We start from the raw sequence: 144,179 nt of genomic DNA, 5'->3' as shown, positions 1-144,179 counted from the left end.
CACCTACTTTCTGGAGAAGAAAACAAAATAGGCCTGGTTCACAGAGATGGAGAAAGATCTTAAAGATGTGGGGACCACGCATGATGACATCTTGGAGCGTGTCCCACTCAAGGAGAAACTTACGGCGTGGCAGGGTTTCCAAGAAAAGCCAAAACTAAAAACAGGAAAGGCTTGCACCCGGGAGAGGAAGTAGCAACACCGAGAACGAATGCGGGAGCACCGGGCAAACATTTGAACACGTAAAGCAATACAGTTGAAATAAGGTGTCCTAAGATGGTCTATGCGAAATGAATGAATGATTGAACGAATGAATGAAAAATATAATTACTTGTCTGTATGTTACCATTATCAAAAACTGAAGAATCGGTGTCATTATTATTAGATGATTCAACCTCTCCAGTTGCTGCAGAATAAATTCTTCTTCTGAACCATCAGAATAAAGTTCACCACTATCCGAATCCTCCTGCAGAACTATTTTGTAACTCTGAAAATATCTCACGTAAATAACGTTTCCAATACGTTTCTACCTTCACCTCACTATAACTTTTGTAACACTGATTCTTGCAAGTGAATGTCAAACAAAAATAAGTCGTATATTTACCATTGTTAGTTTATATCACAGTAATATGAATAAAAATTAATTTCTTCATCTACATCTACATCTACATTTATACTCCGCAAGCCACCCAACGGTGTGTGGCGGAGGGCACTTTACGTGCCACTGTCATTATCTCCCTTTCCTGTTCCAGTCGCGTATGGTTCGCGGGAAGAACGACTGTCTGAAAGCCTCTGTGCGCGCTCTAATCTCTCTAATTTTACATTCGTGATCTCCTCGGGAGGTATAAGTAGGGGGAAGCAATATATTCGATACCTCATCCAGAAACGCACCCTCTCGAAACCTGGCGAGCAAGCTACACCGCGATGCACAGCGCCTCTCTTGCAGAGTCTGCCACTTGAGTTTGTTAAACATCTCCGTAACGCTATCACGGTTACCAAATAACCCTGTGACGAAACGCGCCGCTCTTCTTTGGATCTTCTCTATCTCCTCCGTCAACCCGATCTGGTACGGATCCCACACTGATGAGCAATACTCAAGTATAGGTCGAACGAGTGTTTTGTAAGCCACCTCCTTTGTTGATGGACTACATTTTCTAAGGACTCTCCCAATGAATCTCAACCTGGTACCCGCCTTACCAACAATTAATTTTATATGATCATTCCACTTCAAATCGTTCCGCACGCATACTCCCAGATATTTTACAGAAGTAACTGCTACCAGTGTTTGTTCCGCTATCATATAATCATACAATAAAGGATCCTTCTTTCTATGTATTCGCAATACATTACATTTGTCTATGTTAAGGGTCAGTTGCCACTCCCTGCACCAAGTGCCTATCCGCTGCAGATCTTCCTGCATTTCGCTACAATTTTCTAATGCTGCAACTTCTCTGTATACTTCAATAAGTCAGTGTATGAAATAAACGTAAGGCATACCAATAAACAAAATTATAGTATTATCTTAAAGAGGTCATACGACCCTTCTGGATGTTAAAGGTGAAACCTGTAAAAAATCGTAATCAGTAGTACAATATGCGGTGTTTTTCAATATAATTAAAGTACATTCCAAATGAACAAAGCTCGTAAAAGGAAATGTTGCTCCAGTTATTCTGTGGAAATAGCTATCGCTTAAAAGCAAAACAGAATCATTTTCACCCCTCTTGGCCTTCTGACATGATGCTGATCCAGCTAGGAATTTCAATGATAATTCGACGCGTTTTCACGCGGGTAAAACGAACCACATATCTTTTATTTTTCCTTACGATATAATGTAAAACTTTCAAGTTATTATAATAATTCCTAACAAATTCTTCAGGCACGTTTTTACTTGAGACACAGTACTCCGTATATACCCCCAGAAGTGACACACTACGCAGTAACTTTCCGCGGTACCAGTAGCTCGTGTGCATTGTTGAGGGTAGAAGGAAGACAGTAGCCTCGCCACAGAAGAAGTTATCACAGGCTCGTAACTTCAGTAGCCAGCTATGAGTAAGAAGTACGATATCGCTGGGTCATACCACTAAATATAGCAGTAATCGGTTCAACCTTTCTATATACGAATCTGTTACCTTCAGTACTAAAATATACGAAATCTTTCACTAACTGTAGTTTTGAAGTAAATACATTATTTGTAATAATAATTCAGAAGGAACTGTAAATCACCTGATGGCAGAAAGAACATAACACTTGATAGTCCAATTGCGATTCCAAACTACAACTCTGTCGCATAAAGATCAGATCAGGATTCGAAAGCAGTGGCAAGGGATCAAGAACAGCCTTCATAATTTTTAAGTAATAAATATATAGTTGCATTAAAAGGACGGTTAAGTCCACCATGACCCACGCAACATCCACGTGTAGAACACATTGAACTACGCATGCGAAATTATTAAAGAAACGGGAACTTAAACGCATCAGAAAATATAGTAGTAGAAGGAAGCTGACTCATTTGGAATGTGGTGAATGTGATGTGCCCTAGTATTGGGTTGGATTAATATAAACCTGATTCTTCACCGTAATTCGAAAGTTAACCATCTCATTAAACGTCTTACGAAACTACTCCAGATAGATATGAAAATGCTAAAGTGCTCAAATTATCGTAAGTTCCGAGTGCAGTTTTGATAACCTTTACAGTACACGTCAAGGAATAAGCTTGCATTTAAAGCACGAGATCTGCAAATGAAGAACAGATTGTGATTGCTGTTGTGCTCAAATTTTAGTTAACTATCAGCGTCTCTTTGCCATCCGCGTCCAAAACTTGACCGTTTGTGACTATTCAGACCGAACATTCCTCAAACAACAATACAGTCTATTGGTTTCTCATTGGTCCGTCTTAACGGGCACCTCAGAGCTTTCTACTAGCAATCTACTGACCGTGGTCAAAGACATTCTTTTAGCGATCGAATGCTCGATACTGTGCATATTCTTGCAGAATATGCGCGATTTCAAATAGGGGAAAGAGTCAGTACTGAAAATTGTCACTTTGACAAACCACTTCCATATTTTACAAATATATTACACCAATATCAATATAAGACTAATTTTTGTAATAATTCTGCCCTTCCTTTATTATTGTATCTATAATTATCGTTGTCTTCTGGTAGTAAACTGAGCAAAGAAACGTAAAAGCACCTAATTATATGAGAATCTGTGTGGGACTAGTCTGCATAGGAGCAGTGAACCAATGCAAAGGCGCATACATACATATCCAGTGATCTGCGATTCTGCTCTTTCAGCTGCCTTCAGGCCCCAAATCTGCCAGGTGATTATAGTGCTGTCTTGGTCTTCCTGATGTCTGGTTCCCTTCACATGCCTTATTCACCTGTCTTTCTTCTGGAGTACGGTCTACATGTCCTGCCCACCGGATTCTTATGCTCTTCGTCTTCTGTAGGACTGTTGGTTGTTGCACCAAGAGGGTGATTTCCTCGTTGTTGTTCCTCGTTTATTCTCCTTTCTCTAAGATCGATTCATATACTTCCCTCGTTACTCTTCTCTAAAATATTAGTTTTTCCTTTTCTCGTTTAGTCACGTTCTGGATTTCTAAACTGTGCACGACCGCTGGGTATATCTCTTTGTTACAGATTCTCTAAGATGAGAATCTGTAACAAAATAATATACGCTGACACTGACTTTGAGCTGGGCATCTCCCTGAGTGAATACAAGCATTTCCTTAACACTGTTGTTTTTTCCGTGATGTCCACTTCTGTGCAGGTTAAACAAAAAACGCACACATTGGACTATGGGTGGTAGCATTACATAAAATAACATAAACAAAGTATTTGACTTTAAGTTCTAATTTTACATGAAATTGTCGACTTCACAGGCCACAACCAGTCGAAGTATCGTGTTTACTTAAGCCTTCGGTATCGGCTGAAGAAGTGAACACGATCTCCAGTACAGTTGCGGTGTGTGAATCCGTACTCAAATGTGTAACTCGGAGTTAAGAAGACGACGCACCATGATGCAACCATCCGAATGGGTCCGAAACATGTATGTGATGTACATGTTGTGACGGTGCAAACCCCCCGTTACTAGATGAACAGGTGTAGTATGCAAGGACTGCTTTGTGGAGAGCGACCGCGCGACATGGTGGGCGATTCGTGGAAGCGCGAGGCGCGCCCGCGCGAGATTTGCAACGGTCGGTGAGATGTCTCCGCCCGGGGGCGGCCACGTGACCTGTAGCTTGGGGCATTGTTTGGTTTTTCGCGCATTACGCGAAAACTATGTAACTTACGGTGAAGAGAGATGCTGCAGTGGATTTTCGTCAGCAATATGCACCTTCTGAAAGATGGATCTTTATTTCAAGTCACGAGACGCAAAAGTTATAATAACCTCGAAATCAGATTAATAAATATAGTAAATAACAACTTACAGGGATGAGCGAGCACTCATTAAAAACGTCTCGTCATAGCGGATCGAGTGCCGTAGTCATATGTTAAGATTGATAAATAATTAAACCCGTAAAGAGCAATAAACAAAGTTTGATGGAAAATTGTTTATAAAATTCAATAGAAAATGCATGACGTAAAGAGCGGCACTATATAATATTTTGGGTGGCATCACACGTATTTTAAACTAGTTAAGTTATACTATACACTTAACTTGCAATAGTTTTCATTGTTTGCAAATTATTATTAACATTTACCGCTCATAATTAATTAATTAATTATTATAGATATGAAGATTTTGACCAGCATAATGTGTTGATCGCTATAGATTACGTGTAAAAACGAGGCTATATGCAGTACTATGTTGAAACTTTGCAGCACAGATGTCAACAAACAAATTTGCGGTAAGTGGCATAATTTTGCAAAAACTAAAAACTTGATTTATGAGCGATAGAATAATCCTAGAAATTAATGTAAAATAGTAAATAAGATGTGCTTTTTAGCGCGGTTCCGATGGTGTACTTATTTCTGTCGAGGGATGTATGTATCAAAATTTGTAACCTTAACTGGTGAGACTGGTACTTGCATAACAAAGGGGGCTAGACGTCCGAGCGTATATAAGCGAGCGGCCATCTTGGCTAGGAGTCAGTCGTTGGTCAGTCGTTTTGGAGAGTGGGTTTAGAGCAAGCCCCACTTGAGAGTGGCCCATGTGGTCGTTTGAGAACTACTTCTCGCGCCGATTTATTTCGACAAAGGGTATAGTTTAATAGTGCAAGTGTGCAAGCATATATTTGGTGAACTGGAGGTGCTTCGATTATTTGTGTGAGTGAGAATTACGTGGTATACATCGGCGTAAGTCATCATAAGGCGATCTGTGACTTCGCGCCAAATCTTCTAGGACAAAGAGGACAGCGGAACTTGTGGTTCTGTTCTAATTATTTGAATAATTTTCGTTTATAGCAGCCAATATTACTGCTATTGGGAGCTCGGTGTCATATTATTATAAAAGTAAAACTGTAAACCGTCTCACCAGTGCTAATTTCATTGTGTGAAATAAAAGGACAACGCGAATAACTAGTGATTGAAATGTGTCGTGAAAGACTGATTTTAGTATAATAATCGCCTAATAAGAGAACTACAAAAACAAGCAACCAAAGTAGGACTACAAGTATCCTATGAGAAAAACAAAGTTTATGACAAACATCTGTGATGCTCCTCAAAATATTGCAGTTGACAACAACACAATACACAAAACAGATTCCTTTAAATACTTAGGAGAGTGGATTACATACAATGCCAAAGAAAAGATAGCTATAGAAACTAGAGTGCACGAAATGGAAAGAGTGTTTCATATGACCAAAAACGTCTATAATAAAAAATCCTTGTCCTGGAACACGAAATTAAGACACTACCAAACAGTGGCCAGACCTGAAGCTCTCTATGCGGCAGAAACACTTAAACTAACAAGAAATGGAGATCTTGAGAAACTAGAGAAGGTCGAAAGAAGAATTTTAAGGAAAATACTGAGAGCTAAAAGAAACGATAATGCTGAATACAGGTTAAGACCAAACAGAGAGCTATATCTGAAAACGGAGAAACTAACTGATGTAATGAGGAAGAGGAGACTACAGTTTTTTGGACATATATTCAGAATGGATAACAACAGACTAACCAAGCGGATATTCACATTACTCAATAGCTACAAATCCAAGCCAGCATGGTTCATAGAGACTGAAAAGGTCATTGAAAATGCTGGAGTTACAATAGACACAATAGAAAACAGAACACATTTCTGAAAGGCAGTTCAAAAGGCAGAATTTCAGGAGAGAAAGAAAATAACTAGACGAAAGTGGACTCAAGAAGAAAGGGAACAACACTCTAAAAGGATGAAGGAAATTTGGAAACTGAAGAAATCTAATACAATGAAGAGTAGCCAAAGTTGATTCATCGTACCCTCCAAATGGGTTATTCGAAAGAAAAAAAAAATCGCCTAATTCTTGTTCCCTAGCAGAAACCAACTTATGTCTGAGTGAATAATTAATTCAAAAACTATAACAAATGCGCGGGTGTGGAAGTGTACTAATGCACCAAGTGTGTAAATCATCCCCTGAGACTTACGTGAGAGCCAAAATTTGCAATAACATTTTTGACCTACATTTGTGTATGCACATTCGTGTGAACTCTGCAACAGCATTTCTTCATTATTATACCGCCCCGTCGCAATGTACAGACAAACAAACGATAACAGTTTCAGAAAATTTTGGTGATTTGTTCAGCAGAAGGAGTTTCACAGATTAAGAAAGCCAATAACGCTTTGATCGAATTATGGCCCTTATACAACCAGTTGTCATACGCCAGTATGGGGATGACGAATACACGATTCCAATGTGCGTTCACCGCGATGTTGCCAACCACGGATGCGACCACCATGATGCTATAAATAGCACCTGAATTCATCCGAAAAAATTACATTTTGCCATTCGTGCACCGAGGTTCGTCGTTGAGTACACCATTGCAGACACTCATGTCTGTGATGCAGCGTCAAGGGTAACCACAGCCGTGGTCTCAGAGCTGATAGTCCATGCTGCAGTAAACGTCGTCGAAGTGTTCGTGCAGATGGTTGTTGTCTTGCATACGTCCCCATCTGTTGACTCAGGGATCGAGACGTGGCTGCACGATCCGTTACAGCCATGCGGATAAGATGCCTGTCATCTCGACTGCTAATGATACGAGGCCGTTGGGATCCAGCACGGTGTTCCGTATTACCCTCCTGAACCCACCGATTCGATATTCTGCTAACGGTCATTGGATCTCGACCAACGCGAGCAGCAATGTCGCGATACCATAAACCGCAATCGCGATAGGCTACAATCCGGCCTTTATCAAAGTCGGAAACTTGATGGTACGCTTTTCTCCTCCTTACTCGAGGCGTCACAACAACGTTTCACCAGGCAACGCCGGTCAACTGCTGTCTGTGTATGAGAAATCGGTGGGAAACTTTCCTCATGTCAGCGCGTTGTAGATGTCACCACGGACGCCAACCTTGTGTGAATGCTCTGAAAAGCTAGTCATTTACATATCACAGCATCTTCTTCCTTTCGGTTAAATTTCGCGTGCGTAGCACGTCATCTTCGTGGTGTAGCAATTTTAATGGCCAGTAGTATAATTACCGCCCGCACACAGCGAGAATTTCTATTGTTTGCCTTCGTGGATGACAAACCCGGCCTTTAGAACGTTATAAGTGGAACATGGTACTTAGGGAAAGGCAAATTTCGGTGTGGACGGGGCCTTACTCAGTTACCGTTGGTTGCTTAGTTTTATTTTAGCCAATTGCATATAAGGTCGACAATAAGGAAAAATTATCAAATTTGACTGTTGAGACAATATCTAATTAAAAATTCTTCAGACAAATTGTATTCATGGCTGAAGGCCTTATTGACAAGAAACTCAAATTATTAGTCGGCTGAAGTCCCCAAATGTAATAACTCGAAACAACTATTTGACGGCTGAAGTCCTAGATAGCAAATTCTTACTAAAATATTATATAAAGAAATGACAATCATATTAAGAGGCAATGTCTAATTAATAATTCTTAAGACAAATTGCATAACGACTGAAGGCCTTATTGACACGCAATTCAAATTATTTGTCGGCTGAAAGCCCCAATAGTAATTACTCAAAAACAATTTGACGGCTGAAGGCCTCGATAGCAAATTCTTAAAAAATGGTTCAAATGGCTCTGAGCACTATGCGACTTAACTTCGGAGGTCATCAGTCGCCTAGAACTTAGAACTAATTAAACCAAACTATCCTAAGGACATCACACACATCCATGCCCGAGGCAGGATTCGAACCTGCGACCGTAGCGGTCACGCGGTTCCAGACTGTAGCACCTTTAACCGCACGGCCACATCGGCCGGCAGCAAATTCTTACAAAAGTATTATAAAGAAAGGACAATCATATTAAAAGACAATATCTAATTAAAATTTCATAAGAGAAATTGCATTCACGGCCGAAGACCTTCTTGACAATCACCACAATCTCACCAAATGAAGAGAGAAGTGGGCGCCAGGCACTGCTCCGAGGATCGACCTGGGAAAGTCGCTCAGCTTCGTAAACGATGAGACAGGCAGCCAAGAGTTGTATTCACTTAACCGGATGGCAACTCAAACTAGTGACAGTTTAAACGCAGACCAACACTCTTGCAAACATCTACCTAACGTCTGATAACCAACTTAACGATGGAATAACCCAAGCAAGGTGGAACCAGAAGACAGTACTGCGTCTGCTGTATCCGGTTTTAGAACATCCAGAAGCAGAAGGATCCACTACGACCAAAGTAGTCCAAAAGAAACAAATATCCGAACCACAATCAAGGAGGCTGTGAAACTACACGCCTTACCGGACAGCAGTGGCAAGGAGAGGAAAGGTACACTGCGCAAAATACGCTATTCTCCAGGGCAGGTAACTGGGCATTATCGGCCACTAGGCAGGTTGAACTTCATCAATAAACGCAAGGAATTCAATGATTAATAATAAAAGGTGGAGGACGGCTAATTAATTTCGTCAACTCCAAACATTCCACTGGTTGTTCTTCGTCTCACCCTGGCGTGATTTCAAAATACTGGAGGTTTCACTACTGGGTTAATGTTCACTCTACTTAACGTCCTGGGTCAGGTGGAGAACGAGGTTATCGCCCTCGCAACTACAGCCCGTCGATCCGATAGAGACTGCGTGCCGCCCGCGGTCCCAGTATGTCCGCGCTTTGGACCTCACCGCTGCTCCGTCCCAACCGAACTGTCCGACACACTCCCTTCCTGGAAAACACTTGAAGTTTCTCCAACGATGGTACCACCGTACTAGATATCGATAACCGCTGCTGCTGCCACTCGCGGACAGACGACGCTAGCAAATGTAGTGGAGCCAGTAAACAGAAGAAGAAAACGGGACGCCACTATCCCTATTGCACGGCGCCAAGTTATCAACGGCACCAACGCGAGCCGCAACACGGCTCAATAGCGATATGCCCTGGGTCCTCCAATCAGCTTGGGATTTATTGATCGAATGCGCCAATTGGATAGAATTGCGTTATTAACTTCCTCAGTTTGATCTCTTGAATAAAGCATTCAATTCTTCTGAAACTGTATTCATTTGTTTGTTTGTACACGTAAATCACAGCTACCGATTTCCGCCCTATTTGGATAATTCCTTCGTGGTGTGTAATTTTTTTTCGTCTTGGAGCGTATTTTATCTTAATTTCTTTAACAAATGCAACAGTACAATCTGATTGTGAACATTTTGATAATGAGAGCAGTGTCTCTCGAAACACGTAGCTGAATGGATCAAGTAAACTTGTTAGGGAACTGGACAGCTTCCACATAACAAAGATCGGTTCCAAAGTGCGTTGATCACGTAAAGAACTCCAACACACTGAAAAGGAACGACAGCTCCTGTACTGAGGCGCTCATATAGAAACCAAGCTCATGAGGGTAGTGTGTGTGTTTCGAATGCAGGCTCATTCCCAACTCAATTTTACGTGAGGAGGCACTAAACAGGGACATAAACTTTACAGGTCAGCGATATCACAGTTACGCGCAGCTTGAGCCACGTAAAGCGGGACAATGTTTAATGTCTCTGCCACATAGCACAAGTGTGTGGGCTTTATTTTCACGAGCTTTAAGTTAAGCTGTGGAAAGCTTTGTTGGGAGTGGGTAAGTACTACCGCATTAGGACTAACGAGTGTGTGCTTTCATGCCACTCCAGTTAACGGTGAAAGCTAGTGTGTCGCATATAATGGGACTTGACAACAGTAGGTCGCGTGAGAAGCTCTGGCATTGGCAAAAGTAACGCCAGTATCGCCCGCCATCTGATCACCAAATCAGGTACTTCAGTAAAAATTTGTAGATCAGTAGTGATCATGAATTATGAAGACCTATAGGGAGATGTTGCCTTAGATCGCTGTGCTTGCAGCACATCTGAATTGCAGCTGACGTAAGCACGCACAAAACAACTAAATCGTTATTTGACGTTAACCAGAGACTTTCTCTAGCCCAGTTGCAGCACACCAGAGCGTAGTCAAGATGATATGCTACTCACATCAGGTTGAGGACACTTAGTAAAGGATTATTAACGGATTTACTCATCATGTGTGTGATGGCACAGGCTGATAACATGTTTCTCTTTCATAATTTCAAAGTACTACTGTTTGTAAAGTTTTGGTAGGCCACTAGTCGGAATACATTTTCCAAACGGCATCAAAGAATTCTAATATCATTACTCAAGAAGTCCCGTGGTCATTAAGGATCCATCTGGATGGAAGAATGGTGTTTATTGGTACTGTGGCAATGAAGAGGCATGAGGATTTAGCAGTGCCACTTTCAATAGGTGTATTGACGCATTTGCCCTCAGCGATTAGGAGACTCCACGGGGAACACACATATGAAAGGTTGCATGCGGACTTGAACCAACGTTCCCCCGAATACTAGACTTGGCGCACCAGCTGTGACGAGCAAACAGATGGTAGGTGTGGCGTCAGCCGGAATCCTTCCACCATCAGAGCACGGTTAATGCGTGCAAGAAAATTCCAGCAGTACGGGTAATCGATCCCGCGTCCTTAGCATAATAAGCAGGCACACTGAACATTCACCTACGGAGGTAGACTGTAACGCTTGCACATTTATGTTCTCTATGTGCAGTACGCATATTCTGGTCCATCATTTAGATCTCGCGGCAGTCAACACATGATCTCTGCATATAACTTCGTTTGTTTCGCAAAGAGGAGCGGAAAAGAGAAATTTTGCAAGAGTAAATACTGTACCGCAATGAAACTACAAGGGATCCAGCTAATAATACTGCACACACAAAGTGAACAACGAAAGCACATTGCCGGACTAGAGCAAACGCTGTCTGTAATTTGCTGCGTTTGGCCACATCCGCAAACGTACTACTAATATCTTACAGCAAACACTACAGTTTCCTCATTCCCTCAGTTTTCTCTTTTTACACTCTACTCATTGCACAAATGACTAGCTGAAGGTGCTTCGCACATATTTATACTGCCCACCTCACCAATGCGATCTAAGGATATTTAGTTTTGCAGCTGGTTTTCTCGCACTTCCTTGAATTATCCCACGAATTTTAGGAGGTTTCCCTTTCCCCTCATTTCGGTCGCTTTCAGCTTCTTCCTCACTGATAGTTGAATGCACTGCTATTCGAATTGGTATCGCATTCAGCTTGCAACGTCTCACTCTCCATAGTTCTTCTTTCTTTCTCTATTAACAAACTACAGACTGTAATGTGGAAAAAACTGTGGTAACTGCATGTGGTTTGTGATTCACTGTGAGGGCAAAAGATCATAAAATACAACTAGATTCCTAAGTGCAGCATTAGTGAACATATACATTTTCACAAGTGGTGATTCATTCAAAGTTTCGAGTTCGACATCTTCAGTCACATGGTTCTCTAATGCTAATAACATCATGGAGTTACTAAATCAGCAGTTCCCGAATCAAATATTTTATACGACCACGACTTCTCATGCAGGAGAGACAGATAAAAGGAAAATTTCGGTGTTTTTAGTCGCCTGATGTTTTAATCTGTTTGTAGGTTTACTATTAGTTCTTAATTAGTTAAATGTAATTGGCTGGTAGCGCGAAACAGTTCGTTAAAAATTTGAAAATATTAATTATCTCTGAAACTAATGTAAGTGCATAAAACTGATTACTTCATCTATTCAGAGGAAATTATGCTTTGATTCCCTTGAGAAAAGAACGCTGTAACATTTTCTGGAGCTTTCACGCCAGCTGATGGACAGTAAACAGAAAGGTTTTCTGTTACTTCTTTCCTCATAATCTTCGACCCAAAACTCATCATTGTCAATTCGTCTCCTGGCACAATCCTTTAATTAAAGTCTGTTCACATAATACCGATAATTTTCTTCATTTCTATCAGTGTTGCAGCTAATAATGAAAACCGGTACTCATGCGATGGCCTGTGTTACCAAAATGTCCCTAAAAGCTGCGCATAAATATACGAGGGCAGTTCAATAAGTAATGCAACACATTTTTTTTCTGAAACAGCGGTTGTTTTATTCAGCATTGAAATACACCAGGTTATTCCCCAATCTTTTAGCTACACAACACTATTTTTCAACGTAATCTCCATTCAATGCTACGACCTTACGCCACCTTGAAATGAGGGCCTGTATGCCTGCACGGTACCATTCCACTGGTCGATGTCGGAGCCAACTCCATTGACTGCCGTTTTGTTTCAGGTTCGAAGTGATGAACCCATGTTTCATCGCCTGTAACAATCTTTGACAAGAAAATGTCTCCCTCAGCCACATGACGAGCAAGCAATTCCGCACAGATGGTTCTCCTTTGCTCTTTATGGCTCTGAGCACTATGGGACTCAACATCTTAGGTCATAAGTCCCCTTGCTCTTTATGGTGTTCGGTTAGACAACGAGGGACCCAGTGGGAACAAACCTTTGAATATCCCAACTGGTGAACAATTGTGACAGCACTACCAACAGAGATGTCAAGTTGAGCACTGAGTTGTTTGATGGTGATCCGTCGATCATCTCGAACGAGTGTGTTCGCACGCTCCGCCATTGCAGGAGTCACAGCTGTGCATGGCCGGCCCGCACGCGGGAGATCAGACAGTCTTGCTTGACCTTGCGGCGATGATGACACACGCTTTGCCCAACGACTCACCGTGCTTTTGTCCACTGCCAGATCACCGTAGACATTCTGCAAGCGCCTATGAATATGTGAGACGCCCTGGTTTTCCGCCAAAAGAAACTCGATCACTGCCCGTTGTTTGCAACGCACATCCGTTATAGACGCCATTTTAACAGCTCCGTACAGCGCTGCCACCTGTCGGAAGTCAATGAAACTATACGAGACGAAGCGGGAATGTTTGAAATTATTCCACAAGAAATTTCCGGTTTTTTCAACCAAAATTGGCCGAGAAAAAAAAGTGTTGCATTACTTATTGAACTGCCCTCGTAGGATTTTTATGGTGGTCTATTGATGATAGAGTTTTGGATAGTCCCTGGGCTGGGCACCATTTGTACACCCAACTGAACTATCGTCTTACTGTAACTATACTACTGTAGAGGTTGAGTTTTTAAATATTACACACTCCCTCCAGCTTAGGATAATTCGGCAAATCTGTTGTTCATTCTGCGTTTGATGTGATCCACAGTATGCAAATGGTTCAAATGGCTTTGAGCACTATGGGACTTAACATCTATGGTCATCAGTCCCCTAGAACTTAGAACTACTTAAACCTAACTAACCTAAGGACATCACACAACACCCAGTCATTACGAGGCAGAGAAGATCCACGGTATTCCTTGAGGGGCTTATGTAGACACCATTTATTTCAAGGGTGGACCTGACGAATCCTGTAAAAAGAGTTTTTTACCATTTTAAGCTGTCGGCAGCGGATATCGAAACAACTAACCACAGGCAACTGATCAAATTTTAATGGTATATTCTCTAGGTATTTACCTAGAAGTGCCATCTTGCCGTTTTCTAAAAATGTTCCGTTATCGAGAAACACCTCACGTTTTTTGCGTATCAAACCCGAGCCGTGAATATAAATGTGACTACGCACAACAAATAGCTAAAAATTTTCACGAAGTGTTCCTAAGGTAGTGATCTCGAACAGTTTTGAAAACTCTTCTGATAACTTTACCCGTTTCCGTTCAAAGTAGGCCTACTTGTACAAGTAAAACACGCAAAAGGAGGCGGAAATGTAGTTTATGAAGTAATGTAGCACGGAGAAATATGATGTAAAGTTTTTCCGTTATCGTCTGAAGCGCTCTGGGAACCTCATGTTGTAACTGAAGCAAATTCAAAACTTTTCTGCCTGTAAGATGCGATCTCAGGTGTAAAATTAGTTTTGCGTTATTTCAATATCATATAAGTAAAGTATAAAAATTTTACTAATCCATAAATTTCTTTTCACATGACTGACATATTCTGCTGTAGCAGGAAAAAGAGATGAACGAGCGGAAAAATGCTTCTATTGGAGCACAGTAAAGGGGAATATGCTCCTGTTTAAAAGACTTTGACTGAAAAACGGGGGACGAGATGTTCATTCTAGAACCCCAGCTCCTTAAAAACTTCCCCCAAAAAATTTTGGCATGAGAACACATTCGCGCTGTTTTGTGCTGAGAGAGAAGCAGACTGTGGCAGTGAAAATGAGACGGAAAAATAATAAATACTGGAAGACAGTAGACTGTGGTTGTAGCATAGAAAGAGTGAAGGAGACAATGGCAATGTGAGAGGTAGAGTGTGGCACAGCGGCAGTGGAACTAGTTGACATTGACAGAGCAGTGATAGGAAGAGAATGAAGGAGACAGTGCCAGTGGGAGAAGAATAGAAAGATGCATAAAGTGGAAGTGGGTGAGAGTCAGTGGTAAGGAGAGCCAGAGTCCATGATAATGAGAGTGCGGAAGAGAAAGAGTGACGATGAGAAGAGGCAGCACCAGTGTGAAGGAATAATGAGACAGTAGCAGTAGGAGAGAGCAAGAGGGAGACCGTGACTGCCAGGGCAGTCAGAGGAGTGGGACAATCCAAGGAGAGGCACAAGGACATTATGGTAATTAGTTGAGTATTTTAAACATAACTGCGCAACAGCAACGGTTCCACGTAATAAGACTAAAAACAGCCGACCAGTTGCAATGGATAAAGAAATCTTTACCTAGGTTTCGGCAGATTTAAATCTGTCTTCTTCAGAAGTCGCTTGTGAGCTCTGCTACATCCATGTACTAATTTTTATTTACATGACAAACCCTATTTTCAGGGCTATATTTTAATTTGGACTAATGGATTTATGCAGTTATTTGTAAAAACGACGATGATACATCATTCCATATTTATGTAAAATTGCCGCCTTCTGAAGAAGACAGATTTAAATCAGCCGAAACCTAGGTAAAGATTTCTTTATCCATTGCAACTGATCGGCTGTTTTTAGTCTTATTAGTAATTAGTTGATCTGAATGAGTGAGTGAGAATGAGCAAGTGGGAGTGGATGGGTATGAGCGCCTTACGGAGATGGACAAGTGGATGTGAGTGACTTAAATGTAGGGTAACTTGTGGGAATGAGGGCTGAGCTGTGTGTTAAAAAAAGCGCTAACGTATTCACTAGCCAAAAGATTAGGAAAATTTTTTAAAGGTGCTGAGGAAGGTGGAATCAGGCAGCTGGTACCCAATACTTGATGAAGAGTCTTTTTAATGAGGAGCATATTCGTAATTTTTGTTCTCTGAGAAAACCATTTTTTCCATCTTGATCTATCATTGTTATCATTTCTAATAAAGAAATTTTGAGCAAAGAGAATTTACAGGTGAATGAGCAACATCTTCTGTGTCGCAAAAATTTGTTGGAGACAATGTCTTCTTGCTTTTACTAGCAGTACGCAGTACGTGGAAGACTGTTACTTCTTTGGAATGGATTTTCCTCCCCTGTTCCTAGTACCGTATAGTGTAAACAGACACGTCGTAACACACAATGTAGCTTCGCTGCCTATATTGTTCAAACGTTGCGGATAAACGGACAGAAATATACAGCTACTCCAGCAGAGCGTTGGCAAAAGAATTCCGGTCTGTGGCGCCGTAATTTGTCGTCGCCAGCAGCGCAGAGTGTCTGCGGGCTTATTCGGAGAGCACAGTTGTGTGTTCTGCTATTGCTGCTGCCACTGGCCAGACTGACTGGGGACCCCACCACGGCATCTCGCCTTTCGCCTGCGTCTGCTGCTCCCAAACCAGATTTGTAGGCGCACTGTCTCTTTCCGCAAAACTCACGTTGCGAATCGGTCAGCGTGGACATCACTACTTCACATGACACATGGAAACACATGACAAGACGATATCGCTTCTTCTTGTGCGTTGACCTCTTTTCTTTCCCTTCCTGTCATCAGTTTCTAACCTCTGCAAGTGATCGCTCTTTCACCGAGATTTGTGCAGCCACTGTCTTGGAAATCTGTGCCTGAATATATGTCTCAATGTTCGTTGAATGTTTTCAGAAGTGAGGGAAAGCGAAAGAAATGAAGTAATCTCATTAGTCTCGGAGGGATCTGATCATGACCCGGCCGGTGTGGCCGAGCGGTTCCAGGCGCTTCAGTCTGGAACCGCGCGACCGCTACGGTCGTAGGTTCGAGTCCTGCCTCGGGCATGGATGTGTGTGATGTCCTTAGATTAGTTAGGTTTAAGTAGTTCTACGTTCTATGGTACTGATGACCTCAGATGTTAAGTCCCATAGTGATCAAAGCCATTTGAACATTTGATCAGGTCATGACCCCTACAGGTGTTGTCGAGAAAATTTACTGTCGCTAAAACGCAGTAACTAAGTACAATACGGGTGAATCACGATTGTAATCAGACATTTCTTACAAATACCTAGGTATAACAATTTGCGTCAATGTAAAATGGAACGCTCACAACGGATTAGGTGTTGGTAAACGACAACGAGAAAAATAACTCAGTCCACTAAGGAAATGCCTCATGAAACAATCCTGTGACCTATCCTAGAACGTTAGTAGCGTTCGTGGCTGCCTTGATAAGTATGGCTAACAGGAGGTATTGAACGTGTACGAAGAGGGCAGCACTAATGGTCCTAGATTTGTTCGACTCGTGGAAAGGTGTCACGGAAGTGATAAACTAGTTGAAATATTTTCAAATGTCATACACTACCTGACAAAAAACATTGAAGCCCTCAAAAGACATGGTTGGGCGTCAAGATAACTTTATACCCGTACGCATCATCAGCAGCTGTGTAAATGATTAGAGCTGCAAGTCTCTGTAACAGGTTTTCATGTTTGCAGCTCTAATCATTTAAACAGCCGCTAATGGGATTAGGGTATTTGGTGTTTAGTCTTGTTACCAGATCTGATGGAGTATATAAGGGTCATGTACAGCGTCAAACGTGGCGTATTCACTGCGAATGGCCGGCTGGTGTGGCCGAGCGGTTCTAGGAGCTTCAGTCTGGAACCGCGCAACCGCTCCGGCCGCAGGTTCGAATCCTGCCTCTGGAATGGATGTGTGTGGTGTCCTGAGGATAGTTAAGTTTCAGTAGTTCTAAGTTCTAGGGGACTGATGGCCTCAGAAATTAAGTCCCATAGTACTCGGAGCCATTTGAACCATTTGAACCACTGTGAATGACACGGAGATTTCGTGTACGTGTGTGCGACAGAATTATTATGTACATTATGTGTCCCTTTGGAAGTCCTGAAAGCTGGAGAGATCCGGAGAGCCTGAATAAGAGTCTCTGATCTTTCTTTCCACCACCCTTTCGCCTTCTAAAGTTGTAACCCCAGCCCAGAACACAGATCGTCGGTCGTGGGATCTTCTTCGACGGAGACTCCTACGCTGTCAGTTCGAACCTGTGACTGCGCGTTTTGTGGGATACCACTTAACCAGATTAGATCTGTAGTACTGACAATGACGGTAGGCGATACTACTGTTTAATGGATCCTGTTTGGTTATAATTCAGTTATTCACACATTTGCACAGTCTTTTAAAATACCCGACATAGCTTTCATAATTTTATGGTAACTTTTCCGTCCAACTTCCGAAATTGATACACATGTCCGCCTCTCCGATACTCACTAGACGGAGAGAGTACTACATATTCACTACTAAGTAATGCACGAAACGACCCTCCAAAAACCCCGAAACAGTGACTAGCGTAGCCTAAATACTTCGTCTTCCAGGCGCGCCGAAGCGACACCAAGGTGTCCGAAGCGCTTCGGTTGCAATATCGTTAATCTTATGTTTCTCAAAAGTAGTGAAATTTAATAAATAAAAGCGACAGACTCGTAGCGTAACCATGAGAGATTTTCATATTAAAAACTGCTTTAAATACAATGAAAAATATATAAATAATTAATAACAGAAATTAGGAGTTCTAATGCCTAGCACACGAACGTGCCGACCAATTAGAAGGAAGTTCAGTGCAATTGGCGGGCTCTTCCACGCGATTGGTACAAACTGTACCATCTGTCGCTTGTACCTCACACCACTTTTGTACCATATGCTACATCACGTGTATCAATCTGTATCAAGGCGAGCTTTTAGAAATATAAAATACTGGCGTACACAGCCAGGAGTATCAAAATCAGCACCTGGCAGAGTTTAAAAACGCCCCGTAATATATCTCCCTTTGGCCGACTAGTCGAATCGTAGGGCATTCGATTGTGACAGCGGTGCGACACTGGACCGCTTTGATAGGCATACTTGTCGGGGAGGCTCAAGTCGACCACGTCTTACTACCACCAGAGAATGTCACCAAATTGTGCACCACGCGCACCGTAACCCCTTGACGCCTACCATCCCAGGATATTTAATAGACTCCTTGCTTCATCCTCCATTTTGCACCATTGGTTGGAGCCAACCACAGCCTGGCTAGGGAACTACCGTCCCACGCATACACTGCCATTACCACGTCACCACAAACAGCAGTCTTTGGACTGGTTTTGTGCCTCAGAAGGACGATCTGCTTATGAATGGCGATTAATTATACCCCGCAATAAATAGCAGTTCTTACCCTGCATGACCATCGGCCACTATGGCGGTAACCTGGGGAAGGCAGGCGGTGCTACTCCTGACGCCATGATACGAGGAGACAACTGTTATGACGTCAGGTCACGGCTGGTAGTAACTGAGCGAACTCTGGCGTCACAGCGGTCCAGCTTCATCACGTTTTCATTATCAGGCCACTGTTCCGTGGTCCCATTACTGAAAACAGAAGTCCTTTTTCATATTAACAGAATCTTCCGTCGGATATTGGTAGAACAACATTATAATAATAAATGAAAAGCACCAGTTTGCTTTTGTTCTACAATATTGTAGAACAAAAGCAAACTGGTGCTTTTCATTTATTATCAGTCCTTTTTCACTCATGGAATGTGTCGTTATGAACTGTCTGCACGGTATTTGAGTAGTTCCGTCGGCAGCAAGATCCCCAGATGTTCTTCGACAAAACATGCGTGAGACGAGTTAGGGCGTAAAGTCCTTGCCAGTGAAACAATGGAAGATATCAAGGATGACTTTTAACGGTTGTGGGCTAAGCAGCCCCAGAAGAAGAAAAAACGCCTTTGTAACACCCTTTCCAACGGAATCAGTCCAACTATCTAGGGCAGAGCCAGTGGACCATAATACTGATAAGTTTTTTGTAGATCTGACTCGATACTGCAATCAATGAACAATCAGATACCATCTGAAAACATGAAGTTTCATTTCGATTCGTCCTCCCCTTCGGCGTTTGACTTTTTTCGTCTGGGGGAGAACGTGAGTAAATGTCAAGTGTGCTGCAAAATATCTGTTTACGAAGATTCAGACACCAACATTAGGCAATACAGTGCTGCTCGCTACGAACAAAGTGCAATATTCAACATAAACTATAAAGTTATTCAGTAAAAATCTGAGTCAGTAAAAGGGCCTTTTATGAATGCCAGATAAATGAGTTACTGCCTTGAAAAGCAGTTCGAAACCCAGTTTTGAAAACTGAGATGCAATTCAAGGAATTCACTATCGATTATTGAAGCAAAGTCAATCGCAACAAATTGCAACACTCTCTTTGACAATAAACTAACTCAATGCACTTAAACTCTATTTTTATCATACACAAGACATGTTTCTAACATCAGCACAACATTGCTGACTGTTCGCCAATTCCGTGGATTCGAAACAATCCTTCTGACAACTTAACTTTATATCCCTGTAAGAAATCCGTATTGGAATGTTAAACCAGGTAAATCCATTATCCCCCTATTTTGCTACCATAAATTTAGGACCTATAAAAACTAAATATATTCATAGGGTAATATGTTTGTTGCAGGACTTACTCTTTCGGCTAAGTACAAAATTGTATCACATATGGGCAAAGAAATCCACCATGCCACCTCAAAATATAATTAAACGATGTTTTCAGATATACAGGACCTTCAGCTGAAGTTAGCACTCCATCTTCAGGCCACGAGTGGCCTACCGGGACCAACCGACCGCCTTTTCATCCTCCATGGAGGATTCGGATAGAGGGGCGTGGGTTCAGCACACCGCTCTCCCGGCCGTTATGATGGTATTCTTGACCGAAGCCGCTACTAGTCGGTAGAGTAGCTCCTCAATTGGCATCACGAGGCTGAGTGCACCCCGAAAAATGGCAACTGCGCATGGCGTCCTCGATGGTCACCCATACAAGTGCCGACCACGCCCGACAGCGCTTAACTTCGGTGATCTCACGGGAACCGGTGTAACCACTGCGGCAAGGCCGATGCCATTCAGCTGAAGTTAGATGACAAAATATAATCTTTTGCACATACACTTGCATCCCAAACACGCCAGGATAATTACTATTAACAAAATATAAAACACAAGTTAAAGTAACGCATAACTTAGGAAATCGCGATATCTAATACCAGTTTGCTTTAAGATGAGACACTTTACACATTATTTTACAGTCGTTTAAAATTTCGCAAAAAGTGCATTTCTTTTCTTTTGCCAAGATGGCAGAGCTAGTAATGAGAGGAACAACTAACTCAGCAACTTGTATCACATTTGCATACCTTTCGATTGATTTAAAACGCCTGTGACAATATATTTTGTCCAAAATGAGATTTTCACTCTGCAGCGGAGTGTGCGCTGATGTGAAACTTCCTGGCAGATTAAAACTGTATGCCCGAACGAGACTCGAACTCGGGACCTTTGCCTTTCGCGGGCAAGTGCTCTACCATTTGTGCTACCGAAGCACGACTCACGCCCGGTCTCACAGCTTTACTTCTGCCAGTATCTCGTCTCCTACCTTCCAAACTTTACAGAAGCCCTCCTGCGAACCTTGCAGAACTAGCACTCCTGAAAGAAAGGATATTGCGGAGACATGGCTTAGCCACAGCCTGGGGGATGTTTCCAGAATGAGATTTTCACATTTCACCTTGCACAACGGTCGGGCACACAGTTTTAATCTACCAGGAAGTTTCATATCTGCGCACACTCCGCTGCAGAGTGAAAATCTCATTTTGGAAACATCCCTCAGGCTGTGGCTAAGCCATGTCTCCGCAATATCCTTTCTTTCAGGAGTGCTAGTTCCGCAAGGTTCGCAGGAGGGCTTCTGTAAAGTTTGGAAGGTAGGAGACGAGATACTGGCAGAAGTAAAGCTGTGAGACCGGGCGTAAGTCGTGATTCGGTAGCTCAGATTGTAGAGTACTTGCCCGCGAAAGGCAAAGGTCCCGAGTTCGAGTCTCGGTCGGGCACACAGTTTTAATCTGTCAGGAAGTTTAATATACACTCCTGGAAATTGAAATAAGAACACCGTGAATTCATTGTCCCAGGAAGGGGAAACTTTATTGACACATTCCTGGGGTCAGATACATCACATGATCACACTGACAGAACCACAAGCACATAGACACAGGCAACAGAGCATGCACAATGTCGGCACTAGTACAGTGTATATCCACCTTTCGCAGCAATGCAGGCTGCTATTCTCCCATGGAGACGATCGTAGAGATGCTGGATGTAGTCCTGTGGAACGGCTTGCCATGCCATTTCCACCTGGCGCCTCAGTTGGACCAGCGTTCGTGCTGGACGTGCAGACCGCGTGAGACGACTCTTCATCCAGTCCCAAACATGCTCAATGGGGGACAGATCCGGAGATCGTGCTGGCCAGGGTAGTTGACTTACACCTTCTAGAGCACGTTGGGTGGCACGGGATACATGCGGACGTGCATTGTCCTGTTGGAACAGCAAGTTCCCTTGCCGGTCTAGGAATGGTAGAACGATGGGTTCGATGACGGTTTGGATGTACCGTGCACTATTCAGTGTCCCCTCGACGATCACCAGTGGTGTACGGCCAGTGTAGGAGATCGCTCCCCACACCATGATGCCGGGTGTTGGCCCTGTGTGCCTCGGTCGTATGCAGTCCTGATTGTGGCGCTCACCTGCTCGGCGCCAAACACGCATACGACCATCATTGGCACCAAGGCAGAAGCGACTCTCATCGCTGAAGACGACACGTCTCCATTCGTCCCTCCATTCACGCCTGTCGCGACACCACTGGAGGCGGGCTGCACGATGTTGGGGCGTGAGCGGAAGACGGCCTAACGGTGTGCGGGACCGTATCCCAGCTTCATGGAGACGGTTGCGAATGGTCCTCGCCGATACCCCAGGAGCAACAGTGTCCCTAATTTGCCGGGAAGTGGCGGTGGGGTCCCCTACGGCACTGCGTAGGATCCTACGGTCTTGGCGTGCATCCGTGCGTCGCTGCGGTCCGGTCACAGGTCGACGGGCACGTGCACCTTCCGCCGACCACTGGCGACAACATCGATGTACTGTGGAGACCTCACGCCCCACGTGTTTAGCAATTCGGCGGTACGTCCACCCGGCCTCCCACATGCCCACTATACGCCCTCGCTCAAAGTCCGTCAACTGCACATACTGTTCACGTCCACGCTGTCGCGGCATGCTACCAGTGTTAAAGACTGCGATGGAGCTCCGTATGCCACGGCAAACTGGCTGACACTGACGGCGGCGGTGCACAAATGCTGCGCAGCTAGCGCCATTCGACGGCCAACACCGCGGTTCCTGGTGAGTCCGCTGTGCCGTGCGTGTGATCATTGCTTGTACAGCCCTCTCGCAGTGTCCGGAGCAAGTATGGTGGGTCTGACACACCGGTGTCAATGTGTTCTTTTTTCCATTTCCAGGAGTGTATTTTGTGTTAAAAGCGGTAGAAACTGAAATAGGTTTACGCCGGGTACCTATACAACGAAATACAAATTTTTACATTGTTTTTGTGATCTCGTATCCCCTAAACTGAAATACGCATTTTTACTTTGCTTCTGTGATCTCGCATCCCCTAAACCTGATAGGGGCAGTCAAGTCTATAAGTAGTTCTTTGGGAGTTGCTAGTAGCAGTTTCGAGTAACATGGCAAGGGGGTAGGTTCTGTGACCTACAATGCTTGTATCTTTTCCGACAGTCTGCCAAAATCAGGTGGGCGCCAGCGAAACAACATTGCCGATGTTGGTTTAGGTGGATCTTATGAATTGATTCCTGTCAAGTGTATTTAGTAATAACACAAGTGCTCTGAATTAATGTTTCCAAGTATGTATTAAAATGTGGAACATAGCACCTTTGGCACAATTGAACCCACTCTCTTGGAATGGTATGTCGCCATTACAGGACGGTACAGCTAAGACAGGCCTCTCGCAAACATACCCAGAGTGAATAAATACATCGAGGTGTGGTTTCGCCAACTTACAGCGGACAGTATGGCGAATTCCCTGGCAGGTATACGTCAATCGAAAGAGGCGAATTTAATGACGAATGTCGATCAATTATCAGAGGAGCGTTGCGGTTGTATGCTGAGGAGTCTCCATACCGAGCCAAGCAATCACGATTTGCTTCTGCAAACATTACAAAAATAGTCTCAGAAACTGGAAGTATGGAGAATAGATCACGCCAAGAAAGAAAAGAGCAACAGATGAAAGAAATGAAACTAAGATATTAGCCAGCAGTAACAATGTAAATGTCAATAAAAGGCATATCATAAGTATGGGAGGGATCAACACGACGAGTCTTCTGCTAACACTACATTCCTTCACATTTCATCCCTTCCACATGTCGTTGCATCTACAGCTTAATGGCATTCATTTCCGAAATTGGGCACAGTTCTCTAAATGTTATCTACGAAAAGTGCAAAGTGATGACGCATTCTGAGTAAAATTTCGTTTTAAGGAAGAAGCATTGTTTACAACCATGGCAAGTTATCCGTCGGAATATATATTAATCATCAGTTGAAAACTCACAAATCTTCGCTGACTCAAAGAAGCGGATAAAAATTGTGGTGTCAGCGCCAGACACCACACTTCCTAGCACTCGCCCCAGTTGTACAGCCGACTTTGCTAGCGATGGTTCACTGACAAATTACGCTCTCATTTGCCGAGACGATAGTTAGCATAGCCTTCAGCTACGTCATTTGCTACGACCTAGCAAGGCGCCTTTATCATTTGCTATTTATCTTGTGATGCCTGTAGCGTCAGACCGATGTTCACCAATTATGGATTAAAGTTAAGTATTCCAACAGCTACGACCTTTTTTGCTAAAGTCTAACTTCCTTAAATGCTCCAGACCTCACGCCAGCCTGCGTGAGCTTAAACGCGTGCCTTTCGGCTTCCTCATAGTGGCTTGGCTGTCTTGCCAAGTCACAACAAAAATAACGCTCCTTTCAAGACCAGCATCACATGATCCTGTTTTATTGATGAGATTCTCAGTAAACTCAAATATCTTGAGTTCCTAAGATATGTCACTGCCGTAGTTGTAATATATCCTAGGATGTCCCACCCACGCAGGACTTCTAGAGACACACACTCTTAATATCTGGAAACCTTTGGAATTGTCATTCAGGAAACGCAAATGCCCTGCATACTCACCAGACTTTACGCATATATACTTTTATCTATGTAGAAACTAAAACAAAAGGTCTATTACGAAGGCATGAAATGCCTTATAACACGAGCCGTTAACTCCAGATGAAATTCAAAGTGCAATATTGTGCCGCGAGAATCACTTTATAGAGTATATAAATGCTCAAGGTTAAGATTTAGAGCAATGGGTAGGGGAGCCGTGATATTAAAAACACACGAACCGTGCTAGAGCTGCGCTCTTGCTTCAATTTGATATAATACGGGAGTTGTTCATGGAACCTCCTCTCCTGTTGGCGGTGAAGTGGTTTTTAGCGCTCTTGACTTCATACTATTTGATGAAATCCTATACATGATACGTCTAAGTTCCCTTAGAAGCTTCTTTCAAATGCCACAGAAAACACGTTTATAGTTCCATTTGAAAAAAAATGTTTCTATCGTAATTCGGTGTTTATAAATGATAAAAATTACTTGCGAAAGCCAAGAAATTCGCCCATTGTCCGTTATAGCTTGGCGAAAACAGATCTCGATGTGTTTATTTATTTTTGATACATTTAGGAGTCCCCTATCTTAGCTGCCTCACCCTGTATAATTCTTCATAGATGTCTGTGATATCTATTACACGGTTTTGTGGCACCGTTTCATTTATTAGGGCTCATACTATATTGGCATAATATACAATCACAGGACAAAATTCATGGGATATAGATACGCATATATAAGACGGCGGCCGTATCGCATACAGAAGGAATAAAAGGACAGTGAATTTCCGGAGCTGTCATTTGCACGCAGGTGACCCGTTTGAAAAGGTTTCCGACGTGATTGTGGCCGCACGGCGGGAATTGACAGATACTGTACGCGGATTGCTAGTTGGAGCTATACGCATGGAATATTCCATTTCGGTAATTGTTAGTGAATTCCGTATTAGGAGATCTACAGCGTCAAGAGTGTACTGAGAACCTCTCACCATGGACAACGGCGTTGCCCACAATCCGCGCGTTACAACGGAGAGCAGCCGCGTTTACAAGGAGCTGTCAGTTCTAACAGGCAAGCAACATTGTGAGAAATAATGTCAGAAACCAACGACGGATGTATTTACGACAGTTCGGTGAAGTTAGGCGTTAATGGGCAGCAGAAGACTGACGCGAGTGCAGGAAATAGCCAGCAGTGCCCCTCCTGGGCTCGTGAATATATCGGTCGGACTGTACGACTGGAAAGCCACCATGTAGTCAGACAGGAACTCGCGGTAGGGTTTGAGTTTGGCGAAGACCCGATGAAGCCATGTACCCAAACTGTCAACAAGGCACTGTGCAAACTCGTGGTTTCCCAATTATGGCATGGGACGTGTTAGCATGGAATGGACTGGGTCCTCTGGTCCAACTATCCGATCATTGATGGGAAATGGTTCCATTCGACCTCATGCAGACCATCTGCAGTTATTCATGGACATCATTTCCCCAAACAACGATGGTCTCTAGAAGGTCACTAGAAGAGCATAGCGTTCCAAAGGATTGGAAAAGGGCACAGGTCATCCCCGTTTTCAAGAAGGGACGTCGAACAGATGTGCAGAACTATAGACCTATATCTCTAACGTCGATCAGTTGTAAAGTTTTGGAGCACGTACTGTGTTCAAGTGTAATGACTTTTCTGGAGACTAGAAATCTACTCTGTAGGAATCAGCATGGGTTTCGAAAACGACGGTCATGTGAAACCCAGCTCGCGCTATTCGTCCACGAGACGCAGAGGGCCATGACACGGGTTCACAGGTAGATGCCGTGTTTCTTGACTTCCGCAAGGCGTTCGATACAGTTCCCCACAGTCGTTTAATGAACAAAGTAAGAGCATATGGACTATCAGACCAATTGTGTGATTGGATTGAGGAGTTCCTAGATAACAGGATGCAGCATGTCATTCTCAATGGAGAGAAGTCTTCTGAAGTAAGAGTAATTTCAGGTGTGCCGCAGGGGAGTGTCATAGGACCGTTGCTATTCACAATATACATAAATGACCTTGTAGATGACATCGGAAGTTCACTGAGGCTTTTTGCAGATGATGCTGTGGTGTGTCGAGAGGTTGTAACAATGAAAAATTGTACTGAAATGGAGGAGGATCTGCAGCGAATTGACGCATGGTGCAGGGAATGGCAATTGAATCTCAATGTAGACAAGTGTAATGTGCTGCGAATACACAGAAAGATAGATCCTTTATCATTTAGCTACGAAATAGCAGGTCAGCAACTGGAAGCAGTTAATACCATAAATTATCTGGGAGTACGCATTAGGAGTGATTTAAAATGGAATGATCATATAATGTTGATCGTCGGTAAAGCAGATGCCAGACTGAGATTCATTGGAAAAATCCTAAGGAAATGCAATCCGAAAACAAAGGAAGCAGGTTACAGTACGCTTGTTCACCCACTGCTTGAATACTGCTCAGCAGTGTGGGATCCGTACCAGATAGGGTTGATACAAGACATAGAGAAGATCCAACGGAGAGCAGCGCGCTTCGTTACAGGATCATTTAGTAATCGCGAAAGCGTTGCGGAGATGATAGATACACTCCAGTGGAAGACTCTGCAGGAGAGACGCTCAGTAGCTCGGTACGGGCTTTTGTCAAAATTTCGAGAACATACCTTCATCGAGGAGTCAAGCAGTATATTGCTCCCACCTACGTATATCTCGCGAAGAGACCATGAGGATAAAATCAGAGAGATTAGAGCCCACACAGAGGCATACCGACAATCCTTCTTTCCACGAACAATACGAGACTGGAATAGAAGGGAGAACCGATAGAGGTACTCAAGGTACCATCCGCCACACACCGTCAGGTGGCTTGCGGAGTATGGATGTAGATGTAGATGAAATTTTTATGCCTGACAGTGCACCTTGTCACCAGGCCACAATTGTTCGAGAGTAATTTGAAGAACATTATGGAGGATTTGAGCGAATGATTCGCCGACCCAGAGCGCCCGATATGAATCCCATTAAAGAATCATGGGACATAATCGATAAGTCACTTCGTACCAAAGTCCTGAAGTGGTAACACTTTGGCAGTTATGGATGGCTACTGAGGCAGAAGGGCTCAATTTTTCTGCAAGGGTTCCAAACGACTTGTTGAGCATGTGCCGTCGGCCGGTGTGACCGAGCGGTACTAGGCGCTTCAGTCTGGAACCGCACGACCGCTACGGTCGCAGGTTCGGATCCTGCGTCGGGCATGGATGTGTGTGCTGTCCTTAGGTTGGTTAGGCTTCAGTAGTTCTAAGTTCTAGGGGACTGATGACCTCAGATATAAAGTCCCACAGTGCTCAGAGCCATTTGAACCATTTGGAGCGTGTGCCACATGGCGTCGCTGCACTACGCTGATGAAAAAGGAAGTCCGCCACGATATTAGGAGGATCTCTTGGTTAAAAAAAAAAATGTCAGTGCTGTAATTTGTCGACAATAGGCAACAAAAATTACTCGCGAACATCGTGAAATTCGCCATGTTGTCCGTCATCGCTTGGTGAAAACAGAACCGCGATATGCTTATTTATTCTGTATGGCTGTATTTTGTGTGGCCTACTGTATACGCCTCACCACAAGTCATTGATGACATCCACCATACGGTTTTGTGGCGTCGTTTAATTTACGGAGACTCCTATCTTACTGCTGTTAGACATCAAGCGATAGCTGACGCCACAAAACGCACGGCACAATGCAATAACTTACGAGAGTTAGAGCTGGAGGAGACTGATAGCCGTGACGCGCTGCAGCCAGCGACACGTCCGTCCCCATGAGCTGCCGGTGGCATCATGGCGCTGCACCTGGCCTGCCGAGGCCGCTGATAAACGACTCCGGAGCCGCACTACTCCCGACGACAGAGCGCCGCTGTCGTGCACTAAAGGGCGCGATTTGTTCGCACTGCTAACAGGCCGCCCAGGGGAATCTGCCAGCATCCGCCACGGCTGGACGCGGTGCATCGCTCGGCTGTCACAAAGGGTTCCGAGTCGCCGAGTAGGGTAACACTGGGAGCCTTCATAATGGCACCTCCGCATTTCAAGTTACAAATATTGCTGAATCTAGTAATGACCATTGGTTTCATTCTCTTTCAATAATACAGGGTGATTTAAAAAGAATACCACAACTTTAAAAATGTGTATTTAATGAAAGAAACATAATATAACCTTCTGTTATACATCATGACAAAGAGTAATTAAAAAGGTTTTTTTTTCACTCAAAAACAAGTTCAGAGATGTTCAATATGGCCCCCTCCAGACACTCGACCAATATCAACCCGATACTCCAACTCGTTCCACACTCTCTGTAGCATATCAGGCGTAACAGTTTGGATAGCTGCTGTTATTTCTCATTTCAAATCATCAATGGTGGCTGGGAGAGATGGCCGAAACACCATATCCTTAACATACCCCCATAAGAAAAAATCGCAGGGGGTAAGATCAGGGCTTCTTGGAAGCCAGTGATGAAGTGCTCTGTCACGGGCTGCCTGGCGGCCGATCCATCGCCTCGGGTAGTTGACGTTCAGGTAGTTACGGACAGATATGTGCCAATGTGGTGGCGCTCCATCCTGCTGAAATATGAATTGTTGTGCTTCTTGTTCGAGCTGAGGGAACAGCCAATTCTCTAACATCTCCAGATACTGTAGTCCAGTTACAGTAGCACCTTCGAAGAAAAAGGGACCAAAAACGTTATTGGCTGAAATGGCACAGAATACGTTCACCTTAGGCGAGTCACGTTCATACTGAGTTGTTTCCCGCGGATTCTCAGTGCCCCATATACAGACATTGTGACGGTTGACTTTCCCGTTAGTGTGGAAAGTTGCTTCATCACTAAACACAATCTTTGAAACGAAAGATTCATCTGTTTCCATTTGAGCGAGGATAAAATCACAGAAACCGATTCTTTTAATCTTATCAGCTGCAGACAGTGATTTAACCAATTTCAGACGATAAGGTTTCATAACTAAACTTTTTCGTAGGACTCTCCATACAGTTGATTGTGGAATTTGCAGCTCTCTGCTAGCTCTGCGAGTCGATTTTCCTGGTCTGCGAACAAATGCTTGCTGGATGCGTGCTACATTTTCATCACTCGTTCTCGGCCAGAACTTTTCCCTTTGCACAAACACCCATTCTCTGTAAACTGTTTATACCAACGTTTAATACACCACCTATCAGGAGGTTTAACACCATACTTCGTTCGAAATGCACGCTGAACAACTGTCGTCGATTCACTTCTCCCGTACTCAATAACATAAAAAGCTTTCTGTTGAGCGGTCGCCATCTTAGCATCAACTGACGCTGACGCCTAGTCAACAGCACCTCAAGCGAACAAATGTACAACTAAATGAAACTTTATAGCTCCCTTAATTCGCCGACAGATAGTGCTTAGCTCTGCCTTTTTAGAAGTTGCAGGGTTTTAAATTCCTAAAGTTGTGGTATTCTTTTTGAATCACCCTGTATAGTGAGTGGAAGAAGACCACCTCCTTTTAATTTCACAGCAAGGTAGGGGGTGACAAGTAGAGAAAGTTTTTCCAATTAACAGGACGTCAAAAATTTACCACTGTTCAGCTTCAGCGATAAAACGACCAAATCAGCAACGAGCGCCTAATTGTACGCATTTAATGTCACTTTTATCTACTGAGACCAGTTACCTTAAATGATCACTAAGTGCATCTCCTATATACAGTGACTTTAGTTGCACAGTTACGGCTTATAAGTAGGCTACTTAGGTTTTTATGTTGATAACGCCACGTAGCGCACTCTATGAAAATCACAGACTGTGCTGTGTGCAGTCTGTGGCTGGTTGGACTCATTGTTGGAATATTCACTTGTGTAGTGTTGGGCAGTTGGATGTGAACAGCGCATAGCTTTGCGCGGTTGGAGGTGAGCCGCCAGCAGCGGTGGCGAGAGAGATGCCAGAGTTTTGAGAGGTTACTATAAGCGGACGATGCGGACGAGTGTCCGCCAGAAAAAGGAAATTTTTAAAGATGGGTGTCATGAATTTATAGATATACAGGGTGAGTCACCTAACATTACCGCTGGATATATTTCGTAAACCACATCAAATACTGACGAACCGATTCCACAGACCGAACGTGAGGAGAGGGGCTAGTCTAATTGATTAATACAAACCATACAAAAATGCAAGGAAGTATGTTTTTTAACACAAACCTACGTTTTTTTAAATTGAATACCGTTAGTTTTGTTAACACATCTGGACATATAAACAAATACGTAATCAGTGCCGTTTGTTGCATTGTAAAATATTAATTACATCCGGAGATACTGTAACCTAAAGTTGACGCTTGAGTACCACTCCTCCGCTGTTAGATCGTGTGTATCGGAGAGCACCGAATTACGAAGGGATCCAAAGGGAACGGTGATGGACCTTAGGTACGGAAGAGACTGGAACAGCACATTACGTCCACATGCTAACATCTTTTTATTGGTCTTTTTCACTGACGCACATGTACATTATCATGAGGGGTGAGGTACACGTACACTCGTGGTTTCTGTTTTCGATTACGGAGTGGAATAGAGAGTGTCCCGACATGTCAGGCCAATAGATGTTCAATGTGGTGGCCATCATTTGCTGCACACAATTGCAATCTCTGGCGTAATGAATGTCGTACATCTGGTGTAACGTCGCCGCAGGCTGCCACAATACGTTGTTTCATATCCTCTGGGGTTGTAGGCACATCACGGTACACATTCTCCTTTAACGTACTCCACAGAAAGAAGTCCAGAGGTGTAAGATCAGGAGAACGGACTGGCCAATTTATGCGTCCTCCACGTCCTATGAAACGCCCGTCGAACATCCTGTCAAAGGTCAGCCTAGTGTTAATTGTGGAATGAGCAGGTGCACCATCATGCTGATACCACATACGTCGACGCGTTTCCAGTGGGACATTTTCGAGCAACGTTGGCAGATCATTCTGTAGAAACGCGATGAATGTTGCAGCTGTTTGGGCCCCTGCAATGAAGTGAGGACCAATGAGGTGGTCGCCAATGATTCCGCACCATACATATACAGTCCACGGTCGCTGTCGCTCTACCTGTCTGAGCCAGCGAGGATTGTCCACGGACCAGTAACGCATTTTCCGTAGATTCACTGCCCCGTGGTTTGTAAAACCCGCTTCATCAGTAAACAGGTAGAACTGCAGCTCATTCTCTGTTAATGCCCATTGACAGAATTGCACTCGATGATTAAAGTCATCACCATGTAATTGCTGATGTAGCGACACATGAAACGGGTGAAAGCGGTGACGATGCAGTATGCGCATGACACTACTTTGACTCAGTCAACTGGCTCTCGCAATGTCCAGTGTACTCATGTGTGGGTTCATGGTAACAGCAGCTAACACATCAACTGCACCCGCTTCTCCTGTGACGGGCCTGTTACGGACCTGTTTGCGTGCTACGACCGTACCTGTTGCATACAGTTGGCGGTAGATGTTTTGCAATGTGCGGCACGTTGGATGCTCTCTGTCCGGGTACCGTTCTGCATACACCCTGCAGGCTTCAGCTGCACTTCGTCGACACTCGCCATAGATGAGTACCATCTCCGCCTTTTCAGAGTTCGAATACACCACGGTCACAGTTCCTACAACACTACACTATCACAGACGTCTGGTAACACGGTGTACCACAGTTGGTCTGCGTGCGGAGACGAATGCAGGATAACAATAGCAGCAAGCGCTACATGCGGACACCGCGACAGCTAGACCAAACCACAACAGTGCACTACAGCCACACTCGTAAACACGGTCGTCATCGTAAACATGTCCCTGCAGATGCTGCTCGCCGACCCTGGCCCGTGTTTGTTACAACAAGCAACTAAACGTCGGAGATTTCAAGCGAAAGATATCCAGCGGTAACGTTAGGTGACTCACCCTGAATATATGTTGATGTTGTTGTGGTCCTCAGTCCTGAGACTGGCTTGCTGCAGCTCTCCTTGCTAATCTATCCTGTGCAAGCATCTTCATCTCCCAGTACCTACTGCAGCCTACATCCTTTTGAATCTGCTTAGTGTATTCATCTCTTGGTCTCCCTCTACGATTTTTACCTTCCACGCTGCCCTCCGATGCTAAATATGTGATCCCTTGATGCCTCAGGACATGTCCTACCAACCGATCCCTTCTTCTAGTCAACTTGTGCCAGAAACTTCTCTTCTCCCCAGTCTATTCAATACCTCCTCATTAGTTACGTGATATACCCACCTAATCTTCAGCATTCTTCTGTAGCACCACATTTCGAAAGCTTCTATTCTCTTCTTGTCTAAACTATTTATCGTCCACGTTTCACTTCCATACATGGCTACACTCCATACAAATACTTTCAGACACGACTTCCTGACACTTAAATCTATACTCGATGTTAACAAATTTCTCTTCTTCAGAAACGCATTCCTTGCCGTTGCCAGTCCACATTTTATATCCTCTCTACTTCGACCATCATCAGTTATTTTGCTCCCCAAATAGCAAAACTCCTTTACTACTCTAAGAGTCTCAGTTCCTAATCTAATTCCCTCAGCATCACCCGACTTAGTTCGACTACATTCCGTTATCCTTGTTTTCTTGTTGTGCTTTTGTTGATGTTCATCTTATATCCTCCTTTCAAGACACTGTCCATTTCGTTCAACTGATCTTCCAAGTCCTTTGCTGTCTCTGATAGAATTACAGTGTCATCAGCGAACCTAAAAGTTTTAATGTCTTCTCCCTGGATTTTAGTACCTACTCCAATTTTTTCTTTTGTTCCCTTTCCTGCTTGCTCAATATACAGGTTGAATAACATCGAAGAGAGGCTACAACCCTGACTCACTCCTTTCCCAACCACTGCTTCTCTTTCATGTCCCTCGACTCTTATAACTGCCATCTGGTTTCTGTACAAATTGTAAATAGCCTTTCGCTCCCTGTGTTTTACCCCTGCCACCATTAGAATTTGAAAGAATTCCAGTCAACATTGTCAAAAGCTTTATCTAAGTCTACAAATGCTAGAAACGTAGGTTTGCCTTTCCTTAATCTTTCTTCTAAGATAAGTCGTAAGGTCAGTATTGCCTCACGTGTTCCAACATTTCTACGGAATCCAAACTGATCTTTCCCGAAGTCGGCTTCTACCAGTTTTTCCATTCGTCTGTAAAGAATTCGTGTTAGTATTTTGCAGCTGTGACTTATTAAACTGATAGTTCGGTAGTTTTCACATCTGTGAACACCTGCTTTCTTTGGGATTGGAATTATTATATTCTTCTTGAAGTCTGAGGGTATTTCGCCTGTCTCGTACATCTTGCTCACCACATAGTAGAGTTTTGTCAGGACTGGCTCTCCCAAGGCCGTCAGTAGTTCTATTGGAATGTTGTCTACTCCCGGGTTCTTGTTTCGACTCAGGTCTTTCAGTGCTCTGTCAAACTCTACACGCAATATCGTATCTCCCATTTTATCTTCATCTACATCCTCTTCCATTTCCATAATATTGTCCTCAAGTACATCGCCCTTGTATAGACCCTCAATATACTCCTTCCATCTTTCTGCTATCCCTTCTTTGCTTAGAACTGGGCTTCCGTCTGAGCTCTTGATATTCATACAAGTGGCTCTCTTTTCTCCAAAAGTCTCTTTAATTTTCCTGTAGGCTGTCTCTATCTTACCCCTAGTGAGATAAGCATCTACGTCCTTACATTTGTCCTCTAGCCATGCCTGCTTAGCCATTTTGCACTTCCTGTCGATCTCATTTTTGAGACGTTTGTATTCCTTTTTTCCTGCTTCATTTACTGCATTTTTATATTTTCTTCTTTCATCAATTAAATTTAATATTTCTTCTGTTACCCAAGGATTTCTACTAGCCCTCGTATTTTTACCTACTTGATCCTCTGCTGCCTTTACTACTTCATCCCTCAGAGCTACCCATTCTTCTTCTACTGTATTTCTTTCCCCCATTCCTGTCCATTGTTCCCTTATGCTGTCCCTGAAACTCTGTACAACCTCTGGTTTAGTCAGTTTATCCAGGTCCCATCTCCTTAAATTCCCACCATTTTGCAATTTCTTCAGTTTTAATCTACAGTTCATAACCAATAGGTTGTGCTCAGAGTCCACATCTGCTCCTGGAAATGTCCTACAATTTAAAACATGGTTCCTAAATCTCTGTCTTACCATTATATAATTTATCTGATACCTTTTAGTATCTCCAGGATTCTTCCATGTACACAACCTCCTTTTATGATTCTTGAACCAGGTGTTAGCTATGATTAAGTTATGCTCGGTGCAAAATTCTAACAGACGGCTTCCTCTTTCATTTCTTATCTCCAATCCATATTCACCTACTATGTTTCCTTCTCTCCCTTTTCCTACTGTCGAATTCCACTCACCCATGACTTTTAAATTTTCGTCTCCCTTCACTACCTGAATAATTTCTTTTACCTCATCATACATTTCTTCACTTTCTTCGTCATCTGCAGAGCTAGTTGGCACATAAACTTGTACTACTGTGGTAGACATGGGCTTCGTGTCTATCTTCGCCACCATAATACGTTCGCTATGCTGTTTGTAGTAGCTTAACCGCACTCCTATTTTTTTATTCATTATTAAACCTACTCCTGCACTACCCTATTTGATTTTGTATTTGTAAGCCTGTATTCACCTGACTTGTTCCTCCTGCCACCGAACTCCACTAATTCCCACTATATCTAACTTTAACCTATCCATTTCCCTTTTTAAATTTTCTGACCTACCTGCACGGTTAAGGGATCTTAATAATGATCAAAACTCATCATATATATATATATATATATATATATATATATATACATTCCTGGGAATGGAAAAAAGAACACATTGACACCGGTGTGTCAGACCCACCATACATGCTCCGGACACTGCGAGAGGGCTGTACAAGCAATGATCACACGCACGGCACAGCGGACACACCAGGAACCGCGGTGTTGGCCGTCGAATGGCGCTAGCTGCGCAGCATTTGATCACCGCCGCCGTCAGTGTCAGCCAGTTTTCCGTGGCATACGGAGCTCCATCGCAGTCTTTAACACTGGTAGCATGCCGCGACAGCGTGGACGTGAACCGTATGTGCAGTTGACGGACTTTGAGCGAGGGCGTATAGTGGGCATGCGGGAGGCCGGGTGGACGTACCGCCGAATTGCTCAACACGTGGGGCGTGAGGTCTCGACAGTACATCGATGTTGTCGCCAGTGGTCGGCGGAAGGTGCACGTGCCCGTCGACCTGGGACCGGACCGCAGCGACGCACGGATGCACGCCAAGACCGTAGGATCCTACGCAGTGCCGTAGCGGACCGCACCGCCACTTCCCAGCAAATTAGGGACACTGTTGCTCCTGGGGTATCGGCGAGGACCATTCGTAACCGTCTCCATGAAGCTGGGCTACGGTCCCGCACACCGTTAGGCCGTCTTCCGCTCACGCCCCAACATCGTGCAGCCCGCCTCCAGTGGTGTCGCGACAGGCGTGAATGGAGGGACGAGATGAGAGTCGCTTCTGCCTTGGTGCCAATGATGGTCGTATGCGTGTTTTGCGCCGTGCAGGTGAGCGCCACAATCAGGACTGCATACGACCGAGGCACACAGGGCCAACACCCGGCATCATGGTGTGGGGAGCGATCTCCTACACTGGCCGTACACCACTGGTGATCGTCGAGGGGACACTGAATTGTGCACGGTACATCCAAACCGTCATCGAACCCATCGTTCTACCATTCCTAGACCGGCAAGGGAACTTGCTGTTCCAACAGGACAATGCACGTCCGCATGTATCCCGTGCCACCCAACGTGCTCTAGAAGGTGTAAGTCAACTACCCTGGCCAGCAAGATCTCCGGATCTGTCCCCCATTGAGCATGTTTGGGACTGGATGAAGCGTCGTCTCACGCGGTCTGCACGTCCAGCACGAACGCTGGTCCAACTGAGGCGCCAGGTGGAAACGGCATGGCAAGCCGTTCCACAGGACTACATCCAGAATCTCTACGATCGTCTCCATGGGAGAATAGCAGCCTGCATTGCTGCGAAAGGTGGATATACACTGTACTAGTGCCGACATTGTGCATGCTCTGTTGCCTGTGTCTATGTGCCTGTGGTTCTGTCAGTGTGATCATGTGATGTATCTGACCCCAGGAATGTGTCAATAAAGTTTCCCCTTCCTGGGACAATGAATTCACGGTGTTATTATTTCAATTTCCAGGAGTGTACATTGTCTGTTCTCTATCAAAATCTTCCATTTGCTAACTATGCCTATCAGTAGTTAGTGGATTCAGTAGTTAGAATCTTTTATTTAGCTGGCAGTATTGGCGCTTGCTCTATTGCAGTAGTTCGACTTACGAAGATTTTTGTGAGGTAAGTGATTCATGAAAGGTATATGTTATTGTTAGTCATGCCATTTTTTTTTTCAGGTAGTATGGAAAGTCAGATTGCGTTGCGCTAAAAACATTGTGTGTCTGTTTGGTTATGATCAGAGTAAGTAAAGAGAAAACTGTATAAGTACTTTGAGTTTTACTCAGCTGTCTTTGTATCAAATAACGTCGACGTTTACCAGCACAGTAATTTATAATTTTTCTAAGGGGACGTTTCAAGCTATGCGAAATATAAATACCTATTCCTCTCAAGCGCTGTGCCACAGCAGCTCCTGACCCAACTGGTCTGTAAAGGTATCAGATAACCATTCTTAACCGATCTTCGATGCTTAACTTCAACAGCCGGCCGGAGTGGCCTGGCGGTTCTAGGCGCTACAGTCTGGAACCGAGCGACCGCTACGGTCACAGGTTCGAATCCTGCCTCGGGCATGGATGTGTGTGATGTCCTTAGGCTAGATAGGTTTAATTAATTCTAAGTTCTGGGCGACTGATGACCCCATAAGTTAAGTCGCGTAGTGCTCAGAGCCATTTGAACCTTAATTTCACCCAGATTAATTCGCGTTCGGAATCCAAGATAACCTCACTACATATTATCGAATTCTTTACTGCAATGAACACTCCACCATCATTGGCGACTAACCTACCCTTAAAATATATATTCCAATCTGAACTTATGATTTCGGTGCTGTTCACTTACGGTTTCAACCAACCTCCTGTTCCTAATACTATCTGGACGTTATAACCTTTAATAAACGGTACTAATTCTGTGACATTTCGTTGGATGCTCCTGTTGTGATACTAAACATTTCTGTTTACGATCTGTGGGGACGACCATTCTCTGAACAGACTGTGGCTGATATATTTTCGTGTTTGGCTGACAGTTGGTCTCTAATCCCCGTTCGTCTCTAACCTAAAAAAGAGAATCCTGTGTACGCTACACGTACTTAGCTACCCTAGTAGGCGCTTCCTGCTAGTAATGCACCACGATCGCTTAAGGAGGAGCCTTTAATTTTCCATTTGATATTGGAGGTCGAGAAATTCGCATCCGATACCGTCGCAGCATCTTTTGAAAGACATCATGTTTTCGCCAGTGATTGTTAAACTTTTTATTTCCACTATTGCAATTTCGGCCTTAGGCCATTATCAAGTGCAGATGTTTTGGCTTTAAGCCACGTCAACATTATGCATACTGACACATTTATATATCGTTGTCGATTGCTGTTATGTACATTCGTAACGCTGCTAAGTAATGCTAGCCACGTGTCCTTATATATTGTAGAACAGCACAGTCTGTACATACACATGCTTGTTCCACCATCACTAGTAACTTTTGCACTCGCAGAATCGTTTGTGCCTCTGGTTTAGATCTTCCACCTTGCTCCAAACCAGAGGATGGTGAGCGACCCTGAGTACAGTGCTACAAACAGTAAACTTCGCCATGGCTGACGCGAATTATGTGTGATGCTTACTGGGTGAAGCTTGACTATAGAGACACTACGCCAAATATGCCGCAATGCCATTAATGTTTTAAGATAGCAGGCTGTATTGTAGAAACAATACTGTACAAAGGCAGTCGAAATTTGGTACTGTAAGACGCAATGTTATTAAAAATAACATTTGAAGGTCTTCTATTCTTCCTCTTCTCCTCGTCATCCTCCTCCACTTCTACTTCTCCCTTTCCTCCTTCTCATGGCATTGCCACGCTGCACCGGTCTTAGCCTGTGCAATATGTTTTTTTCCATTCTGCCCCATCCAGAATCGTTCTTCGCGATCCTCTGTCTCTGAGAGATTTTATATCTACTTCCTCATCGACTGCCCACCTCTTTCGTGGCCTTGCTCCACGTCCTCTTTTAGTTGGCCACCATACAAAAACCTATTTACTGGTTCTTTCAATATACATCCGAAGAATATATCCAATGAAGGCGATTTTGCTACTTTTTATTAATCTGACAGTGTTAGCTCCAGACCAACCCAGCGATATTTTCAGAAATCCAGAAGCCATTGTTATCGCGCACTGCCCCACAGATCTTGTGCAGACCCCTGGCCCTGTGGTGCTGCTCTTGATCACTCATTAATGTCCACGTTTCGCATTAGTAGGTTACAACTGGTTCGATCATGACCGTATTTATTTGCAATTTGACTTGTCAGTTTATTAAACTGGGGGCCAATAATTTCTTAAACGTATGCAGGCATCTATTGTTGCTTAGGTTTCGCAGTTTTATTTCAGTTAATATGGAACTATTACCGTTAAATGTTTGTACAACATGGTTGTGGAGAAACAGCGATTGCTATAAATTAACTCAGTACTAAGAAAACAGTCTTAATCGCGATTTTTCATTTATTTGGTGCCGACCGGTTTCAGCCCATCGCAGGGGCCATCTTCAGGGTGAACATTTGCTGGGCCGGCCGGAGTGGCCGTGCGGTTCTGGGCGCTACAGTCTGGAGTCGAGCAACCGCTACGGTCGCAGGTTCGAATCCTGCCTCGAGCATGGATGTGTGTGATGTTCTTAGGTTAGTTAGGTTTAATTAGTTCTAAGTTCTATGCGACTAATGACCTCAGACGTTAAGTCGCATAGTGCCCAGAGCCATTTGAACCATTTGAACATATGCTGGTGGAGTTACGTCTACAGAGGTGTGACAGGAGATGTGACGCCACCGGCAGTCGACCATATGTTCACCCTGAAGATGGCCCCTGCGATGGGCTGAAACCGGTCGGCACCAAATAAATAAAAAAATAGCGATTAAGACTGTTTTCTTAATACTGCGTTTATTAGTGTTAATATTACATATCAGATCGTAAAAGCTCTGCATACATTCAAAATAGAGTACTGCTGGTGATAATTTATCCATGCTTTCCTCCCTGATGTTCATGTACTTGGTCTTTATTTCATTGAGTGCAAGTCCTCTAGGTTGTGCTGCTTCTTTCAGCTCAAGCATCGTTCTCTTTAGTGAAACAGTTTTCTGCTAATAACTGCTACATTATCAGCATATTCACATACTTGGTTTTATTTTGTTACTATGTAACCATGTATTTGAAGCTTCCGAATGGCTGCTTCAGGAGTCAGACTGTAAAGCTGGCGTTACCCCGTCTAACACTTTTACTAATGCTAAACCATCCACTCGCTCTGACGCCGTGGAACCAGCAACGTTTCTTGTGTGAATGAAACATTCTTAGATCATATACCAAGCAGCAACAAATCATTTAACACTTCTGCCATGTCAAGACCATAAAAGGTCTGCTTCAAGTCTGCATAGAGGGTATGAAGCTCAACATTATAGGACTTCTCGTTTATTTGCTCGACACAGTTATCTGACATTGACCTGTTAGGCCGAAAGCTACACTAACATTCTCCCAGAATGTCTTATGTATGTTGTACATAATACTAGTCAGATTTTTACAGATTACTTTCAACAGCATAATTCCTCGGCTATTCGAACACGATGTTTTGTCACGTTTCCTGTGCATTGGTTGAATTACAACTAAAGTCTATTTCTCCGGCACTCTTTCCTGATTCCATACCAACTTAATTTTTCCTTCTGTAGAGAAAGCAAGAGGAACTTTTTTAATTCAACATGCAAAGGTCATTACGTGTGAACTAAGAAGATAGTGAAAAAGGAAAAAGTAAGTTTTAAACGTACTTTTTCTTATAATGAATTTTTTGGTACAACAAATACTCGAAATTACTGACTACAGCGTCGCTACAAGGCTGACGTCGTCGCAGAAATGATTAGTCCACTCTTCGGAAAATTCTTCGCATGTTGCGAACATAACCGCATTGCTAGACACACAACAAATTTCCACACGCTCGTCATCGATTAGTTGTCGTTTTATGACCGAAACTCAACAACGGTGCACCTGTTTTCAGTTTCACGGGTAGCACGCGGATGAATAGTGGGTGCTCTTCCTCTCCTCAACACTGTGAACTACCATGCATCTGGGACGAGACGCACGTAGAAGGACGGAACACGTCTCATGCAGAGCGCCGGGGACAACTCGCCTTTTCCCACCCACCAGCATGACTATTTCTCTCGCTTTATAATATTACCGTCTGTCCAGATATATTCATTAGTTCTTTGCCTTCTCACTTTTATCGTTACGCATCTTTCGGATGAAAGAAGTTGTCTGCTCTGCAGCAGTCTCCGCCATTAATAGAATTAGCGGGGTTCGGCTGATGGTGGGATTCCTCTCGCCACAGATGAGCCCAGGCAGACCCCATGTCTGCTCTGACCAACGCACCACGTCTACCGGTATAATTTTACTTCCCTGGAAACTATTTCTCAGTTCTGTCGACAATGTTTTATATTTTAGCACTTCTTCATATTTCCGTAATTCTATCAAATTTATGGCGAACATCCGTAATTCCAAATTAAGGTTTTTCTTCCCAAAGTGGATGACGATATCGCTGTTACATTCTTTACTACTAAACATCCATCAACAACGGTGCATTTTCAGTCTACGGATATTAGGAAAATTTCCCCTACTGTGCTCTTTGTTTTTCCCCATCCTGTACAATACATCTGTTCAAAGAGCGCTGCATTTCGCATGAATGCCGACTGTACCTTATTCTAAAACATTTTGAGGACGCCCACGTTAGCTTACTTACCATTCTCAGAAAAAGTGCAACCATTACCAAATGTCTGAGTTGTCGAATATGGGAGCGTTACTACTGTTAATTTACCTTTTCTTCTTTCGCAACTACTGCTAAAATGTTGTTAGCAAATCTTTGATCCAAATACGAGCAAAGGAAAACTGGAAGTTGTATTTTGTTTCCGCAGTGTCCTGATTTTGTAGATCTGTAATGTTAGATACTTTGGGTCTCTGTAACCGAATATCATATAACAACTGGCGGTCCGTAGCAATTTTCCTCTACTTAATTCATTTCTTCAGCTGTATTTTATTGCTTTTGAGAAGTGTGTGTCTAATTCAGTAACTGTAATATGATGTTTTGGTTTCCCTAAACATTAATTTACTTTGGCAATTGCATAATCCAATTTTGAATATAAGAATGCCTCAGAGGAAAAGTAATGAGATAATTTTGAGTTATACTGTGCACTCTAAAGCATGAAAGTAAATGAGTGCTGTGTTAGTAAATTCTACCAAATTAATATTTATATTTTACCCACGTGTCATTTTGTCTCCTTAGCACACTGATACATCACATATGATACGTAGCCTGCAGAAATATTTCAGCATACAAAAAAATTGGTAATGTATTGTCGTTAGCGGCACCAATTAATTCACTAAAAATGTTTCCTTCAATTTACTTCAGAAGTTTTTCAAGTGTCTGTGGCATGAACTATGTTCAAAATACATTACATAATAAATTATTGTAAAATTCTAAGAGTCTTTTCATATTTTATGAGCGGTTTTACATCTAGAAGAGAAGTTTTCAACAAATGGCAGGACCCAGAAAGACGAAAATTCTTTCGCATAGTTAACACACACCATCTGTTTATCTACACACGTATGTTGCACCTTCTTTCTCGGATGAAAATTACACAACGGTCATGTTCAAGGGAGTATATGTACTATATCACTGAGTTGTAGCAGATCAGAATGAGATGAAATGATTACGATAATACAAACACTTAGTCCCCGACCTAAGAGTATCTCCAACCCAGTCGGAAATCGAATCCGGGATCTTCATTATATAGAGATGACACTAATCCCTATACCGCGAATTGTGGATAATACACAGATAAGTGACTCTACAACATAAAACCAATGAAACTCACTCTGCAGAGTAATATCGGATAACCTTATGTGACACATGTTTCGAAAATGTTTTCTTTCTCTTTACCTGGAATTCTCCATGCGCAGCCAAATATATTACTTGTTTTGTTGACCGATTGTGGAGCTTTGTGGCTCCATTTTCAACGCTAGAATTTCATCTGTGATTGCAAAGGTAGCAAATTTCTGTTCCCTGACATGGCACGTGTTAACTTACTCTATAGCTCAAAATAAATAGTTTACTTTGAAATTAGAGTTTGGCTAAATTTTCTGTGTATTGACTTTGCTGTCTGTGAGACTCTCTACGCAGTGTAACATCATGTACTATTAGGAATGCAGAAGGCAGTATTCTATGTGTTCTACGTTCAGATTACCACTTCGCCAGAATTCCTTGGCCTAGAAGTGAAATACGAGGGCTGTCCAGAAAGTAAGTTACGATTGATCGCGAAATGGAAACGACTATGATAATCCGATAAAGCTTTGCAAAGATGTGTTGGACAGTGTCTCTAGTATGACTCTAGGTAGAATTATGTCGCTCTTTTCATTCCTGAGCTCTTAGTGAGCGCGTAAAGATGTTGCAGAAAATAGTGCCTCCCGCCAAGTACGAGGGCCTGGTGAGAATTTGCCCCTGAAGCTATGCAACCAACATTACATAACTGTCGTGCGGTTTCTTTTTCAAGACAAATCTCAGCCTCATTCTACAGGGGCAATGAAGATGTTCCTGCATCGTTTCAGTTGGAAATGTTTGATTACCCACAATACAGCCCGTAATTGTCTTCCACTGAGTTTCATCTCTGCTCAAACGAACCGCTGGCTACGAAGACAACATTTTGGCAGAGTCAACGAGCTTTAGGCCAGCGCAGAGAATTAGCGGAAAGCACTGGCGGCTGTCTTCTATGATGAGGTACAACGCTACGACGAATGTCTGAGTCAGAACGGCGACTACGTAGAGAAGTAGCTGAAAGGTGTAGCTAACTGTTACAAATGAGACATTTCTGATTTTCACTGTGATTTTCATTTTGCGATCAATCATAACTTACTTTCTGGACAGCCCTCGTAATATACTACTTTGGAATGGAATTATTAATTGCGTGAATTTCATCCAATATGTGAGATTTAATTATCCTAAACTCAATTTGACGGTCTGTAAACGACCACCAATTGGATGTAAAGGGTAGCTGTCTGTAATACAGTGAAATACTTCGTGAAAGTTAAAATGATCAGCTGTCGCGTATTAAATCTGTATGCTGTTAGAAAATTCAACTCGTAGGTTATATGAAAAATGTATAGGTTGGTACAGGGTTCCTAATTCCTCGTCACAAAGTTCGCTGTGACTCTCCAGTTGAGTCTCACCTACAGAGTGGGAAACGCTTCACAATGTCCGTTTCTCGCCGCATGTCCATTTTAGCGTCACATGTTTCTACTACATGCGGCATCCGTAATAATTGCGTGGATGCACAGTGGCAAGGAGAGCAATACGTAAATGCTGCAGACAAATGTTTTTTTCTTGGGATAATTGTGTATATTATAGCTGTCAAGTATGGTCGTTGTTATTAACTACTAATCAAGACGCAACAGATTGAACGGATATGAAATATTAATTCATCAAGCGAAAATCGTTAAAACTGAAATGAGAGAATATGCTGTGTTCTCCTAAAAGTACATTTATCGGATAACTGATTGGAAGAATATACTGCATATATCATGATTCGAGGTGAGTATGTGGTGCTACATTGACGACACTGTTAATATTGAAGAGTGAAGTTCAAAATGTCTGATGAACATAAAGATAGTACAGTTATAAAGATGAGATTCATGACCAGTTCACATTTCTGTTAGTTGACATTAACTACATTTTTCTCTCGGAAAAATGCAGTTTGTTTTTGAAACACAACCTACGACCAGCTTAGAGACAGAAGTGATGACACTTCCTGCAGGACCTGACCATCGTTTTGCAGGATAAGGCTCAAGCATGTACAGTGCAAGATGTTACTGATTTGTTTGACTGATGGGGCTGATAAGTGCTATACCACCTACTGCACTCCCCTGACGTAAGCCCTAGTGATTTCAACTCGATTTCTAAACTGAAGGAAACTCTTCGCGGCATTCGCTTCAGAACTGCTACAAATTCATCGTGCAATAGACCGCGCCGCTCGAACTGTCAACACAACTGGCACTGCTAAGAGTATCCTACGACTTCCACGTCGCTGGCAACGGGTTATACACAAGGCTGGTAACTAATTTGAAGGTCAGTAAAACTTTGAAACACGTATCTATTTTGTACGAGCTGTAAATAAATAGTGTCCACTATTAAAGTTCCAACTCTCGTATAAATTGTGTGATACGAAAGTATATCTTTTCAATGTTAGGGCGCAATGATAACCTGTGAAAAGCGCGTCATCTTGTTATAATTTTCATATTACATGCCTAATAATGAAATTTGTAGCTACAGTCTTTAGACAGTGTATGGTACATACGAAGATATAAGATTGTTTGTCGAAGCGTCATGAGCTCTGAGTAGTACAGCGGAAGGTAGCACGTACGCGTCCTTTTCCTTCTAAACATTTCTTCTCTCCTTTTGTTCCGTAAAAGATTCTGGGTCTTTCTTATCCAGTTAATACAAGTGTTACCTCAGAAGTCGATGTTATTTGTTATAAATAATGCATTCTCTACAATTATTGTTGCAAAGGACAAAGACTGGAACGTTTCCTCAGTGGCCAGAACTCTCAACATGACTACCAGTCGGTGACTGAAACTTAACCCAAGTTACACAGTCGAAGTTTTTGCTGTTATGAAACTTTCTGTAAAATATATATACTTACCTCTAGATAAGTGGATCTGTCAGAGACAGCAAAGGACTTGGAAGAGCAGTTGAACGGAATGGACGGTATATTGAATGGAGGATATAAGATGAACATCAACAAAAGCAAAACGAGGATAATGGAATGTAGTCGAATTAAGTCGGGTGATGCTGAGGGAATTAGATTAGGAAATGAGACACTTAAAGTAGTAAAGGAGTTTTGCTATTTGGGGAGCAAAATAACTGATGATGGTCGAAGTAGAGAGGATATAAAATGTAGACTGGCAATGGCAAGGAAAGCGTTTCTGAAGAAGAGAAATTTGTTAACATCGAGTATAGATTTAAGTGTCAGGAAGTCATTTCTGAAAGTATTTGTATGGAGTGTAGCCATGTATGGAAGTGAAACATGGACAGTAAATAGTTTGGACAAGAAGATAATAGAAGCTTTCGAAATGTGGTGCTACAGAAGAATGCTGAAGATTAGATGGGTAGATCACGTAACTAATGAGGAAGTATTGAAAAGGATTGGGGAGAAGAGAAGTTTGTGGCACAACTTGACCAGAAGAAGGGATCGGCTGGTATGACATGTTCTGAGGCACCAAGGGATCACCAATTTAGTATTGGAGGGCAGCTTGGAGGGTAAAAATCGTAGGGGGAGACCAAGAGATGAATACACTAAGCAGATTCAGAAGGATGTAGGTTGCAGTAGGTACTGGGAGATGAAGGAGCTTGCACAGGATAGAGTAGCATGGAGAGCTGCATCAAACCAGTCTCAGGACTGAAGACCACAACAACAACAACAGATATGTGGACTGGCTCATGTTTTTATCTTGCCAGTAAATGTCATTTTCACCGATTATGAGCAGCTTCGATGAAATATTGTCATCCATGTGAACGAAATTACGAAACGAATAACAACCTTGAAAGCTGTGTGATGAATTCATTATTTCAGAGTTTTGGAAGTCAGCAACGCAACGTCGAGGATACGGTTATTACTCAAGCGCAAATTGGCATTAGACCCTATACCTTAACAGTATCAATTTCAAAACCGAAAATGGGATGAAAATTCGATTGGCTTAACAAATTACTTCTTCTGGTCACGTATCTAGAGATTGTTGTACAGCATTATGCAGTGTTCCTTTACCAGAAATTCACTTTTCGGGCCATCGAAGAGTCCAGAATCTTCTTCGCTATTTTCTCCGCTGTCCTTCGGCTACCGCTAAAAGAGCTGACGCAGCTCTTTGAGGTGCATCCATCTTTGTAAGGAAACTGTGTGGTTTGAGAGACAAATAAGACCAACAACGGCCGCTCAACAGCGCTGAGAGCGCAAATCACGTTAACCAGCTCGTCCCGTGTGCCTACGGCGCTTGTAACGCCGGAAATGCATATCCTCCTATTTCCATCTATTGTACTATAATTATTTTCCTTGTTTTGTTACCTCAAGATATGACATCTCTGTCTCTTTATATATTGTAATTGTTTTACTGATTGTATATATACACACCTGGAAATTGAAATAAGAACACCGTGAATTCATTGTCCCAGAAGGTGAAACTTTATTGACACATTCCTGGGGTCAGATACATCACATGATCACACTGACAGAACCACAGGCACATAGACACAGGCAACAGAGCATGCACAATGTCGGCACTAGTACAGTGTATATCCACCTTTCGCAGCAATGCAGGCTGCTATTCTCCCATGGAGACGATCGTAGAGATGCTGAATGTAATCCTGTGGAACGGCTTGCCATGCCATTTCCACGTGGCGCCTCAGTTGGACCAGCGTTCGTGCTGGACGTGCAGACCGCGTGAGACGACGCTTCATCCAGTCCCAAACATGCTCAATGGGGGACAGATCCGGAGATCTTGCTGGCCAGGGTAGTTGACCTTCTAGAGCACGTTGGGTGGCACGGGATACATGCGGACGTGCATTGTCCTGTTGGAACAGCAAGTTCCCTTGCCGGTCTAGGAATGGTAGAACGATGGGTTCGATGACGGTTTGGATGTACCGTGCACTATTCAGTGTCCCCTCGACGATCACCAGTGGTGTACGGCCAGTGTAGGAGATCGCTCCCCACACCATGATGCCGGGTGTTGGCCCTGTGTGCCTCGGTCGTATGCAGTCCTGATTGTGGCGCTCACCTGCACGGCGCCAAACACGCATACGACCATCATTGGCCCCAAGGCAGAAGCGACTCTCATCGCTGAAGACGACACGTCTCCATTCGTCCCTCCATTCACGCCTGTCGCGACACCACTGGAGGCGGGCTGCACGATGTTGGGGCGTGAGCGGAAGACGGCCTAACTGTGTGCGGGACCGTAGCCCAGCTTCATGGAGACGGTTGCGAATGGTCCTCGCCGATACCCCAGGAGCAACAGTGTCCCTAATTTGCTGGGAAGTGGCGGTGCGGTCCCCTACGGCACTGCGTATGATCCTACGGTCTTGGCGTGCATCCGTGCGTCGCTGCGGTCCGGTCCCAGGTCGACGGGCACTTGCACCTTCCGCCGACCACTGGCGACAACATCGATGTACTGTGGAGACCTCATGCCCCTCGTGTTGAGCGATTCGGCGGTACGTCCACCCGGCCTCCCGCATGCCCACTATACGCCCTCGCTCATAGTCCGTCAACTGCACATACGGTTCACGTCCACGCTGTCGCGGCATGCTACCAGTGTTAAAGACTGCGATGGAGCTCCGTATGCCACGGCAAACTGGCTGACACTGACGGCGGCGGTGCACAAATGCTGCGCAGCTAGCGCCATTCGACGGCCAACACCGCGGTTCCTGGTGTGTCCGCTGTGCCGTGCGTGTGATCATTGCTTGTACAGCCCTCTCGCAGTGTCCGGAGCAAGTATGGTGGGTCTGACACACCGGTGTCAATGTGTTCTTTTTTCCATTTCCAGGAGTGTATATTTATGCATTTATGTCGATGTATAATTGGTTGTTTTGTAAATATTATTTGTATTTTTACGCTGGGTCTTGCCTAGGGAAAACTATACTATCGAACGAATTGATCGATAGGTCGTGTGAAGAATCAAAGTGTGTAGGATCTTTGATAGTGTTAACCCTGCCTTGTGGAGCGCGGGCAGAGCAAAGGTAGTCTGGCTGGAGGAGTGCAGTGGAGCAGGTGTGTTGTGGGAAGCTCCCGCGAGTTGCCGCGCTTTCGGGGTTTGGCAGCATGTAATTGCGCTCGACTTGCGATGATAGTTTCTGACATGGTGTCGCGTCCTGAAAGCATTAGCTGGCGCACATCAAGAGCCCGTTTCGTCTGGTGACCGTGTCGAGAAGAAGGCGCGCCAACATCCAGCTTCTGCAACTGCGACGACCGACAATGAGTGACTGTCGCCACCTCCTCGATCGACGGCTTCAAACCTTCAATCAACCAACAAGGAAAACTGGAAGCACGTAAAGTTTTAGAACTGTATGGCAGACCTCAGCTTTTCAAACTTTTAAAATTGTTGCATCACAAAATTACAGCAACTTAGCATGAACGTTTGTTGCTCATTGTCCCAATTGCATTACCATGCAGGGTCCCTTTCTTTTTCGGAATGAATCCGAGTGTCGTTGAAGTTCAAACGCCAGCATCATTCGATTTCACCGCTTTAATTTCAAAGTTTAGTTAAGGTATTCATAGCTGGCTACAATATTCAGATTACACAAGCACAAATTAAGAGTGCGAGTTTTGTTACCGTATTTTAGCTTACCTGTGACTGCAGCTCAGCTTGGTACGTACTAAATTTTACTACTGTTAATTGTTCAGAATCATTTAATTCGAGTTCAAAGTTAAATCCCTTATTTCTAAATTGCGTAGATTCAAGTAGCTTTTGAAATGATTGTTGAGGTAGTCCAAGACTAACCGTATTTTACTGAATTTCGATGTGCTTCAGAAAGAAAGCTCACTATTAACTTCAGTCACTAAATTAACTTTCGATTTTCCGGTTTTATTAATCCTTTTGCTAAATTAAGTCAGGGTGTAGCGGAAGTTATTACTTCTGACAAACTTTCAGTTTTCACACTACACGTGTCAAACTTCAGTTGCCACGATTCTAGTGCTAATTATATGTGTAATAACCTTTCTTTTTCAGTTACTATAGTAATTGTCCTTAGGACTGGCGACTGTAATTTCCCCCAAATCTCAAATATCTAATTACCGCTAGTTAATTATTAACGTAACGGCCGCACATTTACTTTCTTTATTAACTTTACCCCTTTTCAAAATTAATTTCCACCAGTTTCATTAGCATTTTTCTTTTCATTTAGATGTAACCCTTTCCTCCATCTTTACCTACAAATTAATTTCGGTGACGATTGCTTTTCCCAAATTTCCATTAGGTACACGCGGTTTAATTTTTCATGTCATTAAGATCGATAAGTGAGGGGGAGGTTACACGCTGTCTCTCGTGAGGTCGGATGTCCCCTCCGCGACGACCCAACGGCAGCTGCCTAGTCCGTGTGAGGACGGCTTGACACAACTTCTGCTAACCAAAGAGTTACATATCACCCATGTGTTGAGGTACTGACAGACGGTCTCGGTGGGAAATACTACGAACAAAATTGTCACGTTTCATAATGTGGAAACCCTACATGTTCTAAGGCACCACAACTTGCTTGTAAAATAAACATTTGGTTGTAAAATAAACATGTTTGGTAGTTGCATCATGAAATTTTCGTTACTTATATAGGGTGGTGCATTGATCGTGACCGGGCCAAATATCTCACGAAATAAGCGTCAAACGAAAAAACTACAAAGAACGAAACTTGTCTAGCTTGAAGGGGGAAACCAGGTGACGCTATGGTTGGCCCGCTAGATGGCGCTGCCATAGGTCAAACGGATATCAACTGCGTTTTTTAAATAGAAACCGTCATATTTATTACACATTCGTGGAGTAAGTAAAGAAATATGAATGTTTTAGTTGGACCACTTTTTTCGCTTTGTGATAGATGGCGCTGTAATAGTCACAAACATATGGGTCCCAATGTTAGACGAACAGTTGTTAAAAGGTAGGTTTTTTAAATTAAAATATAGAGCGTAGATACTTTTGAACATTTTATTTCGGTCGTTCCAATGTGATACATGTACCTTTGTGAACTTTTCATTTCTGAGAACGCATGCTGCTACAGCGTGATTACCTGTAAATACCACATTAATGGAATTAATGTTCAAAATGAAGTCCGTCAACCTCAATGCACTTGGAAATACGTGTAACGACATTCCTCTCAACAGCGAGCAGTTCGCCTTCCGTAATGTTTGCACATGAATTGACGATGCGCTGACGCATGTTGTCAGGCGTTGTCGGTGGTCCACGATAGCAAATACCCTTCAACTTCCCCCCCCCCCCCCCGAAAGAAATCCGGGGACGTCAGACCCGGTAAACGTGCGGGCCATGGTGTACGGTGCTTCGACGACCAATCCACCTGTCATGAAATACGCTATTCAATACCGCTTCAACCGCACGTGAGCTATGTGCCGGATATCCATCATGCTGCAAGTACATCGCCATTCTGTCATGCAGTGAAACATCTTTTAGTAACTTCGGTAGAACATTACGTAGGAAATCAGCATACATTGCACCATTTAGATTGCCATCGATAAAATGGGGGCCAATTATCCTTCCTCCCATAATGTCGCACCATACATTAGCCCACCACGGTCGCTGATGTTCCACTTGTCGCAGCCATCGTGGATTTTCCGTTGCCCAATAGTGCATATTATGCCGGTTTACGTTACCGCTGTTGGTGAATGACTCTTCGTGGCTAAATAGAACGTGCGCAAAAAATTTGTCATCGTCCCGTAATTACACTTGTGCCCAGTGGCAGAACTGTACACGACGTTCAAAGTCGTCGACATGCAATTCCTGGTGCATAGGAATATGGTACGGGTGCAATCGATGTTGATGTAGAATTCTCAACACCGACGTTTTTGAGATTCCCGATTCTCGCCCAATTTTTCTCCTACTGATGTACGGATTAGCCGCGACAGCAAATAAAACATCTACTTGGGCATCATCATTTGTTGCAGGTCGTGGCTGACGTTTCACATGTGGCTGAACGTTTCCTGTTTCCTTAAATAACGTAACTATCCGGCGAACGGTCCGGACACTTGGGTCACGTCGTCCAGGCTACCGAGCAGCATACATAGCACACGCCCGTTGGGCAATTTGATCACAATAGCTATACATCAACACGATATCGACCTTTTCCGCAATTGGTAAACGGTCCATTTTAACACGGGCAATGAATGACGAAGCAAATACCGTCCGCACTGGCGGAATGTTACGTGATACCACGTACTTATACGTTTGTGACTATTACAGTGCCATGTATCACACAGTGAAAAAAGTGGTCCAACTAAAACATTCATACTTCTTTACTTACTACACGAATATGTAATGATAAATGGAGGTTCTTTTTTAAAAAAAAAACGCAGTTGATATCCGTTTGACCTATGGGAGCGCCATCTAGCGGGCCAACCATAATTCCATCTGGTTTCCCCCTTCAAGCTAGACGAGTTTCGTTCTTTGTATTTTTTTCGTTTGACGCTTATTTCGTGAGATATTTGGCCCGGTCACGACCAATGGACCACCCTATATAACAGTAAGTTCCGTACTGTTAATGCTTTGAGCGGAAGTGCGTGTTATTTACTGTCGCCAGTCCGGCAGCACTGCCTCTGGTAGAGCTACACACCCGTCCCAGTGCCGTACGCAGGCACGCAGCGAGTTATTGTGCGCATGCGCGGTCGCACGACCCGGGCACGCTAGTAGCGCGACCTCGGCGACCCTGGCCCCCTGCTGACATATCAGCGCGTGTTCCGTGCCCCAGCGCGGCGCCGGCAAAGACCTGTCTCTGTGTGCGGAACAGAAGGGAATAGTTGTCCGCCACGATACGAATAACTTGTTTTAGAAATTCTTCCAGTCCATATGTGGCATAACAGCAAACCAGTGCTTAACAGTATTGGTTAAAAACAGTCTTGGTTGCAATTTTAGTTTTTTTTTTATTTTTCAACGACGCGTTTCGCCTTATTTAGGTATCTTCAGGTTATCTAAATAGAAAACAGAGAACAAATACATCTATTTAACAATCGCGATCGCGTTGTGCAGACTTGGATAACCTATAAGCATGTATATACAGATCACCTATTGGAAATACAAACAGATCACCTATTGAAAGAGCAAATATCTTAATTTGGCATTCCTTAAGAATCATTTATTCAGTGTAGCCAAAGGGCATCGTCGAATATATCAGGCCAACATTGCCTTCGTTAAACTCGGTAAAAACTAGAAATATGAAATAGTAAAATCATTACCTTTTCTAGATGGACGCGAGAGGAACCAAGATCTGCATAACGCGTTCCCGTTCACAGGAGCGAGTAACAGTAAGATGGCGGCTCACGTAGTAATCACAATGGGCCCCAGCGTCGTGTGCCAGTACGGAAGCCTCTGATACAGAATCACCTCAAGAGGTGGCGCTGCGACGCAGCAGTGATTAAAATTGAGAGATCGTAAATTGGATATACGTTCCCACTAAAACTTTATAAAAGTAATGCACATAAAACATTGATAAGATGGAATTACTAGGGGCAACACCTGTGCTTAACGTATCCAAAAATTTTCACGAAGTAAAATATAAATGAAGGCGGTAAATTTAAAATGAGGCTGGGACGCATTGTGCTTACTACCTGAGCCCCCATCTTACTGTTACTCGCTCCTGTGAACTGGAACGCGTTATGCAGATACTGGCGCCTCTCGCGTCCATCTAGAAAAGGTAATGATTTTACTATTTTATATTTCTAGTTTTTACCCCAGTTTAACGAAGGCAATGTTGGTCTGATATGTTCGACGAGGCCCCTTGGCTACACTGAATAAAGGATTCTTAAGGAATGCCAAATTCAGATATTTGCTCTTTCAGTAGGTTATCCAATTCTGCACAACGCGATCGCGATTGTTAAATAGATGTATTTGTTCTCTGTTTTCTATTTAGATAACCTGAAGATGCCTAAATAAGGCGAAACGCGTCGTTGAAAAATAAAAAAAACTAAAATTGCAACGAAGACTGTTTTTAACCAATAACTTGTTTTAACACGTCCAGTGCATTTTATCTTACACACTGTTTCCTTTTGCATCAGCATACACGTACGAGTAGTTGATTTGAATATCGATACAGAGCCACTACATGCACACAGGACTTCCGAAAATCTTTCCAACAACACACTTGCCTTGACTTGGGAATAAGTCTGTCAGATGGCAAGTCTGTCAATACACTGAACATTCCAATAGTTTGTACGTTTTAACAGATTATAAATCCACTCTTTCAATTCCCCAAAAAGTTTTATTCATCCTAAGCTGTGATTGACTGTTTCGACATCAACATCATTTTCGAACACTTTTTCAACAAAACGGGAAGCAAAAACGTAATTGGGTGCGATATCATTTTTCTCTCTTGTCTTATATAAACTACCATCCATCAAATCGATAAAACAAATGGAATGCGACATTGTGTGACCACTATACTGATGACGAGACCTCTGTCTCTCTCTCTCTCTCTTCCGAATTTCGCTCTGTTTGTGATTATTTTCCAATGCTCTGAAATGTGTATATCTGATACTAGTAGACTTATTTTATCTAGAGACACCCTCTTTTCTTGTGTTATTTTGCTCCTTATACTTCCTTGCTACGACGGCGATGCAGTATTTTGTTTCTAAAAAATCATAGTTCAATCATTTCGGCTGCTTCATCGTCACTGATTTTAATAATTTTATTGCTAACATTATTTCTGATGATCCTTAATGCTGCCGTCTCTCTTTTTCTTTGTTCATTGATCGTATTCTCTGCTCATTACATTCTTCGTCCCATTCAAAGGATGTTGTACCCTTTTCCTCACTTTCATGTAGGATATGGCAATTGGCGGTGAATCTTATCACTGATTTCCTTTCACCTTGAATTTTAATCACACACCTGGAGCTACACTACTGGCCATTAAAATTGCTACACCAATAAGAAATGCAGATCATAAACGGGTATTCATTGGACAAATATATTATACTAGAAATGACATGTGATTACATTTTCACGCAATTTGGGTGCATAGATCATGAGAAGTCAGTACCCAGAACAACCACCTCTGACCGTAATAACGGCCTTGATACGCCTGGGCATTGAGTCAGACAGAGCTTGGATGGCGTGTAGAGGTACAGCTGCCCATGCAGATTCAACACCATACCACAGTTAATCAAGACTAGTGACTGCCTTATTGTGACGGGCCAGTTGCTCGGCCACCATTGACCTAACGTTTTCAATTGGTGAGAGATCTGGAGAATGTGCTGGCCAGGGCAGCAGTCGCACATTTCCTGTATCCAGAAAGGCCCGTACAGGACCTGCAACATGCGGTCGTTCATTATCCTGCTGAAGTGTAGGGTTTCACAGGGATCAAATGAAGGGTAGAGCCACTGGTCGTCACACATCTGAAATGTAACGTCTGCTGTTCAAAGTGCCGTCAATTCGAACAAGAGGTGACCGAGACGTGTAACCAATGGCACCCAATACCATCACGCCGGGTGATAAACCAGTATGGCGATGACGAATACACGCTTCCAGTGTGCGTTCACCGCGATGTTGCCAAACACGTATGCGACCATCATGATGCGGTAAACAGAACCTGCATTCATCCGAAAACTTGACGTTTTGCCATTCGTGCGCCCAGGTTCGTCGTTGAGTACACCATCGCAGGCGTTCCTGTCTGTGATGCAGCGTCAAGGGTAACCGCAGCCACGGTCTCCGAGCTGATAGTCCACGCTGCTGCAAACGTCGTCGAACCGTTTGTGCAGATGGTTGTCGTCTTGCAGACGTCCCCATCTGTTGATTCAGGGATCGAGACGTGGCTGCACGATCCGTTACAGCCATGTGGATAAGATGCCTGTCATCTCAACTGCTAGTGATACGGGGCCGTTGGGATCCAGCACGCTGTTCCGTATTACCCTTCTTAACCCTCCGATTCCATATTCTGCTAACAGTCATTGGATCTCGACCAACGCGAGCAGCAATGTCGCGATACGATAAACGGCAATCGCGATAGGCTACAATCTGACCTTAATCAAAGTCGGAAACCTGATGGTACGCATTTCTCGTCCTTACACGAAGCATCACAACAACGTTTCACCAGGCAACGCCGGTCAACTGCTGTTTGTGTATGAGAAATCGGTTGGAAACTTTCCTCATGTCAGCACGTTGGTGTCGCCACCTTGTATGAATGCTCTGAAAAGCTAATCATTTGCATATCACAGCATCTTCTTCCTGTCGTTTAAATTTCGCGCCTGTAGCTCATAATCTTCGTAGTGTAGCAATATTAATGACCAGTAGTGTGTCATTTCTTTCAGTAATTGTTTTTCGATGTCTGCCTTGAGCAGCATGGAGGAAAGACTGCATTCTTGCCGTGCGCCTTTTATAATTCGAGCACCTAGTTTTCTTGACTCCCATTGCTGATACTCCTTCTCTGGTTCGTACATATTGTAAGTTACCCGTTATTTTCTATAGTTTGTATCTACTTCTTTTTAGACTACTATACGTTGTCGAAAGAATTTTCGATATTAAAGTCAAAACTGCCTGCGTAGTCGACATCTGCCACATTATGACGTACTGGTACTGATTGTCATCTTCATGGAGTAAAGCTATCAGAGAAGCTCTGGGAAGTACGTACGGTGACGAAGATAATGACACTGTCATATTTTCCATTTACACAATATTGGCAGGATTGTAATGCATCACAAGAGCTAAATATTAACTGATAACAAAAACGGTTTACCTGGGTAAATCAGGACTGCAGTACTACTATATTGTCCGTTCCTTAGCTCTCGACACCGACCACACAGTGTCTGGACTAGAAAGATGCACTAGGCAGATGCACTAACATTTGATGGGATGTGTGTCACCCAGAGGTTGCCACAAAGTCTTTTGCCAGGTGGCTGTTGCACGTCTACTGGCTCTTAAGGAAAAATAACGATAAGTAGGCTACGTCATACTAGTAGTCAAGTTAGCCAAAACCACCGGTGGTGGCAAACTGTCTGTTGAATTATACACTACGTCCATGCAGTGTTCACTTTCTCCGGCCGGTGTGGCCAAGCGGTTCTAGGCGCTTCAGTCTGGAACCGCGCAACCGCTACGGTCGCAGGTTCGAATCCGGCCTCGGGTATGGACGTGTGTGATGTCCTTAGGTTAGTTAGGCTTAAGTGGTTCTAAGTTATAGAGGACGGATGACCTCAGATGTTCCATAGTGCTCAGAGCCATTTGAACCATTTTTTTGTTGACCTTCATTCCCTGGTTCACCACGTACTGCTGGCACCTGGCTCTGACCACTATGGGACTTAACAGCTATGGTCATCAGTCCCCTAGAACTTAGAACTACTGAAACCTAACTAACCTAAGGACATCACACAACACCCAGTCATCACGAGGCAGAGAAAATCCCTGACCCCGCCGGGAATCGAACCCGGGAACCCGGGCGTGGGAAGCGAGAACGCTACCGCACGACCACGAGCTGCGGGCGCTGCTGGCACCTACCACGTAATTTAACATTAGAGATCTCATCCAAATGTGTTTCCTGTGGCTGCCTGTTGTGTTGTTATACCGGGCCATACTTCTTCTATACGATAGACGCTTCGACCACTCCGATGGGATATTCTTCATGAGCCGGCCGGAGTGGCCGAGCGGTTCTAGGCGCTATAGTCTGGAACCGCGCGACCGCTACGGTCGCAGGTTTAAATCCTGCCTCGGGCAAGGATGTGTGTAATGTCCTTAGGTTAGTTAGGTTTAAGTAGTTCTAAGCTCTAGGGGATTGATGACCACAGCAGTTAAGTCCCATATTGCTGAGAGCCTTCTTCATGATCTTGTGATGCCTACGGTTCATTAAATACTTTATGGCAATATGCTGCTTGTCTCCATGTTTTCCAATCACTTTTAGCGACATCGTGGAGGTGAGTTTCTCCTCGTCTTACAAATATACAGCAACTTATAAATTTGATTAGTGATGGAGAGCTGCTTCTGCTTGCAGCAAGTGTGTGTCAGGATACACGACGTCGTACAAGCAATCCTGGTACAACGTCTCCATCTGACATGGACCGTGTGTGCGATATGAGGTGAATGTAGATACACATGGAACATTGACGCATTTTTTCAGCAGACTTCTGGTTTGATGAGGCCCCCCGTGGGTTCCTCTCCTGCACTAACCTCTTCATCTCAGTGTAGCACTTGCACCTTATGTCCTCACTTATTTGATGGATGTGTTCCATTTTCTATCTTCCATTACGGTTTTACCCTCCACAGTTCCCTCTATTATCCCCAATGTCCTGACACATGTCCTATCATCCTGTCCCTTCTCATCATTGTTTTCCATATGTTCCCCTCTTCGATCATTCTGACGACAAATTCTTTGTTCCTTATCTTACCAGTCTGCCTAGGTTTCCACATTCACCTGCACCACCACATCTCAAACGCTTCCATTCTTTTGTTCCGGTTTTTCCCCACTGTCCATGCTTCACTACCATACAGAGTTGTACTCCACGTCTTTCTCAAGTTAAGGCCTTTGTTTGGTATTAGCAGATTTTCTTGATCAGGAAATTCCTCTTCGCCTTTGCTAGTCTGCTATTGAAGTCCTCTTTGCTTCGACCGTCATGAGACTTTATGCTTCCAAGGTAGCGGATTACTAAACTTCGTCACCTTCGTGAGCTATAGGTCTGATGTTAAGATTCTCGCTTTTGTCATTGCTGCTACTTCTCGTTAATTTCTTCAGTTTACTCTCAATACATATCCTATTCCCTTTTGACTAGTCTTTCCGTTCAGTGGGTCCCGTAATTATTGTTCACCTTCACATGGGATAGCCCGCATCTCGTGGTCGTGCGGTAGCGTTCTCGCTTCCCACGCCCGGGTTCCCGGGTTCGATTCCCGGCGGGGTCAGGGATTTTCTCTGCCTCGTGATGGCTGGGTGTTGTGTGCTGTCCTTAGGTTAGTTAGGTTTAAGTAGTTCTAAGTTCTAGGGGACTGATGACCATAGATGTTAAGTCCCATAGTGCTCAGAGCCATTTGAACCATTTTTTTCACATGGGATAGCAGTGTTGTCAGTGAACTTACTACTGCTGGCCGAAGTGGCCGTGCGGTTATAGGTGCTGCAGTCTGGAACCGCGAGGCCGCTACGGTCGCAGGTTCGAATCCTGCCTCGGGCATGGATGAGTGGGATATCCTTAGGTTAGCTAGGTTTAACTAGTTCTAAGTTCTAGGGGACTAATAACCTCAGAAGTTGAGTCCCATAGTGCTCAGAGCCATTTGAACCATTTTTTGAACTTACTACTGACTCCATTTTAGCCCCACTCTTGAACCTTTCTTTCATTTCCGTCATTGCTTCATCGACGTACAGGTTGAAAAGTTGTCACGAAAGACTACATTCTTGCCTTACGCACTTTCTAATCCAAATACTTCGTTTTAGTCTTCCAGTCTTATTGTTCCCTCTTGCTTCTTGTACTTTTTTTATCTTACTCGTCTTTACATTGCCAAACGCTTTCTGCAGGTCGATGAAGCCTGTGTACGTGTCTCGATTTTCCTTCAAGTATTGCTTCCATCGTCAAGCGCAACGTCAGATTTGCCTCTCTGATGCCTTTACCTTTTCTAATGCGAAACTGATGCTCGCCTAACACACCCTCAATTTTTTATATTATTCTTGTCATTAGCAAGGATCCAAGGACTGCTATGGTGATCAAGCTATAGTTCACGAAATTATGCGCTCTTATTATCTTTGTGATTTTGTGAATGAAGTTTTCCGAAAGTCTGTTTGTATGTCACCAGTTTCATACAGCAGATTATACACAACAACGTGAATAGTTTGGTTGCCACTACCCCAATAATTTTAGAAATTTCGTTCGAGTTTTATCAATCCCTTCTGCGTTATGCGGTGGCGCAGTGGTAAGCACACTGGACTCGCAGTTGGGAGGACGACTGTTCAAACTCGCGCCCGGCCATACTGACTTAGGTTTTCCGTGAATTGCTTGAATAGTTTCGGTCAAATAGAATGATTACTTTGAAAGGGCACGGCCGATTTACTTCCACATCCTTCCCTAATCTGATTGGAACGATGGCCCCGCCGTTTGGTCCCTCCCATAAACCAACGAACCCACCTTTGGCCTTTACTTTATCTTAGCTCTTGCAGAGCTCTTAAATTTTGCCTCAAATATCCGATGTCTTATGTCTTCCATATCTACTGCAGTTTTATCTTCTATCACGTTAACAGACAGGTCCTCCGCTCATAGAGTCCTTCAATGAACTCTTTTCACGTAATCCCTCTCTTCCCTGTTTCCCTGTATTTGACAGTGAAATTCCAACTGTAATCTTCATGATACCATTCTTGGTAGTAATTTCACTGAAGGTTGTTTTGACTTTTCTATATGCTGAGTAAATCCTTTCGAGGATAATTTTTCTTCACATTTTTCTTGCAGACATTTCATCCTCCTGCCCTACATCCTACTTATTTCATTTTAACGTGACTTATAATTTATTATTCCTGTCTTTTACTGAACGTATTTACACGTCATTATTTCACACACTAACTGAAGTACCTCTTGTGTTATGCAAAGTTTCTTCGCAAATAGGTTCCTGGTTTTTATTTTTGTCCCACCATCTCTTTACAGATATCCACATCTCTTCAAGTGAAGTGCCTGCTCTGCTATTCCTTATCACAGTAGCGACATCCTCAGATAACGCTTCTCAACATTGTTCAGTACTTATTGTTCCATTTACTTCCACACTGACTCTTTCGTATAATTCTCCTAAAGCTGTCGACACATCGTAAATACTAAACTGTGAACTCAGTCTGTGTCTGCTCCTAGGTACACCTTACAATCCAATAGCTGATTTCAGAGTGTCTGACTGAACATGATGCTATCCAGCGGGATTCTTCCTATTTCTCCGTAGCTTTTCCAAGTACATCTCTTCCCCTTGTGATATTTAGATAGAGCAGTCGCTATTACTAGCAGAAGTTTTTTGCAGAACTCAGATTTTCTCCTGTCTCGTTCCTGCTACCAAGCCCATACTCTCCTTCAACTCTTCATTATATTCCATCCCCTTTAAACACGTTCCATTCCCGCCATAATTATTAAATTTTTATCTCTCTTCATGTACTCATTTTTCCTTTTTATATCCTCATACTTAATAGGCTTAAGATAATGTATAATTTCGATTATCCATAAGCTTCTTCTGTTGTTTAAGCTAAGTGCGCAGTCAGTTCAACAATAATGTTAAATACAGTGCAACAACGTGACCACTTAACAATCTGCGATGAACATTTTGTGCCTGAAGTACTGCTACTGCACTAGTAACTGGCTGGAAGAATTGCATTATTATTTTTATTGCATAACGATGATGCTCTCAGCTTGTTTTCTTGAACTTACCAGACTCCTGCGGGAGATCGTAACGGTAATGGCGTCCTAATACTTACACCAAACCAAAGGAGAAAGGACAATGGGACGAGTGTTGATCAAGTTGATACATTATGTGAAGGTTCACTTAATTAATTTTGCGCAATGATTTCTTTGGCTTTTCAATTCTGGTGTCGTAGGGGAGACGATCACAGTGTCTTCTGGGCTGTCAAAGACTGTTACAAATGCTACCGTAAGTAGAGCTCACACCATCGTGGCCAGAAGAGAGAGAATTCTCGTAACAGAGCTGTTGTCATGTGGGTTTAGTTTAGGTCTTTGGAAACAAGGAGTGCAAGAATGTAGTAATGGCTGCAGTGCATCCGCTTACACACCCAGAACTGCCATTCCGGTATCAAGTGATTGCGGAAAGTATGGTCGTTACGGTAAGTGAGCGCAGCAAACGTTTGTCACCCATCAGCAGTGAAAACGGTAGCCACACCAGGCTTTGCAGGTGAAGGGTGATGTGTTTATGTAGACTGCAGTCAGACCAATTTGTGGCAGGCACCTAATATCCCGTGATTGAACGTTGTTACGTACGCTGATGACCAAAGCCTTAAGTAACTTCCCAGCAGATTTCAAGGTGTGCTACGGTAGTGAAACAGCAAAATGTTAGAACATACAGAGTAATTGTTATCTCCAGGCTTTCTGTAAAGTTCACTTTGTGCATGTCATTATTTTTAAGTGTTTAAAATTGTTTTTAGTCTCCCAAGTCGAATTACTTGTCATTAGTTTGTGAGGTAACGGGCGAGTTGGGGCATCCTGGAAATATTTAGTTCAGAGTTGGCATGGCCGCACGGGCAGCTCGGCAAGCCAGGGCCCGGCAACAAACACGTGGTGCTGAACGTTAGTCAAGGGTCCAGGAACCACGTGGCTCGGAATTCCATGGTGAAGCTGTGTCGATGAAAGAGACTTGTATGCCGAGAGTGCCAAAGATGGCGGCCTTTGTGAAACCATCATTCCAGACATTTCACCGTATAGAAATTAATAGTAGTCAGGTGAATCAAGATACCTGAAAAAGAAACATATACATTACCATTATTTGTACGATGATTCTGATGGTGTATCAGATTTTCAATATATTAGTTCAAAGTTTAGTATCTGACGATAAATTATACAGGGCTATTACAAATGATTGAATCGATTTCATAAATTCACTGTAGCTCCATTCATTGACATATGGTCACGACACACTACAGATACGTAAAAAAAACTCATAAAGTTTTGTTCGGCTGAAGCCGCACTTCAGGTTTCTGCCGTCAGAGCGCTCGAGAGCGCATTGAGACAAAATGGCGACAGGAGCCGGGAAAGCGTATGTCGTGCTTGAAATGCACTCACATCAGTCAGTCATAACAGTGCAACGACACTTCAGGACGAAGTTCAACAAAGATCCACCCACTGCTAACTCCATTCGGCGATGGTATGCGCAGTTTAAAGCTTCTGGATGCCTCTGTAAGGGGAAATCAACGGGTCGGCCTGCAGTGAGTGAAGAAACGGTTGAACGCGTGCGGGCAAGTTTCACGCGTAGCCCGCGGAAAATTGGCTCATGCCACAACTGGTGACCGACAGCGCCGACTTCATCTTTCAACAGGATGGTGCTCCACCGCACTTTCATCATGATGTTCGGCATTTCTTAAACAGGAGATTGGAAAACCGATGGATCGGTCGTGGTGGAGATCATGATCAGCAATTCATGTCATGGCCTCCACGCTCTCCCGACTTAACCCCATGCGATTTCTTTCTGTGGGGTTATGTGAAAGATTCAGTGTTTAAGCCTCCTCTACCAAGAAACGTGCCAGAACTGCGAGCTTGCATGAACGATGCTTTCGAACTCATTGATGGGGACATGCTGCGCCGAGTGTGGGAGGAACTTGATTATCGGCTTGATGTCTGCCGAATCACTAAAGGGGCACATATCGAACATTTGTGAATGCCTAAAAAAGTTTTTGAGTTTTTGTACGTGTGTGCAAAGCATTGTGAAAATATCTCAAATAATAAAGTTATTGTAGAGCTGTGAAATCGCTTCAACCATTTGTAATAACCCTGTACATTTAACACCCAGCAACGAATTTCCAAAATCTAAACTGTTATCCGATTTTGTCGATCGATGTGTCTTTAGCAAGCTATTAGTGTAAAACTAAATTGGTATAAATTACAGGCATATAGCTTTAATAGTACATGAGTTATTGGAGGTCAAAGTGGCCGATTACCATCGATCGCGTCAGGCCATAAGTACTCCACAGTTACACGAAAAAACTGCTTATAAATATTTTTATTCATCTATGTCTCTGTTTATATCAGCTATATACTATTCATGAAGAAATTAGTTAAATATTTACTGTGTTTTAGAAAGCATAGAGACATAAGGCTACAGGCCTTCCTCTGTAGCCATTCCTTTGATATATGTTTATTTAATTTGTTTATGTATTTAATAATGTGTGTTAGAACGTGTTTATGGTCCAGCCGTAGGAATATTTAATTAATTTAAAGTTATTTAAATGTAAATCCAGTATTTCTAATGTATTTCATGATGATTGTGAGTGTGTATTGGCTCGAAGACAGGGCAGGAGCACTCTAGCCAATCACAGCGCTCGTGAATGGGGAGACTGGATGGAAGTGGGAGAACGGTACGAGACAGCAAACAGAGAGTCCGGGAGAGTCGCACAGTACAGCACAATGGATGGACAGTCGCGAGAGGGACTTGGAGAGCGTGGAGTGGCTTTTTCGTGGTCGCTGCTGATAGAAATACTTCGGAGTGCCGACTTGTCAACTTGTGAGATTTCGGTGCTTTCTACAGTGAAGACGTAATATGCTTTTAGAAGTGAATACCACTCGAGCAATGTTGTTGCTCTTAACTGATTACGTGAAGTAGGACTCGATTGTTTCCCTGTTACTCAACTTATATTTTATTTAATTGCTGGACCGTCGACACCAATAAGTGTTTTGCAGAAATATACCACATCCTCCAAAGTACCACTACTATAGTATTCATCATTTAAAATCGTTAAGATAGTACCTACAGATTTTATTTAATTGCAATCTTTTATTTATAAATTTCTACGTTACATTCGCAATTGCAGAGTGATAGGAACCTTTGACCATTCGATTCATTCTTATATTCATATTGTGTACTGTAGACTCTGCAGTATTTGTCCTGTAATGCGGTAACTACGTATCCTAGCCCCTAGACAATGAAACCAGCCAAAACTTTTAATATTTCAACACTAAGTCAGAGGGAACGTAGTTGAGGGCCATCACACCACACCATTACATCATCATTTTATTTTTATTTTAAAGCCCGCAAGTTTCCAATGTTCGTAAATAGCACCATGCCTTCTTACCATAGTGTCTACATGCGCATTCATATTGCTACCAAGTGAATTACTAATTCGTGGTGCTATGCAAGCTGTCTGGGTGTAAGGGAGAAACATATTTATAGGCTTGTTTTTTCACGTGTATAAATTTTCACATCAGGTCACAACATTTTGAAAGTGTCCTAAGTGCGTAATCCGCCAACCGCATTGCCGCAGTTGTCAAACTCGTTCCCGTCAGATCACCGAAATTAAGCCCTCTCGGGCTTGGCTAGAACTTGGCTGGGTCACCGTCCGCGTCTCTCGGGTGCTGTTGGCAAGCGGGGTGCACTCAGCCCTTGTGAGGAAAATTAAGGAACTTCCTGACTGAGAAGTAGCGGCACCGGCCACGGAAACTCACGAGGCCCCGGAAAGCGGTGTGCTGACGGCATGATCCTCCACATACGCATCCGGTGACGCCTAAGGGCCGAGGGCGACACGGCGGCCGGTCGGTGCCGTTCTGCCTTCACGCATGGTGTGTTTTTTTTTTTTCAATCCGTAACCCATAGGACACTGAGGTGCAGTCCGAAACATTCTACATCTACATCTACATCTACATGATTATTCTGCAATTCACATTTAAGTGCTTGGCAGAGGGTACATCGAACCACAATCACACTATCTCTCTACCATTCCACTCCCGAACAGCGCGTGGGAAAAACGAACACCTAAACCTAACTGTTCGAGCTCTGATTTCTCTTATTTTACTTTGATGATCATTCCTACCTATGTAGCTTGGGCTCACCAAAATATTTTCGCATTCGGAAGACAAAAGTTGGTGACTGAAATTTCGTAAGTCGATCTCGCCGCGACGAAAAACGTCTTTGCTTTGATGACTTCCATCCCAACTCGCGTATCATATCTAGTAATTAGTGTTTAACGTCCCGTCGACAAAGAGGTCATTAGAGACGGAGCACAAGCTCGGGTTAGGGAAGGATTGGGAAGGAAATCGGCCGTGCCCTTTCACAGGAACCATCCCAGCATTTGCCTGAAACGATTTAGGGAAATCACGGAAAACCTAAATCAGGATGGCCGGAGACGGGATTGAACCGTTGTCCTCCCGAATGCGAGTCCAGTGTGCTAACCACTGCGCCACCTCGCTCGGTGCGTATCATATCTGCCACACTGTCTCCCCTATTACGTGATAATACAAAACGAGCTGCCCTTTTTTGCACCCTTTCGATGTCCTCCGTCAATCCCACCTGGTAAGGATCCCACACCGCGCAGCAATAATCTAACAGAGGACGAACGAGTGTAGTGTAAGCTGTCTCTTTAGTGGACTTGTAGCATCCTCTAAGTGTCCTGGCAATGAAACGCAACCATTGGCTCGCCTTCCCCACAATATTATCTATGTGGTCTTTCCAACTGAAGTTGTTCGTAATTTTAACACCCAGATACTTAGTTGAATTGACAGCCTTGAGAATTGTACTATTTATCGAGTAATCTAATTCCAAAGGATTTCTTTTGGAACTCATGTGGATCACCTCACACTATTAGTTATTTAGCGTCAGCTGATTTTCTAAATCGCTTTGCAACTGATACTGGTCTTCGGATGACCTTACTAGACGGTAAATTACAGCATCATCTGCGAACAACCTAAGAGAACTGCTCAGATTGTCACCTGGGTCATTTATACAGATCAGGAACAGCAGAGGTCCAAGGACGGTTCCCTGGTGAACACCTGATATCACTTCAGATTTACTCAATGATTTGCCGTCTATTACTACGAACTGCGACCTTCCTGGCAGGAAATCACTAATCCAGTCGCAGAACTGAGACGATACCCCAAAGGCCCGCAGCTTGATTAGAGGTCGCTTGTGAGGAACGGTGTCAAAAGCTTTCCGGAAAACTAGAAATATGGAATCGACTTGAGATCCCCTGTCGATAACGGTCATTACTTCGTGCGAATAAAGAGCTAGCTGCGTTGCAGAAGACCGATGTTTTCTGAAACCATGCTGATTACGTATCATTAGATCGTTCCCTTCTAGGGGATTCATAATGTTTGAATACAGTATATGCTCCAAAACCCTACTGCAAACTGACGTCATTTCTGTGATATGTTACAGCAACGGTACAATATTGATTCTCCTCACTTTGGCGGCCAGCGTAGATGATGATCATTTCCATCAGGACCGGGATTCTAGCAAGTAATTTGCCTGTCGCCAACAACCAGCAAACAATCCTGCTGCTCCATTAATCGAGCTGTAACTAAATTTATATCACTGGCTTCTTGTATCAAGGATCCGCAGTCTGCAAGCTTTATAGGAAAGGCGCTATACTTCGTTTATGGCTGTAGGGAGTTTTGTTCTGCAATTCTAACGTCAGCATTACGGCATAGTCCAGATTTTACAAATAACAGATTCTATGTAACGGCACAAACGTAAGTAACGGTAATATTCTAGGGATGCGTTTAATTTTATACCAATGGAGGCAACGTTTACAATCACTAACGTAAGTGACATAATATCTAAACTTGTGCTGTTCAGAAGCAGTTTGAATTAAATTTATATTGTGTAACTTATTGTAGTGATAGCAGCTGTTACCATCATTGCTCTTAAGTGGAATACAAGCCTGCAAGATTAGCATTAGGTACAACTGTCGTTATTTAACGTGGAATGCCACAAATTATTTGTAAATGGGAAACAACGGCATAAATTCGAAACTGCATAAGCTGTATAACAACGTCTAAGCCGCAAGAGGAACACAAAATCCTTTAAACAATATTATACGTCTGCGCGGAACATAGAAACGCTATTAAAGTATTCATAAGCGCTAGTTGGATTTTCCGCTGACACGCTGTAGAAGCAACTGCGAAACAAATACGTCGGTAGCCGCAGAGCTTTGTAACTTTACCCTGCAGTAACAAACAAACGAAGCACAATAAAACGAAAAAAAAGTTACGGCAGCGAGGTCTCGTTCGGTACGTCCCAACATGAATTTCCACAGTGAGGAAACTCTTTCATTTTCCAGTAGCGTTATTCAGTTTTCGTTCCGCGTGACAGAAGATGAGCTTCCTCCAACTACAGCCATATCTACAAATCTCACCAAAGTACAAATAAGCAGTAAATTCATTTTATGGATAGTAGTTTTCTTCATAGTATGGGAGTAATTCTCTAACTTCATGTATTGCTCTCTTTACATCATTATTCCCCCCACAAAACATGGACGTTGCCGTCGGTGGGGTGGCTGGCCTCCTTAGTGATACAGATAGCCTTAGTGTAGGTACAACCACGATGACGGCATCTGTTGAGAGGCCATACAAACGTGTGGATCCAGAAGAGGAGCAGCAGCATTTCAATAGTTGCAGGGGAAACAGACATTGGTCTGGTGTTGTAACATCAATCAAAACGGCCTTGCTGCCTGTTGTGAACGTCTGGAAGCAAGGGAAAAGTACAGCCGTAGTTTATCCAGAGGACATGCAGCTTTACTGCATGGTTAAATGATGATGGACCCACTTGGGTAAAATATTCCGGAGGTTAAATAGTCACCCATTCGGATCCCCGGGCGGTGGTTTTTCAGGAGGATGACGTCAACAGGAGAAACAAAACTGGCATTCTACGGATCGGAGCGCAAAATGTTAGATCCCTTAACTGGGCAGGTAGGTTAGAAAATTTAAAAAGGGAAATGAGTAAGTTGAAGTTAGATACAGTGGATATTAGCGAAGTTCGGTGGCAGGAGGAACAGGACTTCTGGCCAGGTGAATACAGGGTTATAAATACAAAATCATAGGGGTAATGCAGGAGCAGTTTTAATAATGAATAATAAAATAGGAACACGTATAAGCTAGTACGAATAGCATAATGAACGCATTATTGTAGCCAATATAGGCACGAAGCCCACACCCATCACAGTAGTACCAGTTTATATGCTAACTAGCTCCGCAGATGATGAAAACATTGAAGAAATGTATGATAAGATAAAAGAAAGTATTCAAATTTCAAGGGATATGAAAATTTAATAGTCATGGGGTACTGGAATTCGACAGTAGAAAAGGAAGAGAAGGAAAAGTAGTAGGGAAATATGGACAAGAGGTAAGGAATAGAAGGCGAAGCCGCCTGGTACAATTTTGCACAGAGCATAACTTAATCATTACTGACACTTTGCTTAAGGATAATGAAAGAAGACTGTGTACGTGGAAGAGCCTGGAGGCACCGGAAGGTTTCAGATTGATTACATGATGGTAAGACAGAGACTGAGCAACCAGGTTTTAAACTTTAAGACATTTCCAGTGGCAGTTGTGGACACTGGCCACAATTTATTGGTTATGAACTGTAGGTTGAAACTGAAGAAACTGCAAAAAGGTATGATATTAAGGATATTCGGGCCTGGAAGAACTGAAAGAACTAGAGGTGTAGAGAGTTTCAGAGGCAGCATTAGGTAACGATAGACATGACAGGGGAAAGGAATAGAATAGAAGATTGGATAGCTTTGAAAGATGAAATAGTGGAAGCAGCGGAGGATCAATTAGGTAAGAAGACGAGGGCTAGTAGAAATTCTTGGGTAACACAAGAGATATTGAATGTAACTGATGAAAGAAGAAAATTTAAGAATGCAGCAAATGAAGAAGACGAAAGGGAATACAAACGTCTAAAAAGTTAGTGGGACAGGAAGTGCAAAATAGCTGCAGGAATTACTGAGGGTATATGTAATGATTTAGACGTGTATTCCACTAATGGCACGATAGATACTAAATACTGCCTACAGGAAAATTAAAGAGGCCTTTGCAAAAAAGAGGAGCACCTGTGACAATATCAAGAGCTCAGATGGTAAATCAGTCCTAAGCAAAGAAGGGAAAGTAGAAAAGTGGAAGGAGTAAATAGAGTGTCTATACGAGGAGATAAACTTGAAAGGAGTATTATAAAAAGGTAAGAGGTCGCAGATGAAGGTGACAAGTGAATATGATACTACGTAAATAATTTGACAAAGCACTAAAAGACATAAACGAAACGAGGCACGGCAGTAGACGATATTCCCTCAGAATTACTGCTAGCCTTGGGAGAGCCAGCCATGACACAAGTCTTCCATCTGGTGTGGAAGATGTACGAGTATGAGACAGGCGAAATACTATCAGACTGTGATAATTCAATCCCAAAGAAAGCAGTTGCTGACAGGTGTGAAAATTACCAAACTGTCAGTTTAATACGTTACGGTTACAAGATACTAACGCGAGTTCCTTTCAGAGCAATGGAATAAAAACTTGTAGAAGCAGACCTGAGGGAAGATCAGTTGGGAATCTGGAAAAATGAAGGGTCACGCAATGCAACATTGACTGTACGACTTACCTTAAAAGAGAGGTTGGGGGAAGGCAAACCTACTTTTATAGCAGAATGAGATTTTCACTCTGCAGCAAAGTGTGCGCTGATATGGAACTTCCTGGCATATTAAAACAGTGTGCTCGACCGAGACTCGAACTCACGACCCTTGCCTTTCGCGGGTGGAAGGCAAAGGTCCCGAGTTCGAGTCTCGGGCGGGCACACAGTTTTAATCGGCCAGGAAGTTTCATACTTTTATAGCATTTGTAGACTTAGAGAAAGCCTTTACAACATTGACTGGAATACTCTTTTTGAAATCTGAAAGTAGCAGGGTTAAAATATAGGGAGCGAAAGGCTATTAACAACAGGTACAGAAACCAGACGCAATAATAAGAGTCTAGGGGCATGAAAGGGAGGCAGTGGTTGAGATCTCAGTGAGATAGGGTTGTAGTCTATCCAAGATGTTATTCAAACTACACAATGAACGGACAGTAAAGGAAACCAAAGAAAAAGTTGGAGTAGGAATTAAAATTGAGAGAAAAAAAATAAAAATACTTTGAGGTTTTGCCGATGACATTATAATCTGTCAGAGACAGCAAACGACTTGAAAGAGCAGTTCAACGTAATGGACAGTTTTTTTTTGAAAAGAGGATGTAAGATGATCACCAACAATAGCAAAACAAGGATAATGGAATGTAGTCGAATTACGAGGTGCATTCAAGTTCTAAGGCCTTCGATTTTTTTTTCTAATTAACTACTCACCCGAAATCGATGAAACTGGCGTTACTTCTCGACGTAATCGCCCTGCAGACGTACACATTTTTCACAACGCTGACGCCATGATTCCATGGCAGCGGCGAAGGCTTCTTTAGGAGTCTGTTTTGGCCACTGGAAAATCGCTGAGGTAATAACAGCATGGCTCCTGAATGTGCGGCCACGGAGAGTGTCTTTCATTGTTGGAAAAAGCCAAAAGTCACTAGGAGCCAGGTCAGGTGAGTAGGGAGCATGAGGAATCACTTCAAAGTTGTTATCACGAAGAAACTGTGGCGTAACGTTAGCTCGATGTGCGGGTGCGTTGTCTTGGTGAAACAGCACACGCGCAGCCCTTCCCGGATGTTTTTGTTGCAGTGCAGGAAGGAATTTGTTCTTCAAAACATTTTCGTAGGATGCACCTGTTACCGTAGTGCACTTTGGAACGCAATGGGTAAGGATTACGCCCTCGCTGTCCCAGAACATGGACACCATCATTTTTTCAGCACTGGCGGTTACCCGAAATTTTCCTGCTGGCGGTGAATCTGTGTGCTTCCATTGAGCAGACTGGCGCTTTGTTTCTGGATTAAAAAATGGCATCCACGTCTCATCCATTGTCACAACCGACGAAAAGAAAGTTCCATTCATGCTGTCGTTGCGCGTCAACATTGCTCAGCAACATGCCACACGGGCAGCCATGTGGTCGTCCGTCAGCATTCATGGCACCCACCTGGATGGCACTTCTCGCATTTTCAGGTCGTCATGCAGGATTGTGTGCACAGAACCCACATTAATGCCAACTCTGGAGGCGATCTGTTCAACAGTCATTCGGCGATCCCCCAAAACAATTCTCTTCACTATCTCGATCATGTCGTCATACCGGCTTGTGCGAGCCCGAGGTTGTTTCGGTTTGTTGTCATACAATGTTCTACCTTCATTAAACTGTCGCACCCATGAACGCACTTTCGACACATCCATAACTCCATCACCACATATCTCCTTCAACTGTCGATGAATTTCAATTGGTTTCACACCACGCAAATTCAGAAAACGAATGATTGCACGCTGTTCAAGTAAGGAAAACGTCGCCATTTTAAGTATTTAAAACAGTTCTCATTCTCGCCGCTGGCGGTAAAATTCCATCTGCCGTACGGTGCTGCCATCTCTGGGACGTATTTACGATGAACGCGGCCTCATTTTAAAACAATGCACATGTTTTTATCTCTTTCCAGTCCGGAGAAAAAAAATCGGAGGCCTTAGAACTTGAATGCACCTCGTATATCACGTTGTGCTAAAGAAATAAGGTAAGGAAACGAGACACTTAAAGTAGTAGATGAGTTCTACTATTTTGACGGCAAAATGACTGATGATGGCCGAGGAAAGTGAGGGTTTAAATGTATATAGTAATGGGAAGAGAAGTATTTCTGAAGAAGAAAAATCTGTTAACATTGATCATAGATGTAAGTGTTAGGAAGTCTTTTCTGAAGGTATTTGTCTGAAGTCTAGCCATGTCTGGAAGTGAAATATGGGCGATTAACAGTTTAGATAAAAAGAGAATAGCAGCTTTCGAAATGTGGTGCTAGAGAAGGATGTTGAAAATTGGATGGGTCGAGCACATAACTAATGAGGAAGTACTGAATAGAATTGGAGAGATCAAAGATTAGTGGCACAACTTGAGCAAAAGAAGTTAAAAGCTGATAAGACACTTTCTGAGACATCAAGGGACCACAAGTTTAGCATTTGAGGGAAGTGTGTTGGGGTAAGAATCGTTTACGAAGACCAAGAGATGAATACAGTAAGCAGATTCAGATAGATGTAGGTTTCAGTAGTTATCTGGAAATGAGATAGAGCTGCATCAAACCAGTCTTCGGACTGATTACAGAAACAGCTGCACATCACTATTATGAATCCAATGAGCTCATCCTGTTTAGTTATTTTGTTGCATGCTTCGTGTGGTATTATCAGGATGTACTTCATTGTAGGTACAACACAAAGCCATAAATAAATCGACTATGTAGTTCATTACGTTTAGAATCGTCGACTTCAGTTTATCAAGATTGATCACTGCCAAACGTGTAATGGCTATTGTGTCCTCAGTAGAGAACTGAAATTTATTAATAGCAAACTCTCTATGCTCCGTATATTCTACATCCAACACAATTCAGATGTTTCCAAGATTTTCTTTTTCACTGTTATTACCTGTATGCATTCTCCAAAGTGTATATCTTCAAGAATTAATTCCCTATTTTCATGTTATTATTTGATACAAATAGAGAAAAACTGCACATAGTACAAAACTTAATTTTTTTCAAAGCAGTGCTGCAGGTGGCATCTACATAGACAACAGGTCAGCTTTAATGTGAATTAACATACTTTTGTGCAACTTTGTACTGTTTCTGAATCTCTGTGCTGTCCTCCAAACTGTGAAACGAGAGGCTACATAAATCAGAGAATATATCCCTGTAGTGCATGCGTCAAATCGAGTTTCAGGACTAAAACCAGTGAAAAGTTTGAGATTGGGTGGAGGGTATTTTGGGAGGAGAGGAATAAACGAAATACAGTGTGTGTGTGTGTGTGTGTGTGTGTGTGTGTGTGTGTGACAGAGACAGAGAGAGAGTCAGTCAGTCAGTCAGTCAGTCATTCAAGTCAATCAGTCATGGAAGTGAGATAGTCAGTTGTTGAAGTAAGTTAGCCAGTCATGGAAGTAGTGAGTCATGGAAGTCAATCAGCCATACAAATCAGTCATAGTGCTTTTCTCAGGTCAGTTGGTCGAGATTAGTCAGGTCAGTCATTTAAGTTTGGTTAGCTCAGTCCTTCAAGTTTGTTCAGGTCAGTCATTCATGCTCAGTCAGGTGACTCATTCAGTTTGATCAGGTCAGTCGTTCAAGTTTAGTAGGGTGTAAGTTCGGTCAGATCAGTTGTTCAGGTTTGGTCATGTCTGTCACTGAAGTTCGGTTGGGTCAGTTTTTCAAGGTCCATGTGGTCAATCTCTCAAGTTCTGTTGGGTTATTCATTCAAGTCTGCTCAGGTCTGTTGTCCCGTCAGGTCAAGTCTGTCATTCAAGTTGGGTCAAGGCTGTCATTCAAGTCACGTCAAGTCTGTCATACAAATCGCGTAAAGTCTGTTGTTCAAGTGAGGTCAATTCTGGTGTTCCGTCTCGGCAGTTGAAGTGCATTGTTCCGATTAAAGACATTGTTAATATAATTCTACACAAGAGTGAGCTGAAAAAAGTTAATGTAATTCACCTTGTACTGAAATATAAGTACTAGATCACATCGTTGGATTAAAATATTACGTACATGTGTTTATTGATTCTGTAACAAGGATTATTTCCTCCGAAATTACTTCAAATGGAATGCCGAAACAGTCTGAGCTGTATTCGAGTGTTTTAAACATTGCTGACTGAAAACTTTTAAGACACTGTTATTACTACTAAATAATCAATTTTAGCTTCATACGCTGAATTAGTTGTTTATGAGATATCATCATCCAGAATAGTGAAAGCAAGGTAAAAGAGAAAATATTAATATCTCAGCAGTGTCTATCGAAGAACAAAGATCCTAACTGAATGAACTGTTTATTCTGTTTGCTAAAAACCAACTAGGAACCATTTAGAGCCATTTATAGTCGCACAATCAATTTTCAGTACAAAGTAAATAGTTCCTGTATTTCAGTTCTGCCAGCTGCTTGACGCGTCATGTATTAAGTAGCCCTTTTCCATGCATCACGTTCCTATCTTATAGTGCATACAGATGCTATGGCTTCTCGTGCTCTTTAGTTATATCTTGTCTGTATTAAAGTTTCTAGCACTGGCCGCATTTTTCACAATAGTTACTCAATAACGGTTTGTGATATGCGTTCGGAAAAGACTGACAAACTCACAAGCGCCCAGTACAGATGGACGCAGATGCTCTTATTGGAGATTTCAAAAGCATGCGCGGCTCCGCGAACCACATGAGAACGTGTGCGATGTAAGATTAACCGCAATGTGCTATGAGCGGCTACTTGCCTCTAAACTGATACCGTTACAGGTAACCCATCTGGGTAAACGCAGGTCTGTATTATGAAGATAGCGCCGCTCCAGGCAGTGGGCGGAAACAGGACGAGCAAAGCCGGAGCCATGCTCACGTCCGCTAGTTCGAATCACGCACCATTTTAGTACGCCTTCAGCTATACAGAGCCATTAGCAGTAGGTCAATGGTGCAACAGCGCGCCAGGGCAGTGTATACGGGGCTTGGAGCCAAACACGTAGCTCACACACGACTGTGTTCTCTCTCGCGCCGTAATGTAGATACGGATCGCAGTATCGGTCGATCTAATGGCGATGAGGAAGGGATGCTTACTTTACACCGCTATGTTGCTAACAAATACTGTTTAGACACATAAATTGTTGCTCTCCTCTAACCGCAGTGAATCGAGTAACTAGAGAAATCTTGACGTAGTTAGCTGCATGAGGGACAGTCGTTGACGTAATGGTAGACATACAGAAAGCACTGCGCTTAAACTGGTACAAATAATCAGGTAAAGATGCTTTGGATACGACAGTTCTTACACACCTGGATATTGAAATAAGAACACCGTGAATTCATTGTCCCACTAAGGGGAAACTTTATTGACACATTCCTGGGGTCAGATACATCACATGATCACACTGACAGAACCACAGGCACATAGACACAGGCAACAGAGCATGCACAATGTCGGCACTAGTACAGTGTATATCCACCTTTCGCAGCAATGCAGGCTGCTATTCTCCCATGGAGACGATCGTAGAGATGCTGGATGTAGTCCTGTGGAACGGCTTGCCACGCCATTTCCACCTGGCGCCTCAGTTGGACCAGCGTTCGTGCTGGACGTGCATACCGCGTGAGACGACGCTTCATCCAGTCCCAAACATGCTCAATGGGGGACAAATCCGGAGATCTTCTGGCCAGAGTAGTTGACTTACACCTTCTAGAGCACGTTGGTTGGCACGGGATACATGCGGACGTGCATTGTCCGGTTGGAACAGCAAGTTCCCTTGCCGGTCTAGGAATGGTAGAACGATGGGTTCGATGACGGTTTGGATGTACCGTGCACTATTCAGTGTCCCCTCGACGATCACCAGTGGTGTACGGCCAGTGTAGGAGATCGCTCCCCACACCATGATGCCGGGTGTTGGCCCTGTGTGCCTCGGTCGTATGCAGTCCTGATTGTGGCGCTCACCTGCACGGCGCCAAACACGCATACGACCATCATTGGCACCAAGGCAGAAGCGACTCTCATCGCTGAAGACGACACGTCTCCATTCGTCCCTCCATTCACGCCTGTCGCGACACCACTGGAGGCGGGCTGCACGATGTTGCGGCGTGAGCGGAAGACGGCCTAACGGTGTGCGGGACCGTAGCCCAGCTTCGTGGAGACGGTTGCGAATGGTCCTCGCCGATACCCCAGGAGCAACAGTGTCCCTAATTTGCTGGGAAGTGGCGGTGCGGTCCCCTACGGCACTGCGTAGGATCCTACGGTCTTGGCGTGCATCCGTGCGTCGCTGCGGTCCGGTCCCAGGTCGACGGGCACGTGCACCTTCCGCCGACCACTGGCGACAACATCGATGTACTGTGGAGACCTCACGCCCCACGTGTTGAGCAATTCGGCGGTACGTCCACCCGGCCTCCCGCATGCCCACTATACGCCCTCGCTCAAAGTCCGTCAACTGCACATACGGTTCACGTCCACGCTGTCACGGCATGCTACCAGTGTTAAAGACTGCGATGGAGCTCCGTATGCCACGGCAAACTGGCTGACACTGACGGCGGCGGTGCACAAATGCTGCGCAGCTAGCGCCATTCGACGGCCAACACCGCGGTTCCTGGTGTGTCCGCTGTGCCGTGCGTGTGATCATTGGTTGTACAGCCCTCTCGCAGTGTCCGGAGCAAGTATGGTGGGTCTGACACACTGAAATTAATGTGTTCTTTTTTCCATTTCCAGGAGTGTATTTTGCATGAGTAAAACTCAGTTTTTCCGAGGGCTGCGCGGGATTAGCCGAGCGGTCTGGGGCGCTGCTGTCATGGACTGTGCGGCTGGTCCCAGCGGAGGTTCGATTCCTCCCTCCGGCATGGGTGTGTGTGTTTGTCCTTAGGATAATTTAGGTTAAGTAGTGTGTAAGCTTAGGGACTGATGACCTTAGCAGATAAGTCCCATAAGAGTTCACACAGATTTGAACATTCAGTTTTTCCTCCTGTTGATTTACTCTTGTAGTCACGTAAATCACTTCTACATCCACATTATGGGAACCTTTGTGACGTGCTCCGTACGTGATTGTTGCCAATGAAAAGCTTATTGATGTTTCTTCTTGATCTACTCAAATGTGGAGCGCTTGGTTAATGATTGCTTGAACGCCTGTCTGCGCGCTGTAATTTGTCTCATCTTCTCTTAGAGGTCCCTAGTGGAGTGATACGTAGTGAGCTATAGTCTATTCTTGATTTACTCAATAAAGGTATTTGAAATTAAGCATACAGATATCCCGCTCATAGTGTGTGTTTATAAACTGTCTGCCAATTAATAATTTTGATAATTTCCTTGACTCTCGCTCGTGAGTTAGATAAACCTGTGACAGAGTCAAATGAACCTGTGACACTTCGTAGTATCTTTCTTTGTATTCGTTCAGTATCTTCTGTTATTCGTATTTACTATGTGTGCCAGAAACGTAATCTGTACTCTTCGAGTAGAATAGGTCACGCCAGTAATGTTCATTGAAGACAGGTAACCAGAAGTCTGCCAGTATGTCTCAGCTAAACTAGCCATTGCATTTCATATTTTACAAATTATTACACCCAGATTTTTATATGAGTTAACTGACTTCAATTTTGACTCACTTAGTCGCTGGACAGCTTTGTTTCGCTTTGAGAACTGTTCAGTTTTGCATTCCGTAGCATTTACGCCAAGTTACCAATCTTGCAAGTACTCTGAAATACGTATGAGGACAACCCTGAACGTTTGTGTACCTTTTTTGTATCAGTTCATTACAGGCCACTCTATCATCTGAAGTTGCCACTAATATTGTCTGCCACTTTGTTAAGATATTAAATGAATAACATTGGTGCTAACACTCTCCCAGAGTTCCTTCTACATCATTTTCTGGTGAATGACAACATTTTCCTACGAGAAGGCGTTCTCATCGATGAGCACTTGAATTGAGCTCGGGTGCTTTTGACATGACGTCAGTGGAATATTAAACACTAACTTTCTCTCCTTCAATGTAAATTAAACAGTAAACCACAGATTCTTTAAAGAATAGAGCTGCCATGTATAAATCAGCTTTCAACGTCTGATTACTTTACACATGTGATAATGCTTTAAAAATTTGTGTTTAAGCATGTAAGCGAGAAAAAGCCTAGGAAACGTTTCAAATTACTCTTAATGTTTGTTGGAGGTCACTAATTGCTTTCATTGTGAAACACTGGATAAATATGTGTGTGAAATCTTATGGGACTTAACTGCTAAGATCATCAGTCCCTAAGCTTACACACTACTTAACTCAAATTATGGTAAGGACAAACACACACACCCATGCCCGAGGGAGGACTCGAACCTCCGTCGGGACAAGCCGCTGGATAAATATAAACTTGGTAATTTGTGCTCCATATTAAGCAAAAGATATTTTTGGTACATCTCATAGTTCACGACGTCATGTGTTGTGAACTACGTATCGAACCAATAGGGGAGGGGGGGGGCTTATGGGATCGAACAATAATATTTTTTTCTTTTTATAATATTTTTTCGCTGGTACATTCAATGATATATGTAGATACTGTATGCAAAGTGTGTTGCGAGTAAGGTTAATAGTAAAGAGGTGATAAATTAACGTATCATGCTTAATACTGAATTTTCACTGGGAGGTATTTGAAGCAACAACTAGCTTTTTACGGATCTCAATATTTATGGCGTCATATTTCCTGAACTACAGGTACAATCAGTGATATATATGGAGATACTGCCTGCAGAGTTCGTTGCGGCAAGAGCTATTGTTAAATTAAAACGTCATCGCTTAAGCTGAAGCTTTACTGCATGAAAAGCGAAGATGTAGTAAGCGACTAACTTTTTTCCTTTAATCATTATGTTGAGAGGGGGATATTAACAAGAAAAAGTTCCGGAAATCTTTGAAATTATGTTTAAACTTTGTTGGAACTCGCCAACTGGTTTCATTATAAAATACTCGATGAATGAAGCCCGTGCATTTGCACACCTTCTGTTACGCTACCTCGAGACAAACACGGAGTTTCTCTTATTGCGCTAAACTTTTAACATACGATTATAACAATTAATGAGCAGCCTATGATACCAACAAGTTTTAAATTCTGTTAATAACTGCGCGAAATATGGAAAATCATATTTTGGTTGCCCATATGCTTCAATAGTTACAGCTTTTCGGGTTCGGGTATAGTGTTTCAGTAATACACAGTGTAACTAAATCCCCTTTACAGATTTTGAGGCTAGGTTCTTTACATCAAAATAACAAATAATTGAAAACTATGGACTCTAAAATACATTCTTAAGAGCCATGAGCACTTATTCACCTTCGATACTGTGAAACACATCTACTGAAACTCTTTGCTTTCCATGTTTTGGGAGGAGATGGTATGACCCCAAAAGAAGTAAAAATGTCCAGTAAACATGGACTCTGAAATTCATACTTTAAACGCTATGAGCTCCTGTTCGATAGAAGAGATGTGATTCCGAATATGGAAGGTGAGCAGATGCTCATGGTTCTTTAAGTATGCAGTTTGAAGCCCATGTTCACTAGATGTCTTTCTTGTTTTGGTGTAAGAAATGCGTCCTCCAAATCTGTGAAAGGAATTTAGCTACACCCTGCATAGATGTCCTGAAACACAGCAACAAGGAACAATCCAAATTAATTTCAGTTCCGTATTCGTGGAAAACAGTGTGGTCACTGCGTCTTCACTATACACAGCCGTAAATAATTCATCGTAATATGGGAAATCTGAGGGTTAAAGTTCCAAATACTGACAGAAATATATAATTTCTGACGAATGGTTAAAATATTTGAGTCTCTTCTGAAAGCTTCCATTCTCGAAAATTTAATTTAGTGTAGTGTAATAGAAAAAATTGTCTACTTTGATACCGAATTTGTATTTCAGTTGTAACACGAGTATTGACGAAGAATAAACGATCAGTTTGTTTACCTTTAAGCGTCTACGCCATTCAGTAGTCGGTGAATGGTCAGCAAACAACCGCATGTGCAAACATACTCGTATTTATATAGCCTGTAAATTCACCAGAATCACATTATTTCGAGTCAAGACGTGCAAATAATGTTTCGGACATGTGATTAACTGTCTAAAAACTGCAGTAGGTCTCAAATATTTCAGTTCTTACTCTGTTGAAAGACAAGTGATAAATATGTGCTGCAGTACTCAGATCTGAGACGTTCAATAAGTAAAACAACACATTTTTTTTCTTGGCCAAGTTTGGTGGAAAAAATTCGGGATTTGTGGTGGGACAAATGGTTCAAATGGCTCTGAGCACTATCAGACTTAACATCTGAGTCCCCTAGACTTAGAACTACTTAAACCTAACTAACCTAAGGACATCACACACTTCTATGCCCGAGGCAGGAATAGAACCTGCGACCGTAGCAGGCTGTGACATTGAACAAAATCACTATGGTTCATTGGATGAGGCATCTGTTACTATCGTACAACGGAACGCCAACCTGTACGATCTCCAGCGCGCCTGCCGGCCACACACAGCTGTGACTCTTGCGATGTTGGAACGTGCGGACACTCTCATTCGAGGTGATCGACGGATGAAAACGAACTTCTCCTTCTTCATGACAACGCAAGGTCTCTCACAGGGTGCGCATCCGAGAGCAGCTCACATCATTGGACTGTTATTCCTCATGCTACAGCCCGGTTCTCGCACCTTCCGACATCCATCTGATTGGCTCAAAGAACAATGCACTTCGCGAGGAGCAGTATGTGGATGATGGGAAGGTTACTGAGGGAAGCAGTTGACTCCGACGTCTATCAATTGACTGATAGAGTGCTGCCAAAAGGCTCTCCCATCAAGACAGCGTAAGACTGTCACATTGAACGGAGAGTTTGTTGAAAAATAGCCTTTCGTAGCCAAAAGAATGGGGAATAATATGGTGTATTGGAGTCCTATATAAAACCAGCCTGCTTTCAGATAAAAAATATTGCATTCCGTACTGAACGCCGGTCGTGTATACATGTTTTCGTTTTTCAAATCAAGGGGTTCTTAAAGAAAATTATGCAGGAAGAGAATATTATCGGTTTTCGAAATAAAAAATAGCAGAGTGATTACGTCGTACTACTGATCCACAGAAACATAGATCAACAACGAAAAATTGTAACATTGCACTGTGGTTTTCGGATAAAAGCCGAAATGTATTGGTCACTTTTCTCACAGGTCCTTGCACAAGGTACCAACACGTCCGTCTATAAAACTTCGTAGAGTGTTTTCCGCGAATCTGCAGCGCTTGTTCTGCCCTCCAGCAGTGAATTTCCCGCGACAGGGGACAAGGCGGGACAGCCGGTTTGTATTCAGACGTCAGGTCTGGTGGTCTGGAGCGCCTGATAAGGCGGCAACCCGGCGCGCAGCTCGTAATTACGCGAGGGGTTTCTGGTGCAGCGCGCCTCGCAGCCACCTGCCAGCGAAACCGACGCAGCGGGCCACGACTACTGGCGATTGTGCTGGCGCCAGCGGAACGAGCTTCGGTGGTGCACTATGTAGCGCTATCGGCTTCAACTACGCAGCTGCGTACGTGCTCTGAGATGAGATACGATCCAGTTTACCATTCTCTTCACTTCCCGTTCTTCTATGCCTTTCTCTGGTGTTAACACGTACATTTCACACACGCAGAATTGCAGTAACAGTGCCACAAGAGGCCACGTATTTAAATCTGCTTGGATGAGGATGAATTTATTACTTAGTTACGTGTAGTGGTTGTACATGCTGTATTTGATTTTATCGCAACAGCTACCGTTTACTACTCCGTATGTAGAAAGGTAGACAAAAGTAGAGGCACAGTCTGACACTTACAGTGGCGATACTCACTGCTATATAATTTACTAATGTTTGCGGCACCAGTGCTCAAAGCGGTGAGTAACTAGGTCGCCTCATAAAGCCACATACGGTAAGAGCAATGTAATTTGCAGAACTGTTTTTATATGTTAGGCTGGCAACCACTATTTAAGAACGTGAATGATACTAAAATAAACTATAACATAACTAAAAGTCATGAACTAAATGGCATGAGCTACAACGCGCTCATGCAAAAATATTGGCGATGAATGAAACTGCGACTTACCCAACTTAAAATTACACAATTGTGTTCAGCCGGCCGAAGTGGCCGTGCGGTTAAAGGCGCTGTAGTCTGGAACCGCAAGACCGCTACGGTCGCAGGTTCGAATCCTGCCTCAGGCATGGATGTTTGTGATGTCCTTAGGTTAGTTAGGTTTAACTAGTTCTAAGTTCTAGGGGACTAATGTCCTCAGCAGTTGAGTCCCATAGTGCTCAGAGCCACACAATTGTGAATACAAACACACTGCTTGTCAGGCCCTTTATTTGTAATTTTTCCAAACAACACGGTGTTATCAAATTAAGTTCTTCAACTAAATAGTCATGTTGCTGGATGTAGCACTCGAAATTCATTGAATTCCTAAGTTTAAACAAACCTAATCCATTGCGGGCAAGAAGAATTCGTGTTCCTGAACTTGAACTCCCGTTAAAGTAAGCGCTGTGAAGTGAACAATTAAGTAGGTCACGTTGTATGAAAACTAGACGGTAGATATAGGTTCGGAGAAAGAACCTTAAGGAAATGTAATCCAGCCACAAAAGAGAAACTTGTTTGTCGTGTCGTATGAAGAGCAAGGTACCGAAGCAAGTTTGGTACCTCGCAACGCAAGCACAACAGGAGACACTCGATGCAATCCGCATCGACGAATGAGCGACACCGCCGTAGTCACGCCCAGTTAACGTTCCGCTACGCCGCCGCAACAGTTCTTCAACTTACGGCAGAGCACTGTACCGCTCAGACCAGTCCAGGATCATCTACTAAGATGACGCCTAACAAAGTATCCTGGCAGGGTCGCCATATGAAACGTCCCCTTAGAACTATTTATACATGACTATGCTTGTACTGACACACAATATTTTTTAGCGCAACGCAATCTGACTTTCAGAAATCCCTACAAAGGAATGGCCCTGACTAACGTTAACCTGTACCTTTCACAAATCACTTACCTCACAAAAATCTTCGTTACTCGAACTACTGCAATACAGCGAGCGCCACTACTGCCAGCTAAATAAAAGATTCAAACTACTGAAGGCACTAACTACTGATAGGCATAGTTAGCAAATGAAAGATTTTAATAGAGAACAAACAATGTATTTACCTTAATAGTCATCTAAAGTAATATATATACAGCAGTTCATGATATCCAGTATTGAAAATTTCAAAACTCCGCCATCTCTCTCCCCACATCCACCACTGCTGGCGGCTCACCTCCAACTGCGCAACGCTACGCGCTGTTCACATCCAGCTGCCGCTGCCCAATACTACAATAGCAGACAACAATGCAAACTAGCCACAGACTGCACACAGCACAGCCAGTGATTTTCATACAGAGCGCTACGTGGCGTTACCAATAAAAAAACCTATACAGTCTACTTACAAGATGACACCATCGTCTACAAGTAGGCTCAGTGTGATTAGTGCAAGAGGCAGAAATCTACCTGAAAGTTGCTGTGAAAGGTACACTGAGACAGTTGTATTTTGTCTGTATCAAATGATACATCTGTGAGCAGAGATATTCCTGTGGAAATATATTGGGAAATTTAAGTAATTCTTATTATCCATATTGTAATAACGGTGAAAGCAGACTGAGATCACACGAAAGAAGTATACTGAGGAGAATCATTGATCCTGTTTATGAAAATGGAAGTTGGAGAAGGGGAAGGAATGACGAGTTCTATGACTGCTATACGGAGGATGATGTGGTCAAGTTCATAAACTTATGTAGATTGAGATGGGCCGGACATGTAGTACGACTCGATGAGAAAGATGCCGCAACGAAAGCCTGCTGCAGTGAAACTGGAGGACGAAGAGCAAAAGGACAACGAAGATTGAGATGGAGTGATGAGTTTGGAGAAGACGCTGCCCGACTTGGTTGCCGTAACTGAGGTCTACAGTTCAGAGAGGAATGGCGGAAAATTCTCGAGGAGGCCAAGTCCCATCCTGGCATGTAGTGTCAATGGAAAAAAATCTTGGCTGGTTATAATTAAACCTTCCCTATTTTACACGTTACAACACGGAAACTAGTTACCGTACGAGTACCAAACTTGGTAGCATTAATGTCCAGAATATAGGGTGCATGATTTCCATGTGTCACAGCTCCACCGTCCAGTTTCAACTATGGCCACCAGTAGCCGTGATTAGTCATCGTGATTCATAGTCTCACACACCTGAGCAGTCGCAGTATATTTGTTGACTGGCAACATGAGCTTGGACAAAAGCAGCACGGCACTATTGGTGAAGCTCTATTACCATTAACAGTAATGCTGCAACTGCACTTCGAGAATATCGCCGGCTGAAAGGATTACAGAAATGTTCTCTTTCTGCAACTGCTGTGCGGATAATAATGAAGAATTTCAAATCAACTGGGCGTCGCTCTGGGAAGAGGCCTACGATCGGTTGCACCACAGGTGGCAGATGAAATCATTGTTGCTATGGTAGACAACGCTGCGCGCAATTCCCGATAGTCAGGCGGTACGCGTCCTATGTCATGACAATTGAACATCCTCTGGTCCACTCTACGGAAGGTGCTTCGAATCATTCTCAAATGGTATCCGTACAAGATCCATATCGTACAGCAGCTTGCATCACAGGACGCACAACAAAGTGTTGACTTCGCTGTCCACTTTCTCGCAAGGACGAAGTTGAGGAGGGCTGTTCTTGGACCATTCTACGGACAGACGAAACTCATTTTTCCCTGACGGGTGAGGCGAACTCACAGAACGGCCGAGTGTGGGGATCTTCACCTCCAGTCACTGTGCATGAAGTTTGTCTATATGGGGAATGTGTCACCGTATGGTGTGGCACCATTGCTATGTTCATCATTGGACCAGACCATTCTTTTTTGAAGAGGTTGCCGCTCAAGGACCAAAGACGTGCAGTGCGAATTGCCAGCGTTACTGCAGTATGCTTCGCCAGCGTGCCATACTCGCACTACTGGAGGGAGATGCACTGAACTCAACAGTTTTCATGCAAGATGTGGCTCCACCGTACATCTCTCGTGACTTCTCCGGAACACGATCGAATTATCAGGCGATCGTTTCAAAATGCTCGACCGGCACGATCACCTGATATCACTCACTGCGATTTCTGGTTGTGGGGCTACCTGAAGGACGCCGTTTACCAGGCGACCAATCACGCATCCGCTGATCTTAAGCGCAGCATGTCAAGCGAGGTAGACAGCATGCCAACGGACATGCTTCGTTCTGCTGTGAGGAATGAAATGCTGCGCATTCAGACTCTTCTGGACACTGATGGGCGCCATTGAGCCCCTTTTGTGGCAATACTGGTACCGGTGTGTAATGGAATGATGTACCATAGCAGCACATTAAAGTCTTTCAATTCAATAGATCCTACATTATTTTTCTGTACCATGTCCTTGACATTAGTGCTACCAAGTATGACCCTCGCACGGTAATTAGTTTCCGTGCTATAACATGTTACATAGGAAAAGTTTAACTATAACGAAGCGATACTTTGTGTTACAGTATCCACTCGATCTTTGCCGGCCTCGGTGGCCGAGCGGTTCTAGGCGCTTCAGTCTGGAACCACGCGACCGCTACGGTCGCAGGTTCGAATCCTGCCTCGGGAATGGATATGTGTGATGTCCTTAGGTTAGTTAGGTTTAAGTAGTTCTAAGTTCTAGGGGACTGATGACCTCAGAAGTTAAGTCCCATAGTGCTCAGAGCCATTTGAACCATTTGAACCACTCCGTCTTTCCAGAAGCAAAGTGAAGAACTCTCCAATGTACCGACGAGTGTACTTACGTCCTGTACAACAGTATTACTCGATAATCTGTGAGTCTAAATACGGCTGGACTAATGGAAATGATAGAGGAAATGCAATGAACGGCGATATCGTTTGGTAAGTGGGGTGGCGTTACTGAGAAGTGAAAGAGAAACACCTCCAGCTGCAGACGCTATAAGAGTGGCATTGTGCGTCGTGGAGGTGTTTACTGTTAAAATTCCAAAAATGCACTTTACAAGAAGAGTCGGGAAATATTTTGCTTCGGGCCACGTACGTCTAACGAAATAGCCACGACAAGAGAGTCGGACAAATGACATATTGGGAGTTTATACTCTAACTACCGACAATTGTTCTGAAAAAATAAAATACTGAAATCTTAAAGTGTTGGTAGGCGGTGCTTCTCTGGAACGTACTTTTGTTTATTATTCTGAAACTCCCACTCAATGCCAGACAGAATGACGTCATGCAAACAATAATCGAATTAAGCCTTTTGTCCTACAAAAAAAAAAAAAAAGAAAAAAACGAAAAAAACGCATAACCGAAACTTAGTCGCCGGACTTCAGATCGACCGATCAGGAACTGGCGTTTAGCAAATGTTCCCTTCTATATTCCTCTTACAGAACATAGGTGGTTAATGACTACAGGAGAAGAGATATCGTGCCGGTATGCACACTGACGAAACGTTTAACAAGCGGAGTTGATTCCAAATTGATATTTATTCATGAAATGGTGCTTACGCCTGAACTTTTGACATATGTAAAATCATTTCCGTAATGGGGCCACCCTTAGTCATTGTATCAATCATCAATATTCAGCATAGTCTAGGCTGGCTTAGAGACGCAAAGTGGATTCTCACGTGCTTACTCACAAAGATTCAAATGTTTACGTGACAACTAAATACACTATTTTCTAGAAAACGTTGAGTCGTAATAACTGGCTTAGGATTGGAAACTAAACGAAACGCGATGTATAATATTAATGAATATGCATGAGGTAAATCGTGAGCGCATAACGAACGAAGTCGCCTCCGTCTGAACATCTGAACCTAGTTAAACGATAGTGAATTTATCACTTGCAAGAGACTCTTAGTGTTTGTGACAAATGAATTAAAAAATTACAGAAATTTGCTTACATGAAAAACTTAAACTAATTTCCATCCAGTACCAGTTTCCGAGTGCGCAGAGAAGCGGCACATCATCGTCATCAAACACGAGCACAGCAACTGACTAACTCCAAAATCCAACCTGCCTCGCCTCCGTGCTCTGAGAACGGAAAGTTTAGAGAGGGTGATATGACCAATGTACAGGACAAATTTTTCAGAGCTACTAGGCATCTCCTCAATCAGAGGACAGGAAAAAGAACGTATGTTTACTATGTTCAAAATCTTCCATCGGTTCGACAGTCTAAAATACGAACAAGCGCTAAATTTACGCATGGATCTGAGGGAAACAATCGTGAGGCCGCCATATAGAACGCCCTGAATGACAAACGCCCCTCCAGATTGGCGCCTCAAGCCAGTTTTGAAAATTAAACTCTAAGGCCGTCACCAGATCCTGCTAAAGAACTGAGCCAATGAAGTCCACCTAAATACACTAATATGCACGCGTTTGTAATTACATCCTCGTTCATACATGTTAGCAGTCATCCATATTGCGGAGGGTTACCTGTTGTGCAGAACTGAAAGTTTTTCACCAGCGCACTATGAGCCGAAAGTATTTTCTTGTGATTTCCTTTTCGATGTTTGATCTGACTGCTTTCAGCTCTTCCACAGAAGGGATAAAAATGTTATAGTTAGTGAGACTGGAACTGCGAACCATTATAGACGCTTCTTCACAGGTCAGCACGTTACCAAATAGCTGGCGAAGATGTATGTGTCTTAGCTTCCTCTTACGAGGCCAGTGGATGCTAGAACTTGTAAACCGCTATTTAAAGGACGAGATTACTTGAGATTTCCACGTGCAACGACTTTCCTGGGCTGAAAACCGTAAATTTACAGTCTTTTATTACACCTCAAGCGATAATTACTCTGATTATTCAAGGGAAATGACACATAAAATCAAGTGAACTTTGAGGCTTATTTCCGTGCACACCAGGAAGTAACTCGTCGATCACAGAGTTGCCAAACATACCCTGCCTTGTTGCCAAATCTCAGTTACAGTACCAGCAGGAAGAAGACGAACCGATGTGATCCTACAGCGGGCTGGGAAGTGGCCATAGCTGGCGTCTCCAAGTCGCGGCTGCTACTGCCTGGAATACGTAATGCGTCTGATTTGCATCTCTGCAACTAGGTTTAGGGACTGGAGCGTAGTTACTAATAATACTCAGAACTGACTGAAAACTAAGCATCATAAATCAGTAACTCTCACAGTTGTTTTTATATTTTTTCGTAAGTGTACTCAAAACTAAGAACTCATTCACAGAAATTTTCGTGCCTAGCTGATAGTCGAACACAACAAACAAATAAAAATGTAAAAAAAGAATTTGTGTGTGCGTGTGTGTGTGTGTGTGTGTGTGTGTGTGCGTGTGTGAGTGTGTGTGTGTGTGTGTGTGTGTGTGTGTGTGTGTGTGTGACAGAGAGAGAGAGAGAGAGATAAAATCAAAAAGAATGAGAGAGAGAGAGAGAGAGAGAGAGAGAGTAAAAAATTGCTGTACAGAAGTTGAATCATGGTATGTAAAGAAATCTTTCATTAAAATAACACGTTCCACATCATTACGAAATGTCGTATTCATTATCTATGGAACAAGAATTAATCTAATGTAATCTAATTTAATCATAACTTATTGAGAAATAGTAATAAAGAGTCATGAATTACCGAAACCTTTGCCAATTCCAGTAACCAAATCTAAACTTGACAACAAAAGACGACAATTTTTGTAATAAACCGGGACTCCAGTGAGAGAGATCACTGGCAAACAGTCTTCGCTACATGACGTTACTTAAACTGGTGTCACTCTGAGCTAGAATTTATGGTCAGCGACTAAGTGTAAGGTCAATGAGTTGGATGCGAGTTCTGAAACTGTGAAATACTTTCCTACATTATAGGAGAGAATATTAAATTTGAACTAGTATTGCGAAAATATTGTACTTGGATAGCTTAGAATGAAAATCTTTCTTTTTGCAAAGCAAAACAATTGATTTTCTAAAACACTGTCTGTCATACACACCTTGAAATAGGTCATGTCGAGCAAATCATATGGAAGAACTGGCAGCGACGTATATCGGAAGGCAGTGAGATCTCTTACCTTTTGGTTTGGCAGAACTTCAAATGTTCAAATGTGTGTGAAATCTTATGGGACTTAACTGCTAAGGTCATCAGTCCCTAAGCTTGCACACTACTTAACCCAAATTATCCTAAGGATAAACACACTCACCCATGCCCGAGGAAGGACTCAAACCGCCGCCGGGATCAGCCGCACAGTGGCAGTACTAGACAGCCATTTCTAGGCGCAAGTAAATGAAGATGTTCGATATTAACATGGAAAGGATCCCATAAACAGGGAAAGAACCTGTTCTTGGGCAACTACTTCTATTATGACCAAAAGGCCTTAAATGATGTTCAAGCACATGTTCCAGCAGCAGTATGAAGAAAATGATAGTAATAATGACGGTAATAATCGAATTATCCGGTAACTTCGCACTTCCCAGTGGATTTCCTCGAACTAAGAAATTTCTCAATATGATTAGATTACATTAGATTAATTATTGTTTCATAGATCGTGAATACGACATTTCTTGATGATGTGGAATGTGTTATTTCAATGAAAGATTTCTTTACATACCATGATTCAATTTATTTACAACAATTTTTTACTCTCTCTCTCCCAATCTTTTTGATTTTTATCTCTCTTTATCTCTGTTTTTGATTTTTATTTCTCTCTCTCTCTTTCTCTCTCTCTCTCTCTCTCTCTCTCTCTCTCTCTCTCTCTCTCTCTCTCTCTCTCTGACACACACACACACACACACGCACACACAGACATTTTTCTTTATATTTTTATTTGTTTCTTGTGTTCGACTATCAGATAGGCACGAAAATTTCTGTGACTGAGTTCTTAGTTTTGAGTACACTTACGAAAGAAATATAAAAACAACTATGAGAGTTACTGATTTATGATGCTTAGTTTTCAGTCAGTTCTGAGTATTATTAGTAACTACGCTCCAGTCCCTAAACCTAGGTGCAGAGATGCAAATCAGACGCATTACGTATTCCAGGCAGTAGCAGCCGCGACTTGGAGACGCCAGCTATTGCCACTTCCCAGCCCGCTGTAGGATCACATCGGTTCGTCTTCTTCCTGCTGGTACTGTAACTGAGATTTGGCAAGAAGGCAGGGTATGTTTGGCAACTGTGTGATCGACGAGTTACTTCCTGGTGTGCACGGAAATAAGCCTCAAAGTTCACTTGATTTTACGTGTCATTTCCCTTGAATAATCTGAGTTATTATCGCTTGAGGTGTAATAAAAGACTGTAAATTTAGGTTTTCAGCCCAGGAAAGTCGTTGCACGTGGAAATCTCAAGTAATCTCGTCCTTTAAATAGCGGTTTACAAGTTCTAGCAACCATTGGCCTCGTAAGAGGAAGCTAAGATACATACCTCTTCGCCAGCTATTTGGTAACGTGCTGACCTGTGAAGAAGCGTCTATTATGGTTCGCAGTTCCAGTCTCACTAACTATAACGTTTTTATCCCTTCTGTGGAAGAGCTGAAAGCAGTCAGATGAAACATCGAAAAGGAAATCACAAGAAAATACTTTCGGCTCGTAGTGCAATGGTGAAAAAGTTTCAATTCTGCACAACAGGTAACGCCTCTTTCCGCTGCTGGCAAGCAAATTTTGGCTTCTAGGAATATGTAACTTAATTTATGAAATGCCACATTTGTATACCCCTTGAGTATGTCACAGCATACCAATTAAACACAGACCCAATCAAAATCTAAATGAGTAGTATTTTACTAATTCGTGTACATATAGGTACGCTTGTGTACACATACTCAGTTTTATTAAAACAGATTTTCGTCGTAAGGTTATCGTGGGTAGTTTTATTTCATTTCCTATAATACAGTGCACAATTTTCGTAAGTTTTCCTTTAGTGTTGTTAAAACAATAGTAAACAAGAGAGAGATATTAATAATCAACGATATATGCGAATTCTGTAATGTTATCTATAACAGTCGGACAGTGCACATGCAGTTTATTGATTACATGCACGTAGAAAACTTGTTCTGAGTTAAATCTGTCAAACAAGGTTTGAAGAAGGATAAAATGCCACTACCACACCACAGCTAATGTAGAAAATACTATTCTGACCTGTTTTGGCACGATGCGCTCTCCCCATACGTAATACAAAAGTTTGGAGATGCCTCTGCTGCCTGGCTGTCTATTAAACACGAAAAGAACAAAATGTCGCATAAGTTAGCCCTTTTTTGACATGCGACTATTTTGCGTTGAGAAGTAAAGGGATTATGTTCAAAGTTCCATTAGATTGATTAATTTAGCAGACAGCAGAATTGTTTTAAAAAACGTAGCAGTGAATGTACTCGCACCATCTTATCTATAGTGCGCGACACTTACTATTATGCTACTAGCTGACACGTAGCTACAATAGCTCCAGAACTTAACAACAATTCCTCAGAACCTCTGCGTTCCACTGCGCTGTGAGATAATGCATATGGCCGGGTCTAGACTTCTGAGAGACAATCAGTTACAGCTTTTCTTTCGCACTGCACGACGTTTTCAACAAACAGAAAGCGCAATAGAATTTCTCAAGTGGAGAGGATCTCTTCCAATTTAAATTTCTGCATCCTACACTGTTGGCTGTTCTGTGTAGGTGGCAGTTACGTGATTTTATTTCGGTGATTACAAAATAGAGTGGAATGTATGCACTGGGTAGCCGAGGCAGCTAGTTCATGGCTATTCGGTCAACCAAGTAAATGAATTTACTGAACATGCGGCAAATTACTACAGGGAGCCTGTGTGTCAGAATTCTCATCCAGTGTGGCGCAACGGCGTTACGTTAGAGAAATGAATCACAGAGGAGTTGGTGGTCTGTTGGACAGATGATTGGTTCGTATACGTGCGGTCTGAGTTCGATTCGAACTGCTGTTCACGATTTTATATAGGGAGAGACAGATTCCATTCTGTTCTGGCTACACCAAGTGAAGAAGATGTAATGGAACTGTGGTCTGAAATTCACATTAAAAATGATATTCCTTCTCTACCAAGTAGACGTTTGTTTGAACCACAATAAAGTCTGGAGTGGCGACATGTAGGAACTCTGTCACCAGTAACCTTTCTTATACTAGTTATTTATTTCTAGTGACGAAACTAACGTTATGTAGGGTCACAGGACACTTATTCCTTCTTTTATTTGAGCCTCTGTATGCCGATAAAATTGTCTCTGAACTGGGAATGCAACTCAGACCGCCCTTAACGCGGAATTTGATCCCTTCGTGACAATACAGCCCGGCTACAATTTGTTGTTTGTCAAAACTGCAGATTCCTCAACATCTCCACATGTTGCGCGTGAATGCGTTCGAATCCTGGTCCGGCATTAAAGATTTCATTATGAATTGTCAAGCTCTAGCATGAGAACACCTATCTGCTGGTGGATAATAATTTTGATGTTTAATGTATTTTCATTCGTTGTCAACACTAACGATATTTGACGTTTTTGACTCCCAGTGAGACACAGAACTATTTGCGAGATCACTGTAAGTTCAAGATGTTATTCCGAGCTGCTGGTGGAGAAAAATTCGGTAGCTGACGTCTCTTTGTGTGTAGTCAACAACGATATGTGTGGGGCTCTATTCCCAGTCAGCACTGAAGTCTTCGTCATATTACACTCCTGGAAATTGAAATAAGAACACCGTGAATTCATTGTCCCAGGAAGGGGAAACTTTACTGACACATTCCTGGGGTCAGATACATCACATGATCACACTGACAGAACCACAGGCACATAGACACAGGCAACAGAGCATGCACAATGTCGGCACTAGTACAGTGTATATCCACCTTTCGCAGCAATGCAGGCTGCTATTCTCCCATGGAGACGATCGTAGAGATGCTGGATGTAGTCCTGTGGAACGGCTTGCCACGCAATTTCCACCTGGCGCCTCAGTTGGACCAGCGTTCGTGCTGGACGTGCAGACCGCGTGAGACGACGCTTCATCCAGTCCCAAACATGCTCAATGGGGGACAGATCCGGAGATCTTGCTGGCCAGGGTAGTTGACTTACACCTTCTAGAGCACGTTGGGTGGCACGGGATACATGCGGACGTGCATTGTCCTGTTGGAACAGCAAGTTCCCTTGCCGGTCTAGGAATGGTAGAACGATGGGTTCGATGACGGTTTGGATGTACCGTGCACTATTCAGTGTCCCCTCGACGATCACCAGTGGTGTACGGCCAGTGTAGGAGATCGCTCCCCACACCATGATGCCGGGTGTTGGCCCTGTGTGCCTCGGTCGTATGCAGTCCTGATTGTGGCGCTCACCTGCACGGCGCCAAACACGCATACGACCATCATTGGCACCAAGGCAGAAGCGACTCTCATCGCTGAAGACGACACGTCTCCATTCGTCCCTCCATTCACGCCTGTCGCGACACCACTGGAGGCGGGCTGCACGATGTTGGGGCGTGAGTGGAAGACGGCCTAACGGTGTGCGGGACCGTAGCCCAGCTTCATGGAGACGGTTGCGAATGGTCCTCGCCGATACCCCAGGAGCAACAGTGTCCCTAATTTGCTGGGAAGTGGCGGTGCGGTCCCCTACGGCACTGCGTAGGATCCTACGGTCTTGGCGTGCATCCGTGCGTCGCTGCGGTCCGGTCCCAGGTCGACGGGCACGTGCACCTTCCGCCGACCACTGGCGACAACATCGATGTACTGTGGAGATCTCACGCCCCACGTGATGAGCAATTCGGCGGTACGTCCACTCGGCCTCCCGCTTGCCCACTATACGCCCTCGCTCAAAGTCCGTCAACTGCATATACGGTTCACGTCCACGCTGTCGCGGCATGCTACCAGTGTTAAAGACTGCGATGGAGCTCCGTATGCCACGGCAAACTGGCTGACACTGACGGCGGCGGTGCACAAATGCTGCGCAGCTAGCGCCATTCGACGGCCAACACCGCGGTTCCTGGTGTGTCCGCTGTGCCGTGCGTGTGATCATTGGTTGTACAGCCCTCTCGCAGTGTCCGGAGCAAGTATGGTGGGTCTGACACACCGGTGTCAATGTGTTCTTTTTTCCATTTCCAGGAGTGTATTTCTAGTTGAAACATGCTCACATGTCGCTGTTGTTGCAACAAACCTATATTTAACGTTCGTTTTCTCTATAATACAACTGCAGTAGGTGCCGGGTTGGAGTCCTTGGAAGGAAAAAATTAATGTTTCGTATCGTCATTTCAGTTAAAACATCTAGCTACTGCCGGGAAAATCCGATATGTCACAGTTGATTGTGCTTCGATATCAATCCGATTAGGTTCTGGGTTCGAATCCCTGTCCGACACAAAGCTTTACCTCACGGCATTTCAAGTAAGTTACTTGTGAAGAAGCAATACTTAACATCTCTCGTAGTTCGTTAACAGGGACAGTAGATGCTGGATAGGAATTCGCATCCGTTAAAAATGTCTGCGTTATGTAATTTAAAATTGATATTTATTAACTGATACTGTCTAAAATTGAGGTATATCACTCTGTGTATGCCTAATCAGGAATGACTGTTAGTTTCCGCCAGCCACTTAATCTTTGCTTAGTCTGCATGACCTAGGTTTGAATCCACACGCAGAATGAGACGGTTCGTCGTGTCATTTGAAATTCATACGTATTCTCAACTAGCTGCTCGTGAATAACTTAAATTTTTAGTGTCATTTTGTGTTAAATAATAAGTATGGTATGTTACGTCCAAGAGTAAATCATGAATACGACGAACTTACTACGTGCATTACCTATCTGACGTAATAATGAGAGTGGTAACATTTCAGGTATGTCATTTATTGTAATAAATGTGAGCTTACAAGCCTTAAGGACAGTCTTATCTGTGATAAGGTGTTCCCTGATATTTGTAGTATCGTGGTATTACTTTACATCTTGAGTTATTGCGATACAGAGCAGTGTTTTCTAGTGGTGCCTTGTTGGAACCATTTTCAATAGTCAAACGACTATACCAAGGAGCGATTAGAGGACCTGCTAGACAGCTCCGTTATGCCGGTTGCATGCGAATCAGGCGAAATGCAATTCAGGTCGTTCGGATACTTTTGAGCACGACTGTACATAGGGTATTTTAGCGCTCTCTACACAGCATTACTTGCAGAGCCATCACCCGCATTGGGCTTTAAACTACGAGAAATCTCCCCTGCATGCTTCCATGCAATGCCAAGTGCTTAACCGGTGGCTCTATTTGACATTTTGTCAGAAGTTTAATTTCCAGTGCTTTTCTAATCAGAGAACCGCAATAATTCGAAGCGTAGGTCAGACCTCTCTTGTGTTCAAATATAATTTTATTTACATATCTTTCTTGCTGAGTGCAGCCACCACTGATTCTTTACCGGTACTTCAGATGACGCTGATGTTCAATACAGCAGCTGTCAACGGTCAATATAGACTGCACCACCTATCTGCTACTACACTCCCAATGAATATTATAAGCCCCTGGCACTTTCAGACCGAGATTATCTTTAACAGCTTGTAAGCGTATTGTCATATCGCTGGTTTGGTTGCGGAGTATCTTTGCGTGCGGCTGCATTTTGCAGAGTCGAGCAGAGGGCATGGAGCTGTTATGTCGTTTTGTGGGTAGCCCTGCATGAGAAAGGCATTATTATTATTATGGAAGTTCAAGTGTGGCTGCAAGTTCTATTATTGTGACGTAATGAGATATGGAAGAGGATTCAATGAGAAGTGCATAAAGAAGTAATTAAAAATGGGCAGTGCCGCCGATAACGTAGTTGAGGATCCGCCCGTATGCATCAGTCATCCGGCCTCCCAAAATGAAATAATGCGAATCAGCAAACACATAATTCAACTGCCAGTGTGTCTTGTAGCGAGCGTGAGAGATTACGTTCGGTCATCACGTTTCCGCATCATCAATAATCAGCCGCGCCGCGACGGTTACGCCCACGCTCGTACAAGTGAGAACCGTAATTTGACTTTATTAACAGTGGTGTTATATTATTACAAGTGTCAAGAAGGACTGGTACCACATATCTGTGTGTACGTGACGACCGTAAGAACTTTCGTTCGACCGTTCGTCTTCCGCATGATCAGCAATCACCCGCGTTGTGTCGGTTACACATACGCACGTCCAAGTGATAATGTGGACAGATAATGACCATCATTACATCTGTATCTACCACCGAAGGTTCGGCATGGTAATTATCACCTCTCATCCAATCAGCAAAAATGAAATTGGTGTCAACACTTTTGACGTAGTGTGTAAAAAGTGCAACCTGCGATTTTCTTGTCAGAATATAATTGGTCATGCCAGACGTAGGACAGTGTTGTATTAGTGTTGAGCGGCTCCCCTAAACTCTTTTGCATATTATATACATAATTTCAAGCAAGCCAGCAGCAATGTGGAGCAGAAATAATACGACCGCCGCGGGACTATCAGGTACGTGGCGTGGACAGGGCGCACGGTCAAAGCGAGAACAGTTTAAGGGTCCCCCACCTGTTGTACCCCCGGGAGTGTTACAAGCTCGCAACAATTCCTTAATTTTCCCGGGTTGGCGAAACGCTCGTATGGCTCCTCGCCTGTTTAGAACTGTGTCTTAATAGAAGTTGCACCGCACAATGGAAGCCTCCCGGTGTGTTAGTCGTCCTTGTTTTGTTGATCGCCATCACGCCCTAGTTTTCTCGACGGCGTTGACCTTATATCACGGATTGAATATCAATTCCTTCAAAACACGTCGCCAGACGTATATAATGACTTCAGAAAGTAGGGTAGATAATAGAATAGTGTGGCACCGCAGGGAGCACTGAACAAGGTGTCATAGCCTCTCTGTGTATACTCTATCTCTGTCACTACTACATATATTCCGTGTAAAAACTGTGGGATGTAGTGAAGACAGAGGCAGTTGGGGTGGAGAAAGAAGAGGAACAGGGAGCTCTAAAAACAAATGAGACATTGGTAAGAAGCGCATGTAGTGTTGCAAACAGTTCGGGGTTATCAGGTTCGGTGAACAGTGCAATGGAGTGTCTGAGACCAGTATTTAGAAATAACTTCAGTGGAAATGACACTGACGTCTCCCAAAGAAATAGCATCCCTCATAAAATCCATAAAATCTAAGTAATCTAGTGGGTAAGATAGCATATCAAGGAAGTTAATCAAAGAGTGCTCATGCTAGTTGAGTTCTGTCTTTAGTTATTTGTGTAATCAGTCTCTTATCAGCAGAACATTTCCACACTGACTAAAATAAGCTGACATTAAGCCTCTTTACAAGAAGGGGGATAAAATGATACCATGAAACTATCGATCAATTACACTTTTTCCTGATTTTTCAAAAATATTTGAAAAGGTTGCATTCAAGCATCTCCTTAAGCATCTGACTGCGTATAATGTATTGTCCAAGTAACAGTTTGTGTTTCTTAAGGGTTCTGATATAGAGAAAACTATTTACACATACAGTGGGAATGTACTTAATTCGTTAAATAAAAAATTAGACGCTATTGGCAGTTTCTGTGGCATACCAAAAGCCTTTGGCTACGTGAATCACAGCATTCTCTTAATTAGAGCATTATGGTGTCACCGGTATTGCTGTGAAACGGTTTGAGTTGTTGCAAAATACCTGTGCAATAAGCAATCAGTCTTCATCTGATTGGGAATTAATAACATAATGTTCCTCAAGGGTTCATCTTGAGTCTGTTGCTTTTTTGTGAACATTAATGATATCTGCTCTGTTACATTGCCAGATGCTAAGTTCGTTTTGGTTTCAGGTCTACATACAGAGCTAAGATCACTTCCCTTGGTCAAAAAAGGGGTCCAATATTCAGGAACACACATTTTCAGTAAATTGCTAGCAATTATTGAAAACTTGGTTTCAGATAAAGCACGGCTTCGACACAATTTGAAAGACTTTTTGATAGGCAGTTCCTCCTACTCTATAGAAGAATATCTCAACAGAAACGGTTAGACCAGCTAAAGTAAAAAGTCTGTTGGATTTCAGTTTTGACAGCACTTGGTCACGACAGTCAAGATTAGGTATTTTGCGCATGATAAATTTATGAAAAGAGCATAACTATGTTTTATTCTGTCAGTGTATTAATTCTGTAAAAATCAGTAATTCCAGCTTACTGTAATGTACTGCTACTACGAACATCATAGCTAACACATTACTGTATCCAAGATAGACATGAAGCCCACGCTTATCACATAAGTACAACTTTGTATGCCAACTAGCTCCACACATGATGAAGAGATTGAAGAAATGTATAATGCGACGAAAGGAATTATTCAGATAGTTAAGGGAGACCAAACTTTTATAGCCATGGGGTTTGGAATTCGATAGTAGGAAAAGGAAGAGAAAGAAAAGTAGTTGGTGAACATAGACAGCGGGTAAGGTATGAAAGAGGAAGCCACCTGGTAGCAATCTGCACAGAGCATAACTTAATCATAGCTAACGATTGGTTTCAGAACCATGAAAGAAGGTTGTATCGATGTAAGAGGCCTGAAGACGCTGCAAGGTTTCACGTTAATTTTATAATGGTAAGACAGAGATTTAGGAACCAGATATTAAATTGTAAGACATTTCCAGGAATAAATTTGTACTCTGACCACAGTTTGTTGATATGAGCTCTAGATTACAACTGAAGAGACTGCAAAAAGGTGAGAATTTAAGGAGATGGGACCTGGATAAACGGAAAGTACCAAACGTTGTAGAGAGTAGCAGAAAGAGCATTACGGAACAGTTGATAAGAACAGGAAAACAAATACAGCAGAAGAAGAATGGATAGGTCTGAGAGATAAAATAGTGAAGGCAGCAGAAGATCAAGTAGGTAAAAATACGAGGGCTAGTAGAAATCCGTGGGTAACAGAAGAGATGTTGAATTTCATTGATGAATGGAGAAAATATAAAAATGCAGTAAATGAAGGAGACGAAAAGGAATACAAACGTCTCAAAAATGACATCGACAGGAAGCGCAAAACGGCTAACCGGCAATCACTAGAAGACAAATGTAAGGATATAGAAACATATATCACTAGGGAAGGGATAGATACCGCCCACAGAAGAAATTCAAGAGACCTTTGGAGAAAAGAGAACCACCTGTGTGAATATCAAGATGATCAAGATGGAAAACCAGTCCTAAACAAAGAAGGGAAAGCAGAAAGGTGGAAAAGTACATAGAAGGTCTATACAAGGGCGATGTACTCGAGCGCAATATTATGGAAATGGAAGAGGACGTAGATGAAGATGAAATGGGAGATATGATACTGCTTGAAGAGTTTGACAGAGCACTGAAACACCTAAGTCGAAGCAAGGCCCATGCAGTGGACAACATTCCATTAGAACGATTGATAGCCTTGGGAGAACCAACCATAAAAACTTCACCTTCTGGGGAGCAAGATTTATGAAACAGGCAAAACACCTTCGGACATCATGAAGAATATAATAATTCCAACACCCAAAGAAAGCAGGTGTTGGCAGGTGTGAAACTTACCGAACTATCGCTATAGTAATCCATGGCTGCAAAATACTAACACAAATTCTTTACAAACAAATGGAAAAACTGGTAGAAACCGATCTCGGGGAAGACCAGTTAGGATTCTGTAGAAATGTTGCAACACGTGAGGAGATCCTGACCGTACGACTTACCTTAGAAGGAAGATTAAGGAAAGGAAAACCTACATTTATAGCATTTGTAGACCTAGAAAAAGCGTTTGACAATGTTGACTTGAACACCCTCTTTCAAATTCTGAAGGTGGCAGGTGTAAAATACGTAGAGCGAAAGGCTATTTACGATTTGTACAGAAACCAGGTGGCTGTTACAAGAGTCGAGGGGCACGAAAGGGAAGCAGTGGTTGAGAAGGTAGTGAGGCAGGGTTGTAGCCTATCCCCGATGTTATTCAATCTGTATATTGAGCAAGCAGTGAAGGAAACAAAAGAAAAGTTCGGAGTAGGTATTAAAATCCATGGAGAAGAAATAATAACGTTGCGGTTCGCCGATGACATTGTAATTCTGTCAGAGACAGCAAAGAACTTGGAAGTGTAGCTGAACTGAATGGATAGTCTCTTGAAAGGGGAATATGAGATGAACTTCAACAAAAGCAAAGCAAAGATAATGGAATGTAGTCGCATTAAAACGGATGATGCTGGGAGAATTGGAGTAGGAAATGAGACACTTAAAGGAGTAAATGTGATTTTATTAATTGGGTAGCAAAATAACTGATTATGGTCGAAGTAGAGAGGATATAAAATGTAGACTGGCTAAGGCAAAGAAATTGTTTCTGAAGAAGAGAAATCGATGTATAGATGTAAGTGTCATGAATTTTTTTTCTGAAAATACTTCTTTGGAGTGTAGCCATGTATGGAAGTGAAACATGGACTATAACTAGTTTACACAAGAAGAGACTAGAAGCTTTCGAAATGTGGTACTACCGAATAATGCGCATGATTAGATTGGTAGAGCCGGCCGGGGTGGCCGTGCGGTTCTATGCGCTTCAGTCTGCGAATCCTACCTCGGGCATGGACGTGTGAGATCTTCTTAGGTTAGTTAGGTTTAAGTAGTTCTAAGTTCTAGGGGACTGATGACCTTAGAAGTTAAGTCCCATAGTGCTCAAAGCCATTTGAACCATTTTTTTTTTTTTTTAGATTGTTAGATCACATAACTAATGACGAGATACTGAATAGAACTGGGGAGAAGAGGAATTTGTGGCACAACTGGACTAGAAGAAAGATCGGTCCTGAGACATCAAGGGACCACCAATTTAGTATTGGAGGGAGGCGTGGAGGGTAAGAATCGTAGAGGGTGACGAAGAGACGAATACACTAAGCCGATCCAGAAGCATTTAGGTTGTACTAGTTATTCGCTGATGAGAGGCTTGTACAGGATAGAGTAGTGTAGATAGCTGCATCAAACTAGTCTCTGCACTGAAGACCACAACAACAACATTGACATATGTTGGCAGTCTCCTGACAAATCATCAGAGAAATGAGTATTATATTCAGATGTTCTACGGTTTTAATGTTATATTTTCTAACAGGTTCTAGACCCAAGAGAAGCATCTAATTTTTGGGTCTATAGAACGAAAAACTGAATCTAACCTAATCTTGGCGTTTAGTGCGTAGACACTCAATGATGTCGCACTTGTTTTGAGGCGGGTTGACTGTCTCGGTAGACATGCCCCGTTGAGTGACGTTTCGCGGACGCGACGCCGGCGCCTGAGCGCCGACTGGCCCGCTATTGGAAGGCGGCTCCTGCCGTGGAGAAGTCGGCGGCAGGACGTGTGGCACTCGCGGAATGCTGCCGCGGCCGCATTCCGAGGACGACTCGGACGGCGGCCTGGAGAGCTCTGCTGAAGGAGACACACCGTGGGGGCGCCACTGTCGAACGACTTGTCAGGACCACCTCTCCTGGGTGGGTGAGGCGAACTGCACGGACAGAATAACGGCCTAGTGTTTTCTGAAAAAAAAAATGGTTTCTCTCCTGTTGCGATTTTCGGCGTAATACTCATTGTATTTGAGAAAATCTGTTCCATTACAATACTGAGTAATTCTAGAGAAGTGAAACCAATGCCATTTTACATTATTTCATAAAAAGTATCCTGAAGCACCGTGACCTTGTAACCTCCCCCTCACTTACCGACCTTAATGAGAGTGAAAAATTAAACCGCGTGTACCTAATGGAAATTTGGGAAAAGCAATCGTCACCGAAGTTAATCTGTCAGTAAAGAGGGAGGAAAGGGTTACATCTAAATGAAAGGAAAAATGCAAATGAAACTGGTGGAAATTAATTTTGAAAAGGGGTAAAGTTAATAAAGAAAGTATGTGTGCGGCCGTTACGTTAACAATCAACTAGCGGTAATTGGATATTTGAGATTTGGGGGAAATTACGGTCGCCAGTCCTAAGGACAATTACTATAGTAACTGAAAAAGAAAGATTATTACACATGTAATTAGCGCTAGACGCGTGGCAACTGAAGGTTGACAAGTGTAGTGTGAAAACTGAAAGTTTGTCAGAAGTAATAAATTTCGCAACACTCTGACTTAATTTAGCAAAAGAATTAATAAAACCGGAAAATCGAAAGTTAATTTAGTGACTGAAGTTAATAGTGAGCTTTCTTCCTGAAGCACATCGAAATTCAGTAAAATACGGTTAGTCTTGGACTACCTCAACAATCATTTCAAAAGCTACTTGAATCTACGCAATTTATAAATAAGAGATTTAACTTTGAACTTGAATTAAATGATTCTGAACAATTAACAATAGTAAAATTTAGTACGTACCAAGCTGAGCTGCAGTCACAAGTAAGCTAAAATACGGTAACAAAACTCGCACTCTTAATTTGTGCTTGTGTAATCTAAATATTGTAGCCAGCTATGAATACCTTAACTGAACTTTGAAATTAAAGCATTGAAATCGAATGATTCTGGCGTTTGAATTTCAACGACACTGGGATTCATTCCGGAAAAGGAAGGGACCCTGCTTGGTAATGCAATTGGGACAATGAGCAACAAAGTTTCATGCTACGTTGCTGTAATTTTGTGATTTGAACAGTTTGGAAAGCTGAGGTCTGCCATACAGTTCTAAAACCTTACGTGCTTCCAGTCTTCCTTGTTGGCTGATTGAAGGTTTGAAGTCGTCGATCGAGGAGGTGGCGTCAGTCACTCATTGTCGGCCGTCGCTGTTGCAGAAGCTGGATGTTGGCGCGCCTTCTTCTCGACACGGTCATCAGGCGAAACGGGCTCTTGATGTGCGCCAGCTAATGCTTCCCGTCCGCGACACCATGTCAGAAACTATCATCGCAAGTCGAGCGCATTTACATGCTGCCAAACCCCGAAAGCGCGGCAACCCGCGGGAGCTTCACACAACACACCTGCTCCACTCGCTACCCCAGCCAGACTCTCTCTGCTCAGCCCGCGCTCTACGCGGCAGAGTTAACACTACCAAAGATCCTACACACTTTGATTCTTCACACGACCTATCGACGTAATCGTTCGATAGCAGTCTTCCCTAGGCAAGACCCAGCGTAGAAATACAAATAATATTTACGAAACAAACCAATTATACATCGACATAAATGCATAAATATATATATACAAACAGTAAAACAATTACAATATATAAAGAGACAGAAATGTCATATCTTGAGGTAACAAGGCAAGGGAAAAAAAATAATAGTACAATAGATGGAAATTGGAGGATATGCATTTCCGGCGTTACAACGTCATGCAGCCAATGAGAAGCCGTCCTCTGCTTGTAAAAGCGGAAGCCTCACCGGTCCACGACAGTCAGTTTTACCTTTGATCAATATGACGGAGGTAGTCATCGAAAGCTTGGGATTTTATCCAAATTTGACGCGGCAAGTAAACCGGGAACTTTTTATGCAAGGACTCAGTCGCGAAAGACTTCGTAATCATAGTAAAGTACGTCGGTGGAAAAAGCCATACTTTTTGCTCGTACATGTTGTTTTTCTTATTCTATGGCCTACTTTGGACCATTTTAGTCACTATTATGAATTAGGTTCTTCTGTCTTTTGTTGGCCCAATACTTTTTTTTCATTCCTTCTCTCCTCATTCGAAATCGCCCTTCCCATTTTCTGTTTGTTAATTTTTTACTGGTAATGTGATGTGATTTTTAATGGATGACCATCAGGTCTGCCGAGCGTTGTTGGTAAACTGGGTGCAGGAGTGCAGAAAAGATTATTAAAGGCTATAACATACAGGTTTAATCAGAATGAAAGCTACGAAAACTAGTCCCGAAACTGCCAACCTGCTGTTCTGTCCGAGATAAATAAACGACAGCAGCTTGGAGACGTCAAGAATAATCCAAAACTGAGCGCTCCAAAACTTCCTACTGCGGTTCGAATGCATACACGAAAGCCAGTTTCAGCACAAACTGTAACAAATGCGCTTTATGAAGTTGGGTGTAGAGGCTGAACAGCCTGTAGGGAATTATACACCTGCGAAATCAGTGGGAGGAAGAGCGTTTCATTTGCAAGAGAACATAAATCCGATGGGTTTGATTTCCGGAAGAAAGTCGTATTTGCTGACGACAGTCAGTTGTAGCTATGTAAGTCAAATGCGTGAGTAACAGTATGGAGGAAAAATAATTGTGAAGTTGAGATAAACATAGCAGCTTCCGTTGAACGCGCAGGAGGCTGAGTACTTACTGGGATGGCGGGACTGCAAATGGCGTGGGCGATGTGTGTTTTATTGATGAAATTATGGACCATGAACCGAGATAGTAGTATAGACGTAATAAAGAAAAATGTCACGCTTAATATGGCAGTTTATCCTCAGGAACAGCGAAAATGTAGTAAGCGAAAAAACTTTACCCTTTCATCATGTTGTGGGCGTTGTCAGCGAGAAAAACTAGGGTAAGTATTTGAAATTACGTATAAAGTTTGCTACAAGCCAATAATTGCTCTTATTCTCAATATCATGTTTCTGGCAAATAGTTTCACTTGAAAGACGATGTTTTAACCACTATCGAATAATCAAAACATCGATGGAGAGAAATATCTTTCATAATACAGTACTTTTCTTCGACGAAATCCCACCCCAGTATTGTAACCTTCTGATCATATGAAATCGTTTGATGTACGTCATGATAACGCTATATTAGACTTTTATTTTGGCATTTTTCTGGTGGTTTTTATTTGTATGTGTTTTTTAGTCCTTTCAGCCCTTTCAATCTGACTGAATCAAAACATTATAGCCGGACCGTTGTGGCCGAGCGGTTCTAGGCGTGTCAGTCTGGAACCGCGCGATCGCTACGGTCGCAGGTTCGAATCCTGTGATGTGTGTGATGTCCTTAGGTTGCTTTGGTTTAAGTAGTTGTAAGTTCCAGGGGACTGATGACCACTGATGTTAAGTCCCATAGTGCTCAGAGCCATTTGAACCATTTGAAAACATTATAAACATGATGTGCATGCGATCAGAAGCTGCAGTTTGTGAGCGTTTCCCAGTGACATTATGAAGCACTGAAGTATCTGCATAGTTAGCCATCAACATAGTTTAAATCTACGTGTAACTAAATATCAGTCTTAAGACAGGTAGTAATTCTGGCGTAGGGGTTTTCTGACGTCAGTAGTAACTAAAATAAAAGCAGCGGACTCAGCTAGAAGAGGAGCAAGGTTTTTTTGGCAGTAGCAATTGCGTGGGTGCTTCTTGCTGTGAGAGTCAGCAGAAGACACTTCAGTAGACGACAGGTGTGCGTATGTTTACAACGTGGCACCGCACTGTCCTTGCCCACGTTGAAAGTGTCAACATTAACTCAAAGCCGTAGCGATATATTTCAGTCGTGCAGTGTATCGTTGTCATATGTCTTATAAACAGAAGAGTAATAAACTAGGTTATTCAAAGTCTTTTTTATATTACTTGTAAATCTGAAAGATCACCTCAGACATACATACGAAGCCGTTTATCTGCACCCTAGACGATGAACTACTACAAAGTGAGTACACGCACTCCAAAAAGTATTCCTCTAACAAGTGAGTTCATATTTAAGAGTGTGCATGGTGGAAAATTACACTCCTGGAAATTGAAATAAGAACACCGTGAATTCATTGTCCCAGGAAGGGAAACTTTATTGACACATTCCTGGTGTCAGATACATCACATGATCACACTGACAGAACCACAGGCACATAGACACAGGCAACAGAGCATGCACAATGTCGGCACTAGTACAGTGTATATCCACCTTTCGCAGCAATGCAGGCTGCTATTCTCCCATGGAGACGATCGTAGAGATGCTGGATGTAGTCCTGTGGAACGGCTTGCCATGCCATTTCCACCTGGCGCCTCAGTTGGACCAGCGTTCGTGCTGGACGTGCAGACCGCGTGAGACGACGCTTCATCCAGTCCCAAACATGCTCAGTGGGGGACAGATCCAGAGATCTTGCTGGCCAGGGTAGTTGACTTACACCTTCTAGAGCACGTTGGGTGGCACGGGATACATGCGGACGTGCATTGTCCTGTTGCAACAGCAAGTTCCCTTGCCGGTCTAGGAATGGTAGAACGATGGGTTCGATGACGGTTTGGATGTACCGTGCACTATTCAGTGTCCCCTCGACGATCACCAGTGGTGTACGGCCAGTGTAGGAGATCGCTCCCCACACCATGATGCCGGGTGTTGGCCCTGTGTGCCTCGGTCGTATGCAGTCCTGATTGTGGCGCTCACCTGCACGGCGCCAAACACGCATACGACCATCATTGGCACCAAGGCAGAAGCGACTCTCATCGCTGAAGACGACACGTCTCCATTCGTCCCTCCATTCACGCCTGTCGCGACACCACTGGAGGCGGGCTGCACGATGTTGCGGCGTGTGCGGAAGACGGCCTAACGGTGTGCGGGACCGTAGCCCAGCTTCATGGAGACGGTAGCGAATGGTCCTCGCCGATACCCCAGGAGCAACAGTGTCCCTAATTTGCTGGGAAGTGGCGGTGCGGTCCCATACGGCACTGCGTAGGATCCTACGGTCTTGGCGTGCATCCGTGCGTCGCTGCGGTCCGGTCCCAGGTCGACGGGCACGTGCACCTTCCGCCGACCACTGGCGACAACATCGATGTACTGTGGAGACCTCACGCCCCACGTGTTGAGCAATTCGGCGGTACGTCCACCCGGCCTCCCGCATGCCCACTATACGCCCTCGCTCAAAGTCCGTCAACTGCACATACGGTTCACGTCCACGCTGTCGCGGCATGCTACCAGTGTTAAAGACTGCGATGGAGCTCCGTATGCCACGGCAAACTGGCTGACACTGACGGCGGCGGTGCACAAATGCTGCGCAGCTAGCGCCATTCGACGGCCAACACCGCGGTTCCTGGTGTGTCCGCTGTGCCGTGCGTGTGATCATTGCTTGTACAGCCCTCTCGCAGTGTCCGGAGCAAGTATGGTGGGTCTGACACACCGGTGTCAATGTGTTCTTTTTTCCATTTCCAGGAGTGTATGAGAACGAAGCACAGCAGGGACATACAGCAGGGACGCAACAAACACTGACCGCTATTTACATAGAGATAGTTAAACATTCGAATTGTTGAGTCCTCGACACCAAATGTGGGGTCTTGCCCACTCGTCTCATATAGAAATGCTATACAACAGTTCCACCAAATACCGTTAATAGTTTTATTTCAATAAAGCAGATTGACGATACTTAACTTTATATTTAGAACAAGTGTCGCACGCCGGCCTGTGTGGCCGAGCGGTTCTAGGCGCTACAGTCTGGAACCGCGCGACCGCTACGGTCGCAGGTTCGAATCCTGCCTCGGGCATGGATGTGTGTGATGTCCTTAGGTTAGCTAGGTTTAAGTAGTTCTAAGTTCTAGGGGACTGGTGACCTCAGACGTTAAGTCCCATAGTGCTCAGAGCCATTTGAACCAAGTGTCGCAAACGATGGGCGACATGCAAACTGTAAGCTTGTTCGCTATAGACAAAGTCCAAACAAGCACTGGATATGGATCACTAACAACTGATATCGTTGCACTCTCTGCTAGCTATGCTAATACTCTGCGAATGCTGTCCAATAATGTTATTTAAAATCCGTCTTGATTGCATTTTTTTTTATTATTATTCATATGACCGGTTTCGGTTCATTCAGAACCATCTTCAGATCTGATATTTCAGTTACAGGAGTAACCCGTCCAAATCCAGCAACTTTCACATGCTACGTAGCATGTGAAAGTTGCTGGATTTGGACGGGTTACTCCTGTAACTGAAATATCAGATCTGAAGATGGTTCTGAATGAACCGAAACCGGTCATATGAATAATTAAAAAAAAAAAAATTTTTGCAATCAACACGGATTTTAAGTAACATTATAAAATCACTGATTGCTGTTATCCCTTAAGACATTATGTCTGTGTTTTGCAAAACTGTCCAATAATGTCCGGCAGAGGCTGGCAGCAACGGCGCTTAAAATTTTAGAAATTTGTGGTAAGTTCCTGTGGGACCAAACAGCTGAGGTCATCGGTCCGTAAGCTTACACACTACTTAATCTAACTAAATTACGCTATAGACAACACACACCCATGTCCGAGGGTGGACTCGAACCTACAATGGGAGCAGCCGCGCGAACCGTAACAAGGACCCTAGACTGCACGGCTACCCCAGACGGCAACGGCGCTTGTATTCACTTCTTGCACAGGTCGCTCCTGTTGTGGCGCGGTCCTTGCCAGCGGGCTATTGGCTGACGTCACCTCACAGCCTCCTCTGGTCTTGAGTTCTTCTTCTTCGTTACGGCGCTTGTGGTTACGTCAGAACGCGAATATAGACAATTAAGATACGAACTAATTATTCGTCTTCAGTACTGATAATGACACTCTCAATGTAGAATGCTATGTTTAGTGCTTAATATGCCCATCTTCCTTCTTTATAGTCCTAGCAATCTCCTTCGCGTGGATTTCACCAGAGATTCTGTTGTTTGCACTCTAATTTTACACCACTCCTCCAGTAGACCGTTCTTTAGATCACTTCTGTTGGATAGTTCAGGATTCTTCACATTTTTGTCTAGCACGCTTCACAATTTCTCTATTGCATTAATGTCTGGGGACTGCAGTGGTTTCGGTATCCAGCGGGGAGTGTTACACAAGAGACGTAGCCTTGCATCTAGAGCTGTGTACTTTGTATCATTGTCTAATGTGAAAATATAATCCTGAGACAGACCCATGTCATTCGCACTTCTGGATACATGTGCTTTAGAATGCTTATGTAACACCTATTAATAACTGTATTCATGACAGCTTTCGCAGACAGTATTCACATACATCACTTAATGTAACTGCAAAATTATTGTACGATACGTAGTTCAGAGTAAACTCTGAGATGCCGGGAGGACTGCGTATCATGCATAACATTTAAACGTATTACTTCTTTTCTTCTTACCCCATGCCCAACACATTACATAGACAGTATCCACATATGCCACGGAATGTACCTACAGACGTATGTCATTTTGCGATACATATTTGAGAAGATATGACGTCATAAACATTGAGCTGCGTTACCAAGCTGCAGGGCGAAATTCGCCAAGGATACACGTGAAATTTGTCTAGAAATATGTGCGAAATGTGTTAAATATAGGTGGCACACATGTGACAGGTGCATAATTGGACAAAGCCGCGGGTAAAAAGCTTCTCCTAACCCCTAGATCTATTTCGGTCGAATGTTGTACACACATTACTAACTGTTTGGGTAGAAGTACTGTGGGGTATGGGTGGAGGTGATAAGGTAGAGAGAGAAGGCAGGAGGAATACACGGACAGAGAGGGGGAAGCAATATGTGGGCGCAAATAGCAGGGAGGAGGAGATGGACACACGGAGGTTGCGACGAAATAGACAGAGAAAGGGAAGAGGAGGGGAATAACAGTTTCTGCAGGTACGTGTGCTGTCACAAAGTTGTCCCTTTCGTCTACAGAAATGGCTCTTTTCGCTTTATAATGATTAAAGGAAATATTAGTAAAACGTAACTCATTTGCTTAACGGTCAAACTTACAACTTATTTACATCGACGTACCGTCAGATTTTTCTGTCATTTGCTTCATATGCGCATGGCAGCCGTATATTTCTTAAAGGACATTTTGTAGTTCACCACCTCTGCTGTTTTTCGCAGTTATTCAGTGTATTGTAGCCCGTTCGATTGGATATTTCCCAGCGCAGAAGGTGTCGATGTGTTGTGCAATTGCCGGCCGAGCGGTTCTAGGCACTTCAGTCCGGAACTACTACATCGCAGGTTCGAATCGTGCCTTGGGCGTGGATGTGTGTGATGTCCTTAGGTTCGTTAGGCTTAAATAGTTCTAAGTTCTAGGGGACTGATGTCCTCAGATGTTAAGTCGCATAGTGCTCAGACCCATTTGAACCATTTGAACTTAAATGTTTCTACTTAAACTTTCAAAAATACCTTGAATCTGTCATTAATTATAACACGTCGTTGTACCTCTTTTTCTAATTTTATGGCAGAGAACAATTTGTCAGTTGCTGATAACATCGGTTTGTAACGCACTCTGAAAATCTGCGACAGTAGGAAATATTGGACAATTATCCTCGGTATTCCTCGTTTAATAATTGGATAGCTGTACAGAACATCGATACCTACTGTGCTTGACAATGGCCTGTAAGGCCTAAATTGGCCAAGCATGCAAGATGTAATAAACTGAATATTTGTGAGAAACAGTCGAGTTGGAAATCTTAAAAATGTCATTATACCTCTCGTTAGTTATGGGGAGCAGAAGAAAGTTTCCAAGAAATCCACAAACACATTTTCCCACCGGCAAACGGAAGAGATGACCGGGTTTTATCCACATAGTTGTAATTTCTTCCATTAATGGCAGCACTACGCAAGATCACACTGCTGCAGAGATGTTTGTTACATGTTAAATCTGGTCACAGTACTCTCTAAGACAAGAAAAGGAAGTATCCGCATGGGGCGGACTTCGTTACATGTGATGTATGTGTACAACGAGCAAATGATTACAATTTCCGAAAAACTGAATGATTTATTCAAGAGCCGGCCGGAGTGGCCGTGCGGTTCTAGGCGCTACAGTCTGGAGCCGAGCGACCGCTACGATCACAGGTTTGAATCCTGCCTCGGGCATGGATGTGTGTGATGTCCTTAGGTTAGTTAGGTTTAATTAGTTCTAAGTTCTAGGCGACTGGTGACCTCAGAAGTTAAGTCGCATAGTGCTCAGAGCCATTTGAGCCATTTATTCAAGAGAATGAGCGTCACAAACTGAGGAAGTGAATTACGCCTTGGTCTACCTCTGGCCCTTAAGCAAGCAGTTTTTCGGCTTGACGTTTATTGATAGAGGTATTGGATGTATGTCCTCCTGAGGGATATAGTGAAAAATCCTGTCCAGCTGAATCGCTAGACCGTCAAAACCCGAGATGGTAAGATGGCCCTTTCCATAATGATTAATACGTTTTCACCTGGGGAGAGATCCAGCGATCTTGTTGGCCAAGGTGGGGTTTGACGAACACGAAGACAACTAGTAGAAAGTCTCAAAGTGTGTGTGCGGGTATAATCTTGCTGAAATGTAAGCCCAGTATGGCTTGCCATGAAGAGCAACAAACCGGCGCGTAGAATGTCGTTAACGTACCGCTGCGCTGAACTCGTGGAAAACAAGTCATAGATAGAATAAACCTGTGAATGTCTAAACGGCAGAAACGCCGTAGTGTACAAAATAAAAACATAATTAACAAAACGAAAAATAGCTAAACCAGGAGACAAATATTTTCAAGAAGTTTACCAAGGATTTGGACCATGTGGCAGCTAAAACAGTACTACAGTTCATGTTGTGTATTGTATAGTATTAGACGTACGTATGCAACAAAAATCTTAAACAGTTTAATGTACTTAGAACTAACATACAAAAGGAAGAATATCAGACAAGTGTTACATATATACACTGACCGAAAAAGACAGTATTGGCTCATACATATCTTTAATATACGCTATCAAACTGACACCCCAGTAGTTCCATGACTGTGAGATTTGTTGATTAAAATTCGATCCTTATGTGAGATGGCACCTCAGTGCATCATTCCTGGCTGTTGACAGGGTTGGCAGGCTACAATCGTATCCCACCACTCTCTGCGGCATCTCTACACGTTTCTTCATTGGGTTTCGTTTCGAGCGGGACTTGTCACTGAAATTTCCAGTCCAGCCAAAATATTCCAGGACGAAGACGTGTCTGGGATACCAGCCTCACTCTCGCCCACCATGCAGCCAGACACATGGTCTGGGGTGCCACTTCCCTTTATAGCAGGACCCCTGTGGTTGCCACCTGCGACACCCTTACAGCACATCGGTGAGTGAACAACATTTAATTCTATTGCTCTTCAAGCTACCTAGGGCTTAAATTTCAGGAAAGTAATGTCTGCCTCACACGGCGAGATTTTCTAACACTTGTCTACGTGCCTGCCAAACCTTAGCCTTCGTTAGCAAGGTCGTCGAATCTCTCCTCAACTGAGAATGTTTGGAGCATTATGGGTAGTGCCCTTCAACCAGCTCGGGATTGTGATGATTATCGCGCCAGTTGGACAGAATTTGGCACGATCCCCCTCAGGGGAACATCCAACAGCTGTATCATTCAATGCGAAGCTTGCATAGGGACGAGAGGTGAACCAACGCGTTACTGATTTACACAATTTGTGAAGCTCTTTCTCTTTAATAAATCATGCAGTTTTTTCAAGGTTTACAAATTAATTTGTTTGTGGATGTATATCACGTCTACGGAATTCCGTACCATTCTGATAATCCCTTCGCAATGTGTGTTTATTTTTTATTTCTTTATTTTTTGCCTTGGAGAGTATTTAAGAATGAAAAACTAGAGTTCTTTGTCGTCACAAAGTGATATATAGTCACATATTGCCCACTATTATTATATTAAAAAGTGACATTTATTTTACCTTCGAAACTGACTTTACGGTTGGAATTTCAAGGTACTAAACACCATGTACACGTGACTGGTTAGCGTGGGAATTATTTACGGTCAAAATTAGGGCCGCAGCATCTGCCACTTTGGCGAATCAGAAAAAATAGTGAATTACACTCAGGCAGCTGGAAGTTTTCTCGCTACGGTATAAGTCTGACTAGTATTTCATTTCATGACTTTCATGAGAAGTGTTGTATTGAACTTCGTACAGAGTTTCAGGCTATCTACGATTGGCTACTGTTCAGTGTCAAGCATATAATAATAGTTCCCAGAATTCTCAAACATGCTTAAACAGTCACGGTGTTGTACACTTTCACAGAACTTTAGCCGTATACATTCTAGATTTGTTCCTCAATGCGACATATCTTATTAGGAAAACATAAGGCCAATTTTTAAACTCCAACCGTTGTTTGCAGAGTCTAAGTACTTAACGTCCAGCAAACAAGACCGTGGGCCTCGATGGTGCCTCGTGCATACAGTAATTCTACATGAAAAACAGATGTTTGAAGTCCAAAGCAAGAAGATGTTATTATGAGAGGTTAATAAATAGTACACAAAATGGAACAAACGGACGCACTACTAAGCAATTACGGAAGTTTCCACGCAGCGAAGAATTCCGGCCCTGCAAGCCCTGAGTGGGATACAATTAGTTGCGGCAATGTGTATGAGAGGTACAACTACCTCCTTCCACCCCCCGTCCACCACCACATTTCCCCTCATTTTCCAGAGTACGTTGGTTGGTCTGAAGCCACAGTTGTCGCTTACGGCCCTTCTGTGCCCGCGGGAACCTGTTGTTTCTGCGGAACCCCAAAGGAGTGGAAAGGTGGAGCAACATTCCGGGTAGGAAACTAATTTAATTTCGCTCGTTAAGAGATTTTATATTTAATTAACAGAGCAAATTTGCTCTTTCAGAGACTAGCGTACCCTTCACAAAGAGGCTCGCTGACCTTATCTGAAATAGACTGGAGTATCGCAGCTCGCAATCAGGCTTCGCCTTTGGATTCACGTGTACATTAAATATATACGGTCTCCTCCAATTATATTTAGGTCGGCCTTCCGCGATGTGATATTTGGAAGCTGCGTCTTCGGTTTCGCAGCAACGTCACTATTTCAGATTTCAGTTATTTCTCGATAAAAAATAACCGGTATCTCTCTACGACTATTATGTTGTACCTCGTAGATTTACCGTTGGTTTTAGATTCCATTCCTGATCTGAGACTAATTAATTATGCTCATACGTTTAAGCACCGAAATAATATCTGCTATTGTAATTTTTGCGTAATTAGCTTCTGAGTGTGGACAGACGAAATGCAGGGTGGCCCACTTCAACGTTTCAGCGCAAATCTCTCTGGAAAATTAACGGATATTCAAAAACGACTTTCGCTGGTATGTATTTACGGCAGGAGCTCATGAAAGTCAATACTATGATACATTTAAAACGGAAGCAAATATTATTTTCGACAGAACCTTATTTTTTTAGTGTACATGACGTACTATTTCTTATGCAAACAATAAAGTAAAAATTACAAAAAGAATGTCGTTGGTTGCACCACAATACATCAGTTACATCCCAAGAAATTTCAAAGCGCAGTTGACGCTTGAAAAAAGTGAAACACGCATTACACTTTTAGAGATGCAAGCGTGTACCGCATGTTGCCGGTAATCGCGATGTGATTGACGAACGTAATCTTACTTTCACTTTTATCACGAGGGCTGAAAGTAACACAGGGTGCGGCGCTTAAATACGGAAAAGCAAACTTTTTAAAACAAAATGGAAATGAAAATCCTTTTACGTATAAGTAGTGGTGTCTCTCAAGAGTAACATTAGTCGATGAAACAACTTCAGCCGCAATGAGCACCTCAAATCTTGTCCTGAAGCGTTCGTCAATTCTGCTTCGATAGCGGTACGTACCGAGGCGACATTAGCGTGCCTCATCTTATTGGTAACTCTTTCGACTACGCTCCAAACATAATCGTCGACGGGGTTCAATTTCAGGCTGTTCGGAGGCCAGAATTTCTTTGACTACAACATTTCAACGTTACCCGAGATCCAGATTTGGACGAAATGGCTCGTATGAGGTCCTGGTCTGCCATCCGAAGTATAGTTCCCTCGCTGCATTTCAATACTGACGCCAGTTTCCTCAGCGATTGCCCCGGATCCTCCGAAATCAGCGCCTGAGCCTTTTCGATGACTGCCGCAGTTCGTGACACGCGTTTCCTCGTCGTATTAGCGGAACCTTCCCCAAGCATATCAAAGCATTATTCGCTATGTGATCGAAAGTATACGGACGCCTGTCTGAATATGACTTAAAAGTTCGTGGCGCCCTCCAATCGGTAATGCTGGGATTTGTGACGTCGGTTGTGATAAGTTAGTCCTCATCTACAAAAAATTATTATATATAGTTTACATGTTTTTATTTTTATTTTTAATTTATCAGGGATATTGACTTTTCTTATCACTTTTATTTAGGTGCATAAGTAAATATGAAACGGGTTCTTGAAGGGCCTCAGTTATTCATGTACCAACTTTAGATTTTGAACGTGATAACTAAAATATAGTTTCCGTGAACTGAATTGAATGTAATTCTGTTAATTTCCATTTATTGATTGCAAAGAAAGGCTTGAGAGAATTTCGATTGTTGCCGTGGAGCGGCCAAGATAAAACTTACTGAACTCATGGAATCATAATTTAAAAACATGAACTTTCACGTAAATTAATTATCTGTTGCAATTTTAAAAGGTTCGTACAACGAAATCTCTCGCATTTACATTTACTGTTAACACTTTCATAAATAAATTAATAGTTCGGCGCGTAATGGCCGCCCAGAGCCTGCATCGGAAGATGAGCTTCTCGCAGCGTAATTACTGAAAAAATGCTTATTAAAAATAATTAGCCACTGCGAGCATTTGAGGTGACAACTATTACAAAGAAATTCATTTTGTAATAATAATAACAAGTTTATTTTATAAATAAATACAAATAACTTACTTAAAATATGTGTAACCGCTCAATGGCTCCCTTCCGTATAGCGAAACAAAACAGTGTGGGTCTCATAAAATGCGTCCTTCCTTCTCGGCCGTACAATCGCGTCTCTTTCGATCCTTTTTTATTTTCATAGACATTAAATAAAGATGCTATCGCTGTATATCCGTTGTTTCAAGAACTTTAACTATTTCTTTTACACTAATTATATTCATAAAATACGTAAACTACGACTTAAACCGCTAAAAATGTCAATATTTATGTGACGTACCGTCACAGATTCAGCGTGGTGTTGGCCCACCCTTAGCCTTGATGACAGCTTCCACTCTCGAAGGCATTCGTTCAATCAGGTGCTGGCAGCTTTCTTGGACAAGGGCAGCCCATCCTTCACGGAATGCTGCACTGAGGAGAGGTATCGATGTCGGTCGGTGAGGCCTGGCACGAAGTCGGCGTTCGAAAACCTCCCAGAGGCGTTCTATAGGATTCAGGTCAGGTCTCTGTGCAGGCAAGTGTATTACAGGGATGCCGTGCATTATGAACAGGTGCTCGATCTTTTGAAAGATTCAATCGTCATCCACGAATTGCTCTTCAACAGTGGGGAGCAAGAAGGAGCTTAAAACATTAATGTAGGCCTGTGCTGTGATAGGGCCACGCAAAACAACGAGGGGTGCAAGCTCCTTCCATTAATAACACGACCACACCATAACACCACCGCCCCCGAATTTTTAAGTTGGCACCACGCACGCTACCAGATGGCGTTCATTGGGCATTCGCCATACCCACACACTAACACATTGTGTACCCTAATTCGTCACTCCATACAATGTTTTTCCACTGTTCAATCGTCCAACGTCTATCCTCCTTACACCAGGTGAGCCATCGTTTGGCATTTACCGGCGTCATGTGCGGCTTATGAGCAGCCGCTCGACCGTGAAGTCACGTTTTCTCACCTTCTGCCTAACTTTCATAGTACTTACAGTGGATCCCGTTCCAGTCTGGAATTCCTGTGTGATTTTCAGGACAGATGTCTGCCTATTACACATTACGACCCTCTTCAACTGTCGGTGGTCTCTGTCAGTCAACAGATGAGGTCGGCTTGTATGCTGCTGTGCTGTAAGTGTTCCTTCACGTTTCCATTTCACTATCACATCGGAAACAGTGGACTTAGTGATATTTAGGAGTGTGGAAATCTCGCGAACAGACGTATGACACAAGTGACACCCAATCACCTGACCACGTTCGAAGCCCGTGAGTTCCGCGGAGGGCCCCATTCTGCTCTCTCACGATGCCTAATGACTACTGAGGTCGCTAATATGGAGTACCTGGCACTAGGTGGCAGCACAATGCCTCAATATGAAAAACGTATGTTTTTCGGGTTGTCCGGATACTTTTGATCACATAGTGTACTTGGTCACAATATCGATAACAGTTGATCTCGGGTACCCGAAGAATCGAACTATTTCAGTGTGCGAACGCCCTGCGCGAAGACTTTCGATAATGCTGACTCTCCGCACGTGTTCGTAACATCTCGCCCATTTCGAGGTTCTGACTGTTTACTACATGCCTATGGCTTTCAAGGACAATTGCAACCGCCTCCGGAACTAATATATGGCGGGAAATTTAAATTGAAAACGCCGCACCACCTAATAGGGTTTGCAGTTCCAAACATTGGTATGTATTTAACGGTTACCCTCTTGCTCGTGTTAATTTGCGCACACACTACGAAACAATACCGAGCAGTTTACTACACACGCAACCCCTAAATCGATGGATAGGATGTGACAGTCCAGTTCAGAGATTTCCAGCCCGGTCATCCCCAAGAACTTTTTTCTCAGGGGCCATGTGAAACTTATGTTGTACGAAAGTTTCCTCAGTTTGCCCCGCAGGATTTTTCTATGCTGAGTGCAATGGAGACTCTTTTACACAACAAACAATAAATAATTTACCTGACTGTTTGGCCAATGGGTTTGAGAAATTCAGCTGTCGTCGTATTATTTGGGCACATTTCCCAACATAATACACATATATTTAACACATTTTGAAACAAATAAATAGCCTTCATGATTATCTTCGAGATTATTTTCATTAACTGGTGGGTAGGCAAAGCATCTCAGCTGAAATTACTAAGCGGTGGTTAGTAGTTCATAACAGTATAGACATTATTATTTCTTATTCACAAATAAGCTCTGTAAGTTAGTATGCACTACAGTTCGTACGTACCTTGTATTAGTTAGTTACTTCCTGTTCCATTCGAATACTGATACGGAAATAATTTCAGTTTGCAGACAATACTAAGTACTCGTGTCCTATCCCCACCTTTCTTACTGAAGATTGACGGTTTGGCATAATGTGTCATGGGCAAATACTAGGTCGTGTAACTCACTCATCACGTACTACCGTTACTACTTACAGTAAAGTCGCTTTTAGAAACAGTAGTAGGAGCGTGAGAGTCACTAACGTAAACTTATGTCACTTGACTATACATCTACTAAAGAAAATGAAATCCTTTGGCAAAGGGCAATCATTCCCTCTCACTCCGTTGCAGAGTGTTAATTTGGTTTCAAATAGCTTTCATATTAATGCAAATAAATGCATTACGGCGTTAATTATAATGTAAATGGCTGTCCCCCCTAGGCATTATGGAAATAAATCACGGCTTTCTGGCATCCAGTCCAAATATTCGCTTCTCATTTAGTTCTCCGTAATTTGAAATAAAATCGACGGTAGCTGCATGTGGCTCTTTTCAAGAATTCACTAACAGCCTGTGGGGTTCTGTCAGAGTAATTATTCTAGCCTTTACACAGAGGCACGTACCTTGATGTAACGAAAATTACGACAAAAGATTGAAAAAGGTTTCCTCATGAAGGTGTGGCTTTTCAAAAAACGAAAATGACTGAGGTTCCAGTAAAATTAAAAACAAAGGGCGGCCCAAGTCAGCTCCTACGAAGCTCTTTTGCGTCAAGGGTCACGTCATATTGTTTCATGTACTCATGAAGGCCAATTCCATTAGTGCTCGAAACGTTGGACAATAATTCTCAATACGGCTTGGTCTCTAGCATAGAAGAAGTTTATGGGAGTGAAGCTCTTAGCGAAAGTACTCAGCAACTTATAGAAAACCTGACATTAGAAGATCCAAAATGAAGGGAAAGATACGCTGTAGGACGCAAGCTAGCTGGCCTTACTGTTTCTATAATAATCTGCCCTGATTGTACTGAGAGAGATATCGTGCCTCGCAAACTCAGATATGTAAATGATCAGGTCGCGCAAAGCATTGAACAATATGAATAGAATGACGCTCGTAAATGTGTCCCATTGTTCGTTCTTACAAAGGGGTCCCAGTTAACTACTGTATTAAAGGTCTTGGTTCAATTTAATCACAATTTATTACAATCAGTGCTCTTGAGCACACATACACTCAAAAAAGCGGCCAATATACTTTAATGTGAGCAACAAATTACAAAGTGACAGGAAATACCAATTATGAACGTTGAAACCACTAGTCTGGTTCTGAAGTGTCTACAAGGAAAAAGAGGGATGGGAGTGACGATCATTTCCTCTCGAAAATACTGAATTACAGATGGGTGTGCAATAAGGTGACCCTTATTTTTCAGCTTTCTAAAAGTTTAGCTCCCATTCCTCTGTTTTCTTCCAGTCTACAGAAAAACGATATGTGCAAAATGTTAACTCAGCAGGACAACTACAAGAGGACTCTTATTGACCATAAAGTTTCGAATTTTTGCTGTGTGAATTTTGTTACGTATGTTTGTTATTCTTATGGTTTTAAATAAAATCTTGTGATTAGAGAAACCTATTTTCAATGGTCATGTATTAACATTTCAAAGAAACTGATACACCTGCCTTATGTCGTGTAGGGCCCCCGCGAGCAAGCAGAAGTGCCGCAACACGATGTGGCGTGGACTCTTCTAATGTCTGAAGTAGTGCTGGAGGGAATTGACACCATCAATCCTGCAGGGATGTCCGCCAATCCATAAGAGTACGACAGGGTGTAGATCTAAACATCATGTTACAAGGCATCCAGTACATGCTGAATAACGTTCATTTCTAGGGAGTTTGGTGGCCCACGGAAGTCTTTAAACTCAGAAGAGTGTTCCTGGGGCCACTCTGTGGCAGTTCTGGACGTGTGATGTTTCACAAAGTTCTGCTGGAATTGCCCAAGTCCGTCGGAATGCACAATGAACATGAATGGATGCAGGTGATCAGACAGAATGCTTACGTACATGTCAGCGTGTCACCTGTCAGAGTGGTATGTAGACGTATCAGGGGCACATACCACTCAAACTGCACACGCCCCACACCACAATAAAGCCTCCACTAGCTTGAACAGATCCCTGCTGACAAGCAGGGTCCATGGATTCGTGAGGGTGTATCCATAACCGTACACGTCCATCCGGTCGATACAATTTAATACGAGACTCGTCCGTCCAGGCAACATGTTTTCAGTCATCAATAATCCAATGTAGGTGTTGGCAGGCCCAGCCGAGATATAAATCTTTGTGTCGTGCAGTCATCAAGGGTACACGAGTGGGCCTCCGGCTCCGAAAGCTTATATCGATGATGTTTCATTGAATGATCGCACACTGACACTTGTTGATGGCCCATCATTGAAATCTGCAGAAATTTGCGGAAGCGTTGCACTTCATTCACGTTCAACGATTCTCATCAGTCGTCGTTGGCGCCGTTCTAGCAGGATGTTTTTCCGGCATCAGAAATGTCGGAGATTTGATGTTTTACCGGATTCCTGATATTCTAGGTACACTCGTGAAATGGTCGTACGGGTGTAAGTAGGCCGTTTAGGTTTTTATATTGTAACGCCACGTAGCGCTGTGTATGAAAATCACTGGCTGTGCTGTGCGCAGTCTGTGGCTGGTTGGCATTGTTGTGATATTCGCTAGTGTAGTGTTGGGCAGTGGATGTGAACAGCGCGTAGCGTTGCATAGTTGGAGGTGAGCCGCCAGCAGTAGTGGATGTGGGGACAGAGATGGCGGAATTTGAGAGCGGATGATCTGGACGTGTGTCCATCAGAGACAGTAAATTTGTAATACTTGATGTCATGAACTGATATATATACTCCTGGAAATGGAAAAAAGAACACATTGACACCGGTGTGTCGGACCCACCATACTTGCTCCGGACACTGCGAGAGGGCTGTACAAGCAATGATCACACGCACGGCACAGCGGACACACCAGGAACCGCGGTGTTGGCCGTCGAATGGCGCTAGCTGCGCAGCATTTGTGCACCGCCGCCGTCAGTGTCAGCCAGTTTGCCGTGGCATACGGAGCTCCATCGCAGTCTTTAACACTGGTAGCATGCCGCGACAGCGTGGACGTGAACCGTATGTGCAGTTGACGGACTTTTAGCGAGGGCGTATAGTGGGCATGCGGGAGGCCGGGTGGACGTACCGCCGAATTGCTCAACACGTGGGGTGTGAGGTCTCCACAGTACATCGATGTGGTCGCCAGTGGTTGGCAGAAGGTGCACGTGCCCGTCGACCTGGGACCGGACCGCAGCGACGCACGGATGCACGCGAAGACCGTAGGATCCTACGCAGTGCCGTAGGGGACCGCACCGCCACTTCCCAGCAAATTAGGGACACTGTTGCTCCTGGGGTATCGGCGAGGACCATTCGCAACCGACTCCATGAAGCTGGGCTACGGTCCCGCACACCGTTAGGCCGTCTTCCGCTCACGCCCCAACATCGTGCAGCCCACCTCCAGTGGTGTCGCGACAGGCGTGAATGGAGGGACGAATGGAGACGTGTCGTCTTCAGCGATGAGAGTCGCTTCTGACTTGGTGCCAATGATGGTCGTATGCGTGTTTGGCGCCGTGCAGGTGAGCGCCACAATCAGGACTGCATACGACCGAGGCACACAGGGCCAACACCCGGCATCATGGTGTGGGGAGCGATCTCCTGCACTGGCCGTACACCACTGGTGATCGTCGAGGGGACACTGAATAGTGCACGGTACATCCAAACCGTCATCGAACCCATCGTTCTACCATTCCTAGACCGGCAAGGGAACTTGCTGTTCCAACAGGACAACGCACGTCCGCATGTATCCCGTGCCACTCAACGTGCTCTAGAAGGTGTAAGTCAACTACCCTGGCCAGCAAGATCTCCGGATCTGTCCCCCATTGAGCATGTTTGGGACTGGATGAAGCGTCGTCTCACGCGGTCTGCACGTCCAGCACGAACGCTGGTCCAACTGAGGCGCCAGGTGGAAATGGCATGGCAAGCCGTTCCACAGGACTACATCCAGCATCTCCACGATCGTCTCCATTGGAGAATAGCAGCCTGCATTGCTGCGAAAGGTGGATATACACTGTACTAGTGCCGACATTGTGCATGCTCTGTTGCCTGTATCTATGTGCCTGTGGTTCTGTCAGTGTGATCATGTGATGTATCTGACCCCAGGAATGTGTCAATAAAGTTTCCCCTTCCTGGGACAATGAATTCACGGTGTTCTTATTTCAATTTCCAGGAGTGTATATATATATATATATATATATATATATATATATATATATATATATATATATATATATATGATGACTTTTGAACAGTATTAAGGTAAATACATTGTTTGTTCTCTATCAAAATCTTTCATTTGCTGACTATGCCTATCAGTAGTTAGTGCCTTCAGTAGTTAGAATCTTTTATTTAGCTGGCAGTATTGGCGCTCGCTGTGTTGCAGTAGTTCGAGTAACGAAGATATTTGTGAGGTAAGTGATTCATGAAAGGTATAGGTTATTGTTAGTCAGGGCTATTCTTTTGTAGGGATATTTGAAAGTCAGATTGCGTTGCGCTAAAAATATTGTGTGTCAGTTTAGTGAATGTCTGAGTACGTTTAGTTTTGCTCAGCTGTTTGAAAATCAAATAATGTAAGGGGTTTATCAGCACAGTAATTCATTAATGTTTCACGTTAAAATCCCCACTTCAATCCCTGCCTCGGAGATGCTGTGTACCATCGCTGGTGCGCTGACTATAACACCTCTTTCAAACTCATCCACGTCTTGATAACCGGCCATTGTAGCATGAGTAACCGATGTAGCAACTGCCCCAGACACTTGCTGTCTTATACAGGTGCAGCGCCGTATTCTGCCTATTTTCGTTGTATTTGAATACGCATGCCTAGAGACGGGGTTGCAGCCTCTCCCCGAAGCTATTCAATCTGTATATTGAGCAAGCAGTAAAGGAAACAAAAGAAAAATTCGGAGTAGGTATTAAAATCGATGGAGAAGAAATAAAAACTTTGAGGTTCGCCGACGACATTGTAATTCTGTCAGAGACAGCAAAGGACTTGGAAGAGCAGTTGAACGGAATGGATGGTGTCTTGAAGGGAGGATATAAGATGAACATCAACAAAAGCAAAACAAGGATAATGGAATGTAGCCAAATTAAGTCGGGTGATGTTGAGGGTATTAGATTAGGAAATGAGACACTTAAAGTAGTAAAGGAGTTTTGCTATTTGGGGAGCAAAATAACTGATGATGGTCGAAGTAGAGAGGATATAAAATGTAGACTGGCAATGGCAAGGAAAGCGTTTCTGAAGAAGAGAAATTTGTTAACATCGAGTATAGATTTAAGTGTCAGGAAGTCATTTCTGAAAGTATTTGTATGGAGTGTAGCCATGTATGGAAGTGAAAAATGGACAGTAAATAGTTTGGACAAGAAGATAATAGAAGCTTTCGAAATGTGGTGCTACAGAAGAATGCTGAAGATTAGATGGGTAGATCACGTAACTAATGAGGAAGTATTGAATAGGATTGGGGAGAAGAGAAGTTTATGGCACAACTTGACCAGAAGAAGGGATCGGTTGGTAGGACATGTTCTGAGGCATCAAGGGATCACCAATTTAGTATTTGAGGGCAGCGTGGAGGGTAAAAATCATAGGGGGAGACCAAGAGATGAATACACTAAGCAGATTCAGAAGGATGTAGGTTGCAGTAGGTACTGGGAGATGAAGAAGCTTGCACAGGATAGAGTAGCATGGAGAGCTGCATCAAACCAGTCTCAGGACTGAAGACCACAACAACAACAACATACTAGTTTATTTGGCGCTTCAGTGTATTCGCAGGGTGGTTTTTCCACAGTTTATAAACTCTAGATATTGATTGATGAGATGATACAGAACAAAAATTGTCTAATAAATGTTGAGAAATGCATGTTTCCCAAGATATAGACCATTTGTTCAACTTTGCTTTGTTACAGACACTGCGGTCTAATACGCTCTGTACCATGTACCCAAAATAGCATTATGCATGGTTTCCTCCTGGAGGGTGGTACTGTTCCTCGTACGTCGTGCCATAGTGCCCTCTCCTGCCATAGTGGTTGGTAATGTGGTGTTCGATTCACTTCTCTTGCTGACTCATATTGTACTGGACGTGATGTAGCGTTGTACACAATAGGTCCGTATTCGAATTGAGAGCTTGCCGACAAGGTGTTTACTTACGGAAAGGCAAATGGCAATGGGTAGCGGGCAGCAAGTTTGTATCTGGAGACCTGTCTCCAGGGACAACAAACACAGCATTCAATGTTTGCAACAGTGTTTCGCCGTATGTCTGAGACAGGGTCGTATCAGGAAGCGTGAAATCATGGAGGACGTACCAGAGATGCCCGGACAGCAGATCTGGAGGAAAATGTAATTAACACTGTGGAAGACGGCCCCCGTGTCAGTACTAGGCAGTTGGCCCGCCAGTACAGGGTAAGCCAGACGACCGTGTGGAACATTTTCCATGGCAGTTGCTACTAACGTACCACTGACATCGTGTGCAACCGAGCGAGGTGGCGCAGTGGTTAGACACTGGACTCGCATTCGGGAGGACGACGGTTCAATCCCGCGTCCGGCCATCCTGATTTAGGTTTTCCGTGATTTCCCTAAATCACTCCAGGGAAATGCCAGGATGGTTCCTCTGAAAGGGCACGGCCGACTTCCTTCCCTAGCCTTCCCTAATTCAATGAGACCGATGACCACGCTGTCTGGTCTCCTTCCCCAAAACAACCAACCAACCAACCAACCAACCATCGTGTGCAGGGTTTATTAGCGACAGACTTTCCACGTAGAGAGCAGTTTTGTCATTGGTTTCTCCTCTAGGCAACCAAAAATCAGGGATTTGTGTCATGAAACCTGTTTGCAGATGAGGCCACTTTTACGAGGATTGGTATCTTCAACTATCTTAACAGTCATCTGAGGAATAGTACGCAGAACCCCCGTGATATGGTGAAAGCGAATCATCAGTATCGGTGCAGCCGGAATGTGTGTGCCGGGATAACTGGCGACCGTTTTTGGGACCAGTCTTCCTTCCACGTCGCCTAACAGGCCGGCACTATCGGCTTTTCTTGCGGCTGACTTTTCATCCCATACTGGATGAATGACCATTGGTGATTCGAAGGATTATGTGGCTGCTACATGATGATGCTCCAACCCACTTCCCCGTTAATGTCCGGACGGATCTCAGTCGTGTCTTTCCTGGTCGATGGATCGGACGAGGGGGTCCAGTTGCATAGTCTGCTCGTTCACCGGATCTCAGTCCTTGAGATTTCTGGTTATGGAGCCACCCCGCAAGTATCGTGTATGCAGAACCCATTCGAGATGTGGAGACGCTGGAGCAGCGTATCCATGTTGCCTTTGACACTATTCGGATGCAACCTGGCCGATGTGAACGTGTGAGACAGAACGTGCTACGGCGCGTGCTGCGTTGAGGCACATGGACACCATGTTCAACACATACTGTAACTGCGACTGCATAGTACAGCGCATATTAGGCCGCAGTCTGTGTAACAATGTATGACTGAATAAATGGTCTCTATCATGGAACCCATGCATTTCTGGACATAAGTTCATTAGAAGCTTTTTGTTCCGTATCCTCTCGTCGATCTATCCCTAGGGTCTGTACACGGTGTAAAATATGTCCCTGTATATATCACGATTTTGTTAATAGTAAAACGTTAATAACGTAACGATAGACAGCTGCGGTAGCCGCTTCCTCTTACTGGTTTGGAGAATGCTGTAGCCTAGCGGTGAACGATTAACATCTAACAAAGAGAGTGCTATGGTAACATTATCGAGTTTCGTGGCGATAGCTACATGCGGCCGTCTGCAGTGTCATTCTGTTTCCTGTATGTGTGATATAAAGTAAGTGAGAAAATTTCGCGTTAAAATAAGTATAGTGATAGTTAATTGCTACAGTATTAGCAAAAATTTTTATTACAACCTTCACAACTACTTTTTTGTGCACTGTTTTGGTTATGTAACTTGGTATTCACACAACATTTACCGTAGTGGTGTCCATTGAGGAATAGTGGTCAGTTGCACGTCAGGGAAAAGTGGCCATCTGTTGCAGTGTATTTATCTTGTTTCGCAAAATCTTAAGTCTAGGAAAGAGTGTTGTGAGGGATTCTATGAAGAAGAAAAGAACACTGATTTTTAAATTATTGTTTTAGAACTGTACTGGCAGTGAAAATTGTCTTATCGCATTCCGCCCAGTCGAAAATGGCATCCACTTCTTCATGGTCTTCCTTGCTGAGGTTAAGAAACAACTTCAGTTTTTCTCTTGTCGGTTCTATGTTAAGTCAAATTATCAGAGTCAAACTACTTTCAATCAAACAATTTTAAAGTGCAATTTCCAATTTTCGGAGAGGAAGTTTTCATTTTTTCGTAAAAACCAGGACTTCCTGCTACAAGAACGGACCCTGAATTGAAAAGTTGCCAAGTCTGTGCCATAAATGAGAAGTTCTGTAGAAAAATTCGACTAAATCTAAAGACAAAGCAAAAGACAAACACATGGATGATCTCTCAGACATACGCAATTTTGATGCTTTGGGACAAATGAAAAATGAAAAAGACAGGAAGACTTCAGAACCAAAAGATGCGACATGGTTTATAGCTGGTGTTGATGGTGAACTAAACCGCATGGAAGGAGTTCAGAAGGGAACTGCAATGAAGGCTAGCAGAAGGGAGAAAATGTATGAAGGAATGGAACTATATTATGCTACTCACGAGATTACTACTTCAGAAAGTCATAATTCACTATAAAGAAGGCAAGGACGTGATAGTAGTGACAGCAATGATAATCCCTTTGTCGTCATTTAGCAAATATCATCAAGAGTAAAAATCGTAGCCGTAACGAAAGCTTGAAGTACACTGTACTATTTTACCTCCCATATCTCTGGAGTTTTTGATAGGTGCATAATCAGTGATAGATATGAAGATCATAAATTAATTACTGATGGAGAAACTTTCAAGCATCAAAATGCAAACTTGATTGTAAGTCCAACTTCTTTTTAACTTTGCGATTCAAAAGCCTCAGAGGATGATTGTTATGAATGACTTATACACTCCTGGAAATGGAAAAAAGAACACATTGACACCGGTGTGTCAGACCCACCATACTTACTCCGGACACTGCGAGAGGGCTGTACAAGCAATGATCACACGCACGGCACAGCGGACACACCTTGAACCGCGGTGTTGGCCGTCGAATGGCGCTAGCTGCGCAGCATTTGTGCACCGCCGCCGTCAGTGTCAGCCAGTTTGCCGTGGCATACGGAGCTCCATCGCAGTCTTTAACACTGGTAGCATGCCGCGACAGCGTGGACGTGAACCGTATGTGCAGTTGACGGACTTTGAGCGAGGGCGTATAGTGGGCATGCGGGAGGCCGGGTGGACGTACCGCCGAATTGCTCAACACGTGGGGCGTGAGGTCTGCACAGTACATCGATGTTGTCGCCAGTGGTCGGCGGAAGGTGCACGTGCCCGTCGACCTGGGACCGGACCGCAGCGACGCACGGATGCACGCCAAGACCGTAAGATCCTACGCAGTGCCGTAGGGGACCGCACCGCCACTTCCCAGCAAATTAGGGACACTGTTGCTCCTGGGGTACCGGCGAGGACCATTCGCAACCGTCTCCATGAAGCTGGGCTACGGTCCCGCACACCGTTAGGCCGTCTTCCGCTCACGCCCCAACATCGTGCAGCCCGCCTCCAGTGGTGTCGCGACAGGCGTGAATGGAGGGACGAATGGAGACGTGTCGTCTTCAGCGATGAGAGTCGCTTCTGCCTTGGTGCCAATGATGGTCGTATGCGTGTTTGGCGCCGTGCAGGTGAGCGCCACAATCAGGACTGCATACGACCGAGGCACACAGGGCCAACACCCGGCATCATGGTGTGGGGAGCGATCTCCTACACTGGCCGTACACCACTGGTGATCGTCGAGGGGACACTGAATAGTGCACGGTACATCCAAACCGTCATCGAACCCATCGTTCTACCATTCCTAGACCGGCAAGGGAACTTGCTGTTCCAACAGGACAATGCACGTCCGCATGTATCCCGTGCCACCCAACGTGCTCTAGAAGGTGTAAGTCAACTACCCTGGCCAGCAAGATCTCCGGATCTGTCCCCCATTGAGCATGTTTGGGACTGGATGAAGCGTCGTCTCACGCGGTCTGCACGTCCAGCACGAACGCTGGTCCAACTGAGGCGCCAGGGGGAAATGGCATGGCAAGCCGTTCCACAGGACTACATCCAGCATCTCTACGATCGTCTCCATGGGAGAATAGCAGCCTGCATTGCTGCAAAAGGTGGATATACACTGTACTAGTGCCGACATTGTGCATGCTCTGTTGCCTGTGTCTATGTGCCTGTGGTTCTGTCAGTGTGATCATGTGATGTATCTGACCCCAGGAATGTGTCAATAAAGTTTCCCCTTCCTGGGACAATGAATTCACGGTGTTCTTATTTCAATTTCCAGGAGTGTATAAAGAGATGGGAAACTCATTCACGACTACAATAATGCGCTCACAACAGTCGAAACTGAGAAACAATACCCGGCTGCTACTAAATCTTCTCTTAGGAGTAGGTAATGTACAGTGTTCATTTAATCAAATAATTCTTTGGTTTTATGGAAATGGAGGTGGCAAACCGATTATCATAAATAGAAAAGGTACTCAAACTGAAAAATGTGTACAAATAAACTTTTTTTGAATTACCAATCGAATTTTTCAGTAACGGAACTCAAACTGATTTTAAACAGTCGCTGGGTTTGCTTGAATGTACCACACGCAGCACCCTCGCGAAAGACAATTGTAAGTGCACTTAAGGAAGAACACAACGAATTTTAACGGCAACATCCGTTTCGTATGCTATGTTCTAACTTCGAAGCGTTTGAGAGTATTTGTTGGACTGAGTTGTTTCTCTTTTTCTTTCTGTCAATTTGAGTAGGTTGGGACAAGCAAAATTCCCTGAGAAAATTATGTGTAGCTATGGGCCACCCTACTGTGCTGTAATAAACCCAATCGAGACATATGAAAATTACAAAATTACACACAAATGATATAAGTCATGGATGAGCTCACGAATTCCTGGCCGGATGTTAAGTCATGTAACCTAATCAAATTTAGGAACTACAATGTGAAAAACGCTTAAATGACTTGTTTTCCTAATGTGCTGCGCTGCACGATAATATCACCACAGTTCATGAGCCACAATGAGGAAACCTGCATGCAGCAGAGTGTGACCACCGCCATTACTCCGAAGTCAGAAGACTCGCTTTTCCACCTCTCCCAGCCCTGAGTATCTACTTCTGAGTCTTCTTCCATAATGTGTCCTAAAATTCTTTCTTCTCCACTGTGCACAATTCTTTCTTCTCCACGGAAAAGAACATTGGTCTAGGAGAAATTTTTACTGATATATATTTCCTACCATTCTATGGTCATGGTGCAGCAACTGTGACATACACTGATGAAACTGGTATAGGAATGCATATTCAAATGCAACTGCACGAGAACACTCGCTGACGACGCAGTCTTGATCGCTTGCGCCGCCGGCCGCGGTGGTCTAGCGGTTCTACGCGCTCAGTCCGGAACCGCGCGATTGCAACGGTCGCAGGTTCGAATCCTGCCTCGGGCATGGATGTGTGTGATGTCCTTAGGTTAGTTAGGTTTAAGTAGTTGTAAGTTCTAGGGGACTGATGACCACAGATGTTGAGTCCCATAGTGCTCAGACCCATTTGATCGCTTGCGCCACGCCGGAACCATGCCGGATAGCATAGGGTCTCCCATCTGTCTACCTGAGGTATAGTATCTAGGTCTTTGCCACTGCCCCCAGCAACGTGGTTCTTAGAACCCCCTAAGGACTTCCGGTGGTTGGACCCCTAGAGGTCCATGTCCTCCCGTACCGTCATGACGAATCCAGATTCATACAGCCCAAGTGCATACAGCACAAGTACTTACTGGACGGTCTCAAAATTAAGTCGTGCTAATGGCTCGACCTTTGAAATCGCCGGTATCACCCCTAATGTCAGCACCAGACATTCATCAACAGGTAGGAACATGATACAGATGCCGAGAAAATGAATAAAACGTGTTAATGTGATTCTTGAGTTTCTCGCGGCGTATTAGATAATCAAAATATCCAGACGCCGTCGCAATCTGTTCCTCTGCGCGACCGTGGCGCGGGGCGCGGACAGCGGAGGGAGCGCGCCGCGGGGGGAGGGTATTTATATCGGCCGCCGCCTCGACCGAACCCAGTTCCCTCTGAGCAGCCATAGCGTACGGATTTCCGTGCCGGCACGTTCACAGGAGCTCAGTCCGTCAGTTCACCTGATGATGGCGACATGTATAATCGCCGAAATATTGTGCCCGTTGGGCCCTGTAGACCGGCAGTACACCCGTGGATATTTTGATTAAAAGTATTAATGTATGAGACGTGAAACTCTACCACTTTTAATTTTGAGTTTCGATACTATTTCGATAATTTACGTTCTGAAGCAACATACGCTGTAGGGAAATCGGAAATGTAGCGTTTCCCGCTAAATACGTGTTCCACGACGGGGGCAGTCTAGCAACGAGTCAACCAAATGCTGAGAAAACGTAAGCTAATGTTATCTGTGAGGCTGCTGCTCTATCCTGCTGGAAATAAGTGAAAAAAAATTAAGACAGATTAGAAGCGGTGGAAGCACTGAATAAAGGATCACAAATGACAAGAACCCACAAAAATAATAGGAGAAATCGAGCGCTTGAATAATTATAATATTTATAAAACTTGTACAACACATACTGAGGAAAAATAAAGGCTGAGAAACGTTTATGAGGGCAAAACTCTGTCTGAAAGGGGTCAGAGACGTATCCAGGAAGCAGCTTCTTGAGCATCAGAGAGAAGAGTCTCAGATAGTTATTTACATGGCTGTATTACCCGGAGTGGGTAATCATGTCATAGAAAAACTAGATCGGTTTCATATTATGATTGCGTTATTGATCCTCTATAAATTGTTTATGAAAAGTGGGAAATACAGACAAGGTAATAGTAACATATGATTTGACGCAGAGTTGTTGTATAAAGTGTTTTTCCAAATTAATGGCCGAATAAAAATTTCATGACGACCGCTTTAATGACTACAGATGTACTACCCAATGGTGACGTATAAAGATTTGTGCCATACCGGGATTCGAATTCGGATTTCCTGCTTAATGTGAGCGGTTGCCTTAACCATTGCGACTTGATTCAAACCTGTACATCTCACTGTCAACTTTCTTATGTCGTAGTCGTATGTACGTCTCCCGTTCAGCTCGAAACATTAAAATAAAAAAAAAAGTCTGGATTCTGGATTGCAAAGTTATGTAATTTCAACAAGGCGTTTCGCCCTATTGGAGCATCATCAGATTGTGCAAAAGTAAGCGGACATAGAACCGTTCTGTCACAAAGTCATACAGATCGAGAAATTTACCTTGAACTCACCAGCAGACACTGCCATAGCACCACAGCATAGGACACCACGTTCACAAGTACAGGGTGTTTCAAAAATGACCGGTATATTTGAAACGGCAATAAAAACTAAACGAGCAGCGATAGAAATACACCGTTTGTTGCAATATGCTTGGGACAACAGTACATTTTCAGGCAGACAAACTTTCGAAGCCCGCATCTCGTGGTCGTGCGGTAGCGTTCTCGCTTCCCACGCTCGGGTTCCCGGGTTCGATTCCCGGCGGGGTCAGGCATTTTCTCTGCCTCGTGATGGCTGGGTGTTTCGTGCTGTCCTTAGGTTAGTTAGGTTTAAGTAGTTCTAAGTTCTAGGGGACTGATGACCATAGATGTTAAGTCCCATAGTGCTCAGAGCCAAACTTTCGAAATTACAGTAGTTACAATTTTCAACAACAGATGGCGCTGCGGTCTGGGAAACTCTATAGTACGATATTTTCCACATATCCACCATGCGTAGCAATAATATGGCGTAGTCTCTGAATGAAATTACCCGAAACCTTTGACAACGTGTCTGGCGGAATGGCTTCACATGCAGATGAGATGTACTGCTTCAGCTGTTCAATTATTTCTGGATTCTGGCGGTAAACCTGGTATTTCAAGTGTCCCCACAGAAAGAAGTCACAGGGGTTCATGTCTGGCGAATATGGAGGCTAATCCACGCCGCCTCCTGTATGTTTCGGATAGCCCAAAGCAATCACACGATCATCGAAATATTCATTCAGGAAATTAAAGACGTCGGCCGTGCGATGTGGCCGGGCACCATCTTGCATAAACCACGAGATGTTCGCAGTGTCGCCTAAGGAAGTTTGTACCGCCACAAATTCACGAAGAATGTCCAGATAGCGTGATGCAGTAATCGTTTCGGATCTGAAAAATGGACCAATGATTCCTTTGGAAGAAATGGCGGCCCAGACCAGTACTTTTTGAGGATGCAGGGACGATGGGACTGCAACATGGGGCTTTTCAGTTCCCCATATGCGCCAGTTCTGTTTATTGACGAAGCCGTCCAGGTAAAAATAAGCTTCGTCAGTAAACCAAATGCTGCCCACATGCATATCGCCGTCATCAATCCTGTGCACTATATCGTTAGCGAATGTCTCTCGTGCAGCAATGGTAGCGGCGCTGAGGGGTTGCCGCGTTTGAATTTTGTATGGATAGAGGTGTAAACTCTGGCGCATGAGACGATACGTGGACGTTGGCGTCATTTGGACCACAGCTGCAACACGGCGAACGGAAACCCGAGGCCGCTGTTGGATCACCTGCTGCACTAGCTGCGCGTTGCCCTCTGTGTTTGCCGTACGCGGTCGCCCTACCTTTGCAGCACGTTCATCCGTCACGTTCCCAGTCCATTGAAATTTTTCAAACAGATCCTTTATTGTATCGCTTTTCGGTCCTTTGGTTACATTAAACCTCCGTTGAAAACTTCGTCTTGTTGCAACAACACTGTGTTCTAGGCGGTGGAATTCCAACACCAGAAAAATCCTCTGTTCTAAGGAATAAACCATGTTGTCTACAGCACACTTGCACGTTGTGAACAGCACACGCTTACAGCAGAAAGACGACGTACAGAATAGCGCACCCACAGACTGCGTTGTCATCTATATCTTTCACATCACTTGCAGCGCCATCTGTTGTTGAAAATTGTAACTACTGTAATTTCGAAAGTTTGTCCGCTTGAAAATGTACTATTGTCTCAAGCATATTGCAACAAACGGTGTATTTCTATCGCTGCTCGTTTAGTTTTTATTGCCGCTTCAAATATACCGGTCATTTTTGAAACACCCTGTATAAACGTGGTACATGGCACAGTAATTCATACGGTCATGTTTGTGTGGTCGCTAAATGGACCTACTGCGCCGTACGCAGCTGATATCACGTTTATATTTTTCTGAGTTTGATCCTGTATTATGCAGCAATGGCAGTGTCTGCTGGTGTGCTTGAGCCCCAACTTTCATTCTGTGTGAACTTGTCATAGATAGGTTTTATATCCAATCTGGCAAAATCTGATGATTCCCCAAAATGGCGAAACTCGTTACTGATATTAAATAAATTTGCAATCCAGACAGCTTTTGAATTTGAAACAATTCAAAGCGGTTGCTACGCCAGCCAGCCAGAATGGAATTGTATAAATTTTACTCGCAACTTTATTTGATGAATAAAATTAACAGTGAATTATGGAGGTTTCAGTCGGTAGAGGGGCAGGCATGACTACCCGAAATGATTCAGTCCGCTTCCGGCAGTGGTTAAGCGAAAACGCATTTGGTTGCGTCTCGCCCGTTATACTGCTTGCGAGCGAGCGCCCGTTTGTTTACTTCTGCTTAGCAGCTTGTCTCCGTGTCCGAGTTCGCCGACCATCACGAAATTTTCCTACTGCCAAGCCACGATTAAATTAACGTTTCCTTTCGATCATGAACGACCCAAAGCATATGAATTTGAAAGGTTTAGACGGAATAAAATGCGTTACCTGCCGCAAAGTGTTTTGGCATTTATCTTTTGATCCTCAGTACCACATAAAACTGGCGAACGAAGAGATTTACGCCAACGTTGTGTGACGCCACTTTACTAACGATCTCAAGTGTCGCTACTCTGACGGCCATATAGGAGCTGTCGTGGTTGATGTCTCAGGTTTTGGACACCGAACGTTGCGGGTTTTCGAACTCCCGTTGGAGCTGCCGCACGACCTTACGACAACTTCGTAAGTCACGTTGCTGAATCGTTGAAGATGTTCGAAAAATGACGTGTCCTCAATGGTATCCAGCAGTTAAAGATGAACTGGGGAAGGACTTGCCTTCCTACTTGGTCATGTACGATGGCCAGCCGCGCACTTGTTCAGATTTTGAGCAAGAAGGCTATGTCCGAGCTGAATGTCTCCGACGCAGACTGGTTCAGATGCCGATCGGAGACGTCGCTCTCCGTGCGGCGTCCACTGTGTTACCTCTGCCTTTAAGGTCCGCGGCGGGACTGCCTGCAGCGCCCACTCTGAATCAGTTGGTACCGGCGTCGACTCCTCTCGACAACACTTCCCTGTTCAAATGGTTCAAATGGTTCTGAGCACTATGGGACTCAACATCTTAGGTCATAAGTCCCCTAGAACTTAGAACTAGTTAAACCTAACTAACCTAAGGACATCACACACACCCATGCCCGATGCAGGATTCGAACCTGCGACCGTAGCAGTCCCGCGGTACCGGACTGCAGCGCCAGAACCGCTAGACCACCGCGGCCGGCAACACTTGCCTGTCTCACCTACACTGTCACCACAGTCATTACCAAAGGACGATGGCCGTCAGCAGACGCAAGCCGTCCGTCCCGAATCTATGGTTGCTGATCTGGATGTGATCCGACCTACGCTTTTCAGCAGTTCGGTCACACGTTAGACAATAGCCGCCCGCCATCAGCTACGGAACAACATGTTAACAAGCAACGGTCGTCTAGAAAACGTAAGAGATAACGCCGTACACCTTCTGATGACAGCCACTAGCCGGCCAGAGTGGCCGAGCAGTTCTAGGCGCTACAGTCTAGAACCGCGCGCCCGCTACGGTCGCAGGTTCGAAGCCTGCCTCGGGCATGGATGTGTGTGATGTCCTTAGGTTAGTTACGTTTAAGTAATTCTAAGTTCTAGGGGACTGATGACCTCAGAAGTTAAGTCCCATTGTGCTCAGAGCCATTTGAACCAATTGATAGCCACTCTCGGATGTGTGCTCAGGTTGGCGACCCCCCTATTGACGATAAACTCTGATTAGATTACAAAACATAGTAACAAATTTCTAAAGGATTGTGAACATTACATCAAAATAGAAAATAATGTAAATAATCAAGAAGAAATCTGAAATGTGCATATTCCGAGGAGAATCCTGTGGCAGATAACTGTCCGTTAATATTCGGTGACACATCTTACTCTCTACTGATACAATGTAAGAAATAACACAGTTCTCAAAAGCACGTGCATCAATCAGTATGATATATCGCACGTACGGGATAATTAATGAGAGCGTCCATTTCACGTTTTCGACAATTTTAATCCCTTCAAAACACGAGGAAAAATTCCCTCGCACGGCTTACTGGAAAGGGTATAAACCGATAAAAGGACGAGTTTTTTTAAATACTCAATTGCGCCGAGAGCGATGCTGAAAACTTTGTATAACAGATTGACGACTATGTTTTCCCAGTGGTACGTTATTTGATGGAGAAACTTAGCGGGGAAAAGTACCAGCCTGCATATTGTTTGTGTATTTGTAGGAAGAGTGCACTGTTAGTATGGAACGTATTCTAGCTTCAGTACTTGCTAATACGAAACAATAAATATCATCACTTTATATCCCAATACCCAGGGTGCGTGCCCGCGCGTGCGGACACATACGCACACCCTCTAAGCTTCATTGGCTTTAGTGGCAATGAAACACTGTAAGCAGAATATTCCTACTGATCAACAGATCAGATCCGTTTGGACTACGTCCATAAAACCAGAAAGCTTTTTGTTGTAACTGCGACCAGGGCGGTGGCGGGGTAGCAATGACGGGAAGCGCGGCGGGACCTGCTGAGAGGTCCGCGAACAACACCACAAAGGGAGAGGACGGACACGACCAACGAAAGACAGAACGAATACAACAAGACCGAACAACGGAGTCACCAGGAAACAAACACGTCCACTGGTACACAGAACAAGAAAGTGAGCTGTCTGGCGCGAAGCGAGGTGTAAACCGACGTACGCCAGATTATACTCGCTGGCTGAGCGCGTGGCGAGCGCTAAAGTACGCTATCGGGGGCGCCGCTATTGGGCGCTGGGACCACGTGTTCCCTCACACTAAAAGCGCCGCCACAGCTTACGGCGCGATGGTGCAGAGACCTCTGTGGGTCTTCGACGTCCATGACGTCTGGCGTCGATTGAAATTCCGCGGTGCGCGGTACCAGACTTTTGCACAAATATCTTAAGAGGGCTGAAAATGACAAAAGCATGCGTAACGCCCGTAAGACGTAAGACACAAAACTGTAAATCATTGTAGCTTACGGGACGTATTTGCATCACCGCAGTTATGTTTTCTGTATTAGAAATTTCTAGAAAAATTTGGTCAATAAGGTAAATCACTTTCAGAAAATGTATGTAAGTTCACATTTACGTGGTGTCCCACGTATCTTGACCACTAGAAATAATTTTTTGTCCGTAAGAAAAACGAAAAATGTATCAAATAAATGCAGTTCAGATCTGGGATGCATTAAGCCGAACTATTTCCTTTTGTTGGAACTTTGTTCGTAGAGGACGTATTGTAACTAGGCTGTTTATGTTTTCTTATCGGCAACGTTACGTAGCGCTCGGTATGAAAATCACTGGCTGTGCTGTGTGCAGTCTGTGGCTAGTTTGCATTGTTGTCTGCCATTGTACTGTTGGGCAGCGGCAGCTGGATGTTAACAGCGCGTAGCGTTGCGCAGTTGGAGGTGAGCCGCCAGCAGTGGTGGATGTGGGGAGAGAGATGGCGGAGTTTTGAAATTTGTAAGACCGGATGGCATGAACTGCTATATATATTATGACTGTTAAGGTAAATACATTGTTTGTTCTCTATTAACATCTTTCAATTGCTAACTATGCCTATCAGTAGTTAGTGCCTTCTGTAGTTTGAATCTTATTTAGCTGGCAGTAGTGGCGCTCGCTGTATTGCAGTAGCTTGAGTAACGAAGATTTTTGTGAGGTAAGTGATTTGTGAAAGGTACAGGTTAATGTTAGTCAGGGTCATTCCTTTGTAGGGATTTCTGAAAGTCAGATTGCGTTGCGCTAAAATATTGTGTGTCAGTTTAAGCAGTCTTGTAAAATTTTTCTAAGGGGATGTTTCAGTTTGAACAGCAGAACGCCATTTGTTAAATAGCGCTCTATGTTTTTATTCGGCAATGCACCTCTTAAACACAATTTCAGTACGTAACACTAGTGTCTGAATGTTTCACAGCACTCTACTACATATACCTATATTGTACATATAAAAACATTATTGTAATTACTGTTTTGCTGACTTACATTTACGTGAGAAGCTTTAAACCTCCTCTTCACTGGTGTACATTGTATTTACACAAACGATCAGTTGAAGATGGTTTTCTGTTTCCATTTAATTACTGTCAACTCCAGCAAGTAGACGAATTACGTTACCAATGGATATCTCCAGTGTGTGCTAGGACACAAGGGTCAAAATCAGTTTTGTGTTACATTTTTAATGACGTTATGTTTATATGTGAAATGTACACTGCGATACGTTTTCGAACAGGCAATGAGGAGATAAGGTCGATTACCGAATAAATAAATACGGAATGGTTTTGAAAAAGATGCACAACCGTTATTTTTTCAGAATGAACGAAGTTACAACAAGACGATCATACTGATAACTGTCACCATGGGAGTTGAACTACAACTCCTTAAAACGTTTTTTATTCTGCGTCAAGACAAAATCATATTTAGAGTGGTTACTGAAATGAGAAATCCTGCTTAGTCGACAAAAAACTTTATTTTTAGTCATAAGTTTTCTGACTGGTCTGATGCGGCCCGCCACGGAATCCTTTCCTGAGCCAAGAGTTTCACCTCAAAGTAGCCCTTGCAACCTACATCCTCAATTATTCCAATGTTCGTCTCCCTCCACATTTGACGTAGGCAAAAAAGCTACAAACGTGATGAATAAAGTTATAACCACAGCAAATATGAAATTTCAGCTTCCCTTGGAAACAGAGTATACCACCAATCTCTATTAGGATCTGTCGTAGGGTATGATGCGAGCATCTGGCCTCATAGACTGCAGCTAGTGAAGTCAGCCTATGTAGTGAGAAGAATTCAACCAGGCGTAGTACTAAGATTAACGGGCGACTACTGCACTACCTCCAATCATGCTTTGTTAGTTTGTCCAGTGGACTTGGAAATTAGGAAAAGGGGAGCCTTTTACTGGTTAAAGAAAGGCAATAAAATGGAAGTACGAAGGGTGCTTGGAACTGAGATCAATTCTAAAAAGACAATGAAAGATCGCATATTACACCTACGGAAAAAATGAATGGGGCTCTTCAGGCACAGGTAGAAGACCATACGAATTTCATCCTAACAATAGGGAGAAATTAAAAATGGGATTTGTTGACCAATCGAGTGGATTGATACATTACCTCACTGGCCATTGCCCTTATGCCACGTATCCATACAAAATCAGAAAACAGACGAATGGTAGCTGCTCCTGCGGCAATGTGGGCACTCCAGAAAACACGTTGTGGGACTGCGCGCTCTATGAAGATGCAGCGGCTAATGGACGTCACGTTTTAAGGATATTGGATCCCAAAGCAGCAGTAAGGAGCGAGTCGACCTATAGCATCTTAGCCGATACTGGAGCCGCGGTATCCAGGGAGGCTGGAAGTTTTCACGAGGTATTCAACCATAAGTCATTGTGCTGCCATTAAGGCTAGACAATATATCCTACAGATGGAAAGAAGACAACTGAGGTCAGTGACCATAGATTGAAACACTGTTCCAAAGATTTACACTGCGTTGGTGCAAGTGATCACGGTAGTGTGGACTATACGAACTAAAATTGATGGGTGGAATTACCTGCTATGGTGGAAACGCTGCTGACGAGCTGCCCGATGCCCAAGGAATCCAGTAGACAATGGCTGTTGGCCGGGGTAGCATGAGGGCGGATCCAGTAGCGGAGACAACCATCTAGAAGCTAACTGCGCCAAAATAAATGAACAAACGGAGAACAAATTATGTAGTGTTTGTAGCAGATTAGTACCTGGGTAATTTTTTAAGGGTTCAATGTAGTTTTTAGTAGTATAAGTAGTTGTTGCCAACGGTCTTCCCGCAGTGGTAACACCGGTTCCCGCAGATCACCGAACTTAAGCGCTGTCTGGCTATGCTAGCACTTGCATGGGTGACCATCCGGTCTGCCGAGCGCTGTTGGCAAGCGGGGTGCACTCAGCCCTTGTGAGACAAACTGAGGAGCTACTCGATTGAGAAGTAGCAGCTCCGGTCTCGGAAACTGACATACGGAAAGGAGAGCGGTGTACTGACCACATGCCCCTCCATATCCACATAAAGTGACGCCTATAGCCTGAGGATGACACGGCGGCCAGTCGGTGCCGTTGGGCATTCATGACCTGTTCGGTAGGGAAGAAGAGAGGTAGTTGTAGTTCTTTATATACATATCAGAAATAAATAATTAATACATAATATATTACTATCCAAGGAAATGTGATTCGTATGGCCTATTTTAGCTTACAGATAATAGGCTGTAATAATGAAGAATAAATTAATAAATCCCTCCACAGTTCCACCATCCCCAGTTCCTTCTATAATCATAGATATTGTTCCCCAATATCTTAACAGATTTGCTATCATTTTGCCCTTTGTTCTTGTCAATGTTTTGCGTAATTCCTTTCGTCGCCCATTTTGCTGAGGACCTCCTCATTCCTTACCTGAACAGTCAACTTAACTTTTCAAGAGTGTCTTATAGCGACGCTCCCAAATGCTTCAATTCTCTTCTTTTTCAGTTTTACCACAGTCCAAGTTCCACTACCATAAAATACTGTGCTCCAGGCGTATATTTCTAGGCTTATGTTTGACACTAAAAGACTTTTCTTGCCCAAGAATGCCCTTTTTGCCAGCGCCAGTCACCTTTTTATGTCCTCCCTGCTCTGTCCGTCATGGATTATTTTGCTGCTTAGATATCAGAATTTCTTAACTTCGTCTACTTCGTGCTCCCCAATTCTGATGCTAAGGTTCTCGTAGCTCTCATTTCTGCTACTTCTCATTACTTTCGTCTTCCCTCGATTTACTGTCAACGCATATTCTGCAGTCATTAGAAACTTCATTCCATTCAGCAGATCCTGTAAATATTCTTCGCTTTCACTGAGGATAGCAATATCGTCAGCAAATCTTATCACTGTTATCTTTTTACGTTGAATTTTATTCTCACTCTTAAACCTGTCTTCTCTTCCCGTCATCTTTGACATACAGATTGTATGGTATGGGAGAAAGACTAAATACATGTCTTACGCCCATTTTAATCCTCGCACTTCGGTCTTGGTTTTTCAGTCTTATTGATCTCTCTCGATTCTGGTACACTTTGTACATTAAACGTCGTTCCCTGTACCTTAACCTTATTTTTCTCAGCGTTTCGAACATCTTGCGCCATGTGAAATTGTCGAACGGTTTTCCCAGGCCAACGAATACAACGACTCTTGATTTTTCTTCAATGAAGTTTCCATTACCAACTTCCATTATCAGCCACAAAGTCAGGACTGCCTCTGTCATGCCTTTATCTTTCCTAAGGCCGAATTGATTGTCCTCTGATAGATATCGTCCTCCAATAGATATCGTCGTCTAATATATATCATCCTCTAATATATCCTCAATTTACTTTTCCATTCTTCTGTATATTATTCTTGTCAGCTACTGTATAGTGCATGAGTAGGATATTTCCAATGTTTGACTTCATGTTCTCTTATGTTCGTACTCTAGTAGATAAAAATGCAAGTATTCGATATTACGCACCCTAAATAATTACTCTCTTTCTGTCATGTTTTGTACGTGGTAATTGAAATGTAGCTGCAGAATACTCAGACGCCCCAAGTAACCGATTCTGTGAATTTACTCTGCAGGATTTCACTACAGCAGTGTTGCCCTCTTGCCAAGGGGTTCCATTAAAGTTCCTCGAACATCTCGGTTGTAGGTTAGTAAGTAGTATGCAGACATTTTGTCATGACTGAAGTGTTCGTGAAATCTTCTCGGGTGATCAGCCGAGTAAAGGCGTCGTCTTCTCGCAACGTTTCGAAGGGTTTCGTACCCATCATCTTCAAGCGAAGATGATTGGTACGAAACCCTTCGAAACGTTGCGAGAAGACGACGCCTTTACTCGGCTGATCACCCGAGAAGATTTCACGAATGGAATACGCCGAGAAAGTCTCAAATCACATATGACTGAAGTGTGTCTCTGAATGCTGGCACGTCACTTACCTCTTAAGAACTTGGAGCTGTCGCGCTAGTTTCCTTTAAGTGGTTTTCTTCTCTACTTCTGAGTCAAAGATTTGTTGTATTTCTTTGTTGTTGGTTTCTAGTATTAATGTTAGGTATTTAAAGTGAAATGTATAAAAAAGTCACTTAATAAAGTACTATCGATTTCTTTATGGTGGTTCTGGCCATTATCTTTCATTCATTAAGATTTAAAATGATCTACCTTTTACCAAGCTAAAGAGTGTCTAATCAGTTGTGCATGTTCCTGCAAAGTTCCATTAATGAAACATTCCTGTTGAAGATAGGTAACCGTTTCAAGGAAAAATTCCACTGTGACTGAAATGTTTCTACTTAGTCTTTAAAAATATCTTTAATCTGTCATTGTTGTACGTCGTTGTACATCTTTTTCTGATTTTATGGAAGAGAACATTTCGTCAGTTTCTGATATCCTTTCGAACGCACCCTGAAAAGCTGCGAGAGTAGGAAATAATGAAACAGAGCAGAATATGGGAAATAATAATTGGAGCAAATTGCAAATATACGTATCTGTGAAAACATGTTAACTGCATTTAGTGAGACTGAGATGATGTTTGGTTTGTGGGGCGCTCAACTGCGTGGTTATCAGCGCCCGTACAATTATCCAATCTTTGCTCAGTCCAATTTCGCCACTTTCCTGGATGATGATGAAATGATGAGGACAACACAAACACCCAGTCATCTCGAGGCAGGTGAAAATCCCTGACCCCGCCGGGAATCGAACCCGGGACCCCGTGCTCGGGAAGCGAGAACGCTACCGCGAGACCACGAGCGGCGGACATTTAGTGAGACTGTATTTGCTAGATGACTGTGACTAGATGTGAAATTTAGTTGAAAGTATAAAATGCAAAAAGAGCGCTTTGTGCTCTAATTGCATCCCAGTGCTATTTTTGCCTCTGTCTCTGTTTCACAGTGCATGTTTAGCTGCACAGTTGCAATATCGTAGTTTACTAGCTTCTGTCAACATGCAAGGATCAAATACAATAAAAGACTCATTAACAACATAAATTCTGCGCGCCCGGTAGGATTTTAGTCTGTGTTATTTGGGATACTACGAGAGAACAGAAAAAGCGCAAACTAGCTACATTACATTTCTTCGTATTGCTTTAAAGTATGCCGCATTTATATTCGAAGGTCACTATAGCGGCGTAGGGCACACAGCGATTAGATACAGAAACAGGTCTTTCTCGTTTACAGGGTGGAGCGTCGGACAAACATAAACAACAGTAAAATGACCCAACAATCAGTAATAAATTACCATAAACTTTTGCCGACCATCTTCTGATTACAGGTCACGCGCCTAGAGCTATTTGCGATATCAACATTTTGCACACGGAGAAAAAATGGTGTAGATTAGATGTTCTTGAAGAATTAGAGATTTTTAAACATCTTTCTCGAAATAATAGCCTCATTCTCAATGAGCAGCTGCAGTTGCGTAATAAAAATTTGTTCAGCTGTATAAAGCTGGTACTTGACATTTGATTTCAGGTCTCCTCATGCAGGTACCGAAATGTTCTTTCCATCTAAGTCAACTCATAATTTTTCATTTATTAAATGGTTTATTGGCTGTATTTCATGTTATATCGTTTTCTACAGGCTGTGACATTCAGCTGTTTTTGTATTTTCTATAGTTATGTTTTTATACTTCAGACTGTAGTTCTAAACCGAGCGAGGTGGCGCAGTGTTCAGCACACTGGACTGGCATTCGGGAGGACGACGGTTCTATCCCGCGTCCGGCCATCCTGGTTTGGGTTTTCCGTGATTTCCCTAAATCGCTCCAGGCAAATTTCGGGAAGGTTCCTTTGAAAGGGCACGGCCGACTTACTTTCCCGTCCTTCTCTAATCCGGTGAGGCCGATGACCTCGCTGTTAGGTCTCTTCCCCCAAACGACCAACCAACCAACTGTACTTCTAAGCTCACATGTAGACAAAATGTTACTTTATCCGTCGCTGTTAAACAAAATATTGCATTTTACATCATGTACTGAATAATGTTCATCATAATATTCGTCTGTCTACATTTGAATGTTAAGTAACCAAGTTGTACTTGCGGCTACTAGATGGCACTCCCGGTGCAATGTTCACCAGCCAACACTTGTTAATGCGGCGCCTCAGTCCGTTGCTACTAGTGGCTTTACAGATATGAGCAGCCCATGGCGGCTCGCCTTCTTGCATTCTTTTTTGAAAAATATTGTGAGTAAAGCATTTCTGGCCTGTTATTTATTTTATACGTGACATGTAGGTACTGTCTCTGTCTTGTATTGTTAGTCAGTAATTACAGTGTTAGATAAAAATTTTTCTTTTCCCATAAATTTGTAATTATGTTATAGGCCACTTAAAACATTTAAATTCTGATGAAGGCACTCTTAGAAGTGTTGAAACCTGGTTAATAAGACTAAAACTTGTGACCGAGAGCTCATTTGTTTCAACTTTAATATGCTCTTATAGTAAAGATAAAACATTAAAGGCCAAACGCCATATGTCAGACAATAAGTGCAACCACATCTGAAGAACAGAAATACAAATAACATCATATAACAATGTGAGAATTGTAGCATACAGACAGACGTGCTTAAAAGAAAAACAAAAACTGACAGCCATAATACAATCAACGGGATTTACAGTAGTGCCAGTAGAACAATGACATAAAACGCACAAGATAGCAATAACGAAAATGTAATGTACAAACAGATATGCGTATGAAAATCACAACACAAAATTACGCACCCGATCACGAGCCAATCTGATACCATTTGAAAATGAAGACCTCGTTAACTCATAAATTAAATTTTGATGTCGGCGGCTTCAGATAGTCTGTGAGCAAGTTTTATTTATCAAAATACTTGGAGGCAGGTGGTAACGTCTCGCTACCAATTTCCGATTCAGGTCTGACTGTGCGGTCGTGTACTTGGAACATGCCTACATAATGCAGTGAAGATCTCAAACTGCCGTTGTATACTTACCGCAGTGTCCAGACGTGATAACGTTTAACCGACACACACACATCAAAAAACGTTTTGCATCACCTCGGTTCCGAGAGTTCAGGAATCTGTACAGAAAATTGGAACAGAGCTCAACATAAACATCATTTCCGCCCTTTTTGATGTTCATGAAGACCACACATTGCATTTTGTACCACCATACAGCGAGACCTTCGGAGGTGGTTGTCCTGACTGCAGTACACACCAACACGTCTAATACCCAGTAGCACGTGCTCTTCACTT

The sequence above is a fragment of the Schistocerca cancellata genome, chromosome 7, assembly GCF_023864275.1.
Source record: "Schistocerca cancellata isolate TAMUIC-IGC-003103 chromosome 7, iqSchCanc2.1, whole genome shotgun sequence".
In the NCBI taxonomy this organism is placed as follows: domain Eukaryota; kingdom Metazoa; phylum Arthropoda; class Insecta; order Orthoptera; family Acrididae; genus Schistocerca; species Schistocerca cancellata.
The sequence above is the reverse complement of the archived record's forward strand: the minus strand, read 5'-3'. Positions refer to the sequence as shown.